Source organism: Rattus norvegicus, chromosome 11 (genome assembly GCF_036323735.1).
Source record: "Rattus norvegicus strain BN/NHsdMcwi chromosome 11, GRCr8, whole genome shotgun sequence".
NCBI classification, from domain to species: domain Eukaryota; kingdom Metazoa; phylum Chordata; class Mammalia; order Rodentia; family Muridae; genus Rattus; species Rattus norvegicus.
In genome coordinates, this window is record NC_086029.1 from 95,623,857 (window position 1) to 95,761,356 (window position 137,500).

A 137,500-nucleotide genomic window follows, 5' to 3' on the forward strand; every position below is an offset into this window, starting at 1 on the left:
TGATATTCTAGCTGCATGCTCTAAAGCTATCCCAGCAGACTTGGTAAATCCAAGGTAACAGCAGCCTGATGAGCCTTGTCAAGTGTGGAATCATAAGCAAGGAGTAAAAATGGCTGTTCCACATCAATAAAGCTAGAGGGTACTATATCACATAAGGGATATCTAAAAGTGACAATTATCCACCTTTTGGCTTCAGATAACTTAAAATAGGTATTTGTCAGTTTAACTTTTTTTTTAAAAGCTCTATGTCTTGCGGTAGGCATCGGAGAAGAATAATTTTCTGTTCTATAAGTCTGTGAAATGTCATATTGTAAACTGGCCTTCTTATGAAGCTTGCCATACCACAAACCTTCTTATTACCCCAGAACAGATACCAGCCACAGCTCATGTCCTCACACCATACATCTGAAGCATCCATCACCTAGAAACTTTCTCACCCAATCTACAGTAATAAATATCTACAAATGTGCAGATACAAACATATACATAGTGTGATAGCTAGCCCTACCTATAGGGAGCTCCCAGAATGAGATAATCATACAAACCTAAGTAAAAAGATACAGCAACATACAGCTACACCGCTCAAAAAGAAAGAACTTTACCTAGCCTGAGCTTCCCTCTAAAGTAACTGAATTAAGTAAGCCTCAACCACTGAGGGCAAGCAGCCAGATGGGTAGGGGCAAAATGAGCCAGAAGACACAGTGCTGAATCAAGAAGCAGCGTGAGTACTGCTCCAGAGTTCATGAGGTAAGCATGATCAGATATGCTCCATCCAGGAGCTCAGGCCTCATTCAAAAGGGACACTTCAATGGCCACATTCACCCTCTGGCTCAACAAATGCTACGTGGAAAAAGGGTGGATCTCAAGGCTCCAAAGGAAGGTTAAAATAAAGACTAGTAACAGGTTTAGATTTTAATGTTGTCCCTTTTTGGACTGACTCTTCAGGCCTGCCTCTGATATGCTACACAGCCTTGACTAATTGCTTAATTTTTTCCACAGCAGAAGTAATGAGGACAAGCTTACCTGACTTACACACACCTGCTCCCTGTGGACAGATCAAGATACTGTAACACGGTGCTTCTACAATGCATCTACTTAATTTAATATTTCTCAGGCCAGGACAGTTTAGTGAAGGGGATGACTGGGTTGCCTGACACCACTCTTTCTTCCTGAGTGATACTTGATGTACACTGGTTTAGATGAGGTATGGGGTGCACCTACACAGTACTACCACTGAAGTGCCAGCTCCCAACTCCCTATCACCTAGGCCTCTCAGCCCCAGGAAAGTCATCACTACAGTCCTTGTCAACAAGAATGATCTTAACAAAGGGTTCATGAGTGAAGCTAAGCAAAAGATTTTACCAGTCTGGCTGGCTAAAGAATTTTTCCTTCGGCACAGCAAAATAATGATAAATTCCCAACTGCCTCCAACTTCAGGCCTTTGTATAAACACAGACAAAAGATAAATCCGTATAAACCCTGAACGCTAGCAATGTTGGGCAGTATCTTTCCTTCAAGTCAGCCTTAACCAGAACACTCCTGTACACCCATCACGGGCCATTTCTTCTCCAAGAATTTGCTCTTCAGTCTACACAAGACCCTACAGACTAGCCTGGTAGAGATCACACACCTTTCATCCCAGATTTCTGGGGGGGGAGGGGGGGGCAGGTAGCAGGCCCGCAGTCATTTGACTGAACACATATGTAGCTCAGGAGGTGGAGGGCACTTTAGCATGTGCAATGCTCTGGGTTCCATGTCCAGTGCCAACAACAGACTTAATAAACCACTGAGCATATCCCCCAGGCTCCTTACTTTATTCCATTGTTCTCTGGGTCTGTCTTTATGCTGTGATTGCTATAGCTTTGCTTTATTTCCATCACAAAGTATGAAATCACTAACTTTATTCTTTTCAGGTCAATTTGATTAAGAAACCCTTAGGTCTAGAAAATAGTGGAGCTCACCTTTAATCCCAGTACTTGGGAGGCAGAGACAGGCAGATCTCTGCGGACAAAACAAAGGAAGGAAAAGAAGAAAAAAGGAAATCCTTAAAATTCTTTCAGAACTTTTAGAAATAGCTTTTTCCCCTAGCAGAAAACACTCAAAAGTTTTAATAAGAAATTAGACTAAAGTTAGGTAGTTTATTTGGTTGATTGGGTTTTATTTGTTCGTTTGTTTAACAGGGTCTCACTATGTAGCTCAGAAAGGCCTGAAACTTTGTAGAGTAGTCTGGCCTTGAACTCACAGAGCTCTGCCTGCCTCTGTGTCCTAGGTGTGAGAATTACAGTGCACCAGCACTCCAGGCTTACCTTCACTTAACTCTAAATCCATCAGTATTTATTAAGTCAAGCTCTATTGGGCAGCTCCTGTGACAGAGTGCAATGAGTGAAGGCCTTACCCTTATGCAAACTCCAGCTCCCGGGACATTTGCAGCATGTTTTGAATCTAGTCTTCCCAGTAAGCTATCAGAGTACAAACCCAGAGAGCTGGGTACGATAGCATGAACTTATAGTTCTGAGACAGTGATGGAGAACGAGTTGTATGCTCTAAAGGTAGACTCCTTAAAACTTGAGAAGTAAAAAAAGTCTAAGTTTCAGCAAGTCCCTGAAACTGAACAACTGAACAGGTAAGAACTGCTGATTATGCCAATATTCTCAGACCAATGAGCTACTACCTATGAGTCCTGCTGTGAGTTAGCTCCTGAGTTCCAGCTTTTGAGAGCTGGCACTCACACTAGCACAGGCTTCTGAAAACTCAGCAGTCTTTCAGTCAGTCCTGCTCCTAATATGTAACCCTTCATCCATACCCCTTTAAGTAGCACCAATAAACTCACTGATTTACCAAGCTGGACTTCCATGGAACCTCCACTGTGGTCTGTTGTTGATTCCTTAGTTGGGGTAATTAGACATTTGTTCACTTCTCCAGGGAATAGGGTCAAACAGCCACATAATGGAAGAGAACTGAACCCAACAAGTTGTCCTCTGACCCTCAATGCAACTGTCTATATAACTCTAGTTGCAGGGGATCTGACACCTTCTGCTTTCTGTGGGCATCAGGCACACATGTGGTGCACAGACTTACATGTAGGCAAAACAACCATACACATAAAAACAAGAATTAAAACATTTAAGACAAAAAAAAAAAAAAAAAAAAGACAGATGCCTGAAGAGATGATTCTGTGGTTAAAAGCACTTGCTGCTCTTTGAGAGGACTTGAATTCACTTCTCACCACCCGTCAGGCAACTCGTAACCACCTGTAAGCCCACCCCAGGAGGTCTTCATACACACACACACACACACACACACACACACACACACACACACACACCTTCATGCAGACACATGCCTACACATAATTTAAAAACAAACTTTTTAAAAATTAAATAATAAGCACAGGACTTAAATACACATTTTTCCTATGAAGACATGAATAGTCAGGAAGCAATGAAGATTCTCTTTCCCTTCAATCCTAAAATCCACTTTAGTCAATAAAGGTTACTAGCCAGCAAACTATAAAGTGACAGATATTGGCAAGAATGTGGAGAAAATGGAAACTTTGTTGGGATTTCAAAATGTAAAACATGGTATCACCATGATATGAAAGTTTGCAGGCTAATTAGAAATAGAATATTTGGGGTTGGGGATTTAGCTCAGCGGTAGAGCACTTGCCTAGCAAGCGCAAGGCCCTGGGTTTGGTCCCCAGCTCCGGAAAAAAAAAAAAAAAACTGCTTTAGAAAAAGAATATTAGGATGCAGCAATTCTACTTCTGAGAACCTATCAAAATAAGCTGAAAACTAAGTCTTGAGAAAAAGTCAGCCTGAGTTATAAAGCAAAACTCTGTCTTAAAATACAAACAAAAGAGAATGCTGGCGCAATGGTTCAGCAGTTAGAAGCACTGGCTGCTCTTCCAGAGATCTGGATTAAGTTCCCAGCACCCACATGGTCTGTATGTGTCTGCATGAAGGGGTGTGTGTGTGTGTGTGTGTGTGTGTGTGTGTGTGTGTATGAAGACCTCCTGGGGTGGGCTTACAGGTGGTTATGAGTTGCCTGACGGGTGGTGAGAAGTAAATTCAAGTCCTCTCATAGGAATCTATAATTCCATCCTAGAGAATCCAATGCATGAGAATAGAAGGTCTTAACCACTCAGTCTGATTTAGAACCATTCAGCTCTATACATACCCACATAAACCCATCTGTAACTTACCAGGGTCATTACCACCTCAATCAGATATAATCAACTCTTGCCTGCATCATAACAGCTTCACAAGTCCCCCAGCTCCCACTTCCTCCTGTTGTGGTACAGCTATTTCCTCCTCACAAGGCCATCGGTGGCTCTTGCTCCACCTCCACTCTAGTTCTTCATCTCTCTGCACCACTTCTCAAATTCATACTGCGTTACTCCCAAAAGTACTCCCCAAAAGTCCTCCTGTGTACAAAACTCTCAAGCAGACAACTTTTACAGCAAAGTATATGCTTAGGCTTCCCAAAGCATGATTTATTTACAACTGTCCAACTCTAGGGGGTAACAGTAGCATATATATATATATATATATATATATATATATATATATATATATATATATATATATATATATATATGTATGTTCCCCCAGAGACATGGGAGGCAGGAGGATCTCTTGAATTTCCAGAGTTCAAGACCAACCTTGGTATAAGACCAAGACCTTGCCTCAGAACAAATAAAAACCCAATAAGCCTAAAGAAAATAACAGGTTCTCCTATACCTGTCTCTCCCTAGTATTGCTTAGTCTCTATCTGTTGTTCCTCTCCACACCCAACTACCTACTCTCTGTTGATGGCTTTTGCTCTCTGGCCTTACCTACAAAACTGTTGTCCTTGCTGTTTTCACACTACAACATACTTGCTATCATCAAAGTTGTCAAGCACACACTGGTGGCTTTCCATCCTTCTAGTTGTCACTTGCTAAGCAATTACTCTGGAAGCTTCCCCCTACACCACCTCTTTCCTGTGAACTAGATATCCCCAGCTCTCTAGATGGATGGCTTCAGTCTGCGGAGCTGTTTAGTTCTGTACTGTTTCTAGCGTGTAGCTCAGACCCTGGCTCACAGCCAGCCCTTGGTATTTTTCAAATGGGTAGATTTATTATATTCTCTACAGGATGGTCTTTGGAAAGTGCCATATCCCTGAAGCCTGCTCCAACAAAGATCTATCCTAGGTCCTCAAAGGAGACCTGATGCCCTTTTGTCTGCCCCTCATTACATGCTGTTCTCCAGGGCAACCTTCCTATAATCTAAGTCTGTCTTATGTTGGTTAATACGTCAGGCAGATATTAGTTTCTTTTTGTTGGGGGAGGGGTGTTCGTCAGTTGGTTCCTGTTCTTTTTATTCTATTTCCGTTCCTAAAAATAGAAAACTACAAGAATATGACACAGCTTCAGGGTTCTTAAACTGTGGGTCACAACCCCATGTGTGAGAGTCACAAAAAAAAAAAAAATCAACAATAATAAAGGGTTTCTGATGGCACAATGACTCTGTAGTGGTTCTGCATGTTTCTGGCAGTTCCTGCCTCTGTTGCACTGCACAATTTCACTGCAGTCTAGGTTCTAAACATACAACATGTATACTTTTCACTGCACATGCAATAGTGCAAATTAGCACCCCTTGAAGCATCTCAGTTCACACTCAGGATTACTCCGTTATGAACCACAGTGCTTTAACTGTAAAGACAGTTTCCAGCTTACAGAAACATATTGGTGTGGACTGTGTTGTATTAGAATGTTTGGCTTTAAAGTTGCTATTTGAGTTTCTAATTTCAGCTTCACAAGAAACAGTTCAAGTAGTTTTGGTTTGGCATTAATATAGTATTTCCAGGGCTGGAGAGATGGCTCAGTGGTTAAGAGCACCGACTGCTCTTCCAGAGGTCCTGAGTTCAATTCCCAGCAACCACATGGTGGCTCACAACCATCTGTAATGAGATCTGATGCCCTCTTCTGGTGTGTCTGAAGACAGCTACAGTGTACTTATATAATAAATGAATAAATCTTTTAAAAATATATATATATATAGTATTTCCAACAATTCCTTAAACATACTTCTGAGCTATTTTTTTTTACACTATGTATTCATAGAAAGTAGTTTTCAGCATTGGTGATTATAAAATCAAAACATCAACTCTAAAAAAGTCTAAGATTCTTCACATCATACAATATCAACTATTCAGTGATTCAATTCATGTGAAAATAGACATAACCATCATTTCATATGTAAATTTGCCTGTCTTCAATAAATGGCAAAATTATTTATAAGATTGTTTGAAAATAAAATTATTATCAGTAAATGTTATATACTTATATAGCCAAAAATCACATAGAAAAATTTTGGTGTGAAGTGGTCAGGGGTGGAAAAGTTGCCAGGAATGGTGGCACACACCTTTGAGCCCAGCACTCAGGAGGCAAAGACAGGCAGATCTCTGAGTTTGAGGCCAGACTGGTCTACAGAGTGAGTTCCAGGACAGCCAGGGTTACACAGAGAAACCCTGTCTTAAAAACCAAAAAGAAAAGAAGAAAGAAAAAAAGAGGGAGGTAAGGAGGAAGAGGAGGAAGAGGAAGAGAAGGAAAGAGGAGGAAGAGGAAGAAGAGGAGGAGGAAGAGGAGGAGGAAGAAGAGGAGGAGGAAGAAGAGGAGGAAGAGGAAGAAGAGGAGGAGGAAGAGGAGGAGGAGGAGGAGGAAGAGGAGGACGAAGAGGAGGAAGAGGAGGAAGAGGAGGAAGAGGAAGAGAAGGAAAGAGGAGGAAGAGGAAGAAGAAGAGGAGGAAGAGGAGGAGGAAGAAGAGGAGGGGGAGGAAGAAAAGGAGGAGGAAGAAGAGGAGGAGGAAGAGGAGGAGGAGGAGGAGGAATTTCAGTCCTAATAGGGCTGGTAAGATGGCTCATGGCTATCTTACACTTCCCACAGGCCTGAATTTGATCCTTGGTTCCCACAAGGTGGCAGGAGAAAACTGTCTCTTTTTTTTTTTTTTTTTTTTTTTTTGGTTCTTTTTTTCGGAGCTGGGGACCGAACCCAGGGCCTTGCGCTTCCTAGGTAAGCACTCTACCACTGAGCTAAATCCCCAGCCCCAGAAAACTGTCTCTTAAGAGTTATCCTTGTGCCTGTAAGCCCTTGCTTTCTTGGCCCCCCAAAACACACACACACACACACACACACACACACACACACACACACACACACACACAAATAAATTAGTCAAATTTAAGAAGTCCTGAGACTGGAGCTGGAGAGATGGCTCAGCAGTTGAGAGCACTGACTGCTCTTCCAGAGGACCTGAGTTCAATTCCCAGCAACCGCATGGTGCCTCACAACTATCTGTAATGGGATCTGATGCCCTCTGCTGGGGTGTCTGATGACAGCTACAGTGTAATTATATATAATAAATAAATAAATCTGAAGAAGAAGGAGAAGGAGGAGAAGGAGGAGGAGGAGAAGGAGGAAGAAGAAGAAAAGGAAGAGGAGGAAGAAGAGGAGAAGGAAGAGGAGGAAGAAGAGGAAGAAGAAAAGGAAGAGGAGGAAGAAGAGGAGGAGGCGGAGGAAGAAGAAAAGGAAGAGGAGGAAGAAGAGGAGAAGAAGAAGCAGCAGAAGCAGTAGAAGCAGCAGAAGCAGTAGAAGCAGCAGAAGCAGCAGCAGCCCTGAGATAAGAATGTTTTCTTATCACTGGAGTCTCCAGCAGATTCCACCAAAAAATCTGATCTATAAGAAGACATAGCTAGGACAAACAAGAAGCAAGTCAAAGGTAGTGGTTACCTACCCACCAAGTACCCTTTATCTCCTCCTTCCAGGACCCAGTACACATAAGTGTTCGTTCAGTGGTTAGTATGTTGCAGGCACCATTCTCTCTTTGGGAATAAGGCACTAGAGCAAAGGCCTTCAGGAGCTGCCGTTCTATAGGCAAGCTCTAATAGGATTCCAATTTTACTTTACCCAAGTATCTATTCTCACACATATAAGCCAGTAGACAACAGTAACCAGTGCAGAAGAAGCATATAACCTAGATGGTACAATCAGGCTAACAGGACTCAAGGCTGGAGTACTGGTCCCTCTCTCCTGTTCCTCCCAGAAAGCAGGACTTTCATTTCCTTATGACCAGAGAATTCTCAAAAGCCAAATACTAGAAGTTTCCCCAAGTAACTCTAATGAAATCTACTAGGTCAGAAGTTCAAAGGTACCAATCTCCAAGCATAATAATACTCCTTGTACCAAGTGTCACTCGGTTTCTGAAAGCTGTTCTTCTGAAGAAGAGAATGGCCCTCAAGCTCTCCAGGAAGGAAGAGGTCAGAGGCAACTCTGAGACCACTATTTGTCAAGTTAGAAAGAACAATCCCAAGCTGGTCTAGATACGATTACTACCCAATTTCCTTCATAGCTGGTAACACCTTGGAGAGGGCCACAAAGCCTCAGTTTCCATCAGCAAACTCTACTGCTACAGATGTTTCCTCCTGATGCAAGTTATATAGAATCTTAAAAGTGGTTCACTAGTTCACAAGATCTGAAATATGTCATCTGTGTATATTAATGTAATTTGGCAACTTAAAGAGCTGAAAACCCTCCATCTTCCTCCCTTGTCACCCAGTGTGATTGCAAACTGGCTGCCACATTCAGACCCATTTAGTTGTGCAGAACAAACTGGACCCAGAAGCCCCCAGCAAATATCTTGCTAGGTAGAGGTAGTATTGCACCTGCAGTAATTTAAAGATTCCTTGGCACTCACATGCAGACCAGGTTTGGAACATTAGCACACAGGCCCCTACCAAGAGATTGCCTACAGAAAAAGTGGACAGAAAAACCAAAGAAACCCTGGAGTTCCGCTAGGAGAAAGGGCAGGCAACACCTTTTCCCGATATTTAACAGCCTCACCCAGTCCTCTAGGCACTGTTGCTGATCTTGGCAAGAACATAAAATGTGTTTGCCTCAATTTTTAGACCCCTAGGCTTAGTCCAGATCTATCATTTGCTAGACTTCTCTTAGCCTATAAACAAATACTAAAGTAATTAGGTTACACCAGCAATATCTGGGTAAGCAAATCAGGTCAACACAGACAGAGCACATATCCCTTCCATGGATACCCTCCACTTGGTTTCACCAGTCAGAGCCAGGGACTGCCCAGGTGTGACTCCAGCTGCATAGCATGAATCTCACTATATGCTGAAAGTGTATGTTCAACCACTTGTTAGATTAACATTCTAAAATGCACACAAAATTCTAAAATGCATGCACAGGTGGACAAGAGATATATATGAAAGGAAAGGATCTCAATCTATAGCCCAAGCTGGCCTCAAACTCAGTGCAGTCTTCTGCCTCTTGGGTTCTGGGTTTACAGTCATGGGCCATCATATACAGCTGATTGATTAAATTAATGTTTTGAGGGGGGGAAATGGGGGGGCCTCTGTCTCTGGCACCTACATAAAAAGCCAGGTGTCACACCATACCAGTAATACCAGCACTTGCAATGCAAAAGACAGGAGTGTCTTAGGGGAATCACTGGCCAGTAAGTCTAACCAAAGGATGAATTCCAGGTTCAGTAAAAAACACTGTCTCAAAAAGGGAGAGGGCAACAGAAGAAGTCTGACATTCATCTATGGCACACATCAACACAGGCACAAACATACAAATAATAAGCAAACAGACAAATATGTGAATGCCTGAGAGAATTCCACTAGGGCTCAGGAGACGGCTCAGTGAGTAGAGAGCATGCAGCACAAGCACGAGAACCTACTGATCCCCAGCACCCGTACAAATCCCAAAACTGACCTCCTCCACATGCAACTCCTCCACATGCCACTCCAGCTGGCGTGAGATGGGCCGGAAGGGGAATCACTTCCTGATGGCCAGGGTAGAGCTGTCTCAGGGATGTACAGAACATTGAAGATAAAGCAGAGCACTTGAGATCCTCTCCTAACCTCACAATGTGTTAGACATACATGTGCACATACACTACACACACACAAGAGAAAACACCACTGCCCATCTCTCTCATCTGTATTCTTTCTCCAGCACACTTATAAACTCAAAAATTGGAAAAAAATCTACACTTCATGCATGTAATGGCCAAGCCCCATTAGCTCTTCCTTTATCTACAGTGTTTCCTCTTCTTTCTTATCTCTGCCACCCCTGACCTTTCCTCCCTGTCTTAGTACATCTTACCAAGATCTGGAAACCACCTTCTAAGTCCTACAAGGACTTTCTAAAACACATGCTAGGTGTCCAAACCCCTCAGAAACTTCAATGCTCTCCTCCCCAAACCCAAAAATAGAAAGTTCAAGTCCCTCACAAGGTGTTCATGATTCCATCCATCCCCAGCCACATTCTCCTCCTCTCCTTCCTCAGCTTACCTTATGCAGCATTCACTAGGTCTCCTGAATGCTTGGGCCTTCTGATCCTGACTGTCCAAGAATATCATCTCTGTTATTAACATTCTTTGCAGAGACACATCTACACTTGGAGATAAGCCCTTTCTAACTCGATCTTTCTGCCTCAGCCTCCCCAAGTACCATAACTGTAGGTATGTGCTCCACAACTAGCACCCAGTATATAACCTTACACAGCAGTCAAACTTACTTTGGCCATGATTAAAGTAAATGTGTATAGCCAGGTATGATGGGTGTGTGTCTTTAATATTGGCACTTGAAAGACAGAGGCAGGAAGTTCTCTGTGAGTTATAGGCCAGCCTAGTCTACTGGGAGAGTTCTAGGACAAGCAGGGCTAGACAGTGAGATCTTGTCTCAAAAAAATAAATAAATAAAATATAGTCAACATGATTACATCTCAAAACAATGTGTGAAAAGTATACTGCATGCACATAACATCGATATAAGTAATAGATACTAACTGCTATATTGTATCATACTTTAGGAGCAATCTTTTATATTGATCACAAAATGAAGAAACACGTCTTTTCACATGATTTTACCAAGGCCTAAAATTAGTAAAACCCAAGAATCCTTACCTAGGAAATGATGTTATCTTGAATTCAGTCTAAATCCACATCCAAGGCAAATCCCATTGCAAAATTACAATGTCAAGATTTAAAAGCATGCTGATAGCCATAGACCAGAACATCTCAGCTGGAGGTGATCTGGGCTACCAATGGGCATCAGTAATGTCCAGTTATTTTTGGTTGAGGTAAATGGACAGTTACGGTGGTAGTACTGCTGACATCTTAGTAAGGATCACACAATACACAGGACAGCCCCTAAAACAGTTGTGACTGAAAATGGCAATCATGTTGGGGCTGAGAAATCCTATGTGAGAGATTTCTCTAGTATTGAGCCAAACTATGAAGACCAACAAACACCTCTCTTTCTGCCTTTAATGTCTTCTAGCTGCCTACCTTGTCCAAATGGATCCCCCTGTTCTCTTTTCCTCCCCTCTCTGAACTCTCAGACCCCAGAGTTCATGCTGCATAAGGAGACAGGAAATGCAACTGCTGAGTGAGAAAGGCAGGAAGTACAATCCCCTCCAATGCGGTAGACCTATTTATTCATCCAAAGGAAACTTGATTCTACCAACTACTACCATTCATGGTCTGGCTAGGAAGCAACTCCCCACTACTCACTACCATCTTTAAAGATATGCTTAGTAACGGCATGGGACAGCATCATCTCCACGATAAAAGCAATATAGAGGAGGCTGCCTTTAGATTTAACAAAACAAAACACAAAAAAGAAAAGAAATTTGCTTAAGTCTCAACATCATTTATCATGAATAATCATCACTTAGATTTTTTATTTAAAAAAAATTCATACAATATGTTTTTATCATATTCTCTCCCCTCCCCATCACCTAGATTTCTAATGAACTTTCTGGGCTCCGAACTTTAAAAAATCTCTGTTTTTAGCTGAATTTCACAATCATACTGTGAAGTGTAGAGAGCACATATTCAGACTCTGGACCACCACTGACCTTCCTTACGAAACCCCCCTCCCCACAAAAAAAATGTTTGGTTGTGAATAAAAAGTACCCCGGACCAAATAAAAAAGAAATGAAAAGGCCACGTGGATTTTTAAAACGGGAAAAATGCATCTACTCACCTTGCTTTACACACGCGCGTGCGCGTATACACACACACACACACACACACACACACACACAAACTGTAGCTCCCTCTAGATGCATTACAAAGTAGAAAGGAGGAAAGACCCTTCCCCTTTCAGCAGAAGGTGGCCGCTTCCCTGTGCGTCCTTCCAGAGATTCAAGTACTAACATCTGGGGGCAAAGGCTCTAGCTCTTCCTCGCTCGCTCGGCAGAGCAAACCAACTCCTGCAGTAGTTCTCGGCAAAACTGGATGCCACCGGCTGCTTTGTACCAACCATCTCCACCAGGGTGTAAGAATCTGCTTTTTGAAGTCATTATCACGTATCCAAAGTCGCTCGTCTCCAGTGCATCACTGAAGCCCCGACCCTACATAAAACGTGGTTCTTTCGTGGTCCTCCGTAGGACCTGAGCCCGGGCCCTTCCCACTCCAGGATCGCAATAGTCCGAATGGGGGCACTGTCACAAGCTTCAGGCCTCAGAAAGGGCAATACAGTCGGTAAGTATCTCATGCAGATTCTAGATCTTCACTGAGCCACAAGGGGGATGTCGCCCCAGTTTCATACTCACAACAACCATCTGAGCACACACTGGATGGTGAAGCCGGGTGGCAGCACCAGGTCGATGCCCAAGCCGGCTCACAGGAGCTAGGCATCCCAGACTAAGGGTGGGCGGCGGACTCAGCGCCATTGCCTGAGGCGAAGGCGGACTTCGCTGCAACCAGCCCGAAGCACGTGCCCGGGCTCGCCGGTGTCCCGGAGCGGGGGACAAAGTCTGCTCCTGCCCGTTCTGCAGTTCCAGCACCCGGCACCGGCGTCTGGACAAGGCAGGCAGGACTTCAGCACCGCCGCAAGCAAACCTCAGACCCCACCCCGTTGCAGGCTCGGCCGCCCACGACTCCTGCGTGCACTCACCATTGTGGTTGACCCAGGTTGGCTTCAAGAGCTTCATTGTTCGGCCGCTGCCGGGCTGAAGCCAGAGCGGTGTCCCTCAGCACGCCTGGGCCATGGAGCCGCCGCTGCTTCCTCCCGCGCCGCCCGCCCTCCGGCCGCCGCCCACCCTTTCCCTCAGCGCCGCCGCGCCATCGCCGGCCCGCGCCCCCAGCCGCCGCCACAGCCGCCTCCTGCGCTCGGCCGCCGCCGCCGCCGCCACAGCCGCATCCCCTGCGCCGCTCCTCCTCCGGCGGCTCCGGGACAACGCCGGAAGTCACGGCGCGCACCTGCCAAATCGCCCCGGCGGGAAACCGCTCCCTACGCGGACCGGGCCGCCTCCGTTCTTCCGTAGACGCGGGGGAAGGCGGGAATACTCTGCTGGCACCGACGCTGTCGCTGATGAGGCTTGGTGTGGGAAGGCTGGCAAAGTCTTGAGATCCCGTCAGGCAATGCAGTGTCCAGGTCTCTAGTTCTACATCCGCGGCTCCGAGTCCAGCTTAGTAACTACGTTCCGCTATCCATCAACTCGAGCTATTGGGCATCTCGCGACCGCCAGACAGACAGGCGCCAGCATGCGGCTAGCGGCCGACAGCAGTGACGCTGGGCTCGATTGCATGCATAAAGGAGCTAGCCTAATGGAGAAGGATAGGGGGCCAGACTGGAGCATTTATTGGAAGAGCGGGGCGTTTGCATAGACGTAGAAACAGGCCAGGCAGAGCAGAGAGCTGAAACACCGGCACTTGGGCAAGGGCGGCAGGAAAGTATCATAGCACCCTTAAGAGGCGGAACGCCCGCAACTGGGCGCTGCGAAGCAAGCCGCGCTTGCCCGGGGCGGAGCTTCCTCGAAGGCGGGGCCAGCTCCGGGCCCGCCTCTCCCAACTCCGTACCGGCGAGTTCCGGGCTGAGGCCTGACAGACCTTACCCGGTACCTCAAGTCGGACCGCCCAAAGGAGCGCTCCCGGAAGCTGCCTGCCTGCGGGTGGCGTAAAAAGCTATGGCTACCGCTGCGATGCTGTGTGCTGCGCGGGCTCTGCGACCTCGGAGCTGGTGAGTGTAGCCGCGGCGCGTGAGTACCCAGGGCGCGTGCGCGAGCTCTGCAACGTAGGCGCTCGCAGGTTATTTCTGGGATGAGCATACCGCATCTGTTGCGGATGAAAATCAGAACTGGGAATGTACTCACTTGACAGGCTACTTAACTAACAAATGTGAAGCCTAAGTCTGTGTCTTCGCAGCACACACACACAAACTCACACACACACAAATTGAGCGCGGTGGCCTGCTCCTGCAACCCCAGCACTGTGGAGGTGGAAACTAGATCAGAAAGTCAAGGTCAGCAGCTGCATACCACGTGTAAAACCCTGGCTATATTACACCCTATCTTTAAAAAGAACAAAAAGAACTCTGCCAAAGCAAGTAAAGGCTCTGCCCCAGTGCGAAACAGAGTTTTGAAAAATCCTTACTTTGGCCTTGCTGGCCAAATGAACATGGTGGATCAGCTGAGGCAAGAAAATTGCCTCAGGTTCCAGGATAGCCTGAAGTACGTACGGAGACTTTTGTCTGAACAATGCAAAATAAATACTTACAAACATCCTGCAGGTTTTGGGAAGCCGTATAGCTCTGTGTATGTGCCTCTTCTTTCCCCAAACATATCTTTATACATACCCTTCTCTCCTTCAGGATCCCAGGAACCTGCCAGGCACAGGTCAGACACACCCACCAGAGAGCTTCCTTGCTGTCCTTCTGGGAGCTCATCCCCATGAGGTAAAATTCAACATGACCCTTAGCTCTTGGGGTATGAGAAACAAATGTATGCATATGACCAAATCAAAGCAAGACTGCCCAACCTTTGGTTAGCAGATTTCAGTCTATCAAACGAATAGTTAAATTTAAGTGGCTGCCTCTGTCCTTTCAACAAGCTCAGTACTATAATAGCATCTGTGTATTGCTACTTGAGTAGTTGAAATAAATAGCAGCTAGATTTAAGGAGTCTTGTATGTTTCGAAGGGCATATCTTAACTTCTGTATTTCCGTAGGCCTTGTTCATTTCGTTCCTGTTCATTCTGATTCACTGAGTGGGAGGAAGGTTCAAAGACTAATAATGGTTCCTTTAGGAAATCTGGATCCTCTCTTGTGACTTGACCTAGTTAATGCTAAAGGGTTAGCTTTAACATTTTTTTTTTTATGTGTATGTGCCTGGTGTCTGTATACACGTGTTTCAGGTGCCCTCAAAGGCTTGTCAGAAGTTACAGATCTCCTGGAGTTAAGTGGTCATGAGCTCCTGATGTGGGTTCTGGGAATCAAACTCCAGCCTTTAAGATCTGCAAGGGCCCTTAACTGCTAAGCCATCTTCAGATTTGATTATTCCTAACGCCATATTTCACCTGGGAGGTCTGTTCCTAAAAGGAAACCAGATAAATTGCTGAAGCTTTAGGACATGGCTATATTTTTAACGTGTGATGTCTGCTTGTATGGGTATGCATTGCACAAGGGCCAGAAGATGTCCCAGATCCCTTGGAACTGGAATTAAAGATGTAGTAAGCTACCATGTGAGTGCTGGGGGAAAAAACCTCAGGTCCTCTGCAAGAGCAACAAGTGTTCTTGACCACGGAGTCATCTCAACACCCCAGAAATTGATTTAAAAAAAAATCATCTGAAAAGTAAATAAAGATATGGCGGTCATTTTTACAGCCCTGTCTCTTAATCTTGAAGCATTCTGTAAGTCCCAAAGTCATTTAAAAGGTGAATGAGCTTCCAATCCATCAGTTCAGCATGTTCACTTCCCAGGGCCATTTTAAGATACACCTGAATCACAGACTGACACTTCCGAGCTAGGAATGTAGCTTGGTTTATTGGATCCTTGCCTAGCATGTACAAAGCCCTAAGTTAATCCCCAGCACCATATTACTGGGAGTGGTGTTATGACTATGCTGGAAGTCTGGAGGTAGAGACAGTAGGAAATCCTTGACTACATAGCTAGCTCAAGGCAAGCCCAGGACTATGAAAGAATCAAAAGAAAAGAAAAGAAAGTTGGGTGGTGGTTGCACATCCCTTTCATCTCAGCACATGGGAGGCAGAGACAGTTTGAGACCAGCCTGGTCTACACAGTGCGTTCCAGGACAACCAGGGCTATACAGAAAACCCTGTCTCAGACCCCCCCCCAAAAAAAAAGAAAGAAAGAAACAACACTTCCTCTTAGTAAATACCTGTCCTTTTGGCTGCTTCCTGGAATTGATAGGACCCATTCAATCTTTGTGAAGACAGTGGGCTGAGCTCACGGAGTTAGGACTATGTGGACAACTTTCCTGTAGCATACAGTACAAGTATGGGGCACTTTGTTCAGCATCATATCTGCCCTGAGATTGGATGTTTATACCCACTAGAGCTGAACCTCTACGGAAGAAGAAGAAGGTAGACCCTAGAAAGGATCAAGCAGCAAAGGATCGCTTGAAAAAGAGGATCCGAAAACTGGAAAGAGCCTCCCAAGAACTGGTTCCTATTGAAGATTTTATTACCCCTGTGAGGTTCTTGGATAAATCAAGGTAAGAGATATCCTTAATGCAAAGGAATTCCCTCAGTAGTTCTCATGGAAGGTCATGTCTGTGATGGGGATGATGGGTGAGTAGGTTTGACTTGGCCCTGGCCTCTGTCCTTTTCATCTTGATTGTGCTTTTTGGGATTTGGAGGAAGATACTCAAAGGAGTTTAGATCAGCTTTGCTCCAAGGTTGGTGTTCATTTCCATGAGTGTTGGCTATGAACGATGACGTAGGCCTCTGCAGCCCTTATCCTACCACCACAGTAGAAACTCAGCCTCTTCTACAAATGTTGTTAGTGTGTGTTGTAAGATTTAGCTCGTGCTTTCTTTAAATTTTTTTTTTTTTTCAGAGCTGGGGACCGAACCCAGGGCCTTGCGCTTGCTAGGCAAGCGCTCTACCACTGAGCTAAATCCCCAACCCCTCGTGCTTTCTTTAAAAAGTGCGCAGTTTCTAAAACCATACAAGTTGGGAAGCACCAGTGCTTTTGTGGTGTTCTAGGAAAACAAGCTCTTGTCTCTAATTGGTGTTCATTTCATTTTTCTTCTGTACCCAGTTCACCGAAAGGAGGATCTGCCTGGGGCAGAGGAGTAGAGTTCTCTCCGAGCAGGCTCCTCCTACCGGAGGAAAGCAGCTACTGCCATGCTCTGTGCTGGGTTTTTAATATGTAATTGTGTGTGTTCAGAGTATATTCATACGAATGCAGGTACCCTTACAGGCAGCAGATGCTCTATGGCTCAAGTTATGAGCAGTTGTGAGCCACCTAATTCTGGTGCCGAGAAAGAAATTCTGGTCTCTAAGAACAGTAAATGCTCTTAACCTCTGAATCCTCTCTCCTCTTTTTTTTTTTTTTAAAGATTTATTTATTTTATGTACATGAGTACACTCTTGCTCTCTTCAGACACACCAGAAGAGGGCATTGCATCCCATTTCAGATGGTTGTGAGCCACCATGTGGTTGCTGGGAATTGAACTCAGGACCTTTGGAAGAGCAGTGAGTGCTCTTAACCACCGAGCCATCTCTCCAGCCCCTGACATTACATTCTTAATATATCCCCACAGTTACTATTTTCTTGAGCGTTGGTTATGCCTGGCAGTGCTGGTAGTAGGGCACTTAAGTCAGGTGGTCACCAGGGTCTCTCTGCCACAAGATCAGTACTCTTTGGTCTCACACATTTGGACTATGTGTTCACAGACAGCGACCTCAGGAGGAGCATTCTTTTGAGGAGAGTGAGCGGAGAGCTCTTCTGCTGAAGAGGTGGGCACTGTATAAGCAGCAGGAGCATGAGATGGAGAGGGACGCCATCAGAGCCATGCTGGAAGCCCAGCAGGAAGCCCTGGAACAGCTGAAACTTGAGTCTACAGAGCTCTATGCCGAAGCCATAAAGCGGGACACCAGCCTATTCCCCTTTGAGAAAGAAGGGCCACATTACACACCGCCTGTCCCTAACTACCAGGCCCCTGAAGGCAGGTACAATGACATCACCAAGGTGTACACACAAGTAGAATTCAAAAGATAGAACTGAAAACTGCTATCCTCAGAACATGCTGGCCCTAGGAGTCTGGACAAGCAATCTAAAGTCTACTTTCCACAGATAAGTCATCCCAGGAACAAATAAAGGGTAATCAAAAGTATCTCTGTCATTTATTTTAATCAAAATGAATTTACCTAAGTTTGACTGCGGTTTTCGGATGCTGGTAGAACAGTGACAGAAAGACAAGAAGAGCCTTCCAGTAGGATGCGGCTGAAAACTAAAGATCTCAGTTGTATTCTGAACTGTTTGCAGAAGGCACCTGATAACCCAAAGGTGAAAAGCATGCTGGGTAAGTGTGACAAAGGAAGCTGGACCTTCGCTGGGGGCGGTCATCTGCAAAGTTTCCCCTTGGGTTGCCAAGGTGAAGGGGGCCTTTCGAGAGTAGAACAAGTCAGAAACACAGTGAAAACTGCTCTGGCCTCCAGACGAGGATGAGACAGGCCCAAGACTCGCATTTGCTACAATTAATCAGAAACAATCCCAGTGCCTGGAAGACTGAAGCAGAAAGATTGCCAGGAGTTTAAGACTATCCCCCAAGGCACAGCTTGAGGCCCTGTCTCTGAAACAAAACCAAAACTCTGAACTAGGGAATGTAGTGTATGTTCCAGCTGCCATAGTGCAGGCATCTTGCACAACAACAGGTTTTCCAGATCTCCCCAAGTTTAGTTCTTAGCACGCTTGATTTCTCCCTTTGATTTGCAGGTCCAAAGAGATTGCTTCTCATCTTATGGCACATCCATGTTAGTGTCCAACAAACTTAATGGTCTCACTGTAGCCTAATTACATCCTTAAACACCCTGCTTCCACACTCTGGGATGCTGGAGGTTAGGACTTCAACATGTGATCTCAGTGAGGAGGGTTTGGTCCAATGGCAATATACTGCCATTTTTCCTAGTAACTTGAGGTGCAACTTCAGAAAGGCTTTAGCTTCTTAAGCTCTTCAGTGCAGATAAGCCACTGTCTCACTATGAACGTGGATTATTGAAGGCTGGTGAAACAGTTTTGTGGGAGACGGTCTAGCAGAGACAAGCCTCTGGCTTTGACTCCCAGCATCACATACCCCCCCCCCAAAAAAAAAAATCTTTTGCTTATTGTGGCTAACGACAAATCTTACTCACTTGACCACTTCTAATTGAGTAAGTGGTTTGTGTCTATAGTGTATAATATAACGAGAACGTATTTAGGACATCTTGCTACATCTGTGTATCTCTAGGGCTTTCCCTTATGAAACAGAAAACTACCTATTAAAGAACGTCTGCCAACTATGGCATGTGACTAGTTCCAGCTATTTGGGAGACTGAGGGCTAACCTGGGCTATATCATGAAACACTCATTTCCTCTATCCTCCCAGCAAAACCTCTGCCATTCCTTTCTGTCACATGAGTCTGATATGGGATCATTGATGATCTCTGCCTAGCCTAATTTCTCCAAGCATTCTGCCTCTATTTATATATTTATTTTTTTAGAGCACTGCTCCCAAAGTGGCTTCAACTGATCCTCCTGCCTCAGCCTCCCAAGTAATACCTACTGCTGTGTGCCACCATGAACACACCGCTAGATTTTCTCCCCTTCTCTGGGGTGGTTGGGGGTCACACTTGTAACCCAGGCTGGCCTTGATCCCTCTCTTGTTTTGTCCTCTAGAATGAATTAGACATATGAATAAACCATATTTTGTTTCTCCATTCATCTTGCCATTGCTTCTGTGGTTTAGCTGTCAGGAATGAGGCTGCCCTGATCACAGACCTCTTCAAGAGCCTGCTTTAAATTACTCTTTGAGGAAAAGGTGATAGGGATGAAAAGACTGGCTTTGAGCATGCTAAGAAAGTGTCCTACCACTTACTATGTTCCCGGCTTTCTGCTTTAATCTCTTTAATGTACCCCCAGAAAGAGAATCACTGTTTGTATGGTGATTCTATTCATTTTACTTTTGTTTTTTGAGACATACTATGCAGCCAAAGTTGACTGTGAGTTCCTGTTCCTCCTACCTCCCAAGTACTGTACCACCATGTCCCGTTTAACGTTCTTACAGAAGCCCATATGCAGGGTTGGGGATTTGGCTCAGTGGTAGAGCGCTCGCCTAGGAAGCGCAAGGTCCTGGGTTCGGTACCCAGCCCCGAAAAAAAGAAAAGAAAAAAAAAAAAGCCCATATGCTCCCTGGACACATTCCCACCAACAGTGTACAGTAGTTCTGATGTTTTCAGATGCCTGCCAACACTTTCTTATCTAGAATTACGTGTAGGACTTTAAGTTATATCTTTCCTCATTGGTACAAGGTGGTCTCATGCTGTTGATCTGTATTTCCTAATGGCTACCGACATGATTCACAAATGTTTTCTCCCATGCTATGGGTTGCCTTGTTACTCTCAGGAACCTTCTCTTTAATGTATATGGTATTCCCCCTTCATGTATGTCTGTGTATCACTGCATTCACGCCCAGTGCCTACATCCATAACTCCCCTGAAACTGAAGTTATCAGGGGCTGCGAGCCACTCTGGATGCTGGGAATGGAACCTAAGTCATCTACCAAAGCAACAAGTGATCTTAGCCCCTGATCTATCTATTAATAATCATTTGATGCATGAATTTACATGAAGTCCAAGTTATCTTTCTCTTTCAATGTCAGTGACCATGGTTAGGTTTGGAATTTTCTTTTAGTTTGATTTATTTTGGGGACAAGGACATACTCTAGTCCAAACTAGACTTGATCTCATTAAATAAGCTAGGCCAGCCTGAAACTATCATCAATCCTCCTGCCTCCCTGGGGACTAGGATTACAGGGATGAGCCATTGTGCTGTGATTACACAGTAAATAAATCATGGTCAGGCTGAGAAGACAGCTCAGCAGAAAAAGCACATGCCACCCAAGAGTAGGGCTAGAGTTTGGCCCTCCAGAACCCAAATGAAAAACAGATGCCTGTACTCCCAGAAAAGTGGAGCGATGGAACCCCAGAGCAAGCTCTAGCCACACTAGCCAACATGGCAAGCTGCAGGTGCAGTAGGAGACTGGGCCCTCTATGTATGGCAGGAGATGGTCAAGGAAGGTGTCTGCTGCCAACCTTGAACCTCAACACACATGCGCGTGCACTCCTGAAAACGAACTTTAATTTTTTAAAAAAAATGTAAAGAAATTGTTGTCCCTCCATACAGTTTCAGGTTTTACATTTGGTTCTTTGATTCAATTTGAGTTAATATTTTCCTTTTTTTTTTTTAAAGTAACTTTGTATTATGATGACTAAAGAAGCTCTATTTTATGCTAGGCATCCATTTTGGTACCTACCAGCCCTTTGTCTTGGCTTCAGTCCCTGGAAGATTAATTCCCAGTAACCCTGACTTGGTAATCCCCACACAGAAATGTACGTCTGTGATTTTCTACCTGGTGTGATGTGACCACCTGCTTTTTTATTTCTTTTGCTTGTTACTTGCTTACACAGATACCCAAAGGTTGACACGGCAGAACATAACAGTGTTTGCTTGCAGGCGTAGATATTTAAGGGCTTCTTGTGGTTTCCCCCTAAAGTCCTTTCCCATATCCCTCCTTCACAGCAATCGCAAATTTGGTTCATCCTGCCAACTGCTAATTAATATAGCTTTTAATTATAACTGGATTGAGTCTGTGGTCTTTTCCCATGGGTCACAAATCTCCCTAACAATATGTGGTGTTCACAAAGGTCCACCTATGTTCTTCTAAATCTCGCCCCGCCCCCTCATTTCTGTGTATGCGAGTGTATACATTTGTGTGGATAGTGTTAGAAATATGTTTGGGTTTACAAAGAAAGAGACCACAACTCCAGCTGAAACGTCTACACAAAGCAGACTTGAAGACGCTGTGATAGCTAGTATTGATGGTCAACCTGACTACATCTGGAATTAACTAAAACCCAGGCAGCTGGGTACACCTGTGAGGGATTTTTCTTAATCGTTTGAGGTGGGAAAATCCACTTTTAATCTGAACATTCTGAGGTGGGAAAGTCCACCTTTTATCTGGACCCAGCTTTGGCTGGCAACCTGTGTACAGGACATGGAAGAAGGAAGCTTCTGCTCTACCTGCCTGCCCTCTCTCTTATCTGGCAAGTTCACTCTCCACTGGCATTAGAGCCTGTTTCTCGGGATTCCAGTGAATAGCAAAGACCAGCTGAGACTTCCAGCCTCCTGTACTGAACAACTGGATTCTTAGACCTTCTAGTAGGCTATGCTGGACTAGCTGGACCACAACCTGTAAACCACTTGTCTTAATCAGGGTTCCTATTCCTGCACAAACATATGACCAAGAAGCAAGCTGGGGAGGAAAGGGTTTACTCAGCTTACACTTCCACATTGCTGTTCATCACCAAAGGAAGTCAGGACTGGAACTCAAGCAGGTCAGGAAGCAGGAGCTGATGCAGAGGCCATGGAGGGATGTTAGTTACTGGCTTGCTTCCCCTGGCCTGCTCAGCTTGTTTTCTTATAGAATTCAAGACCACCAGCCCAGGGACTGCACCACCCACAATGGGCTGGGCCCTACCCCCTTGATCACTAGATGACTTACAAAGTTCATATGCCTCTTCCTTATGCAAGAGCGTGATAGAACAAACAGCTAATTACAGTTACCATATCCTTCCACAGAACTACGGTTACATGGTCCAGCCAGTTGAACAATAGCATTTAATCTTATGTTAACTTTATATTTAGCCATATTAACTCATGTTAATCTTCATGTAAATTTTTCCTCATTAACTTTGTCTCTTAATGTTCCTTACAGTGTTGTACAGTTATTCCTTTCTGATTTGTGTTCTAGATCTCTGCCATTTGTTAAGTCTCATTGTATGCTCTTAGGTTGAACCCTTATCTCAGGCACTTTAACTGCTACCCCTCTGCATTTTGTCAGACTAAAGCAGTTACAGAGAGACTGGTGCCCAAATCCCTGAAAGCAGCTTGGGTGACCTCTGAAAGGGGAACTGATGGGCCATGAATCTCATCCTTCTTGCCACTCCAGGCATTGTTTTTAGGACACATAACAGCTGGACTGAAGCTTCTGTAAAATGAAAGGTGGGGGCTTCGGATGCCCACCAGCAGGAGGACCCTACCTAGATCTAGATCCTCAAGCACAGTTTATAGCGCCTTTGTCCTGTCAGCACTGCTTCCCTCAACGCCACAGCCCTTTCTCAGGTTAATATGACTGCAGCTGGGCTGCTGGTGCAACCTTCCTACTTCCCTGCCAGAGCCTGTGACCAGAGCAAGTCCTCACAGTAGTGAATGAGTGGATTTTTGCAGTCTTTTTGGTCTTGAGACAAGACCTGGCTATGCATACCAGGCTGGCCTTGAACTCAAAATCCTCCTGACTCAGCCTTCCAAGGTTGACATCAGCTGGGTGGTGGTGGTTCCCACCTTTAATCCCAGCACTTCAGAGGCAGAGGCAGAGGCAGGCTGATCTCTGAATTCAAGACCAGCCCGGTCTATATAGTGAATTCCAAGACAGTCAGTGCTATACAAAGAAACCCTATTTCCAAAAAAAAAAAAAAATGGGATTATTGTTTTACAGGGGAGTGGGGAACAACCTATAAACATATTCCTGAGTATAAAAGAACTCCCAGGAGTATCACCAATCCAGATTTCAAGTTCTTCAGAGGTATAGTAATAAAAACAGCTTGGTATTGGCATTAAAACAGACATGTAGATCAATAGGATCAAATTGAGTATCTAGACAAACCTACACATCTCTGGACACCTGATTTTTTACAAAGAAGCTAAAAGTACACACTGGGGGAAAAAGAGAGCATCTTCAACAAATGGTGCTAGTCAAACTGCATGGCTGGATCCAGTTTGGAATTCACTCTGTAGACCAGGCTGGCCTTGAACCCAGAGATTAAAGGAATGAGCCATCAATGCCACACTGATAATGCGCACCTTGGAAGACTGAGGAAGATTTTGAATCAGGAGGAATTGCATAGAAGAATGCAGATAGATCCATACTTATCACTCTGCACAAAACTGAACTCCAATTGGATCAAGGACTCAACATAAGAGCAGATACACTACACCCGATAGAAGAGAAGTGGGGGAATAATCTTGAACTCCCTAGCACAGAAAAAGACTTTCTGAACAGGCACTAAGATCAACAATAAATGGTGTTGTGCCAGGAAGTGATCAAGAACCCCAAAAGACCACCAAGGAGCCATCTCCGATGTAATAGCCTTAGGGTCTCTTTATCACAAGCTCAGGCTCTTCCAACCCAACCCTGACACACAGGTCAGGAAGGGAAGGCAGAGCATTCTCAAACCCTCAGCAGGACAGGGTTTTATAGGAAAACAGGAGCAAGTGAGAGGGTCCAGGAGGGGTGTCCAATCTGGCAAGCATCTAATAGAATGACTATAAACAACAGGTGGGTACTCTGAAGCAAGACTATACAATCACAAATGGTCTGAAAGTACATCTGAATCAGTCAGACCGATCTTTGATTGACTGTTGCTAGGAAGTAGCTAGGGAGTGACTCTGCCAAGGACAAGCTGTGAGGTCCTTCCTGGTACCTGGTGCAGCTTGGGTTCTGCTGCAGGTCAAGTTCTCAGGCTTTTTTTTTTTTTTTAAGATTTATTTTTATGAGTACACTATAGCCATCCACAGAGGGTTGTGAACCCCCATGTGGTTGCTGGGAATTGAACTCAGGACCTCTGGAAGAGCAGACAGTGCTCTAACCACTGAGCCATCTCTCCAGCCCCCCCCCCTTTTTTTCTTTAGGATACAGGCTGGTCCCAAGATGGAGTAGGTTTGGCCTCTCAATGGGACCTTGTGAAACTGAGATGCTTCTGTATGGCAAAGGACACTTGAACAAAGTGGCAAAGAACTGGAAAAGGTCTTTACCGATTACTTATCCCATAGAGGGTTAATATATAAAATACATAAATCTCAGAAAACAAACAGGCAGTATTGGCAGTGCCTTTAATCCCAGCACTCTGGAGGCAAAGGCTCCAGATCTCTGAGTTCAAGATCAGCCTGGTCTACAGAGCAAGTTGCAGGACAGCCAGGGCTACACAGAGAAACCCTGTCTTGAAAACCAAACTCAAAAAAAAACCCTGAACACCAGGGCTGGAGAGATAGCTTAGCGGTTAAAAGTACTCACTGTTCTGTAAGTCCGAGATCTGACACCCTCACACAGACAATAAGGCAAAACAGCAATGCACATAAAATTAAATATTAAAAAATCCTGAACATCAAGAAAACAAATAGCCCAATTTAAAAATGGGGCACAGGGGGCTGAAGAGATGGCCCAGTGGTTAAGAGCACTGGCTGTTCTTGAGGTCTTGAGTTCAATTCCCAGCACCCACATGGTGGCTCACAATGGTCTGTAATGGGATTCAATGCCCTCTTCTGACGTGCCTGAAGACGGCCACAGTGTACTCACATACCTTAAAATAAAGAAATCTTTTTTTTTTAAATGGAGCACAGAGAGCTCTCAAAGGAAACAGTAATGGCTGAGAACCCCTTTAACACTGTTCAACATCCTTAGCCATCAAGAAATCTCAACCCTGAGATTCCACCTCACACCAGTGAGAATGGCTAAGAACAAAAACTCAGGTGACAGCAGATGTTGGTGAGGATGTGGAGAAAGAGGAACACTCCTCCATTGTTGGTGGGATTGCAAACTGGTACAACCACTCTGGAAATCAGTCTGGAGGTTCCTCAGAAAATTGGACATTGAACTACCTGAGGATCCAGCTATACCTCTCTTGGGCATATACCCAAAAGATGCCCCAACATATAAAAAAGACACGTGCTCCACTATGTTCATTGCAGCCTTATTTATAATAGCCAGAGCTGGAAAGAAGCCAGATGCCCTTCAACAGAGGAGTGGATTAAAAAAATGTGGTATATCTACACAATGGAATATTACTCAGCTATCAAAAACAATGACTTCATGAAATTCATAGGTAAATGGATAGAACTAGAAAATATCATCCTGAGTGAGGTAACCCAATCACAGAAAAATATACTTGGTATGCACTCATTGATAAGTAGATATTAGCCGAAAAGCTTGAATTACCCAAGATGCAATCCACAGACCACAGGAAGCTCAAGAAGAAGGATGACCAAAATGTGAATACTCCCACTCCTTCTTAAAAGGGGGAATAAAAATATCCATAGGAGGGGATATGGAGTCAAAATTTAGAGCAGAGACTGAAGGAACCTGCTCCACATGTGGCCCAGATATAAATATATATATCCACCAAAACTAAATAAGATTGATGAAGCTAAGAAGTGCATGCTGACAGGAACCGGATATAGATCTCTCCTGAGAGACACATCCAGAGCTTGTCCAATACAGAGGTCAATGCTAACAGCAAACCAGTGAACTGAGAACAGGACCCCCTTGGGGGGAATTAGAGGAAGGATTGAAAGAGTTGAAGGAACTTGCAACCCCATAAGAACAGCAATGCCAACCAACCAGAGCTTCCAGGGACTAAGCCACTACCAAAAACTGTACATGGACTGACTCAGGGCTCCAACTGCATATGGAGCAGAGAATAGCCTTGTTGGGGCACCAGTGGAAGGAGAAGCCCTTGGTCCTGCCAAGGTTGGACCCCCAGTGCAGGGGAATGTCGGGGGTTGGGGGTAAGGGGCTTGGATGAGGGGAACACTCATATGGGGGAGTGGGAGGAGATGGTAGCTTATGAACAGGACACTGGGAAAGGGAACAACATTTGAAATGTAAATAAAGAAATATATCTAATAAAAATTTTTAAAAAATATAGTTCTGGGTTGGGGATTTAACTCAGTGGTAGAGCACTTGCCTAGGAATCGCAAGGCCCTGGGTTCGGTCCCCAGCTCCGAAAAAAAAAGAAAAAAGAAAAAAAATATAGTTCTAAACACCCTGATATACAGTGTTTAGATTGCCACAAAATATTAATATTAAAATTTACAAATATAAAAAAATAAATTTAGAAAATATTGACTCAGGAATACCAGAGAGGAGTGTGTGCTAGCCGTGGAAAGGTTTAAAAGTGCCCAACTATTGAGCTATGAGGGCACATTAAAAATAACACTCTGGGGGCTGGGGATTTAGCTCAGTGGTAGAGCACTTACCTAGGAAGCGCGAGGCCCTGGGTTCGGTCCCCAGCTCCGAAAAAAAGAACCAAAAAAAAAACAAAAAACAAAAAAAACCACTCTGTGTGTGTGTGCATGTATGTTCGTGTGAGTACGTGTGTGTTCATTGTGTGTGTGTGTGTGTGTGTGTGTGTGTGTGTGTGTGTGTGTGTGTGTGTGTGTTTTCATTTACAAATCCAGAGAGCTCTGGGGGGTGGCTAGAAACGCGACCCTGCAGGAGCGTAGAGCAGATTATTCAACACTACAGATGGCAACGTGGTAGATAAAAACTCACTTTTAAAAGCTAATTGGAGGTAGAGCACTTGCCTAGCAAGCGCAAGGCTCTGGGTTTGGTCCCCAGCTCCGAAAAAAAAAGAAAAGAAAAAAAAAAGCTAATCGGAGATTCCGAAACGAAATACAGGTGCACCATAGTGAAGGTTAGGAGGAGGGGATAACCAGTTCCTCAGAGAGAACAAAAGAACACGTCTCTCATCTCTCGCAGTGATTTATGCCGGGCCCTTCTAGCTGCCTCAGAGAGCTTGAGCTCAGAGGGGCCGTGAGGCCAGATAGTAGATGCTGCCTGCTTCCTACAGGCAAATAATCAAAGGAGAGAGATAAGTAAATTTTGATTTAATTGTTTTTAAGGATAGAAGGGAGTATAATGGCAATTGTTTAATTTATTTGAAAGATTTATTTATTATAGATGAGTACACTGTAGCTGTCCTCAGACGCACCAGAAGAGGGCACCAGATCTCATCACAGATGGTTGTGAAGCGCCATATGCTGCTGGGTTTTGAACTCAGGACCTCAGGAAGAGAAGTCAGTGCTGTTAACTCCCGAGCCATCTCTCCAGCCCTGTTTAATTTTTCTTATGTATACATGGAATACAGAAATCAGTGTCTTTGATATCAAATGTAGGAAATAAAGGCAAGGAGGGAGAATAGAAGGAATGAGAAAAATGAATTAAAAGAAATTTTAAAATGTCTATCTTGAGGGCAGCTCTCGGGATCTTTGAACATGGTCTACATGGGATTTCTGGGATTACTCAACCTGGTATGACAAAAATAGAACCTGGAAAAAGGCTTACACAATAAGCAGAAGAGAATTTAATTAAAGTTAAATACATAGATGAATAAATACTGAGGCTTTTTATCTTAAGTTGTAAGTCAAAAATCAGGGTATAGGGAGCCTAATCTATCTTAGACAGTAGAAACTTAGGCCTTGATTTCATTATGAAAAATTAACCGTGTAAGAACAGGAGATAGTGGAGGAGCCCTATCCCAACAGATACTATTTGTTTAGATTACTTAATTTGAATTGTTTCAATTATCAATATGGAGATGATTATAAAATTGGTGGTGTTGGGGTTGGGGATTTGGCTCAGTGGTAGAGCGCTTGCCTAGCAAGCGCAAGGCCCTGGGTTCAGTCCCCAGCTCCGAAAAAAAGAAAAGAAAAAAAAAAACTGGTGGTGTTTATGATATTAAAAATCCTCTGGAAGAGAAGTAGAGCTATTAAATTAATTCCATCTATACCTTTAATCATTTCTCATTACCGGACTAAGAACATGCTATTTTGGGAGAGAGGCTCTGTATTTGTGTTGACAGGAAAGGAGAAAAGGCTTTGGACCTCTTCCAGAATGATATGGATCAGATATGACAGGGGAAGACCCCTGAAGATCTTGGCTACAGAAAAGAAAAGTAAGAGAAAATCAAACAGGACAGTTAACTTGGATCTGCTGATTCCTCGACATGGGAACAGCCCAGTAACTGGCTTAGACATAAAAAAGTCTCTAGCCGGGGTTGGGGATTTAGCTCAGTGGTAGAGCGCTTGCCTAGCAAGCGCAAGGCCCTGGGTTCGGTCCCCAGCTCCAAAAAAAAAAAAAAAAGAAAGAAAGAAAAAAGTCTCTAGCCACGAAAGGAATGGCCATTCAGAGCCTGCCCCACCTGGGAATCCAGCCATACACATACAGCCACCAAACCCAGACAACATTGCTGATGCCAAGAAGTGCATGCTGACAGGAGCCTGATATAGCTGTCTCCTGAGAGTCTCTTCCAGAGCCTGACAAATAGAGAGGCGAAGGCTCACAGCCAACCATTGAACTGAGAATGGGGTCCCCACAGGAGGAGTTAAAGAAAGGATTGAAGGAGCTGAAGGGGTTTGCAACCCATAAGAACAACAATACCAACCATCCATGTTGCGGTTTGCCCTAAAGTTATCTGTATTTTGATGCTAATTCCACTGCCCCAAGGACAGGCGCCTAATCTTTTACTCAGGAATCAGGTGACTTCACCAGAAACTTCTCCCCATTGAATTTGTAAAGTACAGGTGAGGGGCAGGTACTGGATAGAAGGAGGCCTGTCATTGGAGGAGAAGGAAGGATGGGCGGGAGAGAAGTTTGAAGGAAGAGGAGGAGACTAGAAGAGAAAGGAGGAGACAGGAGATAGAAGGGAGAAGTCGTGGCAGGACAATGTGGCAGGTCTGTGTATTTACAGGTTGTTATCAATGTTCCTAAGGGATGGATGGTACCGGGCTTTGTATGTTTAAGTGGGCAATTATATCTTATCAATGGGATCCAAGATTATTGTGTTGTGTGTTCTTTTATGTGAGGGTTTGAGTGTAGGAAAGTGTGTGACTGGGATGTGTTTCCGCCAAGATATCTACCTTGGGACACCGTGGTGCTACCACTAGCAAGGTAAAAGACAACTGTACTCTTTTATTTTTTATATTTTTACAACAACACAACCAGAGCACCCAGGGACCCAAAGACTACACATGGACAGACCCATGGGTCCAGCTGCATATGTAGCAGAGGATGGCCTTATTGGGCACCAATGGGAGGAGAAACCCTTGGTCCTGCCAAGGCTGGACCCAGTGTAGGGAAATGTCAGGGTGGGGAGGCAAGAAAGGGTGGGTGGTTGGGTGGGAGAACAACCTCATAGAAGACGGGGGAAGGGAAGGGGATGAGGGTTTATGGACAGGAAACCAGGAAAGGAGTTAACATTTAAAATGTAAATAAAAAATATCCAGAGGTTGGGGATTTAGCTCAGTGGTAGAGCGCTTGCCTAGCAAGCGCAAGGCCCTGGGTTCGGTCCCCAGCTCTGAAAAAAAAAAGGAAAGAAAAAAATATCCAATAAAAAATGTCTCTAGCCAGGGGTTGGGGATTTAGCTCAGTGGTAGAGCGCTTGCCTAGCAAGCGCAAGGCCCTGGGTTCGGTCCTCAGCTCCGAAAAAAAAAATGTCTCTAGCCAAAACTACAGATAAATCCTGCTGGTTATAGAATCCTTAAGATTCTTGGTACCCTTCTTCATATGGCATGAATGAAGATTTATTACAATTGGTTATTGATCAAATATTCAACCTGAACTGATCTGTGCACCTTGCATAATCCATATGAATATCCTAACAATACTAAAATTTTGTTTGTGAGATTCATATATTACAGAATGCATATCTTCGGCAAGATTGATCCTCAGGGATACTGAATTGACCTAACGTTCCAGCCCCCTGCTTCCTGATGCTGTCCAGAGACTTGCTTCCAAAACAGCTTCTTGAATTGCTGCTGATTCCTGATGGACTCAGTTCTAGCCTTCCAAACAGATCCAGCCAGAATTTGTCAAGCCCTGAGCCTTCTACACATACAGAGAATGCATAACAGACGCTAAATCTAGCTTTCTTCAATCTAACCAAATTTTCTCATTTTCTTACCCCTCCTCACCCTTTTAAAGAACTTCATTGCCCTTATTCAGGAGGAAGAAGTTGTGGGGAGTCATCATCCTGATCCCTTGGGTTTGGGTGTCTGGTTATGGTTATTATAAATTATAGATAAGTTGTCATTTTACGGGGTAATTTGGAAACGATCGTAATGGTGAACAGGAAGGAAATCGAAGGGACGGATTGCTAAATGTATTCCTAAGCAAAGCATTATATAGCCACAATTTTACATTGATAGAGATCTTAATAAATGATGCAAAATTGAAATTATAATTTCTTATATTGGTACAGAATTTACATATCAATACGAATTTAAGGTTTACAAAGGTATAAATCTGTGTATATTGATACAACACTTGAAATTAATAGTTATTCTTAGATAGGCATTGTGCCTATACAACTCATTGAAAAATACAAGGCTTGGGGTTGGGGATCTAGCTCAGTGGTAGAGCGCTTGCCTAGGAAGCGCAAGGCCCTGGGTTCGATCCCCAGCTCCAAAAAAAAGAACCAAAAAAAAAAAAAAAGAAAAAAAAAAGAAAAATACAAGGCTTAGACCCAGTCCTTCTAATAGCTGCCATTACGAACTCTTTGGGATGATTAAGTAATGCAAGTTGAGGGCCAGATGGTAAACTCATCGTCGTATTAGATTGCAGGGGATGGGTCTGATGCTAAGGTTCCCCAATTGGTTCTTGATAAAGATACTGGTGGCCAATGAGCTGGGCAAAACAGGTGAGACTTCGGGTTCCCACAGGCAAGCTAATCAGATGCAGAGAGCTGGGAAGGAGAAGGAGCCAGTAGTGGAAGAGATAATGCTCACCAGCCACTGAGTTTTCGGTTGGGATGGCCACTGGTCACTCTAATCGATTATGCCTGGGTGGCAGGAGAGTTTTAGCAATGCCCAGTCATGGAGTTAGCAAAGGCATTTTAAGATTAACTGGCATGTGTGTCTGTGTGTTTCATCTGCAGATCCAATATTCTCTGGGTGGGGGCTGGTAGCACAGCCTGTTCCCAGAGCTTAGAGCAGAGTAGCAAAAGCTACACACAACATTAGGTTATGATCTAATCACTTTAAGGTCCCCAATATTAAAACAGAAATAGCTAAGAGTAGCCGATGCTTAACAATTCAGATATACTTTATATGCAGAGTCTTCAAAAATATCAGAAATCCACAGAATACATTTAATTTTTTATTAATGATTTTGACTAGAGACATGTCTTCTGAGAGTACCCCTTACTTGGTTCAAAGAAGAAACTGAACATCAAAACCTCCATATGGAATTGCTCCAATTATGGCAAGATATCCACTGAACAAAAATTGCCCTATTCTTTTTTTTTAATTTTTTAATTTATTTATGCTATGTATATGAGTACACTGTCACTGTCTTCAGATGCACCAGAAGAGGGCATCAGAACCCATTACAGATGGTTGTGAGCCACCATGTAGTGGCTGGGATTTGAACTCAGGACCTCTGGAAGAGCAGTCAGTGCTCTTAACCACTGAGCCATCTCTCCAGCCCCCAAAATTGCCCTATTCTAAAGACAAAAAATACTGTCCAGGAAAGGACACATAATGTGGGCTAGTAGACAGTTGAGCTTTGCCAAGACAGCATAAACTAGTCCTTCATTGTTCCTGCTTCATTTCAAGGTCTGTCAGATAGTTCTGGGCCAGAAGACTGAAGACAAATGTCCCAACATTTTGAGTAATAGGGGACTGGCAAGGTAGTCAGCTGTCTCTACAATTTGTTTAAGTTTTGGAAGCCATGTTTTTGTGTTTCCTGCATATTTAGGTAATAATTCGTTCTTGGATTTCTGGTGGGGTTGGACTAGTTATAGTCTCATAATCAAACTCAGTTGTTTAGCATTTAGAAAGCTGGTATAGACTTGAAAGTACGGTTTTAAGGTGGTAATGCAAGCTAAAATCAGAACATAATTCAAGTATAGAATTGTAAACTCTTTAAGTCAGGATAGATGGTAGAGTACTTTATGTAACTGACAAATATGATGGGCTGGATGTTAATTGTATATCATACTTTGTAATTTACATAATTTTTATGTCTATACTCAATTTATGCCTGAGAAATGAACCTTTTTTTATTGGACAGAAATGGTGAGATGGGGATTAGTTCTAACACTTTGTCTTAATTAGCTCCTAAAAGATGCACTTCCAGATGCTGAGGGTCTCTGCCCCAAGCTGGCTTTGGATATTGATTGATAAACAATTACTTTTGTAATGCTGTTTGTTATGTGGGTCAGCTGGAGTCACTTAATCCCTTGTAAAAGTCTGTTAAAGACTTCTGTAAAAGACCCCTCATTCCTTCTCTGTGTGATGTAATCTGTGTGGTTCAATAACAGAGCAAAACCCTTTGTTAGGGACAGGTACATAGAAACGACAGACAGACACAGGAACAGATTCACAAGTCAGCCTTCAGGCAGACACAGATTCAGGCTCATACAACAGACAGACAGAGGGCAGAAGGCATAGGGAACATCAATAATTCAAATAAGAACTTGGTCTTAGTGAAACAACTCTAAAAGTTCTTTTCTTTCTTTCATTGATGGGACACCAACACATTATTAGGGATGTGGAGTTCATCACTAAGATGTTTAAACAACACATTGCAAGAGTATCAGGAACCAGAAACCCACCTTACTACTCCACAAAGCATCTCTATGTCCTCAGTTATATCTGCATTCATCTATGTGTTACACAGACCGTATATAATTTCACCACATAGCCCTGGACAGTTGCCAGCCTAGCGTGGTGTAGCATGTATCTTCTAAGGATCATTTTTTTAAAATTATTTTTAAATTTTTTATTAAATTTATACAATTTTTATTCGTGTGTGAGTGTTTAGCATGTATGCACACTACTTGCATGCCTGGTCCCTGCAGAGGTCTGAAGAGGATATTGGATCTTCTGGAACTGGAATTATAGATGGTTATGAACCACCACGTGGGTGCTGGGAATTGAAGCCAGTTTCTCTGGAAGAGTAGCAAGTGTCCTTAACAGCTGAGCTATCTTTCCAGCTCCTTAAGATTTTTTTTTTTCAAACTCAGGTAGTTTCTTTGGATTTTCTGTTAAATTGCTGCTATATACACATCGGCTTCGTGAAAATAGCCGTGTGCTCTCCACAGTTAAGAACCTGTGTGACAGCCAAGTGGAGTGGCATTTACCTTTAGTCCCAGCACTTAGGAGGCAGAGAAAGGTGGATCTCTGAGGGTTCAAGGCCAGCCTGGTCTACAGAGTGAGTTTTAGGATAGCCAGAGCTACATAGTGAGATCCTGTCTCAAAATAAAACAAAATAAAATATATGTGAGGTTTTTTGCAATGATGATATGTTCAGTACACTTTGTCCGGAGTCTGAGACCCAGCTCCATCTTCCTCCTGTGTGCACTTCTGTTGTGGTAGTTACCACCATTTGAGGGGTTTTGTTGTTGTTTTTCTTTTTTTTTTTCTTTTTTTTTTTTATTATTATTAACTTGAGTATTTCTTATATACATTTCGAGTGTTATTCCCTTTCCCGGTTTCCGGGCAAACATCCCCCTCCCTTGTTGTTGTTTTTCATACAAGATCCCATAAACATGGATGGTCTTACACTCCTGATCTTTCTGCCTGTGTCCAAAGTGCTTGGATCACAGCGTGGCACACCACGGCGCCCAGTTTTTAACTCTTACTCCTTCTTTATCGCAGTGCTTGAAGATCAAACTTGGGCCCTTGTGCTGGGAAGGCAAGTTATGTACCTCTGAGCCAAGCCCCTAACCAGAGACTCTATGGATGTTCAATGTTTATGTCTTTCCCCTAAAGTACCAGAGGAACTTTGGAAGTCAACCTGCCGGTTTCAAAGCTGTGATCTTGTCTGGCATAGCTCAGAGGTAGAATTTATATCCAGCATGTACAATGTGAAGGGCCCAAACATTGTGTGAGTCTCATCCTTCCTCCTTCCCTCTTCCTTGCTAAATTGTTACATTCCTAAACTAGTCTGCAACATCCATTCCCTTATTTCCAAAGTCCAACTATCGAAACATCAAAGTCCAGCAATCACAATTCATTTGGCTATACTGGTTAATATGTCCTACAAGGACTTCCCAACTCACTCTGGACTTTTCCACTTCTTCTTAGAACCAACTCCTGCAAAAGCATCTGCTACCTCCGTCTAATCCAGGGGCAGCCCCCATCCATCTCTCAAGGGTAATAAATTTACTTTGAGAATTTGGTGTCAGAATTCTGTGTTGACTATGCTACACCCTTACACAATGTCCTGGTTTTGTTTCTCCACACTGAAAAAAAGAACAAGAATGAACACAGGATAAAAGCAGGGGAATTCTGTCCAAGTTCAATGTTGGCATGGGATTTACTCCTGTGAAGAAGGAAGGCAGAATGCATTTGATGACACTGCACAGTCGGGGCGGGGGCTGAGTGTTCAGAGTTTCTGTGAACACCTCAGTCCCATCATTCACAACAGTGCAGAACTCGAAGGAGGGAAATTGTATTCTACAGTGTGTCCTTTTCTGAAATAATATATAATTTTGCCTCACAGATGGTCGCCCTAGCCTAGGAAGGCCACAGAAAGGGTGCTAGCCATGCAGCTGGACCACATTGGCTTTAGCACCTCACATAAGACATGTACTGCAACTACAAGACATTTGATCATCTTTAGTAATAAAGAGACCTCTATGAGACCTAGTGTTCTTGTGTGTGTGTGTATGCATGTTTGTGTTCATGCACATATATGCATGTGTATGTGTGCCTGTATGAATGTATGCACTTTTTGTGAATGTGCTTGAGTGTGTGCATTCATATATACACATGTATGAGTGCTTATGCGCATGTATTTGTGAGTATAGCCCATGCGTATATGTTGTATACATGGATATATGTATGCATACTCACTCATGTGCATATGTGAGTGCATAGGTGTGGCACACTTGTTGTTTTTTTTTTTTTTCTCGGAGCTGGGGACCGAACCCAGGGCCTTGCGCTTCCTAGGCGAGCGCTTTACCACTGAGCTAAATCCCCAACCAGTGTGGCACATTTGTATGTGTTCACACATGTATGCAAATGTATGACATATGCTTGTGGGTATGTTTGTGTGCATGTGTATGCACATGTACACACATGTGTGTTCATTAGCATAGTATATGCATGTATGCATGCGCACAAATGTACACACATGTAAGTGTGCAAGTATATGGGTTTATGTTCATGCATATGTTTTCGTGTATGCATGAAGTCACACGTGTTTATTTAAATATATATTTAAAACACTACAAGAGAACAAAATACTAATCTGAGTATATAGCATTGTTGGGAATTGGCCTGGCTAGCTGTATGTCAACTTGACACAAGTTAGCAATGGTTCTTAATCTATGAGTCCTGATGTCTTTGGGGGTTGAATGACCGTTTCACAGGGGTTGCATATCAGAGATTTACATTCTGATTTATAACAGTAGCAAAATTATAGCTATGAGGTAGCAACGAAAATAATTTTATGGTTTGGTTATTACAATATGAGGAACTGTATCAAAGGGTCACACAGCATTATGACATTTGAAAACCACTGAGTTAGGGTTATCTGAAAGGAGGGAACCTTACTTGAGAAAATGCTGCTATAAATTCCAGCTGTAGGGCATTTTCTTAGTTAGTAATTGATGGGGAGGGTCCAGCCCCTGATGGGTGGTGCTATCACTGGGCTTTTGGTCCTGAGTTCTCTAAGAAAGCAGGCTGAGCAACCCATGAGGAGCAAGCCAGTAAACAGCACCCCTCCATGGCTTCTGCATCACCTCCTGCCTCTGGTTTCTGCCCTGTTTGAGTTTCTATCCTGATTTTGGAATACAATGTGGAAACACACATAAGCTGAATAAGCCCTCTCCTCCCCAGCTTGCTTTTGGCCATGGTGTTTCATCGCAGCAATAGAAACCCTAATTAGGACAGGTATAAAGTGTGATATAATTTTCAGGTTGCTTTTGGAATCAAACACATGAAACAGCTTTTTAAAAATACATTAACAATGAGGAGAAATCAAGAGGCCTAAATCCCATATTCTTCGGACCTGAACTCTGTCTCGCTCTGCCTTGGGACTTGGATTTCTTTTTTTTTTTCCCCCCGGAGCTGGGGACCGAACCCAGGGCCTTGCGCTTGCTAGGCAAGCGCTTTACCACGGAGCTAAATCCCCAACCCGGGACTTGGATTTCTTGACTCCAGACTCCTTGGTTCCTGCAGTGCTGTGTGTATTCATTTCAAAGTCTGCAAAACCAGCAAGAGATGCTGGTGCAGGGGGGCAGGTCGCCCGCCCACAAAGCATGCTCTACTGTGTCTCCAGGGAAGCAAGTGTGAGCTCTGTCCGTACTAGGAAACACAACAGTCACCAAATAAGACACTGCAGTCCATCTCTCGGTCAAGGAGGGCCGATCACAGCAGGACTGTCTAGCAACCTTATTCTGACTTCTGTGCCCTGGATCCACACAGGTCAGGGCTGCCATTGTGTACTTGAGATTTTTCACACCTCAGGACCGCCGCCTCTGGTATGGATGTCTGCAGGAGAGGTGGACAGGATGGACCCACCTTACGGCTCAGACACCTGCCTCGGCGCTTGGCTTCCTGCATGTGGATGCGGGTGTCTTTCAGAGTATCAAAGTGAAGAGATGCCCAGACCCAGTGGGCAGTAGGCAGTTACAGCTGGAAACGCCTTGCTGTGTGGTCCACGTCAAGTAAGAGCCAGCGGAAGTCTAGGTCAAGGGCAGGGTTGCGGGTGTTCGTCACTGGTCCTTGTCCTGTGGTAGAGGGAGGTTCCAGTCTGCAGGGGGCCTCTTCCTCAAGGCCCAAATGAGGGTGTGCTTCTGAGCGGCCTGGACCCGAGTCTGCTCGCTCTCACAGAGGGATCGCTGTACAAAACGAGACTTGGTCACTTACCGCTTCACGACTGGGTCCTAGGGCTCTTAGTACCTGCTGCAACTACGTCACTCTCCTCCTCAGCACTCTCCTGAAGAGAGGAACCCACGGGAGCACACAGTACACACAACTCAGCTGCTCTCTACACGACATTCCTTGACCACTGTTCCCTTGTAGCACGCACGGCCCAGGGCATTCTCTCCGAGCGTCAGGGCTTATCTCACACACACACACACACACACACACACACACACACACACACACACCCCAGCTGGGGACCAAACCCAGGGCCTTGCGCTTGCTAGGCAAGCGCTCTACCACTGAGCTAAATCCCCAACCCCTCATCACGGCTCATCTTACTTCAGCAGTTCTCTTTTCGTGTTCTTCGGAATATTTTAGACTGGGTCTCAAGTAGCCCAGGCTGGCCCCAAGATCACTACGTGTGACCTTCAGTTCTGAGACTGCTATCTCCACCTCCCGCATGCTGCACTTAGAAGCATGCGCCGCCATGTTCAGTCTCTGCCTCAGCCATGCAAAACACCGGCTAAAGCCTCAGCAACGGCCGACCTGGAGTGTGGAGCTAGTCGCCTGCCTAGCCTGGGAGAGAGGACACTGAGTGGGGAAGAGGGAGTCATCTAAAGTTACTGGTGGACTCTGCACAGGGTATGTGTGAAGGGGGCTCCCCGATCCCGCCAGCCTCTTTCAGCCACTGCCAACAGAGACACTGGATAGTGTATTATGACAGGGCTGAGGCTGGTGTCAGGTGCTATGAACGGCCTCTTTACAAATGTTCTTAACTGGGAGCCGCAGTATTCCCAACAGTTGGCAGGCAAAGCCAAAAGGATCTGAAGTTTCAAACCAGCCTGGGCTACACAGCCGGATCCCATCTCTAAAGTGATCATTATTGCTTAAGAAGCGAACAGGGGCTGTGTATGTCGGTGAATGCCTATAATCCCAGAACTCAGGAGGTGGAGACAGTCCCAGCTCAGGGAGAGACCTCGCCTCAGTATATAAGGTGGGCAGTGACTGAGGAAGACGCCTGATGTCAACAGAGGGTCTCTCTACATCCAATGTGTGCACATGTGTACACATGCATGACACACACATACACAAAGACTTTAAGAAAAATCATAGGGGCTGGAGAGATCCCTCAGCAGTTAAGAGGCTGCCTTCCAGAGGATTGGGATTTGATTCGCAGCACACACACCAGCTCACACCCATCTACAACTCCAGTTCCAGAGGGTCCTCAGGCAGTAGATGCACACGGTACTGATACATATGCAGGAAAAACACAAATAAAATAAGAATAAAAGTATTGTAAATATTGTAAAGAAGCCAGGTGGTTATGGCACATGCCTTTAATTCCAGCATTCAGGAGGCAGAGGCAGGCGGATCTCTGAGTTCAAAACCAGCCTAGTCTACGGAGTGAGTTTCAGAACAGCCACAGTTACACACAGAAACCCTCTGTTGACAAAAAAAAAAAAAAAAAAAAAGTAAAGAAATAATTGCCTGTGTTCTGAGTTTCATGGTAAATTGCTTCCCTGTTTTCTATTCAGAAACACCTTTGCTCCTTACAGTAATGTATGCTAACTGATGTACACACAGTAAGTGTCCAATCTCTTGTCATACAAAGACACTCTCGGCCATGTTTTTTACTTTCACCATGCTTCTGTCTACTGGTTACGTTTTGTTTCAGCAGTGTGCGTTCCACATTGGTTTGCTGGGTTTCAGAATGCCCACATATTTAACACCAACCTCTTGCTCCTTGGTCTTCTCCTTTGCTGTGTCCTGGAGTTTCTCCCTCCCTTCCCCATCACACTATCCAGGAAAGCAATGTCATACTCCGGACAGCAGTGTGCCCCAGGAAAGCAGGGCTCCCCTTATCACCTTGTATCAGAAATTGCCCACTACTTATTTAATGAATGGATACTGGGAGCCACTTGTGTCCTAGGCTTTGAATCACTCCCACCCGGAGCTAGGAGGGAGGCTCACCGACTCAGGAAGCCCATGACATTTAGGAACAAGAAGCTCAGGGATTTAAAATTTCACTAGCTCTCTCCCCAAACTATAAAAGCAGTTAACAATGGCTGGGAGAGGAGAGAGACTCTGGAGCTGCTTGGATGCTTTCCAGGGATCACCGGTGCTGGGTTGGGTCTTCAGGTAATGCCGCTGCCTTTGAGTTACCCCTGCTCCTATAAGTGACTCAAAGAAGTTATTGGTCGTCAAGCTAGACTAAGTGAATGCCTGTCTTTGGTCCCGTCCCTCATTCCACATGCGACTAGAGTAAGTAGAGGTTTCTATACTGGTCCTCTACAGTACCCTTCACACTCTCAGATCCAGACTGACCTGCCAAAGGTAACTCAATTCACACGAACTGGAACATTTTTAGGTACTCTCAGCCTCATTCTTAATGCCCTCTATAGCCCACCCTCATGCTCCAGGCGCCTTGGCTTTTCTCCTCCTCCGTCTAGTCCCTACGGGCTGGGTGAAGGCAGGCTTGCTGACAAGCTGATGATTCTAACGCTAGGTTTCTCTCTCCAAGCCTCTCTATACCTCTCTTCCTTCTGCGCCTCACCCCTCCCTACTCCCCACCCCCACCCCATCCGAAATTGAAGTGGTATAAAGTCCCGTTGATAATGCAGTTTGGGGTACTCGGGAGGGAAAAACGAGGGGGGGTGGCTCAAAGGCTCTGTTCACACACACACACCCTGTGCGCACCTGAGCCTCGGCGCTGCGGCTCTCCTCCCACTCACGGCAGCTGGTCAGGTCGCGCAGCCACTGCCTGCAATCCGGCCGCTCGCCATGGACATAGTAGTGGTATAGGACGTGCCCGGCGCTGCGGCAAAGCTCCCACTCGGCGCGGTAGACCTCGCACGGCCGGGGAGGCTGAGGGGAGAGACAGCGAAGAGTGAGGGCAGACCGCATAGCCTGATCCCACTCAGCCCAGGAGCCTAGGAACCCAGGAACCCAGGACACTCACTTGCCAGCTGCCTGCGACCGCCATGTCCAGGTCCTGTGTGACAGAGATTTAGACCAATGAGCTCCAAGCAAACTCGCACTAAACAGGACGTCTGCACTGAGTGGCTGACAGTCAGAGGCAGCACCACCAGGTGTCTAACCAGTGACTTAGCTTCACAGCCACGTAGGTATTAATTAGCAGTCTGAAACCCAGTAGTTCTGATCAGTTCTCCCGGTTTTTATTTTTCAAATCCGTATGTGGTTCACCTTTTTTTTTTCTTTTTTCTTTTCCGGAGCTGGGGACCGAACCCAGGGCCTTGCACTTCCTAGGCAAGCGCTCTAACCACTGAGCTAAATCCCCAACCCCTGTGGTTCACCTTTTGAAGTACAGACTTCTCGAACTCCGAGTGAACCACCTGTCGGTCTGAAACTACAGGGATCTGGCCTGAGCATACACTGAGAGTAGGTGGGCTTGGTTTGGTGTATGGAGAGGGAGGAGCCAGTGCAGGAAGGGTAAAACTCAGCGTTGGACACCTTTAATCGCCGCATTCAGGAAGCATGAATATCCCTGCGAGTTCTAGACCAGACAAGAATATATAGTAAGATCCTGTCTCAAAACAAAAACCTAACTGGAGATCCTAAAGGCGAGATGGCTCAGCTCACAGAACCGACCTGAGTTTGCTCCCTGTATCCTTGTGTCAGAAGGGACTCCTGAGCTGTAGTCTTATCTACATAGCTGTCACACGTTTATACACATGCATCTATTTTATGTGTATAAATATGCATGCGCAACAAGCATACATGGATCATCTGGAACTGGAGTTACAGGCGGCGATAAGCCACCACTCGAGTGCTGGGAACCAAACCCAGATCCTCTGCAAGAACAAGTGCTTAGCTGAGCTCTTTCCAGCCTCACAAATTAGTTAGCCGACTGGATTCCACATCCAGTCGGTTGAAGGCTGCCTTATTGCTGGGGTAACTGAGACATCCCCACAGGACAGGTCTGGCAGGTACCACAGCATTTATACCTTCCAGAGCCACATTTGGCCAGTGATGCTGTATGTGCCAACAGGGTTAGGAGCAGATATGTTTATGGACATTTCTTTTTTTTTTTTTCTCTTTACTTTTTTTCAGAGCTGGGGCCTTGCGGTTGCTAGGCAAGTGCTCTACCACTGAGCTAAATCCCCAACCCCTTTTATGGACATTTCTAAGAGCAAATGGATACACCCTGGAGCTATCAACCTAGAGGGAAGTGTACCCTCCATGGGCACCTTACTAGGCCTGACCAGCTCCAATCCAAGCATCAGGGAGTGACACCTGTCCCTACAGCCTCCACGAGTCTCAGAAGTGGTCTTCTAAGTACAGGGTGAAGTAGAATGCCGCTGTAAGGGGGCATTCCTGTGACTAGTGCCCAGACCACCAATCCACGACATACCTTATCAAACAACTAGAGGTGAGTTTTAATCAAGTTTAATTCTTCAAAAGAATTATTCTCAAGGAACAAATTTTAAATAACTGGATCAGCATGGCAAAAAATCTTACATCATACAAAGTGCAGCTCTGAGGACAGTAAAACAGTAAGAAAAGGGGGCACGGGTGAGCCTTAGTGGCAGAGTGTGTGGCATGCTTGATATTCATGGGGTTCTACTTCAACCCTATCCTTGAAAAACAAACTATCAGAACCATGGGTAATAAATGTAACGGGGCACAGAACTTGAGCACGTATTCATTCTGCCTTGCACATCTGGCTTCATCATGGAATTCGCTGAGAGTGAGCAGATCAAAATGAGAGTGCATTCATCTGGATGAGATCCCTTCTGAGTCACTGTCAAATAAAAAGACGCCATCTTTGTCAGGTACTCCAGCTCTGGCCTGAGTAGCCATGATGGACTAAAGACACTGCCCGGGTACAGACATGGGAAAGAAGAGCAGATCAGGAAACAGGGATCTGCTCTGCGGAGGCCCTGGGAGGGCCCTGGAGCAGAGCACAGGATGTGGAGCAGGCAGCCACCTCCAGGACCCGGGAGCACTCTCTCCCCCGAGATCAAGCACACAACCTCCAAGTTCTGCTGTTTTGCATCCAGGACAAGCTTGATAGTTCTTAGGTAACTCTAAACAAACCATAAATAACAGAGCATCTCTGAACTTGTCAGAGCTAGTAACTGTAAGCCAGTTGCAATCGGATCTTTTATTTTCCCGTCAGCCCACAGTTTTGCACTTAGGGCTTTCTTCCCTTCTTCCGCAGCGACTGTCCTTCTCCAGAGAAAGCAACGAATCTGCCTCCAGCTTCATCCTGGTATGAAAATAGGATATCATTTTCAGAAACTCCTCAAAGTTTACAATAATTACTTTATTCTATAGATGCACGTGCCATTTATGTGTGTTCCCTACTTCATTATTCATAATAAAAAAAAAAAGCCCTGGAGGGGCTGGAGAGATGGCTCAGGGCTTAAAAGTGTGTGCTATTCTCTCAGAGGTCCCAGGTTCAGTTCCCAGCACCCACACTGGGCAGCTCACAATGGCCTCCAAGTCCAAGGGATTTGACTCCCTCTCCGGGCTGCCAGGGCACCCGCACATACCAGGTACTCAAGCACAATATACATAAGTGTCAATGTCTCTGGAATGCATGGCAGTGAGAAACCCACAAACCACAGCTGTGTGTCTCCTATCACCTTTGTTTTCAGAGGCGGTTATGTCTGAAGAAGCCATTTTCAGCTGCAGTTATCATTAGGTTGAAAAGGCGTCTCATACAACTCCCTTCCAAATACCCGACTCAATTACAAGCCATGCTATAGCAGCCTCCCCCAGTGACCACATGGGGGAAGGGACCCTGTGGCTCCTTGCTGCCATCCAAGGCTCAGAGAGGGTCCCATCATCTATTAGCCCAGGGAATTACCAAGATTCCAGACCCTTAAGTACAGTTTCTATTGAGCATCTATCACTTTTCATCGCTAGAAAGTTGAAAATCCTAAAGTGAACCCTGATAGCTTGGGAACCACTTACACAATAAATCATTTTATATTTCCAAACTTTTATGTGTACAGGTGTTTTACCTGCATACGTCTCTGTGTAAAATATGCATGCAGTGCCTGTGGAGACCAGAGGAGGCCCAGGTCCCCATAGGGCTGAAGTCACAGAGGGTTTTGAGCCACCATCTCAACTGAATCTGGGTTCTCCATAGAAGTCTCTCTCACAGCTTTAGCCAACGATCCAGTCACACAACAACCATTTCGATGTAAAAAAAAAAAAAAAAGTATAATGCTCCAAGAAAAAAAATCACTCTCAACTGCACCATCCCAAAATAGGATTTCTGGTCACTTTTCTCCACGTTTACTTAATCCCCAAATCTCAAACCCCTGAGTTCTAGATCCCCTTACTTCCCGGTTGGTGCTACTGAGGTAAGCAGCTTGCTGTCTGCACACAGCTCTGGGTTTTGCTTCAGTTTTGGTTTTTTCTAGAAGGGAATTACTAGCTTAAACGGTGCACTTAAAAAGAACCAAACAAACCAAACCAAACAAACAAAAAAACCCAAAAGACAAAAAACCTTTGTGTACTCAGATCAGCCAACCATGAGAAACACTACCGACCACTTCTCTCACTAGGAGGCTTGCTTCTTTAACAGTGCAGAAACAGCTTCTGCCCCCATGCTTTAAGTGCTCAGGACCTGAGGCACCACCCCTTGGTTTCCTACAAGAGAGGGGATTTACAATTTCCAAAACACATCTTTATACCTATTGTGTATGTGATTCAAGCACATGTGAACTATAGAACGCAGGCCTCTGCCACACAGCCTTCTGTCTTCCTGACTTCTCTCTCCTCCATCTATCTGAGCACAAGACTTGAGCAATTTCGTCTGTTTGAAAGTATATCCCAAGCTAGGACTTGCCATTTTCTTGGCCTAAAGCCTAGACCGGCCTTGAACTCTCTCTCTGCCTCAGCTTCCTCAGTACTGGACTCAGTGTGAGCTGCCAATGACTCTAGCCATTTCTGCTTCCTTTCTTCGGTGAGGTACACCTTCAAGTAGAGTCCCCAGAAAGCTTCTTGAAGGTGTCTTTGTCTTTCGTGAGGTCCTACATACATGTCAGAAGTTCTGAACCTGGTGCCTTTTTTAAAAAGATTTATTTTATGTATGTGAATACACTGTTGCTATCTTCAGACACCAGAAGAGGGCATCAGATCCCATTACAGATGGTTGTGAGCCACCATGTGGTTGCTGGGAATTGAACTCAGGACCTCTGGAAGAGCACTGAGCCATCTCTCCAGCCCTACTGAAGCTGGTGTCTTGATGTAGGTCAGCTAGTGAACTCGCCTGGTAGAGCTGCCATGTCAATTACCACAGACTTAGTGGCTAAAATGCCACATTGACTTTTGAGCATCCTGGAGATGAGAAGCTGAGACCAAGGTGTCTTTAGACCCCTCTGGCTTGAAAATGGTCCTTCTGTGCCTATGCCTGGCCTTTCTTCTCTATGGTCACATTTCCTTTTCTTGGGAAAATTGAAAAATCATTCAGTTAGATTAGGGCCCCATTTTCCCTTAATTATACCCTGTAAAGGGCCCTATGTAGTCACATTATGATGACAACACAGAAATTTTGAGAGGACAAAGTTTAGCCCAGAAAGAGTTGGATACAAAGCTTTAGTCTGGAAATTTTTCCTCTTAGAATTTGTCTTGCTTTGTTGGGAAAGGTGCTGTAAATGCACTGTAACTGTCACTGCTCATTTCCACGGTGCCTTCTGAGAGCTCTGGGGTCTACACCGAAAGCCAGACCAGACTCAGGCTATAGCTGTCTACAGCTAGTTAAAAGCAGGCTCTGCTTGTCCTTCTGTCAAATCCTTGCTCAAGGTGCCTCCTCTTCCAAACTTATTTTTCCATTACCTTTCACCAAAACTTCAGTGGCTCTGAAGATAGAGTAAAGCTATGTCTTTAATTTCATATACTCAAATATTTATGGATAAAACAGATCCTACTGTGCCTGCCAGCCTATTCTCCCTTCTATAAATCACGCTGGAGTGTGAGCATGATCAATGAAAGCTGAACTATATCTGATAAAGGATGTAGGCAGGTTTCGTGGACATGTTAGGGGCGAACTGACATTTATTACGAGCCTGGAAAACTTACAACACTGTGTCAGCCTAAAAGACATTAAAGGCTGCAAGAGATTTCAGTCCAGCCTGGGAGCACCCTAGTCCTCCTCTCAGGCCACCCAGAATACTAGAGCAGAACAAGTTCAGGAGCCAGAGCTGGCAATGAGCCAGCAGCCCAGTTTACACAGTCTCACAGCATAGGTGATCTCTGCCCTATTGAGACCTCTCAAGGGGATCTGTCTCTCCCTCTCCCTCTCCCCCTCCATCCCTGCCTTCCTTTTTTCCTTCTCGTCTTTTAAGATAGGTCTCATTTAGCAAAGCCTGACTCTAAGCCCCTGGATCCTCTTGCTTCAACCTCCCAATCGCTGAGATTACAATTGTGCATCATGACCAGCTAAGGGTGATCCTTTGAGAACTGAACCAGAAAAGCCTAGGGTCTAACATAAAAATACACACCACACTTGGGTGGCTGCATTGCAGACATAGCTGCTGTATAGAATGCAATCTTTAGCAGGATGAGACACTTAAAACTAACGCCTAACACCTTGGACTAAGTTCCCATGTAATGCCTCTGCTTCTAAGGCAGCTCTTCCCATCCCCATGCCCAGTGACAGGAACATGCTGGTCACAGAAGCTTGCTGTACTGATGTCTTTGTGAAGGTCACTTTCTAAGTGGAGTGCTGCTGACACCACGTGTGAGATGGTCAGGGGCTCTGGCTCCGTTCCCATGCATCTGCACGAACGCAATCACAGTACAAGCACAATCACAGCATGAAGCTCACAGGTACATCTCAGCAATGAGCTGTTACTTCAGAAGCCTGACTTGGCATTGACTCTGTGAGCCAGTGTCATGCTAGTCACCAGTGTTAAGCAGTAACAGAGCTACAGCAGAGGCCTGGACTTTCATGGCTGTGTTTGTGCTAACTCTCAATGTCTTGATTTTGGTCAATTTGGTTTCCTCTGAGTGCCTGCACCTATTCCCAGGTATCATTTCCAATCAGAGTCAGCCGGGCTGTTCACAGCATTCACCTCTGCAGGACTCTTAGCCACACCGTCCCTACCTTGCAGTCATACACTTACTCAGGAGTGACTGTATAGAAACGGTAAGCTCTAGTTCTAGGTTAGAAAGAACACAGATTTAAGCAAGCGCTCATCGTGTGTGAGGTCCTGGGTTTAACTTCCCATTCTGAAACAAACCATAAGCAAAAAGAAGATAAAACCAGGGCTGGAGAGATGGCTCAGTGGTTAAGAGCACTGACTGCTCTTCCAGAGGTACTGAGTTCAAATCCCAGCAACCACATGGTGGCTCACAACCATCTGTAATAGGATCTGATGCCCTTTTGTGTCTCTGAAGACAGCTACAGTGTACTTATAGATAATAAATAAATCTTCAAAAAAAAAGAGACCCACCTGGGGCTCCAGAGGTTTTTCACAGCAGAACCTAGAGTCATGCTTGACCCCTGCATTGCCAGGTCTTAGTCAATAGATCTGCAATGGTTCTACAGAGTAATCAGCCCGTTAGGAACGAAGGGGCCTAAATATCACAGAAGCACCCTATCTTGAATGGCAGAAACACTAGTCATCACTAGTAAGTAAATCCTAAGACCAATGAAATAAACTTACCTCTTCAACCTTTTTGACCATTGGACGTGAATTTCTGATGAAAGTGATCTTACCAAGCTTAAATTCGTAATTAGGAATTCCTCTGTGAAAATAACAGACAAGGAGAAAGGTTAGTTCCAAGGAGGACTTATATTTGCTTCTGACAATCAAGAGGAAGGTAGGGAGAGACAGCAGTGCCTTCTTGGTAACTGTCTGGTCTACACTGCTCTGCCCTCTATGTACCTGCTAGGAGGGAACACGAAGTAAAAACACTGGTCATGGGATATGCTGTGGGCACTGGCCTTAGACTTCTCTGAAAGTGCTCCATGGATCCCATTCTCTTCTTCTCTTCCTGGTCACATACACAGTAGACAGCTAACACATCCAGAATCCTACCTGGTAGCCACCAAAGAGGGTTCACTATGAATCCTGGGACAGGCACCATCATGCTCTACCTCGTCAGAAAGAGAGGAAGGGCTTGAGCCTAGCCGGTAGCCTGTTGGTCTGTCTCCAACACTGGAATGAGGCTCTCCCATGTCCTGGGCTTTGACACACAGCCCATGTGTCAAAACTTTCTTTTAAAATGGCTAACACTCATCAGAAACAGACTAGGAAAAACCTACCTTTTAATGTCTCCAGGCTTGATTGGGGAGGGACTGGGTTCAACCCCCTTTTTCTTTCCATCCAGTCTATTCCCAGAACCAGAGAAGGCCTAGACAAGGAAGTCAAGAGGGTGCGTGCTTAACCTCAAAAGTGAACAACCATGTGCCCCTGTTCAGAGACCCCGGAAGGGGTGGGAGCTGGTGCACTGCCAGATCCTCTTGAGTGCTGCCACTGAGATAGCTTGACCAGCCCCTCGAGGGACTGCAGGAAGCCCCCGAGTTCTCTAATACAGGCAGCAGCAGTGATAGCTGACTTCTGTTACAATACCTGCCAGGCCTCTCCTTCCCAGGTGTCTAGCATAACCCTCTTCTGCCGCCCAGCACACAAGAGCCACTTCTGCCTGCTCACCAGGGAGCCTGGCTGGCGCACGTGCAACTTACTTCAAATAAAAGCAGGATGAGCTTTCAGAGGTGAAGCAATGTGCTAACAACTGGTGAGCCTAAGGGAAGGGCTGTGTGTATCTATTATACTAATTTGACTTTTAGTAGACACCCCACACACCCAGGGACCATACCCAAGTCCTGTGATAGTCATACGTTTGGAAAGGAACAATAGAAGTTGGAAGCCTTTCAGGGTTGTCAAGGTCCCAAGGGAAAGCACTAGAGAGATGGCTCAGCAGTTAAGAGCACTGACTGCTCTTCCAGAGGTCCTCAGGTCAATTGCCAGCACCCACATGGTGGCTCACAACCATCTGTGATGAGATCCGATGCCTTCTTCTGCTGTGTCTGAAGACAGCTACAGTATATTTATATAAATGCAATGAATGAATCTTTTTTAAAAATGCATTTAAGTCTGTTTAAAAAAAAAAAAAAAAAGGTAATTGCACAAGTGCCTGATCCATTTGCTCATTTGGGCACCCAGAGCTCACATCCTGCTAACGTTCACAAATCATCACCGAGAACAGTTCCTGGCCTTGGGGTGCAGTGACACGCAGTGCCTGGTACTCACACGGAAGCCCACTTCTCCAGCATAGCCACTGTGGTCAGCTTCTCCCTCCTAATGGGAAAAAAGGAGCAGGACGTGAGCTTGTTGGAATGGGTGCTCAGCTTCCCTCAGAGCCTCTCGTTTGCATGCTGCCCAGCCTCCACCAGCTAGCACACACTATCCTCCTAGGAGGCAGGCCTCCTCCTAGGAACAAGGACTATGAGCCAGGCAGCCTCTGCAGAGTCCACTCACAGAGAAATACATGAACAGGCCAGCAAGTCAGCCTGAAGATCTGAGTTCAGTTCTTGGTATCCAAAGGTGGAAAGAGAACCAACTCCCAAAAGTTGTCCTCAGAGCTCCACACACATGCATGGCACACATACTCCCAATCGCCACACAACATATTTAATTGTAATTAAAACAAACCAAGGAAGCACAGGTACAAAAGTATTAGGAGAAGCTCAAGAAAATTACTTACTATTGACTCCTCATGCTGTACTGGTCTTTCTGGTTCTTTGTAGCCCAAGGGAGCATCAAAATCCACCTGTTTTTAAAAATAAAGGTTAACTGCTGAGATGAGGCCACCATGCCTCCTTAACTAACCGAGACAACAGCTTAAGAGTCCAGTTTTCCCAACAACGGTGCTTTATAGTGTTCAACGTCACTACAATGACACGTTATAGACACGCGACTGCTGTTGGGAGCTGTGTGTGTGTGTGTGTGTGTGTGTGTGTGTGTGTGTGTGTGTGTGTTCAGAGTTAAATATGACCGTATCACCATGGATGTGTGTGTACCCATTCTACTAATGGTACTACAACGACCCACATGTTCCTGGCAACCATTAGTTTCTCTTCCCTTTCTTTTTTTTTTTTTTTTTTTTTGGTTCTTTTTTTCGGAGCTGGGGACCGAACCCAGGGCCTTGCGCTTCCTAGGTAAGCGCTCTACCACTGAGCTAAATCCCCAGCCCCTCTCTTCCCTTTCTAAAGTCTGACACCTTAGTGAAAGGAGACAGGACACAGTGTAACCTTTTTTTCCTTGACCACCAGGAGTCCTGTCAATAATTTGTCTCCATTTAGGTCTTAATACACTAACATTCACTCTTTGGCAGGCCTGAGGTGACTATGGACCCAGCCACTTTGAACACAGTCCACTTCTACTCCCTAGGAGGGACTACTAGGTGAATGGCCACCACCTCCTATTCCGACAGCACTTTCCTCCTCTTCCCCTTGTGTGATCCTCTCATGGCTTCTGACCTTACTCACAGTGGAAAATGTCACTCACATTCATGTCACATTCAATAATGGATACGGCCTTGTCCGGTTTGGTCTCCATCACCCGCAGTTCATAGATCTGCAGCAAGAACAGGAAGATGAAGTGGTGGGACTGGCAACAGGAGCCACGAGCCAGCATCACAGCAGCGTCGCTCCCTTCCCGCACTGACAACGCTGCTTCAGGTCGGACCGAAAGGTACTGCCCGACAAGTTGGTCTCATTCCGCAAGCTAATTAGCACCATATTGCAAGGTAATTCCTGGTCTAGAAACTCATATCTAATTATCCTAACACCTAAAATCTACTATTGTAATATTATTAAAAGTTCTAAATAAATTCTAGTATCTAAGATCATAATCTCGTTTATTCTAAGATAAGAATTAGCAAAGTGTTTAAGGAGCCAAGAGTAAGAATGCTCACATGAAGAATGCTAAGTCTATCCTCCCAAAATGATAAATGCATTGTATGGCTTAAATTTGACAGGGGTCGGGGGGGATGGGGAAGGAGGAATTGGCGTCACAGAGAAAGGAAAAGCAAAGAGAAAAAATAAGAAGCTGGGCTAAGGTTATATGGAGCCCAACTGTGTCACACACTGACACCTATAATATCGACACGCATCTCAAGTGCCCACATGAAGGTCAGAGCACACTCCTTGGGGGTTGGTTCTTACCTACCTGTGGGCTCCAGGATCAAACTCAGATCACTAGCCCTACAGATTGGCTATAAAGCATTTATACAGTATGTGCAAGGCCCTAGGTTCAATACCCAGCACTCCAAAAGCAAATGTTAAAATATAGCAGAGTGCTGGAAAGATGACTCAATGGTCAAGAGCACTGACTGCTCTTCCAAAGGTCCTGAGTTCAAATTCTAGCAGCCACATGGTAGCTTAAAACCACCTGTAATGGGATCTGATGCCCTCTTCTGGTGTTTCTGAAGACAGTGTAGTCATATACATTAACGACCGACAGCACTCTGCCCCACAGCAAGGTCTGCTCCTCAAAGGGCTGCCTGCTTTCAACAGAGAGTTTTACAAGGACAGGGACACAGTTTGTTTTTGGCCTTTCCCAGCATGGCAAAGAGCTTGGCTTAGATAAAAGGACAGAAAAGTCTTTGGTAGGGAGAGGAGATTAGGAACTTGCTTTGTGGTCCAGACCAACCTTGAACCTACAACCCTGCTGCCACAGTCAGGTCAATTACTAGCATTCACCACGATGCTCAGCCCTCAAAGGCTTTTTAAAGACAGATTTTAAAAAAGAGAAGATTCATTTCTATCTTATATTTATGAATGTTTGTCTGCATATATGTATATGTTTGCACCAGTTGCATGCCTGGTGCCCACAAAGGCCAGAAGAGGGTGTCAGACCCCTTGGAACTGGAACTACAGGCAGCTGTGAACCTCTTTGTGGGTTCTGGGAAATGAACTGGGTTCTCTGCAAAAGCAACAAGTGCTCTTAATCACTGAGCCATGTCCAGCCCATTCACAGACATTATTAAAAGCAGAGGTATGATGAATAGGTATAAGAGTGTTAAGCTTATTTGTCTATAAATATAATCAGTCCTTAACAGTTTCTGAATGTTATTTTTTTCATTGCTTTGACAATACCTGACGGAAACAACTCAGGAAGTTCCAGGCAGCTGGGCGTAGCCCGTCCACAGTCAGAAGTGAATGCTGACGCTCAGCTTGCACTGTTTTTGTTCAGTCTAGAACCCCAACCCGCGGAACGATGCCACCTACACTTAGAGTGGGTCTCCCCATCTCAGCCGTACCTACAAGATCCTTCATGGACATGCTCAAAGTTTTAATTCTATTATGTTTCTAAATCCCATCAAACAGCAATCAAATTAACCACCATGAAAGGCTAGGGAGATGACCCAATGATTATATACTATATAAACATACTATATAAACACAGTAAAAAAAATTTTGTGTGTGTGTGTGTGTATCTTTAAAGAGCTAACTATTAACACTGAGTAAATTAGGGCTGTAAATGTGAACCCAGAAAATTTTAAAAACCAAGCAGTAAGTAGCAATTAGGTGATAAAGGCCATTTTTAGAACACCTCATTCAATACTAAAATGGACAATAACTATGAGTTTTCGGTGTGGATTCAAACATTCTCTTGCGGAGGGTGAGGTGGTCTCATGAAATCTTCACCCTACGACCATTTTCTAGGTGGTAAGATAACTAGTACGTACCACTAAGGTCAGCCAGCAAAGGCATTTTTAACATATAAAAAAATGGAAGGAAGAAAAAAAATTTTTCTCGTTTAATAAGTTTCTGAATGTTTTGCCTGCATGTATAAATGTGTACCACAAGCATTCCTGGTGCCCACCAAGACGAGGAGAAAGTTACCAGGCTAAACAGGTTCCTCCCTAAGAGTAAACTGTACTGTAGCTGCCTGTAAGTTGTACAGGAGCTCCACTGGTGCAGTCTCCATAGTCGCATCCTGGCTCACCCATGCTCTAATCCACCCCAATAAACTCTCTGGATCACCAAAACACTTAGACAGAACAGCTCTGTCGTTCCCCTCTCTCTGGTAAACAAGCGCAGTAGCAGAGCATTCTCCATCAGGTAAGGAAGCTCACCCACCTTCTCATTGTAGTTGATAGCGATCACATCTCCAGTCGTCAGACAGGCGAAGTTCCTCAGTGCATTTTCTAATCTGCATGCACGCTGTCAAGGCAACAGGACGAGCGGCATGCCTTCAACTACACAATGGACTAACACTTCTGACGACTCAAGAAGGAAACTCCTCCATTACACAGATGGAAGGGTTGACCTCAGATGGCGGGACTCGCTCCTAAGATTACTTTGGCAAGCCCTGGCAAATGTTACGGTCCAGCGCCCCATGACTCTGCTCTACACTGTCTTTGTTCCTTTTCTCAACCTGAAACCAAATACTCAACCAAAAGCAACATTAGGAAGGACTGGTTTGGGCTCAGCATGCCGTAAACAGCTCCCTATGGAGGGAAAGGTTTGCCCCAAGGAGGTAGCTGTCTATTCGTACCTGGGTGAATCAGAAAGCAGAGAGAAGAGGACAGCACTCAATTGGTTTGCTTCCTCTCCCTTTAGACAGCCTGGGACCCCAACCACATGGCAGGGATCTCCATACTCAAATGGATCTTCCCTCCTCAGTTAAATCTCTTTTTAAAAAATACTCACAAATAAGACCCATAGTGTCTACTATGTGATTCTAACAGTCAGGCTGAAAACAAAAACTACACTGACTACATACACCACAGTGACTACATACACCACAGTGACTACATACACCACAGTGACTACATACACCACAGTGACTACATACACCACAGTGACTACATACACTACACTGACTACATACACCACACTGAATACATACACTACACTGACTACATACACTACACTGAGTACATACACCACACTGACTACATACACCACACTGACTACATACACTACACTGACTACATACACTACAGTGACTACATACACTACACTGAATTCGTACACCACACTGACTACATACACCACAGTGACTACATACACCACAGTGACTACATACACCACAGTGACTACATACACCACACTGACTACATACACCACACTGACTACATACACTACACTGACTACATACACTACACTGACTACATACACTACAGTGACTACATACACTACAGTGACTACATACACCACAGTGACTACATACACCACAGTGACTACATACACCACACTGCCTACATACACCACAGTGACTACATACACACTGACTACATACACCACAGTGACTACATACACTACACTGACTACATACACCACAGTGACTACATACACCACAGTGACTACATATACCACACTGAATACATACACTACACTGACTACATACACTACACTGAGTACATACACCACAGTGACTACATACACCACACTGACTACATACACCACACTGACTACATACACCACGTGACTACATACACCACACTGACTACATACACCACACTGACTACATACACTACACTGACTACATACACCACACTGACTATATACACCACAGTGACTACATACACTACACTGACTACATACACCACACTGACTACATATACCACAGTGACTACATACACCACAGTGACTACATACACTACACTGACTACGTACACCACAGTGACTACATACACCACAGTGACTACGTACACCACACTGACTACGTACACCACACTGACTACGTACACCACACTGACTACATACACTACAGTGACTACATACACCACAGTGACTACGTACACCACAGTGACTACGTACACTACACTGACTACATACACTACACTGACTACATACACCACACTGACTACATACACCACAGTGACTACATACACTACACTGACTACATACACCAGTGACTACATACACCACACTGACTACATACACCACAGTGACTACGTACACCACAGTGACTACGTACACCACAGTGACTACATACACCACAGTGACTACATACACTACACTGACTACATACACCACACTGACTACATATACCACAGTGACTACATACACTACACTGACTACATACACCACACTGACTACATAAACCACAGTGACTACATACACTACACTGACTACATACACCACACTGACTACATACACCACAGTGACTACATACACCACAGTGACTACATACACTACACTGACTACATACACCACAGTGACTACATACACTACACTGACTACGTACACCAGTGACTACATACACCACAGTGACTACATACACTACACTGACTACATACACCACACTGAGTACATACACCACACTGACTACATATACTACACTGACTACATACACCACACTGACTACATACACCACAGTGACTACATACACTACAGTGACTACATACACTACACTGACTACATACACCACACTGACTACATACACCACACTGACTACATACACCACACTGCCTACATACACCACAGTGACTACATACACCACAGTGACTACATACACTACACTGACTACATACACTACACTGACTACATACACTACACTGACTACATACACCACACTGACTACATACACCACAGTGACTACGTACACCACAGTGACTACGTACACCACAGTGACTACGTACACTACACTGACTACATAGACCACACTGACTACATACACCACACTGACTACATACACCACAGTGACTACATACACCACAGTGACTACATACACCACAGTGACTACATACACCACACTGACTACATACACTACAGTGACTACATACACCACACTGACTACATACACCACACTGACTACATACACTACAGTGACTACGTACACCACAGTGACTACATACACCACAGTGACTACATACACCACAGTGACTACATACACTACACTGACTACATACACCACACTGACTACCTACACCACAGTGACTACATACACCAGTGACTACATACACCACACTGACTACATACACTACACTGACTACATACACCACAGTGACTACATACATTACACTGACTACATACACCACAGTGACTACATACACTACACTGACTACATACACCACAGTGACTACATACACCACAGTGACTACATACACTGAGACTGCCTTCACCCTATCAGTCACACCCAGGAACAACAGGTAATCAAGTGATACCCTTTCCCCCATGATGAAAAAGAGAAAAGGCTTCCCAGGAGATTTAGCTCGGCTGTTAAAAGTGGGTACAGCTCTTGGAGAACACCGAAGACTGGTTCCCAGCACCCACACTTACAGTCACCTGTAACCAGGGTATCTGACACCCTTTTGGCCTCCAATGGCACCTAGACTCACATGCACATATCCATACACATACACACAATTTAAAAAATAAAATAGGGGCTGTAGAGACGGCTCACTGGTTAAGGGTGTGCACTGCTCTTTCAGAGGATCAAAGTTTCGTTCCCAGCACCCACATTAAAATGTTCCCAATCACCTATAACCCAAGCCCTAGGGAATCTACTGCCCTCTTCTGGCCTCCTTGAGCACCTGCATGCAAAGACATATCCGTAAGAATTTTTTAATCTTTTAAATCACTCCTGAAAGCAATCCCATAATCTACATTATAGTATGGGAAGCCACGAAGATCCTAAAGGTGAGGGTGAAGATAAGACCCACCCTACACTGACCGCCAAACATCTGTAGTGCATTCTGATGGACATATTAAGCAGCTCTTCCCACAGATGACCATGTTGCTGTCTGAGACTTTGTTTTTCTTTAGATAAAGTCTTGCTATGCACATCTTGATACAAAGCATGCCCCTCATTTACATTGGTCACATTTATAAATACACATACCCAGTTTAACCTGAGAGGCAAACATAAAAGAAAAAAAAAACCATTACAACAAAAACATAAAATTTTTCCTTCCTGCTTGCTAAAAAACAGAAAATGTACTCAGCCAACGTTTATTGTCTGACTTTGAATGGGTCCTAAGTCTGAGCACAAAGTGGGCTTGATTATCTAGTTCATGCTGAACCAGAGCCAAGGGCTCCAGGGAGAGAGGGCTGGAAGTAGACGAGCCACGATGTCTCCCACTGGATAAGCTACGCATCTAGATCTTTATGCTAGGCAGCCACAGAACTACATCTAGATCTTTATGCTAGGTAGCCACAGAACTACATCTAGATCTTTATGCTAGGTAGCTACAGAACTATAAGACGACTCTGCTCTGGAGTCTAACAAGTATCTCCAAGTGACTGGAGAAGGCCAAAGAGCCCTGATTTGCTTGGTCAGGTTCAAGAGGACATACTAGACAAATGATGTTACTAAGAATCACAACTTCGATCAGAAGTAGCTGCATGATTTCCCATGCTGTTCAGTGACAGCCAGGAACCCCTCCTTTGCAGAGGAAATCATGTCAGAAGGATACACTGCTTTGGGGTTGGTGATATCCAGGAAGTCTGGGCTCTGAGGCTGGAACTTAGAGTAAGTAGCCACCTGAAGGTTGACACTTTCCACCTGAACCAGGCCCCCTTCTTCCAACAGCAAATTCTGCATCATCTGAAAAGGAGAAATCAGCATGAAACCCCTGAAAATTAAGAAGCCTACATGGTTAACACCTGCCAGTTAGTACGCTGAGTGGGTCAAAGTCTTATTTGGGTAGGAGGGCCCGGGATGAAGACTTGGAACAAGCAATGTAACTGTGCAATAGAAACATGCCATAGGAGAAAACCAAGTGAGGGATGTGAATGGAACGCAGACCTAGTAAGGGGTTCAACCAAGGCTGCATTGTGACCTGTCTCCAAGGCCACCTGGCAGGCCACCAGCTTCTAGCCTCCTGTACACAATATTTCCCTGGGATGCTTACCTCCCAGCTCCAAAGCTGTCTCGCAAGCAGTTTTCAAGGCCTTGAAGCAATCAAGACCACACTTACAATAGAAAAACCACACAAGGAAAGGTTGGTCTTGTAAGGTCCCAGACATGTCTGCCACACAGGGTCATAAAAACACTAAGACACATGCACTGAGTAACTACCCAGTAAGACAGAGGACAATTGAGGACAGGAACAAAAGAGATGAACCAAGGCTGTGAAAATCTAATGTAGGAAACCAGGCCACTGTACTAGAAGTCTTTTGGTTTTTTTTTTTAAAGATTTATTTTATTTATGTGAGTACACTGTAGCTGTCTTCAGACACACCAGAAGAGGGCATCCGATCTCATTACAGATGGTTGTGAGCCACCATGTGGTTGCTGGGATTTGAACTCAAGACCTCTGGAAGAGCAGTCAGTGCTCTTAACCGCTGAGCCATCTCTCCAGTCCAGTACCGGAAGTCTTAAGTCAGAGGCAGAGATGCATGGGTCAGAAAAGAGGGATAGGTTACAGGGCTCAGAATGGATTTTTGCTAATTTTATATCTTTTTTAAAATAAGTTGGATACATAGATGCAAAAGTAGAAAAGAACTACAGAGTAAATTTCCACTGGCCTTCCCTAACATCTTTGGAGGCCTATGAATGGTTTGTAGATGCTTGACAGGGAGTGGCACTATTAGAAGGCGTGGCCTTGATTGAGTGGGTGTGGCCTTTAAGACCCTCATCCTAGCTGCCTGGAAGCCAGTATTCTGTTAGCAGCCTTCAGATATAGAACTCTCAGTTTCTCCTGCACCATGCCTGCCTAGATGCTGCTATGGTCCTACCTTGATCATACTGGACTGAACCTCTGAAACTGTAAGCCAGCCCCAATTAATGTTGTCCTTTATAAAACTTGCATTGGTCACAGTATCTGTCCACAGCAGTAAAACCCCAACTAAGACAGCAAGGAAGCAAGAGGACCTAAAGCTCACTCTCTGGTCCGTCAGTGGGCACTTTGGTGCAGACAGCATGGTAAGTCCAGGCCTATTGGTATCCAATGCCAGCAAGCAAACTCATAAGCATGGCTCAAGAGATGAAGTTCCAGCAGCAGGCTAGCATTTGCTGCAGCCTGGCTCTCCCTGAAACTTGGCAGCTTAGGTTGGGTACAGCCAAGTTAGATAATCTGTGTACATGCCCCTTGTCACCTGAAATAGAGCTGAGAGATAGAAGGCATGCCATTAGCTGGAAAGCCAGCCCCAAAAGGGCTGGGAAAAGAAGTTTCATATCCCCACAGGCTTCCTAAGGGCCATATGGCATCTCAGAGAAAGAAATTCAGATAGCTTCCCAGGCTAAAGAGTCAAGGAATCTGTAGCTATTAACTGCACATCAGGGATTTAAGGGAGACTTTTCAGAGCTCAGTGTTGTCTACCTCACACTTCATCTCATAGCTAAGCCACAGGGGCCTCTGCAGGAAGAGAAGGACTAAAAGAGTCACTGCCCTACACTTCACCATCCAGTGCAGCTTCAGTGCCAGGTCTGCTGCTACGACACTGCTTTGTACAAGGCCAGACACAGGACAGGAAGTGATGAGTGTAAGAGATCAGCATGTCAGATCTCAGCTTTAGTAAGACATCCCACAGCAAGTCTGGGCAAGGAGACGGGCAACACACAAGCCCAGAAGCAAGAGTTATAAACCCAAACAGCACTCCTGCTAGGGAGAACATGGCCATAGTTCATCAAGCACCCTGGGGCGGGGCCCAGCTGGAAAGGGTGGCAATGATAAGAAAGAAATGATCTTTAGAACTTGAATAATATGTAATCATAAAAAGGAAAAGCTACTCCTTTGAAATGTGTTGATCACTGTGATAGAGCAAGCAAGTAGGGACTGAGCTTCAGAACATTGTTCTGGTGGCAGTGGGGCCTCCAAGTACAGCAGACAAAGCACTTCTGTGTCCTCAAGCCTGCCAGGGACTTTTCAGGGCATCTGGCACCATTAAAGCACAAAGAACAGGGTACGCACTTCCCTGTGAAGGCTTCCTAAAGCTGAGCTTGTCAACTGGGCTTGGACTGAAAGGAGAGACAGAAAGGAAGCAAGGGAGTTGTGCAGTCTCCAAACCACCCCACAGAATCCTTGCCCCCTTAGGATCCTCCCTCAGGAGTGTTACCCCGCTCCACGGTAAGCTCTGGGACCACTCATGCCCTTGACAAGGCACCCAGGTCTGTAATGTCGCCCTTCACATAACCTTGACCTGTGTCTACACAGTTAAGCATGATGTTTTAAACATGGCACAGCCAGCACACTGCTGAAGATGTCTTCCTCTTACTGGGCCGATCTACTTGAAAGGACTCTCAAGCATGCACACATATGGAAAAGGGTGTCTCTGCTTATGAGGGACAGAATCTACAGACATTTATAGCTCAACTCACCCAGTGGGGGAGGTAACAGATGCCTTCATCAGCAACAAACTCCAGTACACCACAGTGTGTCATTCGGTCTGAATTCTTATTGGTCAATTTAAACAGCATAGGATAGGTAATGTTGAGCCGGCCTAAGAACAAAGATGTTATAACACACAATCAAGTACCACACCTGTCACCAGTCCCTGTGAAGGAAACCCTGTCCACCCAGTGCCCTCCTGTGGCCTTGTCCCTAAACTTCAGACCCTCCTCCCACATCTCCTACTGTTCTAGTCAGAGGGGTATCACTGTAAGAACACACCATGTGGCCTTAGAAGAGCTTACTGACTTAGTCACGTAGCACCAGCATAAACATGATTTTCTAAAATCATGATTCTTAAAAGTAGCATGTTCATTTATTCATCAATAACTTAAGTGCCAACCATGTGCCACAAAAAATCTGTTCCTTTAAAGGTTTTTATTTAGATAGATGAGATTGTAAACTGACAAGCACCAATATATACTACAGGCACCATGGGAAGCAAAGGGTGGAAAGGGAGAAAGACCAGGGAACAGGCTTTGCAGCCCCTAAAGTCACAGCTTTCCAGGTCAGCTACTAGAAACACGATCCAGGAAGGGGCACAGCTAAGTGAAGGGATGAATGGGAAGAACTCAGCCAGTTCAAGGAAGGACCAGCAATTAGGCAAGATGGCTGGGGTCAGGTATGAGAGTGAGTCAGGAAGAGAGACACTATGAGAAGGCATGGAACAGAGACAAGTTCCTAGGCCAGTGGGCAGCCCTAACTCAGCAAGGTCACAAGATGGCATGTCTCTGAATTCTAGTGATCTATGAGTTAAGGAGCCAGCAACAGGATTAGTGGAACACTGAGTCAAAGGCACAAGGGCAGAGAAAGGAGGGCCTGGCCACATGAAACCAGAAAAGCCAAGAGACTAGGGCAATGGGAAGGGTCTGAAAGGTTCTGAGAGGTTATCAGTGCTGTTTGCCATGTTCTGGGCAACTGTTTAATCTTCCCAGAGTAATGAAGAAGGCACTATCATCCCTCCCTTTTTAAATGATGGGAGAGACTGAGGCATATGGATAAAGTAACACGCCATAAATGATCACGCTCAGGAGTGGTGGCACTAGGATCCGGACTTAGTCTGCCAAAGTTGGTGAACCCTGCCACTCAAGTAGACTGCTGATGATCAGGTTAAGCACACACACCAAGACTCACTCCATCGCCCTAAATGGCCTCTAACTCAGAGGCCTGCCACCATATCTGGCAAGAAATGTCCACTTAGCATCAGGAGGCAGAGCGGACTTTGGGCCTCTCTCTAAATGTTGAGTGAATAAAGTCAATCAGTGAAGAGCTTGAGTAGGAAGCTCCAAAGCAGCTTGGAAAACTGCCTCCTTGTGGGATGGAGGTGATCTCGCCAGCACACCGGTGGCTGAGACAAGTAGTCTGAGACCAAGAAGCTAGGCTCCCTGTCACTAAAACAGCCCTACCCATGGAAGCTTCAAGGTGACCCAGATATGCATGGTCTTAGGTGCTACAGACCAGGCTCCCGCCAAAGACCCAAGACAGAGGCAGTGAAGGGAAACTCTAGCACCCTTCAGCCACTGACTGATGGAGACTGACTTTGAGCTCCTCAGTCCTCTGCAGCATTTAATTCCTATGACCTGAGCAATAACCCATATTTCATAAATCAAAAACCTCCTGGTCTTACTTGGTTACAAAGGGTTCCTTCCACCACTTAAGAGGTTTCAACAGTTGAACATGGTGGCACACACCTGTAATCCCAGATACTCAGAAAGTCAAGGCAGGAAGATTTTAAGTTCGAGGTCAGCCTAGTTAAGCTGGGTAAAACCCAGTCTGGAGGAAGAAAAAGGGCTTTATAGGGCTGAGGGTCTGACTTAGTAAATAAGCATTCAACTAGCATGCCTGAATCCCTAATACAGCAAAAGCAAACAAAGAAAGGTCTGAATTTACTCTAGCCTGGTCTAAATTCTACTGATCCAGTTCCCAAGTACCTTCCTGGATATATTGCTAAGGGTCGCACCTGGGCTCCTTGGTCAGCTCACCCCAAAAGCAAGACTAAGGACCCACCCTGTCTTTGTAATGGTAGCCTATAGTGAACCCCATGGCTCTATTCTACCAGCTGCCTAAAGAGAAGCCTCCACTGGACACTCCCACCTAGAGTGGGTTAAAGGTCACCTCCCCACTTATAACCAGAACCATCACCACAGCTCCAATGAATGGTACTGACTGATGGCAACCCTGGTTAATGAAGATACCAAGATCCAGAGAGGCTAAGCCAGTAGCTAAGCAGGGCAAAGTTCAAAGCCCAAACACAGCAGAGTAGCATCTATTCTCTGCAAGTCACCACTACATCTCCATAACCAGTCTCCACAGGTTAATTCAATATGGGAACATCTTCAAGTTTCCATAGCAAAGAGTGCATCCACAATTAGGGCTGTCCATAATCCGAGAAAGGAAGCATGGGGCTTTTCTCACAATGGCTTTATCTGGCACAGGAAGAGAGAGTGGCAGCCCAGGATACCATGGCACAATGGAAGGGAGAAACTCAGGTTTGGAGCTCAGGAGAGCTATCTGGGGAGGAGGTGAAGCTCTGCTTCACAAAGTCTCTTGTAGATCGATCATTTTTCCTTTAGGAGATGACCTAGTAAGCCCACACCACAGCATGAACTGCTCAAGCACCGTGCAAAGTGCTGCTCCTTTGTACCTAGACAGGCTCTCCAGACAAGCCAGGCGACGGGGGAAGGGCCAGGGTGCTGGGCGACAGGGGAAGGGCCAGGGGGAGAAGAAACAGAAAGGAGCACCCTTTACCAAGTGGGTGCTTATAGCGCCCTTGCAGTGGAATGCACAACCATGCTGTGCCTCAACTAAGTACCTGTTCCTGGTCCTTCCAGCCCAGCATACCTCCAAAAGGACTCCAACCACATCCTGACAAATGCCACCCGGCTATCCTATGCCCGTTTCTGGTTTCTGTATTTATATTTCCCAAACTGTCAAGCCATTTAGAAAGTACTTACTGAGTTGATCGAGGGCTGAGGGTGGCATAATTACTGTGAAAAGAATATTTCAGGAATATTAAGTACATAAAAATAAAAGGATACAACAAAGGCAAGATGTATACTTTCTGACCTTTTAAAAGCTTTAAACAGTGGTTTGGGGGTAGCAGAATGTCACGATGACCTCTCATGAAGAACCTGACTTGAGGTATTTACTTTTGTGCTCTGAATGGCACTTAGTCAACAACATAATTAGCACCATACTCCCACCACCCATCCTTAGGACAAGTGACATTCTTACTATAATGTTAGTGTCTGGTGCTCACATGTAAAATGACGACTATAGAAGGCTACAGGGCTCATAGAGTTTAGGGCAGGAAAGGTTACTATTCAAAATAAAAACAGGCACATACTCTTCCCTCCTTTCTCCACATCTGACCTGTCATTAGGCCCTGCTAGCATGGATACAGAGAAGCAGCGGTACTGCGTGGAGAAGCGGTTCTGGAAGACCCGGGGAATCGGGTGGTCAAACATGTTGAAAGAAAACTAGAAGAAAGAAAGAAATGGTATTATTATTAAAACAAAGAAACTTTAAATAGGCCACTGTATCTAGTGCAAAAGAATGTTTCTTTAGGCCAAGCACTAAACATAGCAAGTCATCAGTGCTTATAAATGTGGTCAAAGAACACAGAAAACTAAAATCCCAACTAACCAGAATGTTCTGACTGCCTAGGCAGCACAATGAACCTCAAATCCCTTTTGTCTCCCAAAGACTTATCCCTCAGTTCCAGTCTCCATTATCTACAGACAGTGCAACTTTACTAAAATACAAAACCAGGCCTTCGAGTCCCACCTTTCTGTTACTATTCCCTACTCTCGAGATCAAGGCTGCACCTTCCTTACACTTCATAGACACTCATTACCAACCACTCACCATCTCCTAGCCTAATGTTCAGAAGTCACCTCTTTTCTGAGTGCCTACTATTTGTGTGACTCTAATCTGGACTTTGGGGACATCACTTTAGTAATGTTTGGGTACTTAGAAGGCAGATTATCACCTCTGCCCTAGTGAACCCAATATAAAAGACAAGGAGATAACAATAAAATACCTATGCCCAGGAGTTTGAGGAAGAAGCAGGTCTGGGCACAGAGAGCTATGGATGTTAAACAAGTGTACAGGAGGAGATCCTCATTAAAGACCTACATGTCTTGAGTGTCAATTGGGCAAGAAACACAAAACAGCACTGCAGGTGGTGGGAAAGCAGTTGCCCATGTGTGTACTCCTCCATCTGGCTTTTAATACAATCCTTTTTCTTTTCCAGTGAGCCTCCCTTGCTCTGGTAGGCTTCAGGGTTGGTGCTTCTCCAGATGTTCCCAGCACACAACAGACATGAACACTGTGTATCAAACATTGTCTCACACCAGCCAGCAAAGTCAAGACATGAGGGACTACATCCAAGATTGCCTGCTGACCTTCACATGCACAGATGCGCACCCAAGCACAATGACTCACGCACCCAGCGCCGGGCCTCTATTCTCAGGCCCAGGTGCACACCAACACCCTCCTCCAATAAATTGCAAAAGATGATTCTTCAGTTACTAGCACAGAAGTAGAACTGTCTGACTCAAGTCTTAGGTGTATAACCCACAAAACCCTTTTTGAATGATGGGTTAGGGGGTGTGTGCTCATCAAAGCTCCTTCTCCTATGCCATCCATCTAGCCTACTGCTTCTTCTTGAAACATAAACAACATACACAAAGTATTGCCACACTCCTAATAGTATCTTTCCAACTCATCCACCCATGGGCACCTGCTCCTCCTTCACCGCTTCTACCATCCATGTTTACTTCCTTTAAAGCTTGGATGCCTAATACATGAAGCAGTCAGTGCCGGCATCAGTAGTCAGTGCCAGTGAAGCATCATTGCAGCCAGATGGACTTGACTTCCAACCTCTGTGCCTCTACCTCTCAGAGTTTTAGTTCTCTCGGTTAGTATAATAACTACCTATGTTCCATGGGGAATGCAGGAATTAAATAAGTGTACGTTGATAGAAAAAAAAGCGCCCCAAATATTACCTATTGCCATTATCGCAACGTGAATGAACACAACGTGACATACATCCTAAAACATGATCTCTACTAAATAAAATGCCGGGGAACTTTGGCAAAGCTAATGGTCCTTCGGATTCTCCTCCCTCGCACCACTCTCCAAGAACTCTCCAGTTAACTTCGAGTTCATGGAAACCTGTTGCGTGTCGAGAGCACTTATGAGAACTACCGACATAAAGGAACAGGTTCCTTTCTACTCTTCAGGGCTGCAGTCCCGCCGAAAGGCATACGAGTCATGACTCGGACAAGCTAAGAAGAAAAGAGGCGGCTCGTAATTATGGATACCACTTGGGACAGAAGCGCTCCGGACAGTGGAGCCGGCCGATACAGGCCCGGGTGACTCGGCACCTCCGCCACCAGGTCCAGGCCCTCCCTGCCGAGCGCCAGGGGCAGCTCTGGCATCACCCGGCTCGCGATCCCCGGCCAGCTCACCATGACTGACAGCGCTTGGTGATGCCGCTTCTTTTCCTGAACCTTACAATAGAAACCCAGAGCTCCCTCTTCGCAGCCGAGGCCACCGCTCTGAAGCCCAGAACCCGCGAGAGGCTCGCCGGAAGTGACGAACGGAGGGGGCGGGGTACGGAGGCCTGGAGTCAGCAGCGTATAATCAGAAAGTCATGGAAAGGCCTGAGGTTTGAAAATTATTTAAAGTAAACATTAAAACACTTGATAACTGGTTTCACAAGACAGCGATTACTTAAAATGTTTAGATAGTACTCCCTCCCGAACAACTTGATATGAGTACTCCCTTCCGAACAACTTGGTAGGGTCCGTTCTCTTCACTGACTACAATACCCAGAATGCAGCTAGAGCTTCCGGCGTTGACCCCGCCATCATGGATTCGGGCGGAAGTAATCTATAGCTCACTCTAATTCGACAGTGTATTGAGAACGTAGTTGCAGCCTTCAAACAATGTGTAACTGAATTTACTTTATGTCTAAGAGTATATTTTTCTGACTATTCCAGGGTCAGATAGTAGACATTCCTTCCCGAAGTAAAGATGTCCGCCAAGCGTAGAGGGCTTTGGGTAACTGGAAGTTAGCGTCAACACGAGCAACAAGGTTCGCAGCCGGAGTAACGATGTTGCTTCTTTTTGCGGGGCGGGCGGATCTTATCCAGCTGCGAATCGCAGAGCATTATTGGCTGTCCCCGTAGGACCCAATCAGAAAGGAGGAAAGACTAAGAACTATTGGCTGCTGGCGTGGACCAATCGGAAGAGCTGTGATTTGGCGGGAGTCTTGAGGACCTCCGGGCTGTCGGTGTCTCAGCGCCAGCTCTAGGTATCCGGCCGCTGTGGCTATGTTCGTGACCGATTTCCGCAAGGAGTTCTACGAGCTAGTCCACAACCAGGTGACTCCCGTCCAACGATCCTGATCAAAACTTTATCTGAGGGGAGGGATGAGGGCGAGTGTCCGTGGATGGGCCGGGAGGTCAGGGTGTTGCCACAGACTTTGGTGTCCCTGTACTCAACTCATCTGTCGGTGTTCGCTTCTACAGAGGGTCCTTCTCTTTGTGGCCTCGGACGTGGATGCCTTGTGTGCTTGCAAGATACTTCAGGTGAGCTTTGAAAGCCTTAGGAAGATAGGACTGAGGCGAGAGGTGACGGGACAGGGTTGGCCCCAGCAGGAGGCGGGGCGCAGAAGGGGAGGGACCAGAAGAAATAGACAGGAGGTGAGTTAGTCAAAGGATCCTCTGACCTATACCGAGACTAGAGAAGTGTCGTGCAAATGGTGAGACAAGTAAATAGTGGTCTTTACCGTAACCCAAGTGAAAAGGGTTCCACCTCTGAAATCTTTGAACGTGTAAAAGATGGAATCTGAGATAAGGAACGTGACAGCTGGGCGTGGTATCATAGCCAGTGCTGGAATTACCGGAGTCCCTGGTCTGTTCGAGAAGATTATTAGTTTGGGCTTTGATCATAGTGTGGTTTTTACAACGAGCTGGGCTCAGGATTTTTCAGAACCCCTATAATTTAAAATTAGTTTTTTCCCTTAATGTTTTACTCTGGCAAATTGTACAGATTCCTTATTGTACAGATTCAGATTGAACGCTCGCTCACAGGCTTGCCACCTAGCTTTACCAAACAGCATATCACATAGATCTTTGTCTCTCAACTCAACTAGTTTGCTTATTTGCTTCTGGTGATTCCAGGTAAGTTATCTTAAACGAGGGGTTTTTTGACCATGTGCTCTTCCTCCAGGCCCTGTTTCAATGTGACCACGTACAGTATACGCTGGTTCCAGTCTCTGGGTGGCAAGAACTTGAAACTGCGTTTCTTGAACATAAAGAGCAAGTATGAACTAATTTTAAAATAATTAAGCAGCTTTCCTCAGTTGCAGTTTCTTAATACTTAGCATTTGGCTAGTTCTGAAGTAGGGTAAGTGTGTTTTTGAAGTACCAGTTTCATTATGCTTGAAATTATGGTGGCAGAATCAATGTTGCCAAGGAATCACCAATTTGAGGCAAGTCTGAACTACATAGAGCAAGTCTGAGGCCAGCTTGGGCTACATAACAAGATCCTGTCTCAAAAGTAAAAGAGGTGTAGGTGTGGACCGCACCTACGCTGACCTCACTTGTTATTTTCATTTATTTATTTATTTGTTTGTTTGTTTATTTATTTTGTATCCCAAATCAGCCCCCCTCTTCCTATTCCCCCCCCCCAGTTCTTCTTCCTATTCCCCACCCCTTCTCTGAGAAGGGGAGCCCCCCAAGGTATCCCCACCCTGGCACATCACTGCAGGACTAGGCACATCCTCTGGCACTGAGGTCAGACAAGGCAGCCCACTTAGGGGAATGGAATCCACACACAGGCAACAAACTCAGGGACAGCCTCCCCTCCAGTTGTGGGATCCATATGAAGACCAAGCTGCATATCTGCTACATACGTGCACGGGGGAGTCGGGGCTTATAGGCTAGGTCTAGCTCATGCTCGCTCTTTGGTTGGGGGTTCAGTCCTAACCTCACTTGTTTTATTAGAATACAGCACTGTTTTATGTTATCTCTAGAAAATGCATTCCAGTTATCAAACACATTTTTTTCACTTCAGAATTAAGTAGTAGAACCAAGATTGCTGACCTACTTGGGACCATATGGGAAGTGGGATATTGAAGACCCTAAAGGGAGGGGGTAGGACATGCCAAAGCGTCTTTGGAGTCCCTGGCCACTCCTAAGATGACTTTGAAGAGATTCATTTATAATTTTGAGTTTTTCCGCCAGTATTGAGACACCATCTTATTTGCTAGCCCAGGCTGGCCCTGAACTCCTGGACAGTCCTTCCATGGCCTTCCAAGTGTCATATTACAGGTGTGAGCCCACAGGCAGGCGATTTGGTGTTACTAAGGCGGTACTAAGGTTTTTGCTATAGTGAGAGTTTACTAAAGGACTTACTATTTAGGGGGCCACAGGTGAGTCTGCCCATGATTTCCTGCAAACCTAACCCACACAATGCTGTTAACGAGATAAGCCGCAGAGGACAGGATAGTTGAGCAATATTCAGCGAGACTTCAGTATGTGCCTGAAGTCTTGCTTCTGCTCTTCAGTAGCTATCAGCACAAGTCTTAAGTTTATGGAGCCTCAGGAAGGCTCTTCAGGAAGCAAGAAGAACCTATTTCACAGTATCATCATGGAAAGACAATGAGACCAGCTGTGGGCAGTTTTCCAGCCACTTAGCATTCCTGCTGAGCCGTAACGTGCTCTGCAGAGGAGCACAGGGACTGGCAGTGTTGAGGGAGGAGGTGTCCTTGGTGCAGTGTCTTCCTTTACAGTGCCTCCTCCTTTTTTTCAGTTCTCCTATTTCATCCTCATAAACTGTGGCGCTAACGTGGACCTGTTGGATATCCTTCAGCCTGACGAAGACAGTATATTTTTTGTGTGTGATACCCACAGGCCAGTGAACGTTGTGAATGTGTATAATGACACTCAGGTACCCAGCATTTACGTGTGCTCTCCCTTTAGTCAGTCTGTACCTTTTTGTGCTGTGACAGCATCACACAGACCTTTGCAAAGCATGCTTCCCACTTTTCCAGCTAGGGGGCGTCTTCAGTACTAGAAGTGTAGTTTATCTGACTCATGTCAGCACAGCATTTGGAAGGTGGAGGATCAGAAGATGGCTCTACTGTACTTAGTCTGAACCTCAAAGCATTAATACAAAATGTGGCACAGACCAGCTGTTTAAGCCTTCTGTGATCTGCTCTTTCCACAAGGCTTCAGACTCTGAGATCCTCAAAGAAGGATCTCTTCAAAAGAAATCAGTCAGCAATTGCTATTAGAGACGAAAATTGTATTGTCTTAGGGGTCTTGATCCATTTGTGTCTCTATAAGAAAATATCCGAGACTGGGTACCTTATAGATAAAAGTTATATTCAAGAACATGGTGCAAACATCTGCTCTACTCAGTAAGACCCCTGTAGTGAGTGGTTTCCCCATAGAGGAAGTGTATAGGATAGTGAGGAAATTTCCATGGGAAGACAGGAACATCAGAGCAAGCCAATGAAGTTTTATAGCCGGGTGGCACAAGGAAGAAGCTCGACACACTTCTGAGAGATGCTGTTATTCCATCAGTAAGGAGAGAGCCCTGATGACCTAACACTTGCCAGGCTCCACTTCTTAATGGTTCTACCCCCTCAATACCCTACACAGGCAGCAAGCTTCAGGTGTGGTGGACCATTTGGGGGATAAACCATTATGACATCCAACCAGAACAACACATTCATATTCTCTATCAAAAGCCAACTGGTAGAACTTTTTCTTTTTTTTAATGTATAGCATAAGAAAGAAATGTTGGGGGGGGGGCAGAGAGATGACTCAGTGAACCTGGGTTCAATTCCTAGTACCCACATGGCAGCTTCTAACTGTCTATAACCCCAGTTCCATGGGATCTGACACCCTCATGATTTAATAATGCCATGCGGGACAGCTCTCGTGCCTTACTGGACTGTGCGAAGCAGCCTGAGCTCTGCTGTCGTGTGCACGGGAAACTTGGGAGCAGCTGGTTAAGAAAAAGTGAGATTCTACAGAACCAATATGATGAATGGTTTTCTGGAAAGGAGAGAAGAAAAACTGCATTGGTTTTTTTTTTTTTTTGTTTTAAGATTTATTTATTTATTATATATAAGTACACTGTAGCTGTCTTCAGATAAATCAGAAGAGGGCATCGGATCTCTTTACAGATGGTTGTGAGCCACCATGTGGTTGCTGGGAATTGAACTCATGACCTCTGGAAGAGCAGTCGGGTGCTCTTAACCGCTGAGCCATCTCTCCAGCCCCTGCATTGGTTTTTTTGTTTGTTTGTTTGTTTTATAATAGATCAAATTGCTTATTAAACAAGAGGATGACCTCGAAGTTCCTGCCTATGATGACATCTTTAGAGATGAAGCAGAGGATGAAGAAGATCTTTCAGAAAATGACGATGGTGGGGCAGAGCCTTCAGAGAAGCGCTTACGGTTAGAAGGGTTAGAAGAGGTGAGTGGGTCAGGTGGGTATCCTGAAGGAAGCAAAAGTAGGACAGGTGTGTGACAGCCAGCTGTGGCATTCCAGGTGTGTGTGAGCCAGCTGTGGCATTCCAGGTGTGTGTGAGCCAGCTGTGGCATTCCAGGTGTGTGTGAGCCAGCTGTGGCATTCCAGGCCTGTGCTCAACTGGGCACGCCAAGCAGAGGGAAATGGAGGAGTTAGTGCACATTAGAACAGACTCTGGCTTCTACCCACTAGCATTGTGGCCTCTGGAGTTTTCTGGAGTTATTTGAACTATGGTTTATCTCCACAGGAGGATCCTGGCAAAGGGAATGAAATTTAGGTCAGTTTAGCTCGATGTAAGATTAACTAGCAAATGTTCAAAAAAGAAAAACTCATCTGGTGGCACACGCCTTCGATCCCAGCACTCTAGAGGGAGAGGCAGGCAGACTTCTGAGTTCAAGGCCAGTTTGGTCTACAGATCACTAATCCCAGGACAGCCAGGGGTACACAGAGAAACCCTGTGGCAGTGGGAGCAGGCAGGGGCAGACCCACCATGGAGAAACATTAAACCTCCACTTTCCCACAGTATCGCTCATTGTAGTTAACAGAAAGGTACCATGTGTGGCTGATCCCTTGGCCAGTCCTACAGAAACACTGTAAGGAAGGCGTGTGTGTGTGTGTGTGTGTGTGTGTGATCTGAATTTGATCAATAGAAGGGATCTGCCCAACATGAGCTTCTGCTAGCACAAGGGAGGCAGGCGGGTAGATGGTGGCTGTCCTCTAGTGGGGCTGTATTCTTACCTGTTATTGCTACTCTTTTATTTGCTTTAGTGCTCACAGGTTTGAGTCTATTCTGTGTGAGCTTCCTTTAACTTTTTATGGGGATTTTTGGTTTTGGTTCGTTTGTTCTTTTTGAGACAGGGTCTCACTGTGTAGCTCTGGCCAGACTGATATGGCAGCTTTGGTTGGGGACTTTGTTCTCCTTCTGTTGGTTTATCCCGATTGGCAGCTTCTTGGGTTTCAAGTCTAGGTAAGCCAAGAAAGGAACGCAGGCTATATACAGGTCTTTAACTGTTGTGCCTTTGCTCTTAGCGTTTGCAATATTGCTTAGCTTCATATATGTAAGAGTCGCAGTATGTCCAGCCAACATTGGGATATCTTAGCACCATCTTCCTGAAGGAAGTCTTGTGGTCATAGACTGTAGAATCACCACAGCACCCATGCCTTTGTACCTAAGAAGTTAAAACCATTGCTGGCACACCCAAGAGGAAGAAACACAGCTCTTGTTTTCCTGGTGGCAGACAGGGACTTTAGATGCTAGATGGGCAAAGTGGCCAGACGCTGGGCGTACAAGGAGCACATGCCAGGAAAGCCTGTGCTCCTCTCTATCTGGGTGGTGTCCGCCAAGTTCTGGAGCCAGATGAACCAGTCTTCCCCTGCCTCAGCTATTCAGCTTCCCAGGTACAGGCTGAACTTGGAGAATAGACAAAGCCTACATTCTCCCTCAGAGATCTGTGCCTAGGGGCTTCTTCCAAACCAGCCCTTCGCCAGGCTTACCCTTTTTGTCTTAGATTCTTTTCTATTGTGACAAAACAGCGCGACAAAGACAACTTATAAAAGAAAACATTTAATTTAGAGCTCGTGGCAGGGAGCACGAAGGACAGCGGGTAGACATAGCCCTGGCACAATAGCTAAGAGCTTACTACCCCCTTAACTGTAAGTAGGAAGCAGACGGAGCTTCAGAAACCTCCAAGCCCACCCCCAGTGACACACCTCCTAATCCTTCCCAAATAGTTCATCAACTGGGAGCCAAGTACTCAGACACTTGAGCACACGGAGGCCATCCTCACTAACCACCACGCTTTTCTTCCGTTTGTCACTGTTTCAGGAGATAGTGGAGCGAAACAGGAAGAGGAGGCAGCGCAGGGAGTGGGAGGCCCGGAGGTGAGTCTGGTGAGGTGGCTCTGTGGTACAGGAGCCCAGACTTTGTCCATCAGCGTCTTACCCATAATCCTTTCTGAATGCCACAGTCCCGTAGCTAGGAGTCTTGGGGTCAGCCACTTTGCAGAGAGTGCGTGGCTGTTGCCTCGAAGACCGTCTTGAATCACCCCATGTATTGGTCCTTGGCTTCCTAGAACTATAGGACAGGCCCAGTAGTCACCCAAATCCAGGCTCTTCCGTTAGAACGAGGCCTTTACCAGACTTGCTTTTCAAATGTGGATGCTTTCATTTATAATCTTCTTTAAAGTAAAATAACAGATACCTGGTGATTGCATAAAACTTTTCATGGAAAGAAATATGAAAAGTAATTAAGTTATCCATAATTCCTACTACTGCGTGTGCAAAAAAAAACCATGAGGTGCTTTGAAATGAAAATGCTAGAGTGGTTGTTCTCGCTTGAAATACACAGGTAGCTGTGTGTTTGAAACTGGACACAGTAGGAGTTGCTTGCTAACGGTCTTTGTGGTCCAGCTGAAGGATTTGCCCACCATGAGAGAGAGACTACCCTTCCTATAAAAAGACAATTTCAGGCCATTTCTAGAAGTGTAGGGATAGATAAGTGAAAATAAGCAGTTCTGAGTTGAAGTTTCTTTTCTGAGTTAAGTCTCTGAAATATTCTGATTTTTTCTCTGAAGTTTTTATATTTGTGCATGTTTTACATTATCAAACTACACATCTCATTTTGCATTTTTCTACTTAAAAATAGTTGGTGCAAGGTCCCACCATATATCCCAGGCACACCTGCAACCCCTCAAGCGCGGAGAGTAAAGCGTGTGCCACTATTTCTGTTATAATCATTCTTTATACCTCTGAATTCATCTTTGGTTTTTGTTTGTTTGTTGGCTTTTGAGACAAGGGTCTCATGTAGCCCAGGTTGCCTCCAACTTGCTGTGTGCCAAGGATGACCTTAAACTTTTGGTCCTTCTGCTTCTTCTGGGATTGTGGGAGATTATAGGTGTGTGCTACCACGCCTAATTTATGTGGTCCTGAGCTAGCGATCTACGGACCTGAGCCCATCCTCAGGTCACGGATTTTCATACCTCTGAACAGTCTTAAAAACTGCTTAATGTTTAGAGCCAGGTTGAAGTCAAAAGAAGGGACTGGAGGGACGGCTCAGTGGTTAAGAGTACTTGTTGCTCTTGCAGAGGACTGGGGTTTGGTTCTCAGCATTCATAACTCCTAGGTACTCACAGGTACACATTCATACTCATAAAAACAATATAAATAAAACAGCTTAGTATTTGTTTGCTTCTTTTGATTCAGTCTTTGTTTTTTATTAACACATTAATTGTAAATTATTAATGGGTATAGTGTGATGTTTTCATATGTGAATACAGTCCTCTGGGCTCAATCCATAACACTGAAGAAAAAAGATTTCTACTGCCTTTCTGTTTCCTTTTAAAGGATGTTTTAGTTTAGTTGCTTTGAGGTAATTTCTCAGAAACCAGGTTCTGAGGCCAGGGCTGCCTAAGGTGTGCATTCTGCTAAGGAGTCACTGAATAAACAATTGGTACCATGACTTCTTGCTTTTTTCTTTCGGAAACTAAAGTTTTAGCCTTTTTCAAAAAGTTTGCCTTCCTGTCCTGCTGCTCTCAGTCAAAGACACCATTTTGTGTTGTTACAGGAAAGACATCCTCTTCGACTACGAGCAGTATGAATATTATGGGACATCCGTGAGTATGAACCGGTCTGACACACTATAAAGGTTTGACTCCAGGGATCAGCGTCCTAGAACAAGAGAGAGCAAAGCCAGAAAACCTGGCGCTCGTGAGAGTTGCCTTTGGGTGGGTGGTGCAGCCTCTGCGCTATCTGCCCTTCTCCTCTGGAAGCCGAGTAGGATGGATGCTTCCCAGTGTGCTCTGGTTGGCATCATGGTTTCCTTTTCTTACTTTATGGTGGCACAAAGGCGATGCATTTCTCAGAAATCAATGCTCTGAGACGAGGACTTTATGCACAGCCCTGCCTAGCCCTAAGCTGCTGACTTCAAGTGACCTTCTTTCTGCCTCCTCCTACATAACTGGGAGTATATTTACACACCATTTACCCGCCAAGATAAATTTAAGATTGTAACAGGACTCTTTCTGCTTCCTGGCCATCTTGACATGAGCTGTTCTTTGCCATGCCTTTGTGGTGACTGAAATTATAATCTAAAATAAATCCTTCCCACCTTGTTTAAAAAAAAAAACAAAAAAACAAAAAAAACCTTCTTGCCTTTTGTCTTTCAGTTTTTGTAGCACTGGGGATCAAACCTAGGACTCAAATATACTAGAAAAGTGCTTACCATTGAGCTACCCCACAGCACTTGTTAATTATTTTTAATTATAGAATCAAGCATACCTTTTTTTCATAAAATAAAGCCAGGCATGGTGGCACACACCTTCAGTCCCAGGACCTGGAAGGCAGAGGTGATGGATCTCTTAGGTTTGAAGCCAGCCTGTTCTATAGAGTGAGTTCCCTGACAGCCAAGGCTAAACAGAGATCCTGTCTCAGAGAGACAGAGTTGTTCTCTGTGCTTCACATTTGAGCTTCTCTGGGCTACTCTCTGTGTTACACAAGCGTTGTGGTCTAAAGGAGCTAGGAGTCAGCCAGGAGTTCCAGAGAAACCAAACCTGTGATCTAGCTAAGCTAGAATGTTGAGCGCGTTAGATGAGTTGAATGCTGCTTATTTTGTCTTGTTTCTGCTGCATTAGGTGTGCCCGTTGTAGTTCGAGGGCGCCTGTACTCCTTTCAGAGGCAATTGTTAGGGTAGCCCCTCAGGCTGGGTAGCAGCCATGCTTCTGTTCATCATCAAAAATACAGAGCAATGGAGCTGTGAGGATGGCTTGGCAGGGCAGTTAGGAGCAGCACCTTACGGAGCCAGATTTGTTTCCCAGAACCTACATACCAGTTCACAGCCATCCATGGATTCACGCCCAGAGTATCTGCCCCCTTCTCTGACCTCTGTGGGTACCGGGCACATACGTGATGCCCAGACACATCAGGCAAAGCACGCACAGTTAAAACAAATCTTTGAACAGACTGAGTAAGCTGGCTTTTGGTCGGAATTACTGTTGCTGTGTGAAACACCGTGACCAAATCAACCTGGGGAGGAAAGGGTTTGTTTCACCTTCCACTTCCAGGTAGTAAGTCCATCACTGAGTGAAATCAGGGCAGGAACTAGTAGGCTGGGGCTGATGCTCAGGGCATGGAGGACCGCTGCGTACTGGCTGCCTCCTCTTGGTTTGCTCAACCTGCTGTCTTATAAAGCCCAGGACTACTAGACCAGAGATGGCACCACCCATAGTGGGAGTGCCCTCCCCAGTCAGTCACTGATTGAGAAAATGCCCTACAGACTTGCTGACCGCCTGTTCTTATGGAGGCATTTTCTCAGTTGTGTCAAGTTGACATAAGACTAGCCAGCACAGCGGCACACACCTTTAATCCCAGTACTTGGGAGGCAGAAACAGGAAGATCTCTGTGTTCAAGGCCTGACTGGTCTACCTAGTGAGTTCCAGGCCGTCCAGGGCTACATAGTGAGACCCTCTCCGAGTAAACAAATAACTGTATTAATGTCTGTGTAAGAAGGTTAAACTATGGGATTACAGGAGCGCTTCTGACTTTTGAAATAGAAGTTAGTGATTTAGCTCAGTGGTAGAGCGCTTGCCTAGCAAGCGCAAGGCCCTGGGTTCAGTCCCCAGCTCCAAAAAAAAAAAAAGAAAAAAAAAAAAAGTTAGTGTAGAAAGCCTGTTGTTAGGCTGTTAGCACTGGCCAGAATTTAGGGCCTTCAGTAGCTATAGAAGATACATGGTTCTTAACGTGTTGATTTGATGTAAGGTTTTTGTCTGATTGTTTATGATAGTGCAAAAGGGATGCGTGCTTAGTACAAATCAAGTTTGTTTCAGTAAAATACTTGTTAGTCTTGAGACTTGGCCTTTAGGTCTTGGACTCTTGGTATTATCTTCCCTGTGTCTTACTTATAATCCGAGGGTCGCCCTGTCCTTTAGCTCTCTGCTCAGCCCCCGCAATGGTTAAAGAGGGAATAATGCTGTCTCAGAAATGAGCCCTCATTTTCTCCAGATCCCTTGAAATTTTTCTCTGGAGGAAAATTTATACTAAGTCTGCTGGTCAGACATCTACTGTCTTCACAGTCTCTCACCAAACTCAGACTCCATTCAGGTCACTTACCTCTTCTATCCTTGAACAGCCCCGTCAGAAAGACTTTCACAGGGAGTCCAGGGCCCCTCCCACTCTCTCCTGGTGACCAGAACCAGAGCCATCCCTCATCTGGCTTCCCTAGGGATGTGTCTGAGGCTGCCTCCATGCAGGAAGAATGTGAATACAAGGTAGACAGTCGGACAGCAGGGCCTCCTGACCTGTTTTCATTATAGCCTGGAGCTTACCTCTGAGATGTGCAGCGGTCCCTGCAGTGCTATGCCTGGACTTCCCACTGGGTGGCACTTAGCTTCCATTCTTCATTCCTACACGACTAAACACAAAGATTCACATGACATTAGATAGCAGAGACTGATGTTTGGGGTCAGTGGAATTACTCTGTCATCTTTCCGTTACTCTGATGGGGACTTTTTCTCACATGCTAGAAAGTAGCCTGAATACCCTGATCTGCAGGGCTTCACTGGGCTCCTTGGCTTGGAGCTGTCCCCACTGTGTGGCCCCTTCTGTGAACTCAGTTGCTTTGACTTCAGGATTTTCTGTTTTCCTTGCAGTCAGCCATGGTGATGTTTGACCTGGCTTGGATGATGTCCAAGGACCTGAATGACATGCTGTGGTACGTAGTGCATGCACGTGCGCGCGCACACACACACACACACACACACACACACACACACATACACACACACATATATATACCTGGAAATCCTGCTAAGCCATGTTGGGAGTCCTGCCACCAGCTAAGGTCCAGTGCTTTCATGAGGAATGTTAGGTGCAGCCCCTCTCTGGAATGACTAAGCCTAGTCTTCCAAGGGTTAAGTGTGGTGTTGGGTGCTGGGGGCGGAGGAGTTCCAACCTCACTGAGGACAGTGGGGCTCCAGGTCAGCTCCTGTCTCTGCACCCTCGATGCTTATTTAGCCTTATGCCCAGCAAGTACAGTCCGTGCAGGTTTGAGCGAGATTGTCCTTGGTAGGCACTCTTGCAGCCCTGGCACTGGTAATAATCCAATTCAGAAATGTCCCCTTTTGCAATTTCTCTGTCAGATTGTAACCAGGCCTTGAGCACACAGACTAGTGAGCCTCCCAGGCACTGTCAACTTGATTGATTTTGATCCATCTGGATGTGATCCGTTATAAACGAGAAGTATATACTTCTGCCCTGGCTCTGCTCCTTGGCCCCCCATTTTCTCTGCAAGCAATATGCCAAGGCCCTTCAGGTCTGATCACCCAGCGATAGCTACATCGGTCTGCAGAGAGTCGGGGCAGTACTTTGCGGGGCCACCTCTAAACCTAGGGTGCCCTGCCATTCTCCAGGTGTAAAATGCCGATCTTTTGGCCCCACCCCCTCTCAGCTCTTACTCTTACACTGTGTGCTGTTACTGGCCATTTGCCAAGCAGCTGCCCCCCACCACGTTGGTTAGTGCTAAATACTTAGTCGATTGATATTGAAGCTAAGTTTGTTTCCTGCTAGATCCGGTAGCAACCGGTCTTAACCAGAATTGCGGGGGCCTGGTCTTGGGTGTGTGCATTGTACCTTTGACAGGATCGTTCTACTGGGTGGATTCCCTTCTTGTGTAATTTGTGATGGGTCCTTTGGGTCACTTGTTTACATTGGTGGCTTCTCTCTAATCCAAGTATAGTTTATGTCTACCCAAGCTTTGCCCTAGAACTGGAAGACTGACCTTGCGTTTCTTCCAGTATCTCAAGGAAAACCTTCCCTAAGACCCCCCCCTTTTAAGATGGAAGGGCCAGCACTTCAAAATGTCAACATTTCGAAATCACAGTAGAAAAAAAGCCCAAGATAATTATTCACAAATTGGTGGCAGAGCACAGTGAGTTTGGGGGCCATGCTAACAGGACACTCCTCACTTGGTTCCACAGCACACACCTACCAAGGCCAGGCAGCTTGTAGCTTGACCCTGTCATCTTGTGCTTTCCTTCCAGGTGGGCCATTGTTGGGTTGACAGACCAATGGCTGCACGACAAGATCACTCAGTAAGTAGTAATCTCCATTTGAGGGCAGCTCTGTGTGTGGCAGTCTCTGAGTCTGCACAAGGACACGGGCGGCGGCAGCAACAATGAGGAGGAGGGTGGCTCTCCTTGCCTGGATCCTTGGCCCTAGCACCAGGCTCTGCCTTTGCTTATGGCCTGGCTTGGCCTCCTTACAGCCAGAGGATTCCACTGGGTGGAGCCAACAGCAGCAGCAGGGGCTTGGTTTGACTGTGTTCTGTGGCCTAGAGGCAGGCACTAGGATGTAGCCCATGCACGTTGGAGGTTACGGGGAGACATGGATTAAGGAAGGAGATGAAGGCCTAGGGGTCCTGTCAGGAGGATGAGTTTGATCACAAAAACAGGAGACCCTCTTGTCACCATCCCAGTTGATGGGCCATTGGGACCTGGAGCAGATCCATTTGCGCTTGTTGGCAAGAGGTGTGCTAGTTTGGACTTTGTACGTGGGTTACTGTTACAGGGTCTAATTGACAGTGTGGGCTAGACACCTGGCCAGCCTCGTCAGTGCTGCTCTCAAAAGGTTTCTCAGTACCTAAAGATGGGGTATGTCCTGGCCAGAGAGCACCCTGCCCAGCTCTGTCTGTTGTCACTCTCTAGCTGGCTGGTTTATACCTAAACAAGCTTCCTCAGCCCTCATTCAGGAACAACTGGGGAGGGAGCTGGTTCAGCCTACCATGCTCTGTTCCAGAATGAAGTATGTGACTGATGTTGGCGTCCTGCAGCGTCATGTGTCCCGGCATAACCACCGAAACGAGGCGGAGGAGAACATGCTCTCTGTGGACTGCACCCGGATCTCCTTTGAGTACGAGTATCTTTGCAGCTCGGTACCTTGGGTGTAGGCAGTAGTCACTGCTGTTAGCCTGCTGCTCAGCCAGTTCTTTCTGCTCCGTCACCACGGTGAAAGAGCCCCCATGCCCTCCTATGAGCAATGTGATTGTGCTCTATTCGCTGGCCACAGACGATGTCTGAGTCACGTGGGAGCCGCTGAGAGCTGAAGCAAAATGGACTGCAATCCCTAGGAGTTGGGAAGGAGGGGCACCTATGGGGACAAAAAGCACCACGTGTCCAGTGGAGCGGTGGCGAGGCATCAGCAAGACTGCAGAGTATCTGATCCTGTAGAGGAGAGGCCTGAGATGGGACCATGGACTAAGGGGCTATGTGTGGTAAAGGGCAATGTGTGGTAAAGGGCAAGTTCAAGAAGGGATGGAAGAGGGCTTTAAGGATAGGCAGGGTTTGGCTGGGCTGGGCAGGCCAGGGAAACATACCAATATAGCAACCTGAACTGCTTACTCTGCTTCTCATGGTATACGGGGCTGTGACCACAGAAACTGACTAAACCCCGCAATTGGTCTGTCAAAGGAAGAAAATGGTTTAACTTCAGATACCCCCTGCATGAGTCAGAGAACTCTGGGTGGGTTCACACCAACCCAAGGTTATGGGCCAATGTTTGCACCAGATAGTAGGCAGTGGGCACCACATGTGTTCCTTGACCTTGGACCCAGCCTCTGCCTGGTACTGTACCAGCACTGGTCCCTCCATGAGAGCCTGTACAACACCAGCTACACTGCAGCCAGGTTCAAGCTCTGGTCTGTGCATGGGCAGAAGCGACTCCAGGAGTTCCTTGCAGACATGGGGTAAGTGACTGCCTTGCCTGTAGCCTCCTACCCTGCTGGCACAAAGCATCCCCACTCTGTTGATGTACTCGGATCTACAGTACAGTCAGTCCCTCTTCTGTGTCCTAGCATATAGTCTGAGTGCACCTGTCAACACCCCGTGGGCATGCACAGGGATCCCAGGGCAGGTCTCTTCCTGCTGTCAGTGTCTTGTCTCATCATGCAGCTTGCTCCCTCCAGGCTTCCCCTGAAGCAAGTGAAACAGAAATTTCAGTCCATGGACGTTTCCCTGAAGGAGAATCTTCGAGAAATGATTGAAGAATCTGCAAATAAGTTTGGGTGAATGCTTTTCTGCATTATGTTTCCTTTTCCTTCTCCTTCTCTTTTTTTCAAGACAGGGTTTCTATGTAACCCTGTCCCTCCTAGAATTCAGTCTATAGCCCAGGCTGACCTCTGCTGGGAATTGCAGGTGTGATCCACCACGTCCAGCATGGATTATACTTTAGAAACAGGGCTTGAACCGTCCACCTGCACTGATGCAAAAATAAAAGCTGGCCCCAAGGATGTACAGACTACTGGGATTGGCTCAAACCGAACCTAAGGAAATTTTGAGTTCTCTTTGGATTACAAATGCACTGTCTTGCTGAGCAGTGATGGTACACGCTTTTATTCACAGCACTCAGGAAGCAAAGGCAGATGGATCTTTGTGAGTTCGAGGCCAGCGTGGGGTTGAGTGAGCTCCAGGACACAGAAAAACCCTGTCTTGAAAAACTGGAGGAAAAAAAATGCACTTTGTTGGACTGGAAAGATGGCTCAGCAGTTAAGAGCACTGATGGCTTCTTCTATATGACCTGGGCTCAAGTCCCAGAATCTACTTGGCAGTTCACAACTGTCTGTGACTCCAGTTCCAAGGAGTCTGACTGTCTCACAAACGTGCATGCAGGCAAAGTACCAATGCACATAAAATAAGAGTAAATTTAAAAAGAAAAGTGCATACTGCCCTTCCAGAGGACAGGCCCCAGCCCCAAATAAGAGTAAATTTAAAAAGAAAAGTGCATGCTGCCCTTCCAGAGGACAGGCCCCAGCCACAAATAAGAGTAAATTTAAAAAGAAAAGTGCATGCTGCCCTTCCAGAGGACAGGCCCCAGCCCCAAATAAGAGTAAATTTAAAAAGAAAAGTGCATGCTGCCCTTCCAGAGGACAGGCCCCAGCCCCAAATAAGAGTAAATTTAAAAAGAAAAGTGCATGCTGCCCTTCCAGAGGACAGGCCCCAGCCACAAATAAGAGTAAATTTAAAAAGAAAAGTGCATGCTGCCCTTCCAGAGGACAGGCCCCAGCCACAAATAAGAGTAAATTTAAAAAGAAAAGTGCATGCTGCCCTTCCAGAGGACAGGCCCCAGCCACAAATAAGAGTAAATTTAAAAAGAAAAGTGCATGCTGCCCTTCCAGAGGACAGGCCCCAGCCCCAAATAAGAGTAAATTTAAAAAGAAAAGTGCATGCTGCCCTTCCAGAGGACAGGCCCCAGCCCCAAATAAGAGTAAATTTAAAAAGAAAAGTGCATGCTGCCCTTCCAGAGGACAGGCCCCAGCCACAAATAAGAGTAAATTTAAAAAGAAAAGTGCATGCTGCCCTTCCAGAGGACAGGCCCCAGCCACAAATAAGAGTAAATTTAAAAAGAAAAGTGCATGCTGCCCTTCCAGAGGACAGGCCCCAGCCACATTACTAGTAGCTCATAATTACCTGTAACTCCGTCTTTGGACACATGTACACAGAGACACGCATTCACATAGTAAGTTCATGAAAATAATAAAAAGACAAACTAGAATGCACAGTGGAACTCACTGAGTAGACCTTGTAGATCAGGCTGGCCTGACTTGAACACATAGAAAGTCTACCTTCCTCTGCTTCCTCAGTACTGGGGTTAAAGGTCTGTGCCACCATATCTGGCATGTTTAGGGTCTTTAAACCCTGGGACTGTGATGGAGACTCAGAAATAAAGCACCAGGGCCAGGGGCAGGCATACTCTATCCTACCTGTCTTCAGGTGCCACCGAAGCCCAGTGCCTGCCTGCTTCTGCCTGGACAGGCATTTAGGACGCAGATGAGAACTCTGCCCATACCCTAGACCATATGATGGCTATGTGGTCCTCATTGCTGAACCGGCGAAGCAACCAAGGTCAGGGCAGTGGCTGCAGGGGCTGTATGTGTAGGTCTTCTGGCCTACCTCATCCTCCAAGCGGTGGTCACAGTGAGCATTCTTGGGGACTTGTGAGTAACTTATGCTATTTTTTAGTCTGGTCTGGGCATACGAGCTTGCGTACAAGTTGAGAGTGCCAGTTCATTGCTTCCTCCCTGGCAGGATGAAGGATATTCGTGTGCAGACTTTCAGCATTCAGTTTGGGTTCAGGCATAAATTCCTGGCCAGTGATGTCGTCTTTGCCACCATGTCTCTAATGGAGAGGCCCGAGAAGGATGGCTCAGGGACAGACCACTTCATCCAAGCTCTCGATAGCCTCTCCAGGTAATGGCTATGATCTGGGCAGCCGTTCTGTGGCTTCAGCCTTCCTCTGCACAGAGACCAATCACAAAGATTCATGAGAGTGTCTGTCCTACGGGAACTACAAGGTTAGAATCCCTACCCCTGAGCAAGCTGTTCCTAAGCTGCTGTTCCAGCACCAGTGTCCTTTTCATTTTACTTTATTTATTTGTTTGTTTATTTATTTATTTGCGATAAGGTCTTTGTGGCTCAGGCTGGCCTCACATGCCTTCAGTACATATCCCTGTCTGACCTCAAGTTCATGCTCCTTTTGCCTGAGCCTCCCAAGAGCTAGGACTGAAGTACGTGTGCCACCACCCCAGGGTCCTGGGTCCTTTGCATTCCTTTGTGATTGTCTTCTTTCTCCTTCTCAGTCTCTTAAGACATTGTCATTGGCTCTTGTTTTTCTTCCAGTTCTTCATTTTTCATTCTTGCATCTCCAGTTCTCCTTTTGTTTCTAATGGAGAAGGAGGACGCTCCCGGTTGGGGTGTTTTGGAGCTGTGACTTTTCAGTAAACCTGTGTGTCAAAGGTGACCCGCTCCTCACTTGGTAATTTGTGGATCTCTTTCTGTTCAGTTGTTTACTTGCGTGTTTTGAGGGTCTCATTATAGTCCTGGTTAGCCTTGAACTAGCTATGTAAATAGACCAGGTTGGCCTCAGAGTCTCAGCCTCCCGGGTACTGGGATTAAAGGCATGCACTACCATGTCCAACTTTCTGGTTTTTTTTTTTAAATAATGACTTGGTGGGGACCAGACCACAATGCTCTATTTATGTAAGTATTATGAATTTAATTCATAGGTTTTACGAAAAGGCCAGTTCAGATTACTTTTCTAACATAGTAGAACTGCTTTTTCTGTTGATTTTTGTGCAAGGTCAAAAAATACAGCATCCTGCTTTCTGGTTTCCTCAGCTCTGACTGACGCTCGTGCTCTCTTTCTCTCTCTCTCTCCCTCTCCCTTCCTTCCTCCTTCCCTTCCTCACTCACAAGCACTTAGTTCTAGCTTGTTTCCTCCTTTTCCCTGTGTGTGCAGACCAGTCCCTTCAGTTTATGGCCCCAGGCTCTGTGGCTCACGTTTGCTTTTTGTACAGTTTCATTAAGAAGCTAATCTTCCATTGCTGTCTTCCTAAAGGGAGACATTGTCCTGCTTTATATTTGTGCCTTGTGTTTTCCGTGGATTTGTTTTGTGGAGCTTGAAGTAGCTTTTCTAGATTCCCCCCTCTCCCCCCACCCCACCCCACCCCCAGCCATTTGAGTAAATGACTTATTTCTTTCCAAAGTTTTCACTTCCGTCAACACTTCTGGTTTCTGGCTTTTTCCCCCTAGTGTCCTGTCCTTGTTATAGGAATGTTAACAGTTGCCCAAATCTCTCAGAACATAATAGGGTCATTTTAGGTTTCATTGCCCTCTAACCATCTGTTTCTATTGGGATCCTCCCCCTCCCCACCCCACCCTCACCCCTCTTCAAGCCATAAGTGGTTCTCAAATAATCTAGTGTTTTGTATTTAGGAAGGAAGCTATGGAATCTTGACCAAGCCCTGGGTGTCTGGGTATAGCTAGCTAGGGACTTTGCTTGAAGGCCAGCCCTACTTTTCTATAGGGTTCATTTAAAATATTCAGAGAGGCATATTCTCTTTTAGGAGAGAAGAATAAAAGTCCATCTGTTGAGTGGGTGTAGGGCATCTTTTTTTTTTTTTTTTTTTTTTGGTTCTTTTTTTTGGAGCTGGGGACCGAACCCAGGGCCTTACGCTTCCTAGGTAAGCACTCTACCACTGAGCTAAATCCCCAGCCCAAGGGTGTAGGGCATCTTTATATTTCCCTCATCCCCTGTTGGAACCTTCTAGGTACCTTCTTGGGTCCTCCTTATGTGATCTCTAGAATCCTATATTGTTTTATAGTCCAAGCTAGCCTCAAAATCACAATTTTCCTGAATGCTGGGATTACAAGTGTGCACCACCATACCCATGCGTTTTCTGTCTTTTGATCCTAGAGCCTTTTGACTTCTTACTCGATCACTGTGTTTCCTTCCTTTCATGTGAAGAGGAACTCAAGGGGGAGAGAAGATACATTTGTATTCCTAAGCCCCTTTTGAACCCAGAATCAGCAATCTCTTTGACCTTGGCATTTTAGCAAGAGTACTCAACAAGCATCACATAAGCCTTGTGTCCCCTGTTTCAGGAGTAACCTGGACAAGCTGTACCTTGGTCTAGAGCTCGCCAAGAAGCACCTCCAAGCCACCCAGCAGACCATCGCCAGCTGTCTCTGTACCAACCTCGTCACCTCCCAGGGCCCTTTTCTCTACTGCTCACTCATGGAGGTTAGGCTTCCTTACCTGCGTGACAAGCCACTCCCCCTAGTGATCCCCTCTGATCATCTGATCCTCTCTTCCCCTTCCAGGGCACTCCAGATGTCGCACTGTTCTCCAAGCCAGCATCCTTGAGTCTGCTCAGCAGGCATCTGCTCAAGTCCTTTGTGTGCTCGGTGAGGACTTGGATGGAGTGGGGCTGAGGTGGCAACAGCTGAGGTGGCAACAGCTGAGGTGGCAACAGCATGGGTACAGCAGAGCAGGTGTGGACACTAAGGCCCACGTGGGGTTACCGGCGCCCGAGTTATACTACTTATATGGGGCCGTATTTTAACTCACCTAATCTTTAGGAATCTTCTAGTTTTCTACAAACTCTAGGACTACCACTTACTATTAATGTCACTCAGATAAGTAGGAGGGGCCCCAGAAAGCTGTGTGGCTAGGACATGGGTTCATCTGTGGCAGACCAGGAAAAGATGGGTTAGTCATACATACCTAGTTCCCAACAAAGGCTTAGACAATGTCTCTGGAGGCTTGTGGCCCTAATACCTTTCTCAGAGCACAGTCTAGCCCAGTGTCGTTATTTAGACAGGCCCTGACCCTGCAACTAGAGGACTTCTCCCAGGCAGGGATGCAGAAAGGATAATTCGTGGTGACTTCAGGATGAGGTTTATGAAGAGAATCAGGAAGTTGAATTTTATTCAGGCTGTGAGGCAGTAAAACAATGATGCTAATGTTCTGACGATAATCAATGCTGTCTCCATGGGCTCCGCCTCCCCAGACACAGCCAGTCTTTCATCATTGCTATCTCAGGAAGATTGGATATGTAGCTCAGTAGCGGAAACTTGCCTAATATGTGTGAGACCCTGGCGGTATTTCTCATCCCCAGCACCAAAGTGAATTCATTTGAGAAACTTGCAAGAAACAAAACTCGTGTCTGTTGCGCACCGGCTTCATGCAAATGAAGTAATGGTGTGGGCACTGCATTGGGTAATGTGAGTGCCCTAGAGATGATTGCAGTGTGGGAGAGGGTGTGCAGCTGCATTAAAATCACACAGTGATGGTGTTCATGAGCAACACAGCACTCTTGGATTTGGGCCTCCACGGGGGTCCTGGAACCAACCCCCTGCCACCTGCTAAGAATGACTAAAATGTCAAAAGCTGAAGAGACCGAACGAGAACTTTGCAATTCTGTTGACTTCATTCAGATCTCAGCCTCATATCAGTTGTGAGAAAGAATTCCTGACCTCTGCACCTCTTTCCTTATCTGTAGAAGACAGTCACTTCATGGGTCTAATCAGTTACCAGACGTTGACCTAATATCCACCAACTGCCCATTTCACATGCTGGGTCAGACCTCAGCCCTGTGTAAACCAGGACACTTGGTTGGTCACCTTGATGATAGTGAGAGGGAAACCTCAGCACCTCCATCCTCACTGCAGGAGGGCCCCATGAGGTGTGAGTGTATGACTGAGTTCCACACAGAGCCATGCACTGAGAGGAAGGAGAATAGACAAGGCAGGGGTGTTGGGAGGTGCTCCTAGAGAGCTTGAGGTGATAGGGGGAAAGCAAGAGCTGAGCCCTGCAAGGCTAGGGTGCTAAGAGGGGTGAGCAGCAGATGCCTGAATGCTGAGACCCAAGATACCGAGTGGAATGGAGCATACGCTGTGGTGACTGCGTCCCTGGATGCTTTAGGGTGGCCCGACGCTGTCAGGGGTTCTAGGTGCCGAGCAGCATGCTCCACCCTCAGTGCCGAGAACGACTGTGTTGTGACCGAGAGTGCCCCTGTCTCCACAGACGAAGAATCGACGCTGCAAACTGCTGCCCCTGGTGATGGCTGCCCCACTGAGCATGGAGCAGGGCACAGTGACTGTGGTGGGCATCCCTCCAGAGACTGATAGCTCGGATAGAAAGAAGTGAGCGGCTTCTACTTGTCCTGAGACCCCCAAGGCCCTGGTGTGTCGGCACATTGGCCCACCCACTGTGCAGAGCCTAAGTGGCTTTTGCCCTTCAGTGTATCACGGGAACCAGGTTGGGAGGGGTCTGTTGTCTGTGGTCTGTCTCCCAATAAGTCTGTCCTGTGCCTTTAGCTTTTTTGGTCGGGCATTTGAGAAGGCAGCAGAAAGCACCAGCTCCCGGACTCTACACAACTACTTTGACCTCTCAGGTGAGTATCGCTGCCCAGTAGCCATTCTTCTGCCTTCACACCTTCCAGGCCAGCAATGGCCCTGGAACCATGCAGGCCGGTGCTGGAGATGCCCAGTCCTCTTGCCCTTCCAAGACAGCCTTGGGCGGAGCTGCTGTCAGAATCCTCGCTAGGGAGGCACAGGCCTGCGTGCAGCCTCACTGCCTGCCCTGAAATCATCTCCCACCCTGAAGGGCAGGCTGTCGTGACTAGAGGCCAGGCCTCGCTGGGCAAGCCATTCTCCCTCGTTCAAAAGGAAACAACACAGTTTATGGCAGCCCAAAGCTGGCATCATGAAGGGCCTTATCTGCACTCCAGCACTCTGCCCTGCAAGACAGTTTTTACAGCTTCTCACACTTGCTGCGTTTGGTGAGTCGGAGAATGGAAAAGGCCTAGTCCAGTGATCGCTCACCGTTAGAGCAGCACACAACTTGGTTTATGCTTGTCCGCTTTACCTTGGTTTGTTGTTGTTTTATTTTTTTCATCTTGAGGAATAGTCTTACTGTGTAGCCCACGCTGGCCTTGTTCTTACAGCTTTCCTGCCTAAGCATCTGGAGTGCGGAGTTGATAAGCCTGGGCTATCAGACTGGTCTGTCTGTTTTGTTGGTTAGTTGGCTGGTTTTGTTGTCTTGGTTTTTGGTTTGTTTGTTAGAGGAGTTTTCAGGGGCAGGAATTGTTGTTGGGTTGTTTTTTTGTTTGTTTGTTTGTTTGTTTGTTTGTTTGTTTTTCTTATTTTGTGAAGTCTCTCTAGCTCTGGCTGTCCTTGTCCTATTTCTGAGCTAGGATCTCACTGTGTAGACGAGGCTGGCTAGAACTCACTAGAGATCAATACCGCCTTGCCTGCCAAGTGCTGGGATTAGAGGGCTGCACCACAGCAGCTGGCCCATCTTATTCTTGTTCACATCTTTTTGCTTTATTTGTTTTACTTTATGAGTGTGAATGTTTTTCCTGCGTGCATGTATGCGCACCACGTGCGTGCCTGTTGGATCTCCTGGAACTGGCATTACAGACAGTTGTGAGCCACCATTTAGGTGTTGGGAATGAAGCCTGGACCATTCTCAACAAGAGTGACAAGTGCTTTTAACTGCTGGGCCGTCTCAGCCCCTCACTGACGTATTTCACAGTAAAACGGACTTGACAGTGCACTACTGCCAGTGGCCTACTAGGCTGCAGAGTGCTATAGCCTGGTGACTTCCACAGGCTAATTCCTCTCGATGCCATGCCTGGTATGACTGGCAGCCTCTGTCCGTAGCTACATGATTTCTTCTTTCTTTCTGAAACCCCTCTGTATGTCTATGCCCTGATCTCCTTAGGAGGACCCTACTGTTGTGGGTACGGCACACCCTGAGCACCTTGTTTTACCTGTTTGAAGGTCCTGACTCAAGGTGTCGTATTCTGAGACTCTGGAGGTTGAGGTCTCACCAGAGGAACTTGGGGAGCACAACTCACTCGCTCCATCCACCTCTTGATTCGCTTTCAGGTTTTTTGTTTTGTCGTGGTGGTGATTGGTTGTGGATAGGTTGGTTTTGTTTGTTTTATTTTGAGATAAGGTCTTTCTAATGTAGCTCTGGCTATCTTAGAACGTACCCTGTAAACAAGGCTGTCTTCCAACTCACAGACATCTGCCTGCCTCTGCCTCCCAACTGCTGGCACCACTATGCCCAGCCACCTCAGTGTTTTATCTGCACCTCTCAGAAGGGCAATCCTTACGTTACCACGCCCTGATTCCCCAACTCTGGTTGCCTACGCTGTCTCAGGCAGCTGTAGCTATGGCATTGTGGGATTGGTCCACCGTGAGCAGCAGCTCCTGCTTCCTGCCTGTGATGTGGGTGGGTTGACAACAACGCACCTTTGTTGCACAGGGAGGGTTTAGACTGGAAGCTCCCTGGCTTCCTCTGAGTGTTGAGAGCCAGAGGTAGCAAGTGTGGAGGTAGGTGTGGTCGTTATCAGCCTGGTGGCCAACAGCATGGAGAAGCCCTCTTCCAGCAAACAAGCCCTCCTCGGTGTCTAGCTTTCCTTCATCTTAACTGTCTGAACCTGTCTGCCCTTGTGAAGCTGAGGTACCCGTGAGCAGGGCTGATGTGGCCTGCAACACTGTGGGGACTGGCATCTATGCAGTCCCTGTCCAGGTCCGTGTCAGGTTTGCCACGTGCTTTGTGTTCCCTCTGCTGACTGACATTGCTTACCCTGCGTGCTGTGGTGGTCCTTGCCGGACAAGGCTCTGGCCTCTCCACCATGTAAAGTGGGAGTTCAGTGGGAAAGAGACGAAATCAAACACTGCAGAACATCCCAGGGCTGGCAGGAGCCCGCAGTGTGGAATGCGATGGAAAATTGTCAGCCTGAGGGAGGAGGGAGAGGTCATGTACTGTGCCTTGTTTCTCATTCCTCCCTGCTCATAAGATGTTTTCCTTTCATTACTTCAGTAATTGAGCTGAAAGCTGAGGACCGGAGCAAGTTCCTGGATGCTCTTGTGTCACTGCTGTCCTGAGGGTAAGCATGGGTGGGCTGGGTCCTTGGGCCCACCTCCTGCTTTTGTATCCCTCAACAGAGGCGGGCACTTGTGTTTCCCATCAGAACAAGGTCTTGAGATTTTTTTCCCCAGGAATGTCTGTCCTAAGAATGCCAGCAAGGCCACAATGGAGTACTTTTGAGAGAGCTTAATTGATTAATTAATTAATTAATTTCATTAAGCATCTTGGACCCTACTCCCACCCCCAACCCCCAAGAATGACCTCAGATTTTCTCTCTAATGCCCACCCTATGGGGCTGAGCATCATGTGTGACATACAGGCCGCCCAGAGTCTCATACAGCCACAGCCACAAGCCCCAGGCTGGAGCCCACAGAAATGGCACTCTGGGCTTTTCCGCACTCAGTCATTGATGAGAAAGCAAGCTCTTGGCTCTGCAAGGGCTCTCAGTGGTACACAGCTATCCTGAGAGGCCTACTGCATGTTGCTGACAGGCCATTGTGACCCAGAACACCTCCCTAGTGAGGCCCACATTCTCCCACATGACCCTTCCTTCTGAGGAGCCACATGGGAAGGGGAAGTAGTTTTCTCCTGTGCTTGTGTGACCATCCCAGCTTCCCTTTGGCCAGGCAGCCTTGCCAAGCCTCTGATATAAGAAGCTCTTCAGTCTGGGGCTACCGCATCCATGTTAAACCCTAACTGCAGGGGAACAGAATGCCCTAGTGTGTCTCAGGAACGCCATTGTGAGGATAGCATGAGCACTAGGGCCCATGTGGCAAGTGTGTTCTGATCTGAGCTTGTGGGGAGTAGCACATGCCAGGGCTGACTGGAGGCAGACCTCTCTCCTGGACTGTCAGTACTGCTGTGTCTGTCAGGCTACTGAGCAAGGCTATAACTGGGAGGGAGAGGGGAGGCTGCTACATGGTGGAGGAAGCAAGAGACTGCCAGGCAGGGGAAGGGGCCCTTGTACACAGGCCGTGGAGCTGCCCCGGCAGGGGAAGGGGCCAGGCAGGGTCCACCGGGTGAAAGTGGGGACTTTTCATGCAGGGAGACATTCAGACTCTGTAGGGAGTGGGAGGACAGTGAGTACCTCAGCAGATCTGGGGTGGCCTAGGACTCCAAGCCCACGCTCACCCTCCTGTTGTAGCTGCTCAGAAGTCACCCTGGGGGAAGGCCTCCTCTGGCCGGCTTGACACACTGAAGAGAAAGGATGAATTGTAGGAAACATTTCTTTCTTCTTCCAGAATTTGATTTCTCCAGAAGTGACCTCCTCCTCCTCCTCCTTATTTATATCACCTGGCCGCTGTTCACTTGTAAGATAACATTTGAAATGTGAGACTGGTTTTTAATAAAATTTTGGTGTTCAATTCCTCCTGTGTCTGTAATCTTAGATTGGTACTTAGAAGTACTCTGAGCTTTCTTGGGATCCAGGGAAACCTTGTTCCTGTGTCTCATAGTCCTCTGTGCTACATAGGAGGCATGGGGACTCCTCTGTACAACCCTAAGACAAGGCCTCCCTGCCTGCTCTCCTGCCCTCCTGATGGCAGTGGGCAGAGGCTGGCCCTTCAGTACCAAGTATCTTCACAAGCAGCACCTGTGATGGCCACTGCCCAGCAATGCCAGGAAGGACCTGCCTCCGCCTGCCCGACTATAGCAGTGTCTCTGCTTTGGCCGTCCTTCCACCATGGCCCTCAACTTGCCATGAAGGGCCCCTTCAGACGCCTTGTCCCCGAAGACGCAGAGGTCACAGTGCTTTGCAAATGAGAATGTATCAGGGGGAAGGCCTCAGACCAAGGAGAGCCAACTGCCACGTAGAGAGAACAGAAGCAGTGTCCCCAGCTTGGTTAACATTACACCCCACTCAGTACTTCAACTGTAGTGGAACTCTGGCCTCTCCACACCTTCAGTGACGCAAGGGTGTCGTAGGATGGTGGAGCCAACTTTCACTGTCCCTGGAGCAAGTAAGTTTAGAGAGGATGAATGGTAGAGAGGGGCTGATTACTGTCTACTGCCTGGGGACATAGGTACTAGAAAAGCAGACGTGGTAGAAATTTCTCTTTTTTGTTTGCCCCTGTTTTGTTTTGTTTTGTTATAGGGTGTTTCATTTTTTTGAGACAGGATCTCACTGTGTAGCCTAAGCCATCTCCCTGTTCCAAGTACTGGAATACTTGTATTCCAAGTACTTAATAGTTTAAGTTACTGGCGAGAAGCCCAGGCCACCCTTCAGGAAATTGGGAAGTATGGTAGGTGGGAGCTGGGTAGGGACTGACTCTCCTCCCTGGACCACCTGTAGTGCCACCAGCCTTCAAATAGCCACCCTGGCCATTTGGAGCAAGCAGCTGCCTTCCTATACTCTATACTGGGTAAAGACCTCGGTGGGAAGTGTAGACCACCAGCCAAGTGTGTCTGCATAAAGGAACCACACAACGGCCTGCCAGGGCACACGGCCAGATCTAGGATCACATGTTCCCAAGCTTGGGGCTGCCCTTGATCCCTCCTGCACAAGTGCCTGTTTGACTAAGTTCGTCTTGAGTCAGTGAGATCTTCCACTGGAAAGTCACCTTCCCTGTAAGTTCCACTCTTGCCTTCTCTGTCCCCAGTTCCAGAATCTGTCCTGAGTCTCTCTTAGGCTCACATCCTTAGGTTTTAACCCCCCACCCTAAGGCACCCAGCCAGGCCTGAAAGACTTGGTACTGGATGTGGCCCTACAGACTTCTTGAGGTCCGGGTTAGTTGCAAACGCCAAGCCTTCATGCTGGCTGGGCTTTGTACACCTCGTGTAGCTCCTTCCCCCATCCACTATGCATTCCTGCTTCTGGCCTTTTATCAAAAGGTAGCATTGCCCAAATAGAAACAATAAGCTTTCTTTGGTTATTGGCTTTTCTTGCTTTTTCCTCCTGGGATCTTCTCCCAAGTCCTGGACCTTCTTTTCCCCCAGGATCGTAACACCCAAGATTCTCTGTAGTTGTCAACATAGGCACGCTACCAGCAGGGAGGACATAAACCCTAGACCCTGTTTAAAGCCACACTGGCCAGCGGAGCTAGGACAAAGGGCTGGAGTCAGGCCCAGCTACCCCCGGCAAGCACCTCTCCCATAGCAACCATTGGTACTGCAGTCAGCTGAAAACCGTACACATCCTTCTTGCACTGTGGCTCCCACACATGAGGGAAGTGCCTCGTCAGGCTGTGTGCACTTGTGAGTGGCCACTTGATTCTTGGAACTGAGCAAGCACTGAGAGGAAAAGTGTTTGGCGTCTTCCTGGGAGAAGTCAGCAAGCTACCGGTTCTCAGCACTTCCCACCACCCAAGTCCCCATTCCCACGATATGAGGTTCCAGCTGGATCCTCTCCTAGGGTCTACCGCCCCTCCTGGATCCCCGCCTGACTCCCGGTACCTGGCCACGAGTCTTCGGTCCACTTTCTTGGCTTCCTGCAAATGTAACTGCATCTCCCAGTAGAAAACTGGAGAGATCCCTGCGGGAAGCCTTTGGGTAGGGGTTGGTGAGTGATTGGATGAAGGGGTGTTGGGCACTAGGAGTGGCTGGACAGAGGACAGGACACAGTTGAAAGTGTTCAAACCATTTACTAAGCAAAGTCTTACCCGGCCCACCCCCCAAACCCCAAGCTTCGAGGAGGAAGGCAACCCTTCTAAGGCTCTGGTACCTACAGGCCCCCTCACCTTGGGGGACTGCTGGAATGAGACCAGGTCCAGGGCAAGTCCTTTGGTTCAGTAGGTTCCTCTCCACTAACAAGAAAAATGCCCTTTTTAACGCATTCCTCTGGCAGCCCCAGGGTTTCCCCAGCTGCCCTTTCAGGTTAGCAGGTACCACCGGACATTAAGGCAGCATCCAGCACTCCCCAGGACTCAGTAGGAACTGTTAGCGGCAGTTTGGTGGCTACTTCACCGATGAAATCTTAGAGTTCCACCATGTCGTGGCCAACTGCGCATAGAAGAAAAGGTCGGTCAAGTCCTCACAAGAGCCTGTAGTCTGTTCTGAGCAGGGCCTGGCTAGCGTTGATCAACGACCCCTCTCTGTGAGAGCGCGCAAGTCTGGCCCGAACCCAACCTAACTTGCCTCGGAGTCTGCGCTGCGCAATTCAGCGGTGGTCGTCATCCACACGCGGCTTCCCACATCGGTCTTTCCGAACGCGGGCTTAGCTGCGGGAAGAGCCCCGCCGTGCCTCCCGCCCTTAGACGTAGTTCTTCTTGTCGTAATCGCCGTTGGCCGTGGTTCGCCTTGGTGCTGAGTACTTGACTGGAAAACTGAACTCTGGACGCCCGGTGCAAACCCAGGCGCCACAGCACACGAGGCCGCCGCCACACATGAGCAGTGCGGAGGCCGCCCAGCCGATGTACAGCGCCGCGCCCAGCTCGTACTTCTGAGACACCGGCACCGTTGGATCATAGAACTCCCGGACTACGATGTTGGCGAACCAGCAGAGTGGCACCAGTGCCAGAAGCCCACACAGGGCATAAAGCGCTCCTCCCGTGAGTGCCACCCGTGCCTTAACTGGGCCCGGGGCCACGCAGGTGGTGCACTGAGCGCCGGTCAAGGTAACAAAGAGTGCCACAAGCGCCAGCAGCACAGCGCCCACGGTGAGTGCCCGAGCTGCCTGCACCTCCGCGCTCAGCGCCAGCACAGACTCATACACTTTGCATTGCATGTGCCCGGTGCTCTGCACCACGCACGACATCCACAGCCCCTTCCAAGTCGTCTGCGCCGTCACGATATTGTGGTCCAGGAAGGCAGTCACCTGCCACATGGGCAGCCCACACGCCAGGATCAAGCCCACCCAGCCTACCAGACACAGCACCAGACCCAGAATTTCCAACGCTGCAGACCCCATGGCTAAAGACCGAATGCTCACCCGATGGCCCTTGGGGCCTCCGGGTGCGCTCTGCGCTGCGTGGGCTGTGGGTTGGGGGCTGATTCTGGTGCCTCTGCTCCGGAGCCTCTTGCAGTGGAACAGAAGAGAGGTTTCAACCACACCAACTCGGTTTTGCAGTGGTCGGTTGGGGATGTCTTATTTGAAGTCTCGGGGGGCGGACTCTGCCCCCAGGGGCAGCCACTGAGCTAGACCAGCCAATCCATGAGTAGACCTTCGGCCCACAGCCAATCGCGGACCCCCTAACAGCTACAGTCACTGAAACCACAGCTCGCAGGACTAGTCTTGCTCCCTGAACCGCTCCCCCGCAGTCTGAGACCCTACCAGCTTCTGTCCTAGTTGGGAGTGATCTTGGAGGGTTCACAGGCGACCCAGTCTTACCATGTTAGCAGCATGACCTCTTACCTACACCCACCAGCTATACCCGCTACATTCCAGATGATTCCATTTCTTTGCAACAGTTGGCATGAGGTTCTCTGAGCCCCTGTGCACAGACAGGTGAAACAAACCTCTACCGGTTTGTCCCTTGGCACACCAAGCAGAGATGCTAGGCAAGCTTGGGTTGGGTATGTCCTTGGGTTGGGTATGCCCTTAATTATAACCTCATTCATGATCCTGCCCAACCACTGCCTACAGGTCTCACTCCTCCGAACCGCTGGCCTGATACAAAGTGGGCAGTGCAAGGGTCTGCTCTCTGTGGCTCTGCTGTTCAACCCCATTCTCTGAGGTCCATCTTGTCAGGCAGCACCACTTAGAAAGATCCCAGTCTTCTCCAGCACATAGGCTATGATCCCAGCAAAGACGCGAAGGAACATAGAGAGGCTGTACCTCGCCATCCTACAAATAGTTGTGGTGCTTTGCCACCCCAGCCCCCAGGCCACCCTCCGGAAGCCAACTTGGAGTTTCCTGACCAGGAGGAAAAGCCCCCATCCTCGGTGGAGGAGGGAGCTGCGGGATTTCCGGGCATTCTTCTGCACAATGGTCCAGCCATTTTTTGAAAGGTCCACTGGGTTAGGCGCTCTGGGTCCCTGAGGCTCAGGTGGGGGCACCAGGCCCCACAGCCCACAACCAAACTAGAGCGCCAGCCTCTTTCCAGTGTTCTCCTCCCTGCTCCCTTTGTTTCCTGCTAAGCCTGGACTCCAGCTGGGCTTTGTTGTCCTCATTCTCTTGTTGTTCTGGTTGGGGTTTTGTTTTGTTGATTTCCTCTGCTCTAAAGAACTCTGAGCATCTTTAGAGAAAGGATGACATTGGTGAGGCCAGCCACAGATGTGGAGATTTTAGTAAATCTCTCCATTTATAGGCCCCTGCTTCCTCCCGAAGATGGCTCTGAGCTAGAGGTCAATGGGCCAGACCATTGCCTGTTCCACCCTACAAGGAACCGGGTTTAGAATAAGATACCTTGCCTGGGCATACGGAGAGCCTCACATACACACCCTTCCTTGTCCTCACCCAACTCTCCCTGGTACCTCCTTCCAGCCATCATATATTGTCTGCTGCCTTCCACCTTCTGGAGACCTCTGCTTTTCTGCAGACCCTTCTCCTCTCTCAGTGGGTGTAAAACTCAAGGCCCAACCTCTCAGTCCTGCTCCCCCTGCTCCGGTCCAGAGAAATTTGTTTTGCCAGACCCCTCCCTTCGAGTTCCATGGTGTCTTCCTGGAGCAACTTCTGAAGCCTCTTCAGATCACCTAACAAGGCTACTCCTGCAGGCCCTTGCCTGTGATCTTCTACGGCTCTCATTGCTCACTGACAAAGAACAGGATCCTGGGAGCAGACTAGACTTAGGTGACCGTGAGTGGTTGAAACTGACTTGGGAGGCCAGGAGCACACTTAAACATTTCATACTTCAACCAGATCCATCTTCCTCTGGGCCTTGAACTAGTCTTGCTGTTAGCTTCTCTGTCTGTCTTGCTGTTCTGCAAGGACACACCGATGCACACATCTGAGAATATCCCTCTACACCCAGGCCCCAGAAGGTCCAAGCCAGGATAGCTTTTGCCTGTTGGCTTTCCTACTGGTGTCTTGAGAATACAGTGATCATCTGGGTCCCAGACAAGAGGCAGTTTGCTCCTTTCAACTAGTTGGGGGCTACAAACAACAGGACATGCTCCTCTTCCTTCTGCCTGCCCTCCCCACCATTTTGGTACTGATGCTTGACACCAAGAGTGGTCCAAGAAAGTTCACATACCTTTGGTAACAGCCTCACAGTAGCTCTAGGAGTTGCCAGTGGAACCTCAGATGTCATATTCCCCAGCATGCAGAGGAACCAGAACCTATCCAGAAAAGGACGGCCAGGGGCTGGCATTGCTCCCTCAATCCTCTTCAAGACAGAAGGTGGTCCAATTGACCATCCCAGACCCAAGAAAAGTGCTTTCCTTCCTTGGGGATTTGTGTGTGGGGTGTGTGTGTGTGTGTGTGTGTGTGTGTGTGTGTGTGTGTGTGCACTAGACACCATCTCCACCAGAGCACGCAACACAGGCCATTTAATAAACAAAATACAAAGGAAGTACCAGGTAGAAAGGCAAGCAGCAGAGGGCTCTCTAAAAAAATGGCATCGCAGTGGGTAGTCCAGGAAGAAGATCCCAGGGAGCAGTTGGAAATCCAAGTATAAGATGTCTGTGTACGGGTGCATTTGGGCTAGGCAACGTCACTCTGGGGTAGAACACTTGCTTAGCAAGTTCCATCACCAGCACCACAAACTAAAACTAAGTAAATCACCCTAGAGGTGGGACAAAGCTCCCAGTGGACCTGACCTCGCAGCAGAAGGCAGTCAGCATAGCAGAGTGCAGCAAAGGGACAGGGAGTCTGGGGTGGTAGGGGGCTTGCCAGGCAGGCCACCTGCTCCTGCTCTGCTATTGTTCTGCTCTCCCAGGGGAAATGGCACAGGATCCTATTAATTGTGTGAGAGAAAGGCCTGAGTCTGCAGAAAAGCAAAGTTTATCTCTAGCAGCTGCTGGCTGACCCTGCCCTGAGGGGGTCCTTTGACCTTCCATGGCAATCTAAATTTAGGTTCCAGGTTCCTGGGGCTTGGATTTGGGAAACTCTAAGCAAACAGACTTTATTTCAAAGGGAGTGAGGGAAGGGAAAAAAAAAAAAACAAACCAGCCTTCAATCTTTCAGCTTCAGGTCCAGGATGCCTCCCCCAAGTTCAGCAGATATTTACAGTACGACAGCATTCTTGCCCAGAGCCATTACTTGATGGAAACCAAAAACTCAGGCTCTCACCGGCCCAAAGGAAGCATCTTGAGAACCTTCCTCATGTCACTGGCCGTTGAGCTGGGAACCCAAGGTAATCTAAGTAGGGAGGCATGGGCTCCCCTCCCCAATCCCACCCGCCCCCTGCAGCCTACCCTCAGTTGGCATGGGTGTTTTCTGTAGCCTAGAGCAGGTCTGGAGTTTGACTCCCCCTTCTTTTTGAACTAAGGACTTGGCTTCTCTGCACTTCATTTTCCCCTTCACGGTGTTGTAGCCCCTATCTGAGGGTTACAACCTTGCAAGAGAGTCTAATGGCAATCCAGAGACCTGATACTATTCCTGGGGGCCAGAGAGGGATTTGAAGTCACTCATTAGCTCAGTTGACTTTCGTGGTTCATTGTACCTCAGGCCCAGGTAGGTGCCATCAGAGGTCACTGTGCTTCAGTGAGCAGGAGAGTTTTGAGATGGTGGGGTCCTGTACCATCCCCTATCCCTTCCAGGTCCACACTGGATGGAGTCTCCAGGCAGTCCAGCCTGACCTCTCCAGAATACAGTCTCAGTATGTATCCCTGGCTGTCTAGTATTTGGTAAATAAGCCAGGCTGGCCTTGAGATCCACTTGCCTCCCAAATGCCAGGATTAAAGGTATATGCTACCACACCTGACTTCAAATATTTTCACCCGCAGTTAGTTCAATCTGTGGTTGTAGACGCAGCAGGCTGGCTACGTTCAGCCAGTTACTTAGCCATTTACCTGCAAGGCATCGATTAATGAAAGGTTATCTTTTGCCCTTGACAAGTACTCTACCCTGAGCAACATACCCAGCCTGTACAAGTGATACATTTCTAGTATAAACAATACTATTTATTATCAGTGTCCTTACTCATAATTCTTGGTATATAGGAGGTTATATTACTGATATTATTATCTGATGCCACCTTGTTATTGCCTATAATCAGCATCGTGCAACCCCAGTTTCAAAAGTTTATTAATTCACTGGGCATGGTGGTCACATTTGTAATCCCAGCTCTTAGATACTGAGGCATAATGATTGCAAGTTAGAGGTCTATATAGTGAGACCCTACAGCAAACCAAAAAAAAAAAAAAAAGAAAAAGAAAAAAAAAGAAAAAAAAGAAAGAAAAGAAAAAAACAAAAGAAAACAAAACAAAAAAACAAGTATCTGGCAGTTTTGCAAAAGATATGGTTAATGGACCTATAGACATAAAACTAGGAACTGTCCCAAAAGAAGCCCACATAGAAGAACTCTACCATGGGGAGAAAGCTGAGCTCCAGGACACCTCAGACAGGTCAGTGGTCAGGTAAAGATTCTAGAAAAAAAAGGCAGGGGAGAAGAAAAATACACGCTTGAGGAGACACTAATTGAAACTTTGTAAATTTGTTAAACACTGTAAGCCCACTGTGCTTGGGACTTATCAGTGCGACCAAATACCTGAAAAGAAGGAACTTACGGAAAACGTATACAAACTTTCCGGGGATACAGTCATCATGATGGCAAGGTCATGTGACTCCATGGCTGCCTCCATGGTTGTGGGATGCATGGGAGTTGCTACTTATGCTTTACACTTCGAAGGGATGCGGTCCATTTTGAAGTCAAAGGCCTACAGCAGCTGTCACCATGGCTGCAGGGGTGTGTGGGAGTCCATCATGAGGGCAAAGGTGTGTGGCAGTTGTCTCTATGGCTATGGGGTGATGGAAACTGCTCTACTTCAGCAGACCAGGAAACAGAGATAGTCTGTGACCCTCAAAGCTTTGCCCTAGTAACCCACTTCCTCTAGCTAAGTGACCCCACTTCCTGAAGGTTCCAAATCTCCCCACACACTGCCCCCAGCTGGGGGCCAAGTATTCAAGTAGATAAGCTCACTAGGTTCCTTTAATATCACAACAGCCGCACATCCAAGGACTTTGAACAATGGCAAGTAAAAGAAACATGGAAACCACACCAAAGATTGTTACAATCCGCTCAAAACAAGCATTACAGAGGTAAAACAAAATGGAGCCTGGTACTTTGTATGCTAACCTAGAAAGTTAACTTAAAAACATGTCCTGCTGCTACTCCGTGAATATAGAAAATGGACAACTGTGGGGTTTTCTTTAAGATTTAGATTTATTTTTATTTTATGTGTAGAGGTGTTTCCCTGCGTGTTTGCCTGTCCACTGTGTGAATGCTTGGTATCCAAGGAGGCCAAGAGAGGGTGTTGTATCCCTTGGAACCAGAGTTACAGAAGGTTGTGAGACGTCTCTGCAAGAGCATTAAGTGCTCCTCACCACTGAGCCATCTCTCTAGCCTCAATAGTCATGCCTTAAATGTGTTAACTATATGCTGTTTTATTTTCTTTATATGAGTTCTTCAGATATTTTCACGTAAAAAGAACTCCAAGATATTAGCAAGCAGGAATGTGAGAAGCAAACGTTTGGTGCATATAACAGACTTTCCTCCTTTTCCATTGTCTAAGCTGTTTCATAATTGAAGCAAAAGTATTGCAGTACCCATTGTGGTTTTCATTTGCAAAATAGGGACAACACTTAACGTGGTGACATCAGGAAGGGGCGATAGGAGACAGTTGAACACAGTGATGTCAAGAATGAGGAAAATCCCACCTGTAAAATGTTGCCACCAAGAAACTTGGCTAAGTTGAACACACAGTGCGCACAGTGTTTCTCTGATGTGGTTTCCAATGGTTGCAAAGAGTGAAGACTACACTTCACCTGTGGGTTGTTAGGGATTGTGCTGGGCTCGAAAAGTAGTGCTTGGGGCTGGGGATTTAGCTCAGTGGCAGAGCCCTTACCTAGGAAGCGCAAGGCCCTGGGTTCGGTCCCCAGCTCCGAAAAAAAGAACCAAAAAAAAAAAAAAAAAAAAAAAAAAAAGAAAAGTAGTGCTTGTAGATTTTCTTCCAATAGCCCCTGATTTTACAAACAGTGAGAAGTTAGCTACGTTTCCAGTATCAGGCATGGTCTCCTTGCTGAATGGGTCTTAAGTCCAATTAGAAAGTTGTTGGTTACTGCCAAGGCATGTGTATCACTACTGCATCCTTAGGGTTATGTTGTCATGCTGGTGGTTGGTGTAGCTGGATAGGTTTGTTGGTTGCCTCTTTTCTTTGGAAGTTGGCATGGTGCCTCCTGGTGCCATAGTCTTTAGGGAGGGGATATTCAGGTCAGTTTCAGTTCAGGGGCTTCTGGACCTCTGTTTCTGAAGTGCATGGTGACTTCAGCAGTAACCAAGGGCAGCAGCAATAGGCTGCATGTTTTGGGAGTCTCTTGGACAGGCCTGGCCAACAACTCAAAAGAAGGTATCTTAGGTAGAGGTCTATTGGGGAAAAGGCACCATGACCAAAGCGACTCATATAAAACAACATTGAGTTGAGGTCTGGCTTGCAGTTTCAGAGGTTTAGTCCATTATCTTCATGGTAGGGAGCACGGCAGCACGCAGGCAGATGCTGGAGCAGTGGTTCAGAGCTACATCCTGATCCACAGCCAGAGAGAGGGAGAGATTCTGGGCCTGGTGTGAGAGTTTGAGACCTCAAGGTCCACTCCCAGTGATGCGCTTCCCCCAGCAAGGCCACACCTCATATTCCTCTCAACTCCCACCAACTAAGGACTAGACATTCAAATAGATGAGCCTATGGGGGCTGTTGTCATCCAAACCACCACTGAGGGCCTCTCATTTCTGGTATTGAGGCTTTTGTTATGAGGTCTTAGGTTCTTTAAGAAGGGGCTGCCAGCCCAGATGAGAAGAGTTCGCTAAAACTATATATGTATAGTTACGTGCCGAATTACATGAATTATTTCTTAGGTAAATAATAGTATGATTCTTTGTGACTTTCTGCCAACCATGTTTCTATTTTACTTCCCTCCCTCTCTCTCTCCTGTATTTGTCTCCCTCCTACTTGCACAAGGAGCCCCCTTCCCTTTTCCCTCGTATCATGCATCCTTCCATTCCCCTTCTCCCTCTTCCTGCCTGCTTATGTATTTACCTGCCTAAGGTTTCCCCCTTTTTCTGTTTCCCCCATCAGATTACTTGTACTCTATTTCCACTCCCCCCCATTGCTCCTCAACTCCCCCTCCTGGCAATGGTCCAGTTTTACGTTTTTCCATTATTCACATCTGAAGATCTGGAGGGAACCTCCTGTGGCGTTTGTCTTTCCAAGCCCGAGATTAGCTCGCTCAATATGACCTTTTTTTAATCCCATCCATTTACCTACAAGGTTCATGATTTCATTTTCTCTACATAGCTAAATAGTTTTCCACAGTGTACATGTTCATCTTCATTTCCAGTCATTGGTTGTAGGACACTTAAGTTGTCTTCATGTCCTTACTCTTGTGAATAGAGCAGCAATGTATATGGCTGAGCAAGGGTCTGACTGAATGGCAGGCAACTGAGTCCTCAGGACATATGCCAAGGGATGCTATAGCCAAGCATGTAGCAGACTTATTTTTAGATTCTTGGAATTCTCCACATGGATTTCCATAGTGGCTGCAACCCCACCAACAGGGAATGGTGGCTCTCTTTTCCCCCACATCCTCTCCATTGTGTGGTTGGTTGTTCTGTTGGTCTCTGCATTCTGACTAGGGTAAGATCGAGTCTCGTGGTTGTTCTGATTTGCATTTTCCCAATTGCTATGAATGATGAACATTTTTGAATTATTTCTTAGCCATTCTTTTTTCTTCTTTTGAGAACTCTCTGTTCAGGTCCCAGACCTATTTTGCTGTTACTTTCTTCTTCCTTCCTTCCTCCCTCCCTCACTTCCTTCCTTTCTTTGTCTGTTTTTTAAATACTTTATATATTCTGGATAATAAATGTTTGTCAGATGGACAGCTGGCAGAGATTCTCTCCTGTTCTATGGGCTTCCTCTTCACTGCTTCTTCAGCTGTGCAGAAGCTTTTCAGTTTTATGAGGTCCCACTTATCAATTGTTGGCCTTAATTCTTGTGCAAACGAAGCCCTATCCAGGAAGTCTTTTCCTGCACCTATATCATGTAGGCACTGCCTATGTTTTCTTCTAGAAGTTCCAGTGTCTCAGGTTTAGGTCTTTGATCCGCTTGGAGTTAGTTTTTGTGCAAGGGGATAGATACAGTTCCAACTGCAACCTTCTGCATGTGACATTCACCTTTCCCAGCATCATTTGTTGAAGATGCTCTCTTTTTTCCACTGAATATTTTTATCAAACATGAAGTGGTCGAAGTCATGTACTCATTTTTGGGTCATCGATCTTGTTCCATTAGTCTACATGTCTGTTTTTATGCCAATACCATATTGGTTTTATTAATATATCTCTGAAATACATCTTAAAATGTGAAATGATAATCTCTCTAGTATCACCCCTCCCCACCCTCAGCCAGGATTGTTTTGGCTATCTTTGGTGTCTTTTTGTGGTTTCATGTGAATTTTAGAATAGTTTTTCTTTTCTATTTCTGAGAAGAATGAGATAGGGTTCTGATTGGGATTGCATGGAATGTGTAAATAGCTTTTGGTAGAATGGTCATTTTCAAAATGTAAACTCTAACAGTCCCTGTCCTTCTCTATCCCTTTCCTCAGAGGCTTCAAGTTTTCCCTGCAGAGATCCTTTCCTTCCTTGGTTGACTTCTTCCTAGATTTTTTTCTTTTCACTGGGCCTGTTCTGAGTATGAGTGTGCCGTGATCTCCTTCTCTGATATTTGGTGTCTGTATGTAGAAAAGCTACTGATTTATGCTTCAGTCTATTGGCTCTGTATCTGGCCACACTGCATTTGATTATCATTCTAGAATTTTCTGGTAGAATTTTTAGGATTCTAATGTATAGTATTACATCATCTGCAAACGAGGACAGTGTGACTTCTTTTCCTATTTATATGCCTTTAATTTCCTTCTCTTGCCTTATTTCCCCGACTACTATTTTGAACACAATGTTGAGAAAGAGTAAGGATGGTGGATATCCCTGTCTCCTTCCTGACTTTTGGAGGATTTCGAGATTTTTCTCAATTTATGGCATTGGGTGTGGGATTCTCAAATACTGCTTTTACTGTGTTGATATGTTCTCTCTAGCCCTGCATTCTCTATGGCTTCTAATGAAGACATGTTGGATTTCGTCAAAGGCTTTCTCTGCATCTGTTGAAATGATCATGTAATCTTTGTCTTCAAGCTCTTTTTTTGTGATTTATTGTATTTATTTTTTTTTTGTATGTTGAGCCCTCCCTGTGTTTCAGGGATAAAGTCAACTTGGTCATGGGTGTCCTAGTAAGGGTTTTATTGCTGAGAGAGACACCATGACCAAGGCAACTCTTATAAAGCCAAATTTTTTTTAAAAGATGTGTTTATTTATTTGTTTGTTTGTTTATTATAAGTACACTGTAGCTGTCTTCAGACACACCAAAAGAGGGCATCAGATTTCATTACAGATGGTTGTGAGCCATCATGTGGCTGCTGGAATTTGAACTCAGGACCTCTGGAAAAGCAGTCAGTGCTCTTAACCACTGAGCCATCTCTCCGGCCCATAAAGGCAAATATTTAATGGGAGCTGGCTTACAGTTTCAGAGGTTTAGTCCATCATCATCAAGGTGGGAAGCATGGCATAGTACAGGCAGACATGGTGCTGGAGGAGCCAAGAGCTCTATATTTTGATAGGAAGGTAGCCAGGAGAGATTGTTTTCCACAGGTAGCCAGGATGAGGGTCTCTTTGGCACTGGGCAGAACTTGAGGACTAGGAGACCTCAAAACCCATCCCCATAGTGACACACTTCCTCTAACAAGGCTACACCTCATAATAGTGCTCCTTCCAAGCATAGTCAAGCCATCACAGGGTATAATCTTTTTGGTGTATGTCTGTATTGTGTTTGCAAGTATATATTGAGTATTCTTGAGTCTAGGTTCATCAGGGATACTGGCCTGTAGTTTTCTTTTCTTGTTGTTATGTCTGTATGTGGCTTGGGTATTTATACCATCCCTTATAATATTCTCCATTTTCTTGGTGTCTGTTATGATATTTCTCTGTTCATATCTGATGCTGGTTATTTTGTTCCTCTCGGTCTTCCTTTTGGTTACTTGAGCCAAAGATCTCTTAGTTTTGCTTCGCTTTTGAAAGGCAGCCCTTAGATTTGTTGATTTTTGTATTATTTCCTTTGTCTCTATTTTACTGGTTTCTGTTCTGCTTTTTTTTTTTTTTTTTTTTTTTGGTTCTTTTTTTCGGAGCTGGGGACCGAACCCAGGGCCTTGCGCTTCCTAGGCAAGCGCTCTACCACTGAGCTAAATCCCCAACCCCTCTGTTCTGCTTTTTATTATTTCTTGCCATTGACTAGGTTTGGGCTTGGTTTGTTCTTTGTTATTTTTTTCCAACAGTTTGAATTGCATCATTAAACCGTATTTGCACTCTTTCTGACTTTTCAATGTAGAGCTGTGACTTTCCCTTAAGGACGGCTTTTGATGTGTCCTAGAGGTTTCGTTGTGTTTCCATTTTCCTTTAATCCCAGGAAAGTTTTATTTCTCTCTTAATTTCTTCCTTGACCCATTCATCACTCAATAGTGAGTTGCTTTAATCTCCACAAGTTTGTGAATTTTCTACAGGTTTTTCTGTTGTCAATTTTGTTTTAATTCGTGTGGTCACATAGGATACAGGAAGTGATTTCAGTCTTTTGAGTTTGTCGAGGTTTGTTGTGTGTCCCAGGATGTTGTCTACTTTAGAAAAGCTTCCACATGCTGCTCAGCAGACTGCGTACTCTACAGTGTTTGGACGGAATATTCCATAGTTACATTAAGTCTTTTTGATGTACGTTGTCAGTGAATTCTGCTGTTTCTCTGCTTATTTTTTGTTCAGATGACCTCTCTGTTGAAAAAGTCGGGGTGTTAAAACCACCTTCTATTAATGGATTGATGTTAATCTGTGTATTTAATTCCAATAATAGATTTTTTTTTTATGAAATTGGATGCCCCAAGTTTGGTGCGTATATGTTTAGAATACTAACATCTTATTGGTTAACTCCTCCCTTGATTAAAATGAAGTCTCTCTCTCTTCATCTCTTCTCATTAGTTTTAGTTGAAAGCCCATCTTGTCAGATATCACAATTATGAAAACAGAAAGACCTTCATGAATTATATCATACAATCTGCAAGGTGGGCCAAAGCCTCTTCTCATGGAGAAGCAAGCAGGAGTTGGTCCGGATAAATGTCACTATCAAAAACAAGGTCTTCCCTCCTCTATGCCCATATTGCTATACTCATTGACCAGGTTTTGGCTTACACTCTCTTGGTCCAGTTTATCACATGAGGTTCCTTTCTATTTACTTGTAAACTTGACTTGAAATGGTTACCTTTCTGTGATTTGGTTTTTCTCCATAACCCAGACAGCAGACGGACACTTTTCGGTCAAGGGGGGTCTTTTAACGTCTGTGTCCTAGAGTTTATCTAGGTAATTCTCCTTGGCAACCTTTGGAAGGGAAGATACTGACTTGGTCTTTCCTATTGTTGTCATCCCTGCGATGAGATCTGGGCACGCGGACTTCCTTTGTTAGTTTTGAGTTTGTTATGGATGGAGCAGGGTGGGGGAGAGGAAAGGATGTGGATTTGGGTTAGGTCTGAAACTCTGGTAGAGGCAAATGGACAAATGGACAGAGACCTGGGCTGGGCTACAGGATATGTTTCCTATTCCATGTTGGGAGTGTTTAGTTAAGATCACTGGCCACTCTCGCACAGGACTCGAGTTTGGTTCCCCCACCCACATGGCAGCTCACAACTATCCGTAACTCCAGTACTAGGGGATCCAATGCCCTCTTCTGAGCTCTGCAGGCATCAGGCATACGCAAACATACAAGAAAGCAAAACACTCATAATACACATAATAAAGTAATAAATCTAAAAACAATAAGCTAAACGTATACTATCACACAATCTAGCAACTGCACATTTGGGAATTTACCTCAGAAAACTGAAAGCTATTTCCTCACAGAAACATGTATATGATTGTTGTTGATAGCTTTGGATTTTAATTTTTACAAATATTCCCTTCAGATGCATGCATATGTGTGTGTGCACACCTATGCACACCTATGCATGCATGTGCACATGGAGGACAATAGTTAATATTGGTTTTCTTTCTTCATTATATTCTTTAGATGGGTTCTGAGGTGGTTCCAAAAGTAATGGCCCCCATAGATTCATGTGTTTGAATGCTTGGCCCATAAGGAGTGGCACTATTAGGAGGCTTGGCCTTGTTGGAGTAGATGTGGCTTTGTTGAGAGAAGTGGGGCACCATGAGGGCAGGCTTTGGAGGTCTCCTATGCTCAAGCTCTGCCCAGTGTGACCCAGTCCCCCTCTTGAACTCCCTCAACCCAAACAGAAGTGTGCACTGTTGTGTAGTAAGGGTTTTCATTTCTTTGAAAGCATAGAAATGTTATGAGACTACGTTTTTGTTTTAATTCCATGTGTCTTAGTTAGGGTTTTACTTCTCAGACACCATGACCATGGCAACTCTTATAAAGGACATTTAATTGGGGCCTGCTTAGAGGGTCAGAGGTTCAGTCCATTATCATCTATGCAGGAGCATGGCAGTGTCCAGACAGGCATGGTGCAGGAGGAGCTAAGAGTTCTGCATCTTGATCTGACTGCAGCCAGGAGAGACTCTCTCAAGCTGCCAGGAGAAGGGTCTCTTCTGCACAAGGTGGAGCCTGAGCACAGGATCTCAAAACCCAATGGCACACTTCCTCTAATAAGGCCAAACCTATTACAATAAGGCTGCACCTCCTAACAGTGCAGGCACAGCTGCAGCCATTTCGTTTCATACCTGCCAGTCACTGACATGAAAAAGTGGCTTGACTCAGAGCAGGGTCATGCTGACCACATACCCTGTTCTGTCCTGTATGTTCTGTATGAGGTTTGTTAATCGTAAGAAGATCCACAAAGCTTTACGTAGGACCCATCAAGTTAAAGGTCAGTATGAACTGTTAGGTCTAAAATGGATTGAGTTAGAGCTGACCACTGAGCAGCACTTCCTGCATCTGCCTATGAACTCACTATAGTTTTTGTGTTGTTGTTTTTTGTCTGTTTTGAAAGCTGACAGAGAAAGATGTTCATTGCCATAGCCTTAGCTATGACCCTGATCCGATCACTATTAGGGTGTACATTCAATAAACGATCCCCGTCTAACTGAGATCACTGTTTGTGTGGTTGGTGAAGGGACTCTCAGACCTCAACACCTAGCCGTAGCATAATACAAAATACATTTACTCCAACTTCAAAAGTCCCGTAGTCTATTACAGTTACGACAACGTTAAAAGTCTACGTTTAAAGTCTTCTTTGAGACTCATCTAACTGCTTAACTGTAATTTCCTGTAAGATAAAAATTAAAAAGCAGACCACAAACCTCCAATGTCACAGGAGATATATATATCCATCCCATATATACCATGTCATATTGAGGAAATACGACCAAAGCAAGACCAAAAGCCAGCTAGACAAACTCCAACTCCAAACTCTGTGTCTCCAGGCCTGATGTCAAAGCACTCTTCAGATCAATTCCTTTTTGCCTTGCTGACTGCAGCACAGTTCAGCAGCAACATACGTTGTTCTCCTAGGCTGGTTCCACTCCCTGTTAGCAGCTTACCTTGGCAGGTATTCCATGGCTCTGACATCTCTAACATCTTGGGGTCTCCAAGGCAACTTCAACTTCACAGTTTCTTGTTCCAATGTCTGGGATCCACACATGATCTTTTGGGCTTCTCCTAAGGGCTTAGGTCACTTCTCCAGCTCTGCCCTCTGTAGCACTCTAGGCTCTGGTTGACTACATTCTGCTGCTATTCTTGGTGGTCATCCCATGGTACTAGCATCTCCAATACAATGGGGTCTTCCGTTGTAACTAGGCTTCACCAATAGCCTCTCATAGTATCCCTTCATTGTGCTAAGCCTCAACTTCTTTGCATGACCCCTTCGGTCCTGGGCCATCAACTGCAACTCAGGCTGCACTTTCACCAATGGCCTTCCATGGCCTCACAAAGTACCAAGATTCAGTTGCTCTCCATGACAAGTTCATGACTTCAAAACCAGTACCACCTGGGTGACTCTTACACATTACCAAGTCCAGCTGCAGCACAAGGAACAACTTTGGCTATCTCTGGAATATAGCTTCTTTGTGCTCTCAGAAAACACTTCCCAGAAGACTTCCTTTGTCAATACAATTAATCTGATGAATCTTTTCACCTTAGCCTCAGGCAGACTCTTCAGGCAAGGACAAAAAGCAGCCACATTGTTCACCAAAACATCAGAAGAATGATCTTCAAGCAACATACTAAAATTCCTCTCCTTTGAAACCTCTAGAACAAGGGCTGCACAGTTCAAAGCACCCTCACCACCAATGTCTTTCTTATTTCTACTAGGTTGGTCCATTAAGCCCCATTTAAAGCATTCCATTATTTCTCAAATCCAAAGTTCCCGAATTCACATTCCTCCAAACAAAGGCATGATCGGGTCTATCACATCAATACCCCACTCCTGGTACCAATTTCTGTCTCAGTGTTTTACTGCTGTGAACCATGACCAAGGAAACTTTTTATAAGGACAACATTTAATTTGGGCTGGCTTACAGGTCTAGTCCATTATCATCAAGGCAGGAGCATGGCAGCATCTAAGTTGGGATTGCTCAGAAGGAGCTGAAAGTTCTGCATCTTGATCTGACTGTAGCCAAAGAGACTGTCTAATGGGCAGCTAGGAGGAAGGTCTCCTCTGAACAGAGGAAAGCCTGAGCATAGGACTTCAAAGCTTACCTACACAGTGATATACTCCCTCCACCAAGGCCACACCTATTCCAGAAGGCCACATCTAGTAATAGTGCCATTTCTCATGAGCCAAGTTTATTCAAACCACAATGGCAGGTGTGGGATATAAGGCTGCTACAGATAAACCACAGCAACAGATCGCCATTGTTTCCTGCTCTGGCAGGAGAGTGATTTTGCTAGCTGCAGACAGTTTATGTTTGGAATTCTAGGGAATTTTTTTAGAGTGTATAAAAATTCTAGAGCCCCAATGGCTGTTACTGGTTAGTTGGTTGCTGGCTAGAGATATCCTAAAGAAGATCAAACTTGCCCCAAGGAACCTGACTCCCTTAATCATCTGGAATGAGTCTTATTGACAACCCCTTTCCCCTCTAACCTTCTTTCTCTCCTACCTAGTGTTGGGGGGTTGGAAGGGTTGGGAAGGGGGATAAGAAAAAGAACCCCAGAAAGTAGCCTAAAGCCCAGTTACATGTGGTCTGTGTTGGGAAGGGAGTGGCAGGGGTATTTATGGGGCTCACTGGTTAGCCAGCCATTAGAGCCACACTCTTGGCCTTCTCAAACCTTGAGAAAAAAATCTGTGTAAATTAACAAGTCTCAAACATTTTGATTTAGCAGCATAAAATAAAATAAGATATTGTGTAAATCCATTACCGTCTGCAATCTTTTCTTTACCTAGAGTAATTGGTCGTTCATGTTTTGTGCTTACAGGTGCATTTGAGTTCATTTGTCATATCCTATGCTCTGTCCCCACAAGCTCCTTTCTAGTTCCTTTGTTTTGTTTGTTTGTTTGTTTTTATTGTTGTTTTGGGTTTTTTCCTGGGGGTTTGTTTTGTTTTGTTTTTTGAGATGGGATCTTGCTATGTATCTCAGGCTGGCTTAGAACTCCCTACATAGACCAGGATAGCCTCAAATTCACAGAGATTTGCCTATCTCTCTTTCCTGAGTACTGAGATTAAAGGTAGGACAACTCTTATCTTTTTTCAACTGGTGTGTTTGTGTCATTTGTTTTTTATTCCCCATTCTCCTGTCTTGTCTTCTTGTCTGTTCTATATACTATGTCTATCTCCCATCTCTCTCTCTCTCTCTCTCTCTCTCTCTCTCTCTCTCTCTCTCTCTCTCTGAAATATTTATTTACTCATTTATTTGTATGTGCTCTTGTCTGCATTAATGTCTGTGTACCAATGCGTGCATGCAGTGTTGGAGGACAAAGGGAAACATCAGGAGTTACAGAGACTTGTGGTCCACCATCTAGGTTAAATAACATACGAGGTTGGTATCTTTGCCCCCTTCCCATCCGACACCAGAAACAGTTTGTTCTTTTTTAACCCCACTTCACACTGTAGCTTCCCAGTGCTCTGTCCCTGGTGTGCAGAGTCCGTGATGCCCCTCCCCAACCTCCCTACCCCCAGATCGTGGCCTCGCCCTACTTGCCAGACGGAGGTCCCAGGAGCAGGAAGTCAGTATAAGCACAGGGCGTTCACCAGTACAGTTCCCAGGAGCTGAGCCCCAGATCCTATCTGCTCTCCCTGCCTTTGTCCAGGTCTCAGGACTTGGCACCCAGGCTGGCCTGGGTCAGTCTTACCCAAACAAAGCAGAAACCAGAGCTGGGCATCCAGGGCCAGGCCATAATGTGCCAGGAGAATAAGGCCACTCTCTCAGGCTTGCAGCCCTCCCCAGGAGGCTGGCAGGGCTGGACATCCACACTCACATGCTCCTCTCTCAGGCTGCACCCCTCCCCAGGCTCTTGTCTCAGGCTGCAGCCCTCCCCCTCCTCCTCTCTCAGGCTGCAAACCCCCTCCTCTCTCAGGCTGGCAAGGCTCAGCGTGCACACTCACAAGCTGCTCCATGCCACTGCTCTTCCTATTTCGTCAAGATACACAAGATGGAGACTCCCTAGCTCATGACTGGTCCTGGCCAGACTGACCTGCAGCACACTCTGTGGAATGAACCTCACACTGCTCAGAAGGCTGCGTCTGCTCACATGACTTGCTTACCTGTTTTCATCCCAGCCTCGGGTGCACCAAGCCAGGAGTGAAGGAGACCATAGAGCCTAAGATGACAGGAAACAAGGCCACCCTCCTAGGAAGCTGGGGGGGGGGGGTCACCAAGAGGAACAAATAGTTTACCAACAAGTTGGAGACAGGCATCCGGATGGAGGAGACCATGGACATGAGCAGCAGCCTAAGCAACATGGGGAAAAGCCTTTGAAGGCCTGGAAGGGAGTTCATAGTGCTAGAGCCCTAAGACTACCACAGCGATGAGGCTACATGGAGCTGTGAGGACAGCAAAACAGAGTCCCTGGGACGCTTGTGTACTCTGAGAAGGTCTGACTCAGCCCCCAGTGGCTGTGGGCAGAATTAAAATGTAGTGGGACCATTAAAGCTCTGGGCCTGGTAGGAGTTGGTAAGAAGGTGGGGGTGGGAGGAGGGGAGGATCTTGCCTTTGAAAGGATTAAGGTGGTTGCCATGGGAATCTGGGAGCAATAGGAAAGGGAGCCTTACCCCTAAATTGTTCTCTGGCTTCTCGTTTCACCTATAAACTCATCTCTAGGATCTCTTGCAAGTGCTCTCACCCCATGCTATCCACAATCAAGTGATTCCAAAGGCCCCTACCTAAGGCTCAGTCAAATTTTCAGCTTTTTAATTGTAGAATAAATGAACCTTTGTTTTTGAAGTGCCCCACCTTAAGTATCTTGTTACAGCAATTGAAAATAAGCTAATATAGAACTGGGTAAGCAAAGGAAAAAAAAAAGGCTTCTAAGCTGGGTGTGGTATCGCACACTTTTAGTCTCATCAACACTCAGGAGGCAGGCAGAGGCGGGCAGCTCTCTGAGCTTGAGGCTAGCCTCATCTATAGAGTGAGTTCCAGTATAGCCAACGGTACATAGAGAAACCTAGTCTTCAGAGAGGGAGAGAGAGAGAGAGAGAGAGAGAGAGAGAGAGAGAGAGAGAGAGAGAGAGAGAGACAGAGACAGACAGAGAGAGACAGAGAGAGACAGAGACAGAGAGAGGGACAGAGAGACTGAGAAAAGGTGGAGGAGATAGAACTGGAGACATACACCTCAAGCTTGTCTTCGAGGGTATTTCCACAGAGGAGAGAAAATCCACTGTGGATACAGGTATGGGTGGTACCGACCCATGGGTTAGGGTCCCACATAGAATGAAAAAGAAAACAGGGGCTGGAGAAATGGCTTCACAGTTCGAGGCACTGACTGTTGCAAAGGGTCTGGGTTTAATTTCCAGCAGGGATCTCACAGCTATCCAAACCCTAGCTCAGTAGATCTGATGCCTCTTCTGACCTCAGAGGACAGTGCGTGCACATGATACACTTACATGTATTCAGGCAATACACAAACATACACAACACTCTAAGAAACATACATCTTATGTATTTTTGATTTTATGTATGAGTGCAGTGTCGCTGTCTGCAGACACACCAGAAGAGGGCATCAGATCCCATTACAGATGGTTGTGAGCCACTATGTGGTTGCTGGGAATCGAACTCAGGACCTCTGGAAGAGCAGCCATCTTAACCCCTGAGCCATCTCTCTAGCCCCACGTTCTCCTTTCTTCAGTTGCTTTTGTTACAGAGAGGAGACAGGTGAACACAGTTACGAAGCACAAAAGGATGATCGAACTGGAACTTGGGTGCATCAAAATCAACTGGAGACTGGGCCAGCAGACAGCTCAGTGAGTGGCACATGCAAGGCCCTAGGTTCAGCCCACAGTCCTGGGAAGGAAATGAGCTAGAGCGATGGTTGTAAATGCTATCTGTAGGTTCCACCACAAACCTCTCAGATCCCCAACGGCGGAAAATCCGTACCTCAGGCAAGCGCTCAGTAGACTGTCCTTACAAAATGATGGGCTACAGTAAATTAAACCAGTACTTTGGGAAGTTGAGAGGAGGCAAGGTGACATTACCTTATTTGTTCGCATTTCCCAGTTCTGTACTGTTGACAAAATCCAGATGTAGGACATACTCTTTACAGCTACAGAATTAACCACCATATGAATCAGAAACAATATTAATTTAGAGAGGCCACATTCAGGGAGCAGGGCTGCAGGGGAACAATAAATGTATTCGAGTACATTTTTTTATTTATTTATAACCAAATCTCTCTATATAGAGCAGATTGGTCTCCAACTTGTTACTGTCCTGCCTTTGCCTCCTTCTTGAGTGCTGGATTTACTTTCCTCACTTTCCACTTTCTTCCTCAAGTGCAACTTTTTGTTTTGTTTTGCTTTTTCCAAAATAGCTTCTCTGCATTTCTGGCTGTCCTGGAACTCGCTCTATAGACCATACTGGCCTCTGCCTCCCAGGGTGCTGGGAACACAGTCCTGCACCACCATGCCCAGCAACTATCATCTGTACAACAAAACAAACATAAATGGAAATGATGGAGAAGTCAGCGGTAGGGCACACAGCAGACCCCTCTGGTCTCCTTCTCAAGCTTCAGCCCAGCTCTGCTACCAGTGATCCTGCAGCAGATGAGGCCTGTACCTGGGGCAGGACTGTAGAGAGCTGGCTCCTGCTGATTAGAACCCCTCTGCACCCCTCCAGAGACAGACCCAGAAATTGAGGGCAACCACGCAGACAGCATGATGTCTAAACTCTTAGCTGCCCCCACAGCTGCTACCTGGAGTCTCAGAGTACTAGGATGCTCAAGGCTGGAAATGAGCTTCCCAAGGTCCAACAGTAGCTCTGTGTTCCCAGAACCAACAGCCCTGGGGGGTGGGGGTGAGAAACAACAACAGGGCCAGGAGTGACAGCCCCCACCTTCAATCCCAGCACTCAGGAGATATCTGCAGGCTGAAGATCTCTAGAGTTTAAAGCCAGCCTGGTCTATATAGAAAGTTCCAGCTCAACCAGGACTACACAGGCTCTGCCTCAAGCAAGCAAACAAACAAACGTACATAACACACACACACACACACACACACACACACGTACACACATACGCACACATACACACATACACACACACACGTACACACATACGCACACATACACACATACACACACATACACATACACACATGTACACACACGTACACACACATACATATACACACATACATACACATACATACACATATACACACATACACACACATACACACACATACACACACACACACACATACACACACACACTTCACTTGGAAGGTGGAAGGTAACAGTGGTTGGCTGAAGTTTCTACAGTAGACTCACTAGCTGAGAGCATTTTTTTCCCTCTGTTCTAACTATCCCTAGGTCTAGACCTGGAAGTTTCCAGCCTCTGTATAATCTAATCTTCCAAACTGACTGATTCTATCCGGCTCCTCTCAGCTTCTCACTGAATCGATGTGGCCTCATACTAGCTTTGGCAATCTGTTCTAATCTTTTAGCTCCATTCTCTGACGCCTCTGTCCTCACCTGTGTCTTGTTCTCCCTGCCACCTCTCTGTCTCTCTCTCCTCCCTCCCTCTCTCTCTCCTCCCTCTCTCAAGTAACCCCTCTTTCCTGTGCTATTCTCATGTGAGTTGGGCATATCCTATCTCTGACTCATTCTGTCAAATATTTCTGATTTGTCACTTTGTCTATCCCTCAATTAGATGTCTCTTTCAAACATGGCTTCTTCCTTCTACAAACTAAACTTACCTTCATTATTAGGGAGTAAAGGTGTGCACGAAGGGCATGTTGGTGTTCCGGTCAGATCATACTGTATGTAATCCAGAGAGTCTGCATTCTAGCTGGATCACACAGACCTAGAAGATCTTTGGATATGATCCCTTGCCAAAGCATCCATGTTGCTGGATTAAATTTTCTCCATGTCCTCCTGGTTTTATTTACCTTTTGTTTTTGTTTTGTTAGGCTTTGGCAAAGCAACCTTGTTTCTGTCGAAGTGTCTCAAGGCCATCTTCTTTCCTAGAAATTCTAGGGCTGATGCTACTTCAGAGCTGACTTGGTTGGCAGGACTCAGTTCATTGGAACTGTGGAGCTGAGGTCCCCATTTCTTTGCTGGCTATGTGGATGGGGGTCTGTTTCTGGCCCTGGTCTATGGTCCTCCTCGAGCCCTAAACAGCAGGCTGACCCATCCCACCCTTTCCTGGCTGCTCTCCTGTGCACCTCTGACTCTTCTAGCTTCAGTGGCTACATTAAAGGGCTTACTGTGGCTTGGTTCCCCAAGACCCTCGTGTGAAGGCTTGATTCTTAAGATGATCCTATTGGGAAAGGTGAGACCTTGGAAAGGTAGGGTGTGGTGGGAGCATTTTAGGGCATTTAGCCTGTGGGAGTTTGGGATTGTGAATGGCTCTCCAGTCCGTCCTGCCCTCACAAGAGCTCAAATGAATGGGGCTAGACTTTCAGACCTCCCAAACTTAACAAAGTGACCCTTTTCAAAGCCTCTGACTTGCCACAGGTAGTTTATTTTAATGACAGAACACTGACTAGGTCAGGGCTGCTGGGGTATTTTACTATGCCCACTCTGATGAACCCTACAGCAGCAATGAGGTCAATGTTGAATGAATAATTAAGATATGGAGTCTCAGGACCTAGCTTTAGGAATCTATCACTGCTCTGGGCCCTTGGGAACTTTTAACACAGAGTGTTAAAAATATAACCAAGTAAATAATGCAGAGGGAACTGTCAGCAAGGAAGGCCAGCCCTGGCCAGGGTGCTGGTGTTTCACAATGGGAAAGCTCAGGATGCTCCCAGAGCGCACATGCGGAGTGCAGCATGAAGCCTCTCACATTACGATGATCCCCAAACAAGGAAGCCCCCACATCATGACAATGCAGAGTATTAATTATAAACCTTAAATTTCACAAATGTGTTTTAGTAAATTATAATCTACAGAAAGAAAAAAAGTTAGGGTCTCTGGGATATTTTGGAATAAACATTGCATAAAACACTATATGTAAACACATGTGGCCACAACCAAGCTTTCTACCAGATTTGAGGGACGGAATGTGATTGATCTGTGTGGCTTTTCGGTGGTCTGATGTGTGACAGAACTTTTCCTGGGGAGAAACACGTGTCTACTCACCCCAGATAAGGAGCCCACAACAGGCCAAAGTATGGATACCACTAAAGTCCCATTTGGTGAACCATGAGTTTCATTGTGGCTACTTACAGAAATATGGGTGAGAGGTTACTTACAGGAGCAGAAATGACTGGAAATCAGCTCATCACTAAAGCCCACCTCAGCATGGGGTGACAGCTCACAAAGCTGGGAACCTGGGTCACAAGGAACAGCCTACAGGCAACTTGAAGAGTGTCCTTTGAGTGTTGACATAGGTGGAAGAGTATCCTTCCAGGTGTTTCAGTTGGCCTAAATCTTTTCCAAGCAACTGCTGGTTTTTACTTCTTCCAGCAGCTGGTCTGGTCTCAGTCTTTGTACTGTGCTTGTAGAAGAGTCTTCTTTGCAGCTCAGCTGAACTCCATTTAAGAGAGACTCTCTGTGTTGGGGGAGGCTAGCTAATGAGTCTGGTTAGTTTCAGGAACTTCCTGAATGTATTTTGAGTTGTTTACCATCCTGCTTAAGAGTTTCCCTGCCCAAGGGGAAGCCCTGGGTCCTGCTAAGACTGAACCCCCAGTGAACGTGATTGTTGGGGGAGGGTGGCAATGGGGGGAGGATGGGGAGGGGAACACCCATAAAGAAGGGGAGGAGGAGGGGGAGGGGCTAGGGGGATGTTGGCCCAGAAACCGGGAAAGGGAATAACACTCGAAATGTAAATAAGAAATACTCAAGTTAATAAAAAAAAAATGGCCATTTTACTAAAAGAAAAAAAAAAGTTTCCCTGCCCAGCCTTATTTATAATAGCCAGAAGCTGGAAACAACCCAGATGCCCTTCAACAAAGGAATGGATACAGAAAATGTGGTACATCTACACAATGGAATACTACTCAGCTATCAAAAACAATGCCTTTATGAAATTCATAGGCAAATGGATGGAACTGGAAAATATCATCCTGAGTGAGGTAACCCAATCACAGAAAAACACACATGGTATGTACTCATTGATAAGTGGCTATTAGCCCAAATGCTCGAATTACCCTAGATGCACACGAAACTCAAGAAGGATGACCAAAATGCAAATGCTTCACTCCTTCTTTAAAAGGGGAACGAGAATGCCCTTGGGAGGGAATAGGGAGGCAAAGATTAAAACAGACACAGAAGGAACACCCATTCAGAGCCTGCCCCACATGTGGCCCATACATATACAGTCACCAAACTAGATAAGATGGATGAAGCAAAGAAGTGCAGCCCGACAGGAGCCGGATGTAGATCGCTCCTGAGAGACACAGCCAGAATACAGCAAATACAGAGGTGAATGCCAGCAGCAAACCACTGACCTGAGACTAGGACCCCCGTTGAAGGAATCAGAGAAAGAACTGGAAGAGCTTGAAGGGGCTCGAGACCCCATATGTACAACAATGCCAAGCAACCAGAGCTTCCAGGGACTAAGCCACTACCTAAAGACTATACATGGACTGACCCTGGACTCTGACCTCATAGGTAGCAATGAATAGCCTAGTAAGAGCACCAGTGGAAGGGGAAGCCCTTGGTCCTGCCAAGGCTGGACACCCCCCCGGTGTAGGGGATTGTTGGGGGGCTGGTAATGGGGGTAGATAGGGAGGGGAACACCCATACAGAAGGGGAAGGGGAGGGGTTGGGGGCTGATGGACATGAAACCAGGAAAGGGAATAACAATTGAAATGTAAATAAGAAATACCCAAGTTAATAAAGATGGAAAAATAAAATAAAAAAGATGGAATGTTTCAGTTTCAGAGGAAACTGCTATACAGCATGGCCCCGTGGCCTACATCAGGTGGTAGATCTGTGTGGTATCACTGCGTCAGGGAAGTCCTTCATACTCTCCAGAACCCAGCTCTACCCCTGTGGCATGAGGAGCTGGCACAGAGGAAATGCCTGCTTCTGTTTTGAGTCCTCGTTTGGAGTCCTATTAAGGGCAGGGCATGCAAGCGTCCTTTGGTCTTAGAACTGTGCCTCTACTTTTCCTGCAGGCAGAAGCAGGTAGATCGCATGAGTTCAAGGCCAGCCTGGTCTACAGATTGAGTTCCAGGACAGCCAGTGCTACCATAGAGAGGCCCTGTCTTGAAAACACACACTCACAGGAAAAGGAAAGGAAAGGAAAGGAAAGGAAAGGAAAGGAAAGAAGAGAAAAAGCGAGCAGGAGCAAGCCAGTAAGCGTCATTCCTCTGTGGCCTCTGCTTCATCTCCTTCTAACCTTTCCTTGACACCATCATTGATTACCAGTGGGTCACATTTGGATGAATGGGTGCATTTCAGAGCCTTATTCTTCCCCATTGATCTGTCTAAATTGCTGTAACTTTATACTAAGTAACGAAGCCAGTGTAACTCTTCTTATGAATTCCAAATATCGACTCTTGGTCTCTGTGAGGTAAGTCCAATGCTGGCTCTTTTCTCTCATGGGGAAGGGTACGTAAGTTCTTCCTAAAGCCCGCAGCCTGTTTGTGTGTAGCGCTCTTAATGTGAGGTATTGGGCTCTAGCTCAACCTCTTACTCCTAGAACCAACCAGCTTCTGCCGTCAGTGGCACCTTTCACGCCCTCTTTCTCTTGAGCTCCTGGCCAATCAAGTGGGTCTTAGAACTGGAGATCTCAAGTAGTGGCAGGACGGTCTGCCTAGTTTCTCGTGTCAATCATAGGATGTCTGCCTGCCCAGTCTCTCAAGTTTCCTAGCTTCCTTCCAAGCCAAGGTGAATGGCATGCTAAATATGCACACACAAGACACACACACACTCACACACACACACACACACAGATACATACACACACATACATATACACACACATCTATGCACACACACAGATACACACACACACAGAGACACTCACACATACACTCACACACACCTATGCACAAACACACATTCACACACACCTATGTACAGACACACTCACACACACCTATGCACACACATTCACACACACTCACACACCTATATACAAACATACACACACACCTATGCACAGACACACACACACTCACACACACCTATGCACAGACACACTCACACACACATTCACACACACACCTATGTACAGACACATACACACACACCTATGCACAGACACACACACAGTCACACACACTCACACACACTCACACATACATACACACCTATGCACAGAAACACACACAGTCACACACACACACACACACACACACACACCTATGCACAGACATCTATCTCTGTGCACAGACAAGAAGCCATCGTGCTCTTTATGCATCTAAGACCACACCCTGTTTGAGACTACATCGTGTTGCCCTTGTCAACCAGAGAGTGTCCTCCCGACCCCCAGCCTGTACCCACAGGCTGCTGAGGGAAGCCTCTACAGCTCCCCCTGCCCCATCTATCCTGGAAGTTCTGGTTGCCAGAGACTGAAGACAGCACAGTGCCGGCTGGGAAGGCAGGGGTGGGTGTGCTGCCCTTTGATAAGCACTACGGGCTGTTACTGTGTTGGGTTCAGAATGGGATACTGAAGATCTCTGGGTCTTCACCCTTGTGCCCTGACTCATCATTCCCAGGGTAACAGGAAAAAGCCCATTAAACACTCTGGTCACACAAAATTCTCTTCTTGTTTGTTTTATAAGACAGGGTCATGCTTTAATATGTAGTCCAGGCTGGCCTCAGAGCTTCTGAGTGCTGGGAACGTACGTGTGAGTCACCACACCCAGCTTGTGACCCACCATTCCAATGAGCAGTAATGATCACACCACAACAGCCCACAGCACTCTCCAGGCAGTGCGCCCATCTCTGTACACTGTCCACTCATTCAGGCCTCCCGGTGGCATTCTGAGTCTGGATATCTAGACTTTCCAACCGAAGAAACCAATGAGGAAGAAGTAAATACCTATTTTCTCGGGCTAAGGAACCAGCAGACTTTAATTTGATCTGCAAACTCAGGCTGGGGTTGGTCCTGCTGGACACACTGGGCGTCTTCCACCAGGAGAGGCAGAGGATGACTCTACCCCAACAGCCATGGTTTTGCTGCATTTTTAAAAAAGATTTTTCTATTTTATGTACATGAGTACACTGTAGCCGTCTTCAGACACACCAGAAGAGGGCATCGGATCTCTTTACAGATGGTTGTGAGCCACCATGTGGTTGCTGGGAAGTGAACTCAGGACCCCTGGAAGAGCAGTCAGTGCTCTTAACTGCTGAGCCACCTCTCCAGCCCTTGCTGCATGTTTAAAACTAAACAGGAACAAGTCAAAGATCAGGAGTAAAAACGTATAAATGTCAGCTCATCCCTGTCTCACAAGACAGCATTCTCTCTCTCTCTCTCTCTCTCTCTCTCTCTCTCTCTCTCTCTCTCTCACACACACACACACACACACACACACACACACACACACACCTATGCACGCCCCTCCTATATTATTACCTCCTGCCTACTTAGCACTACCCCTCAGGACCTAGTATAAGAGACTCAGCCTCCTACCTCCCACCTTGGATCCTACATAGGACACCCCCACCTCCCCCCATCCTCCCACCCTCACATAGAGCAAGTTCTCCTGAGGCCGCATGGCTAAGCCATAACCTAAGGCATGTGTGTGACAGGAGTATTAGGGAGTCAGGCCATGCACTCAAGCAGAGGCTATGCCTACAGGCAAGCCTGGGCCTGCACTCCATTGCCACTCAGGCTAGTCAACATGCAGCCAGGCAGACATACAGCCGCCATCAGGGTAGCAACCCAGCTTGGCTCAGCTGTGGAAAGGGAATTGTTGCAGTCCACCAAGTATGGAGGGGACCAAGCGCTCTGTAGCTGACGGACTGAGGGCCACTTGGGAAACCACTCCCTGTCTTTAAGCCCCACTTTCCCCTGCCAAGTGCTAAGTGCCACGGATAAATAAGATTTCTAATTGGCAAGTCTGGGTCCAGAGTGGCTCGGAGCCAGGCACGGCATATCCCTAGTGCTCTTAATTCCCATTGTTAAGATGAGGAGGGTGCACAGCAAACGTGTTGAACTCCACAGATTATTAAATTGAAGGAAACGGATGGCCACTCGAGCAAGTCATTGCACACGCTTGCTGTGGGTGCTCAGTGGAGAGCCCGGGAGAGGGGGGGTTGGGGCAGAAGTGTAGTAGATAACAGTGCTCAAAGAACCAAGCAGGGCAGCATGGGGGTGTGGGAGGAGGGGCAGTGACTCAAATTTCCTCAAAAAGAGATTTCCCAACTTTATCTGTGGATATAGAGGGGTGTGTGTGTGAGGGGCTATGAGTAACATGTGTGTGATGCATGTGATGGGTGTGTGCTATATGTGTGTGTGGTGTATGTGATCTTATGTGATGTGTGTATAATGCTTGGGATGCATGTGATGTGTGTGTATAATTCATGTGGTGTGTGGTGTGTGGTGTGTGTATGATATGTGTGATGTGTATGTAGTGTGTGGTGTGTGTGTATATATAATGTGGGTGGTATGTATGTTCTGTGTGTGTGTGTGTGTGTGTGTGTGTGTGTGTGTGTATCAGCATGAGCATGTGGAGGTTGGAAGACAACTTTCAGAGTCTGATCTCTTTCCTCCCTGGAGTAATCTGGTGCTTGAACTCGGGTTACAGGCTTGTTGGACAATGGTTTTGTAGGCTGAACATCTCACTGGCACTGAACTTGACCGTGAAGAATGGGGATGGGAAGGGGGTACTCCTAGCAAAAGCCCTCAGATCATGTGCATGCCAGAAGAGCTTCTGAACAGCTGCTGGAAGGGGGAGGTGCTGTGAGAAGGTGAGGGATGGGAAGCGGTGTGGGGGCCTTGGAAGCTTCCTCTTTTGCAGACGTGGAAAGCACATGAGCAGAATGTGTGCTGGCACTGGTGTGAGGCGTGTGTGCTTCAGCGAAGTCATTAGGTCAGGAACTACACAGGAGCCGGAATGTTGGAAGAAGGATGTCAAAGTCAGACTTTCAGGAACAGTAAGGGCCTGAAGGAACCTTGAGTGTAGAGGGAGCAGAGAAGGAAGCAGAGTTCCAGAGAGATTTCGGAGATCACCGTTGGTAGGCTCCGGTGGCTCCAGGTTTGCGAGGAGTCTGGGACAAACACCTTCTGTTGAGTGCCCAGCAGACCTGACACCAGGCACAGGCATCAAAGATACAAAGACAAGAAAGGCCTGGTCTCTGCCCAGAAGGTGTTTGCTGTTGGACAGGATAGGCAAGCACATACATGGATAATTTTATCTTCCGTGCACAGAATCCTAGGTATCTTCTACCTTTGCTTGAGACAGAGTAGAGTGAGGGTAGAGAAGGAGGGGAGCCCCAGGCACAGAGGTACATGAACTGGAGGCCAAAATGTTGTAGATGGCTCCAAGGCCAAGAACAACCTCCACCCCACCCCCACTTCTGACGTCTCTGAGACAGGCTGCCACTATGTAGCTCTGAGGCTGATCAGGAACTTGCTATGTAGATCAGATTGGTATTGAATTCATAGAGATCGTCCTGCCTCTGCCTTCTGAGTACTGGGGTTAAAGGTATCTACCACCACACCTGGTGCCTGCCCTCCCCTCCCTTCTTCCCTCCCTCCCTCTCTCCTTCTCTCTCTGAAAGAGAGAGGGAGAACAGATGCTTTGAACGTAAGCCAAAAGAGGTCATCAGATTCCTAGAACTGGTGTTACAGCTGTTCTGTGACCTGCTTGTACGTGCCAGGAATTAAACCTGGGTCCTCCGGAAAAGCAACCAACGCTCTGAACCACTGAGTCATCTCTCCAGACCTCAAGTTAACTTTTTTTTAAATGAAGTAACAATAAAGGTTCATCCTGAGTTAATTTATACATTATTCTGAAGCTCTTAGTGAACATTTTCCGTCAAAACTAAAATGTTCAAAAAGTTAGTAAAAAGTTACAAACATTTATTTTATTCTATTTTGGGTTTCCTTGTGTAGCCCTTGCTATCCTGGAATTCACTCTGTAGACCAGGCTGGCCTCAAACTCAGAGATCCTCCTGTCTCTGCTTCCCAAGTACTGGGATTAAAGGCTAGACCACCACCACCCAGCTGCTTTTTCTTAATTGGTCCCTGTAACTTCCCATGTGTTCGGTATGATCACTACAGTTTTTACTAACAGTGAACTTGAGGTATGTAGAGCTGGAGCAAGATAGACTGGGTGGATTGAGGTGGGGTCAGGTCGGTGAGATTTTAGTCGAGATTCTTCTCACCGTGACGCAGTCTTTGACATAACTAGAAAGGAGGGATGACTTGTCTGTGTCTGTAGCTCCTCCATGAGCTCAGTTGCTGCTGTTCTATGGAAAGGTAGAAAAACACTGTGAGGATTAGGAGGCGTGGCCTCTTGAGAGGATGAGTGTCACTGGCTTTGAGGTTTCGAAAGACTCCATTCCCAGGCCCTGCCTCATGGTTGTGTCTCAAGATGTGCGTCCTCAGCTGTTGCTTCAGTATCCTATCTGCTGCCATAACCCACATCTTGTGATCACAGCGGGGACTCCAACCCCTTGGAACCTTAGGTCCCAAACAAATACTTTTTTTTATGAGTAGCCTTGGTCATTGCATTTTGTCACAGCAGTAGAAAAGTTGCTAAGACAGACAGGAAGTAGTCACAGACAAAGAACTCACAGGTGAGTCCTGGATCACCTCCCTCAGCCATCCCCAGCTCCCATGTGAAAGGCCAGGAAATGATGAGTCCAAGTCAGTGCTCTCAGGATCCATTCGAGCCCCAGTGGCTGGGTCCACCAACTGGCATCATGCCTTCACCATATGCATCTCTGAAGACACCTCACATCTAAGCCACAGCAGCCCAGCAGGTTGTAAGGTTCGAATGAGGTCATGGCAAGGTGGAGCAATGCTTAAAAATCATTCAGCTAAGGAGAGGCAGAACCAACATTTGAACCCAGGTCATAAGGTCTAGAAGTTTAGTCCTTGATACTGGGTGTATTCTTCCTTTATTTTATTTGGCTTTGATATCTCACTGGATCAACTACAATTTAACACCCTAAACCATCAGCTTTTAAGACTTGACATCAGAGTAAAATAATTTATGCAAGAAAGATGCAGACCACCACAATAATTAAGTCAATTAAGAGTATAAGAACCAGCCAGGTGTGGCATGTGCCATGAGAGTCAGAGACAGTTGGATCATTGAGTTTAAGGCCAGCCTGGTCGATGCGCCTTCCAGTTCCCACCTGTGCCAGCCAGGAGCAGTGTCCTGGCACAGACCTGATCCCAAACAGCCCACACCCCAGTTGCAGCTAGACTCCCCAGGTATTCATCTTGCTACACAGGTGAGACCTTAAACCCAGCCCCAAGACCTGGCATACTAGGACCCTGCAACCCAGAGAAGCAGATTCCCAACCAGCCAGAGACCCCCACACCATGCGGTTCCCACCTGAGCCTGCTGGGAGCAGTGCCCCAGTGCAGATCTGATCCCAAACAGCCTGCACCCCAGTTGCAGCACAACTCCCCAGGATGACAAGATCACAGGCTCACAGGAAGGACAGGCTCCAGTCAGATAGGGAGCCCAGATAACACCAGAGATAACCAGATGGGGAGAGGCAAATATAAGAACATAAGCAACAGAAATTAATTTGACTTGGCAATATTAGATCACAGTTCTCCCACCACAACGAGTCCTGGATACTCCAACACATCCTTAAAACAAGATTTGGATCTAAACTCTCATGAAGATGATAGAAGACCTTAAGGAGGACATAACTCCCTTAAAGAAATACAGGAGAACACAATCAAGCAGGCGAAGGAATTGGACAAAATTGAACAGGATCTAAAAATGGAAATAGAACCATTAAAGAAAACTCAAAGGGAGACAGCCCTGGAGATGGAAAACCTAGGAAAGAGAGCAGGAGTCACAGGTACAAGCATCTCCAACAGAATACAAGAGATAGAAGAGAGAATCTCATCGGGAGAAGATAACCATAGAAGACATCTACACCACAGTCAAGGAACATGCAAAAAGCAAAAAGCTCCTATCTCAAAACATTCAAGAAATCCAGGGCACAGTGAAAAGAATAAGATAATAAGGATAGAAGAGAGTGAAGATTCCCAACTCAAAGGGCCAGCAAATATCTTCAACAAAATTATAGAAGAAAACTTTCCTAACCTAAAGAAAGAAATGCACATAAACGTACAAGAAGCCTACAGAACTCCAAACAGATGGGACCAGAAAAGAAATTCCTTCCATCACATAATAGTCAAAATACTAAATGAACAAAACAAAGAAAGAATATTAAAAGCAGTAAAGGAAAAAGGTCAAGTAACATATAAAGGCAGAGCTATCAGAATGACACAAGACTTCTCACCATAGACTATGAAAGCCAGAAGATCCTGGGCAGATGCCATACAGATCCTAAGAGAACAAAAATGCCAGCCCAGGCTACTATACCCAGCAAAATTCTCAACTACCATAGATGGAGAAACCAAATTATTCCAAGACAAAACCAAATTTAAACAATATCTTTCTACTAATCCAGCCCTGCAAAAGATAATAGAAGGAAAAGTCCAATACAAGGAGGGAAACTACACCCAAGAAAAAGCAAGAAAGCAACCTAATTTCAACTGACCCAAAAGAAGATAGCCACACAAACATAATTCCACCTCTAACAACAAAAGTAACAGGAAACAATGAGAATTGACCCCTAATATCTCTCAACATCAATGGACTCAATTCCCAAATTAAAAGACATAGGCTAACAGACTAAATATGTAAACAGGATGCAGCATTTTTCTGCATACAGGAAACACTTCAAAGTCAAAGACAGACATTTCCTCAAAGTAAAAGGGTGGGAAAAAAATTTCAAGCTGAAGTAGCCATTCTAATATCCAACAAAATAGATGTTCAGCCAAAAGTTATCGAAAAAGGTGGGAAAGGGCACTACATACCCATCAAAGGAAAAATCCAACAGGATGAACTCTCAATTCTGAACATCTATGCCCCAAATGCAAGGGCACCCTCATTTAGTAGCATAAAAGAAAAGCTACTAGAGCTTAAAACACACATTGAACCTCACACAATAATAGTAGGAGACCTTACCACCCCACTCTCAGCAATGGACAGGTCATGGAAACAGAAACTAAACAGAGACAGAGTGAAACTAAAAGATGTTATGAACCAAATGGATTTAACAGATATCTGCAGAACATTTCACCCTAAAACAAAAGAATATACCTTCTTCTCAGCGCCTCATGGTACTGTCTCAAAAATTGACCATGTACTCAGAGACAAAACAAACCTCAACAGACACAAGACATTGAATTAATCCCATGTATTCTATTGGACCACCACGGACTAAGGCTGGTCTTCAATAGCAAAAACAACAGAAAGCCCACATATACATGGAAGCTAAACAACTATTTACTCAATGATAACTGGCTCAGGGAGGAAATAAAGTAAGAAATTAAAAACTTTTTAGAATTCAATGAAAATGAAGACACAACAAATCCAAACAAACCCTTAGCCAGACTAACCAGAAGGCACAAAGATAGTATCCAAATTAACAAAATTGGAAATGAAAAGGGGGACATAACAACACAACCGGGGAAAACTAAAAAAAAATCAGATCCTACTATAAAACTATACTCAACAAAACTGAAAAATCTGGATGAAATGGATGATTTTCTAGACAGATACTAGGTACCAAAGTTAAATGATGATCAGATAAACCAACTAAATAGCTCCATAACCCCCAATGAAATAGAAGCAGTCATTAGAAGTCTCCAAAACAAAAAAGCACAGGGCTAGATGGTTTTAGTGCAGAATTCTATCGGGCATTCTAAGAAGATATAATACCAATACTCCTCAAACTATTACATAAACTACAAACAGAAGGAATATTGCCCAATTCTTTCTATGAAACCACAATTGCACTAATACCTAAAAGACCCATCAGGGGTTGGGGATTTGGCTCAGTGGTAGAGCGCTTACCTAGGAAGCGCAAGGTCCTGGGTTCGGTCCCCAGCCCCGGAAAAAAAAAAAAAAAGACCCATCAAAGAAAGAGAACTGCAGACCAATTTCCCTTAAGAATATTGATGCAAAAATACTTAATAAAATTCTCCCAAACTGAATCCAAGAACACATCAAAACAATCATCCACCATAATCAAGAAGGCTTCATCCCAGTGATGTAATTCACTATATAAACAAACTCAAAGAAAAAAACCATACAATAATTTTATTTGATGCAGAAAAGGCCTTTGACAAAATACAACACTCATTCATATTAAAAGTAATAGAGGGATCAGGAATACAAGGTGCATACCTAAGTATAACAAAAGCAATATACAATAAACCAATAGCCAACATCAAACTAAGTGGAGAGAAAGTCAAAGCAATCCCATTAAAACCAGGGACACAGGGGATGGGGATTTAGCTCAGTGGTAGAGCTCTTGCCTAGCAAGCGCAAGGCCCTGGGTTCGGTCCCCAGCTCCGAAAAAAAGAAAAGAAAAAAACAAAAACAAAAACAAAACAAAAAAAAAAAAACAAAAAAAAAAAAAAACCAGGGACACAACAAGGCTACCCACTCTCTCCCTATCTAGTCAACATAGTACTCAAAGTTCTAGCCAGAGCAATTAGATAACAAAAAGAGATCAAAGGAAAACAAATTAGAAGGAAGGAAGTCAAGTTATCACTATTTACAGATGATGTGATAGTATACGGAAGCAACCCCAAAAATTCCACCAGAGAGCTCCTATAGCTGATAAACACCTTCAGCAGAGTGGCTGGATATAAAATTAACTCAAACACATCAGTATCCTTCCTCTACTCAAAGGATAAAAGGGCTCAGAAAGAAATTAGGGAAACAACACCCCTCGCAATAGTCACAAATAATACATAATACCTTGGTGTGACCCTAATCAAGCAAGTGAAAGATCTGTATGACAAGAACTTCAAATCCCTGAAGAAAGAAATTGAAGATCTCAGAAGATGGAAAGATCTCCCATGCTCATGGATTGGCAGGATTAACATAGTAAAAATGGCCATTTTACCAAAAGTGATCTCCAGATTGAGTACAATCCCCATCAAAATTCCAACTCGATTCTGCATAGAGTTCAAAAGAGCAATTCTCAAATTAATTTGGAATAACAAAAATCCTAGGATATCAAAAACTATCCTCAACAATAAAAAAGCTGGGGGAATCACCACTCTTGACCTCAAACTATACTACAGAGCAATAGTGGTAAAAACTGTATGGTATTGGTACAGGAGACAGGCAGGTAGATCAATGGAATAGAATTGAAGACCAATCAATGAACCCACATACCTATGGTCACTTGATCTTTAACAAAGGAGCTAAAACCATCCAGTGGAAAAAAGACAGCATTTTCAACAAATGGTGCTGGTTCAACTGGAGGTCAGCATGTAGAAGAATGCAGATCGATCCATGCTTATCATCATGTACAAAGTTCAAGTCCAGGTGGATCAAGGACCTCCACATAAAACCAGATATGCTGAATCTAATAGGACAGAAAGTAAGGAAGAGCCTCAAATACTTGGGCAGTGGGGCAAACTTCCTGAACAGAACATCAATAGCCTATGCTTTAAGATCAACAATTGACAAATGGGACCTCATAAAATTGAAAAGCTTTTTTTAAAGCAAAGGACTCTATCAATAGGACAAAGCATCAACCCACAGATTGGGAAAAGATCTTTACCAATCCTACATCCAATAGAGGGCTAATATCCAAAATATACAAAGAACTCAAGAAGGCTCCAGAGAACCAAATAACCCTATTAAAAATTGGAGTACAGGGGTTGGGGATTTAGCTCAGTGGTAGAGTGCTTGCCTAGCAAGCGCAAGGCCCTGGGTTCGGTCCCCAGCTCCGGAAAAAAAAAATTGGAGTACAGAGCTAAATAGAGAATTCTTAACTGAGGAATACCCAATGGCTGAGAAACACTTAAATGTTCAACATCCTTAGTCATCGGTGAAATACAAATCAAAAAGACCCTGAGATTCCACCTCACACCAGTCAGAATAGCTAAGATCAAAAAACTCAGGGGACAGCAGATGCTGGCGAGGATGTGGAGAAAGAGGAGCACTCCTCCATTGTTGTTGGGACTGGAAGCTGGTAAACCCACTTTGGAAACCAGTCTGTCGGTTCCTTAGAAAACTGGATATAGTTCTAGCTGAAGACCCAGCTATACCGCTCCTGGGCATATACCCAAAATATGTTCCAACATATAAGAAGGACACATGCTCCACAATATTCATAGCAGCCTTATGTATAATAGCCAGAAGCTGGAAACAACCCACATGTCCCTCAACAGAGGAATGGATACAGACAATGTGGTACATCTACACAATGGAGTACTACTCAGCTATTAAAAACAATGACTTCATGAAATTTACAGGCAAATGGATGGAACTAGAAAATATCATCCTGAGCGAGGTAACCCAGACACAAAAGAACATACATGGTATGCACTCACTAATACATGAATATTAGCCCAAAAGCTCACAATGCCCATGATACAACCTAAGACCATGTGGAGTGTAAAACGAAGGAAAACCAGGGGGTGGATGCTTCAATCCTGCATTGAGGGGACAATTGCGGGAGGTGGAAGGAGAGGGGGATGGGGAGGGATAAAGGAAGGAGAGGAAATAAGGGTGACAACATCAGGATCTGGAGGGGATGGGAGAGAGGTACAGAGGGTCAGGAAATCAAACAAAAATAGGTAGCAGGAAGGATGAGGAACTGGGGATGGCCACTGGAGGGTTCCAGGAAACCTGAGGCTCCCTGGACCCAACCCGGATGACTTTAGCCGAAACACGCAGAGAAGCAGGAGATAGAACCTGTGGAGACCACCACCAGTAGATAGGCACGGCCCCTGGTTGAGGGATGGGGCCACCCACCATCTCAAAGTTTTAACCCAGAAACGTTCTTGTTCAAAGGAAGAACAGGAACACGAATGGAACAGAGATGGAAGGAAGGGCCAAACGGGGACGCCCCCCCTCCTGAGGATACATCATGTCTGCAGATACCAAACCCAACACTGTTGCCGTGGTCAAGAGGCGCTGGCTGACAGGAACTTAGTGTGGAAGTTCCTGAGGAGGCCTGCCAGCAACTGACCTACGCAGACGCAGACGCATATGCCCAGAGCCAGCCATCAGACTGAAATCAGGGAACCTGCTGAGGGAACTGGCAGAAGAGCTGGAGGGACAGAGGGGGGTTGCAACCGTATTGGAAGAACAATATAGGCTGGTCTAACTATCCCGTTCTCCCGGAGTCTAGTTTGTACTACAGGGAACCATGGCTCCAAATACATAACTAGGAGAGACGGAGTCTAGTTTGTACTACAGGGAACCATGGCTCCAAATACATAACTAGGAGAGAATGAACTTGCCGGACAGCAATGGGGGGATGGGTGCGGGGGTGGGGGTGGGGGTAGGGGTGGGGGCGGGGTTTGGTCCCGGGGAGGTCTGATGCCCCAGAGTAGGGGGATGCTGGAGCATTGGGGCAGGAGAGTGTGGGTAGGTGGGGGAGTACCGGCATACAGGCAAAGGAGAGGGGGGAGGGCGGATGTAGGATAGGGGATGGGTGGAGTGGTAACCAGGAAGTGGGATATCATGAGATAGGGGGTTGGTGGAGGGAGTAACTGGGAAGTGGGACATCATTTGAGAAGTAAACGAATGGAATGATCAATAAAAAGAAAAAAGAAAAAAAGAAGAAAAAAGAAAAGCCAGCCTGGTCTGCAGAGTGAGTTCCAGGACAGCCAGAGCTACTCTAGGAAACCTTGTCTCAAAACAAAAAGTATCAGAGTCATTTCATTTTTGGTCAGTGACCAAGAGTGGACTGATGCCTCAGAAAACCTTAGTGTTGGAGCTCAGGGGTATAGCATTTTAAAAGGCAAAACCTACAAAACCCAAAATTACATCTATGTCAGGTAATGCTCAAAGTAATCTTACCACGTTTGCTTTTCGAAGAATGTCGTATGTATTTCAGATACAGTATGACAATTCACTTTGATTACACCTTTTTCAGTTATTTTATCTTGTACAGACATTAAGTGTTTTGATTAATACATCTAGACCATGGTCAGACATGGCACTTGTGGGATTAGAGAGCAGAGAAGTGTCTAAGCAGACAAAAAATCACTTTGGGAACAGAACTACGGCTAAGGGAAATTTTCTGGTCAAGAGAATAGAATCTGGCTTTGGGGAGGTAGGTCAGGTTGGGTATGTCAAATGGGGAGACTAAAGGGCCACTCCTAGGATGGCAGATCCACCTCAAGCCATGCTAAGGAGATGGGGGGGATAATTAGTCCTTTAATGAGATACTGTCATTTTCTGTCTCAGAACCCTCCTCCGTACTGCAGTGGCTTAGCAGCTCATAGCATACAGCTTCATAGCTCACACAGCTTTTCTAAACTATCCAGAAAACTGTAGCTTCTCCTTTCCTTCCTCCCATCTGTGTTCGAAGTGTGCTTTCCATAACTCTTTGGACTTCTTTACTTTCTCTGAAGCAACTCCCTCGCCTGCCTTCCCCAACCTCAATAGATGCTTTCCAGCTGCTCCCTGCTGTGGTAGATGGCCTGCCTTCTCTCAGACATTCCCCTCCTCCAGAGCTTTCTGCAATTTACAGCTTGTGTGACTTGAACGCTTTTCTTTTAAACTCTAATAAAATTGTCCTTGAGTTTTCATTAACCCCAAAAGGGAGCACCAGATCTCCCCAATATCTGCTGGTATCAAAAAGAAACTCCTCCAAATTGTAGAAACATGTCATTGCACACGCTTTTTCACTTCTTGCTCCTGCGCAGATAGGAATTTATATTTTCCTCCATTTAACCAAAGCAAGGGTTTGTTTGGGGCCTCGAAGGAACACACACATTGAGCTACCTCAAGCTGCCCATGCTGAACGCGTGGTTAGCCTGGCTTCTGCCCTTAGGAGGACAGCGCACATGGCTAGGGGAGGTGACAGCACAACATGGGCAGCAGAGGGAGGGACAGAGGCTGGCAGCTGGAGAACAGCCCAGTGAGTGCAAGAATGATGATGTCTCTACACTTGATCTCAGCCAAAAGACTAAGAAGGGGCGGCTTTTCTAAGTTCTTTTTGTGAAAACTGAGTTTCAGTGGCATGGGGTCTTTGAGAATTCTCAGCCTCTGGTCCCCCTACTTCCCCCAGCTTCCTATCCTGCACAACTGCCACTTGAGTCTCTGGCCTTCAGGACTCTTGGGTCCCACCTGGTTTAACAGTTTAGGGGAGTCTGTGGTGCTCATTCCAGGAGGGGAACAAGTGCCTTGCAGACAACTGGTCTGGGCTGTGTGGAGGAGCCTGAGGCCCAGAGGCAGTCTTCGGTCCTTTCTGAACTGTATTTTGTAAGATTCCCCATAGGTTCATCTGGCTTTTGTTTGGGGTTTTGCTAAGGCAAAGTATTGCTATGTAGTCCTGGGTGGCCTAGAAGTAATGAGTAGCCCAGGCTAGACTCAGGCTTGCAGCAGTCCTCCAGCCTCCGCCCAGGAGTGCTGGGTTTATGGTGTGTGCTTACCGAGCTCAGCTTCATCAGTCCATTTGGCTGAATGAGACCATTAGTGATGGCTGTTTGACTGGACAAGATAGTGGCTGTAATAAACACCCAGCTTCATTGTTTGCTTCCTTGGGGTTTGGGGACTCAAAGTCAGGGTTTCCATTTCCAGTCAAGTGCTCTGTATTGACCCACGTGTCTGATAAATTCCTGTGCTTCTTGTAAAACCTTTCAGGTGCTTAAAACTTTTACGTATTTCTTTAGTGTGTCTGTATGTATACCACAGTGCAGTGGAGGCCAAAGATAACTTACAGGAATTGGTTCTCTCCTTCTATCCCTGGGTCCCAGGCAAGCACTCTTACCCACTAAGCCATCTTACCAGCCCTCAGATGCTTTTAAATATTGACCGCTGTCAGCTACAGATGGAGCACAGTTAGTACAATGCTTGGGTAGCATGCACAAAGCCCTGGGTTCAGCACCCAGTATTCTATAAACTGGACATAGTGGCATGCATCTGTAATCCCAGCACTCAGAAGTTCCAGGCCGTTCTCAGCCACACAGTGACTTAAGCTTAGCCTTGTCTACGAGGGGCTTGGTCTTATAAAAGAGAAAACTTTCTCCCTTGAATCCCGTTTCCCTGAGATGACAATGAACTTCGGCCTGTGGTAGTTTTGCTGGAGGAGACGTTAATGCACCATAAGCCCTCCAGAGCAGTGGCTGCCAACAATAACATCTGTGAAATTATTTGTGACACCAGTCAGGATAAACACCTTTGTCCCTTTTCACTTTATGATCAGCAAGTATAGAAGTTGTTGGCATAAGGGTGCCTTTTCTCTTTACCATACGTCTTAGCATGAAGTAGATGGGCTGACCCCATTCGACTTCATTCTCATCTGCGTCATGGGTTCGGGCCACGCCAGCCTTGACTGTTAGCTCCCGTAAGATGGACTTTCCTGTTTTTGTCATTCTCCAGCGATGGCGTAGACAACTTCGTGTAGGGAGAAAAATACTCAAGAAGGAAGCTCCCAAGGAGGTTACCAGTTGCACAGTTCAGCCAAGTAGGTGACTCGGTGGGATGCTTCTCTTTGTTTGTGTGGCTGGGAAAGGGGGACTGGGCTCAAGGCCAAATCACTTTAGCACCTGAACCTGAGGCAGTTCCTCCCGATGTGGCTTGCTGCATCCAGGACGGACGGACAGACAGACAAGTGTGGAGAAGTGAACAGTTCTGCAAAGAGCTCGCACGCTCCGCATGGTGATTTCCAGTCATGTGCCATCCAGAGGGCCTATTGGCCCCTGAAACACGTACGAGTTTCTCCTGTGGCAGCACTCATCTCCTTATATACTGAGATCTGTGAGCGAAAGAGAAAAAGGGAAGAAATGGATAACATGTGCATTCATTGCTTTGCACATCGCTGGGACAGTGTATCCCACAGAGCAACTTAAATAGGAAGGGTTTGTCCACTGAGGTGGAGAAGCTGAGGGACTGTGACTGGAGGTGACAGGTCATGTCATATCCTCAGTCAGGAGCAGAGCATGATGCATGCTACAGCTCAGCCCACTCTCTCATTTCTATTCAGTCCAGGATCCCGCTCCATGAAACGATGCTGTCCACAGCTAAGGGGGCGGGGGTCTTCCCACCTTCACCTCACACGTCAGCGGTTCACCGCTGTGACTGATGTACCTGGTGATCTTAACCTTGTCAAGTTGACCATTGCGGGAATTTATTACATCTGTGCATTAGAATATTTTCAAAATAAAAAAAAATTTTAAAAACACGTGCCTGGTGCTGCTTGTGGGACCATAATAAAATACCGCATCCCTGTACTTCTGTTAGGTATTACAAATCTGTGAGGTAGTCTCCACCATGGCGGCAGGTTCCTGTAACTGATACTGCACCTGGGAGGCAGAGGCAGGAGGATCAGGAGTGGAAGGCCAGCTCAGGCTACACAATGAGTTTTAAGATCTGAGCTTTATTCAACCCATTTAAAGAAAAAAAAAAGAGCAATAGTTTAGATTAAAATTATAAGAGGTGTGGCCAGGGGCAGGGCTCCGTGGCTAAGAACACTGGACCCAGTTCTGTACCTGGTACCCACATGGCTGCCACCGTCTGCAGCTCCAACTCAGGAGGCCCTGATCGTTCTTCTGGCCTCCTCAAGCACCAGGTACACACATGGTACAGTACACTTAAACACACGCAAGCAAAACCCTTCCTACACATAAAGTAAAAAATTAATAAATCTTTTTAAAGTCCTCATGAGGAGGTCTCTTCTGGACCACATTTGGAGAGGTCTGACTCCATAGGCTGTCGTCCTACAGCTTTGAGGCCTGGCCTGTGATAAGGCCTTCCCTGTCAAGGCACAGCAAAGGTATATGTGACTGGGAGGTGGAGGAGAGGAGGGGACTGGGGTCCCTTGTCCCTCCCCCACCCCCACCCCCCAAAAAACATACCTCTAATGACCTCAGACTCCCTATGGTCTGTCTCCTAAAGCTTCTGCCTCCTCTCAGTGTTAGTGTCCCTGGAAGCAAGTTCTTACTACACGGACCTTGGAGGACACTTAAAATCCCAAAGATGGCAATAATTTATACACAGTACATAAGACCTTCCACTCCTCTAGAGGCTAAGGAGTTCAGATCGAGGCACCAACGCTTGGTGTCCACTGTGGACTGTGGACTGACTGGGATGTTTCTTTACCTGCCATAGGGGAGTGTGTGCTCAAGTGGCAGGAGGAAGAGAGACGGGGTAACCCTGGAGGGGCAGAGAACCGGCATGCTAGCCCAGCTGCCAAAGCCCACAGACCCCTGGAGAGTCACTGGTGGTGAGTCCACACTGAGAGGCCAGGAAAAGCCAGAGTCTGTTGTCAGCAAGTTCTAGATGTCACAGAGGGGACTGTACTGGCTAGTTTTATGTCAACTTGACAAAGCTGGAGTCACCTGAAAGGAGGGAGCCTCAACTGAGAAACTGAAAAACTGTCTCCGGAAGGCCTGACTGTAGGGCATCTTCTTTATAAGGAATTGATCGGGGAGGGCTCAGCCCATGGTAGGTGACACCATTCCCGGGCTGGTGGTCCTGGTGCTGTAAGAAAGCAGGCTGGCCCAGGGAATGGTAGCACACCTTTAGTTCCAGCATTGGGACACAGAAGCAGGTGGATATCTGTGAGTGTGATCCCAGCCTGATCTACTGAATGAGTTCCAGGACTCCCAAGGTCCAAAACTGCATAGAGAAACATTGTCAGAGGGAGAGGAGGTGGGGGAGAAGGAGGAGGAGGAGGAGGAAGAAGAGGGGGGAGAGGAGAAGAGAAGAGAGGAGAGGAGAGGAGAAGAGAAGAGAGGAGAGGAGAGGAGAAGAGAAGAGAAGAGAAGAGAAGAGAAGAGAAGAGAAGAGAAGAGAAGAGAAGAGAAGAGAAGAGAAGAGAAGAGAGACTGAAGAAGCGATGAGGAGCAAGCCAGTAAGCAGCACCTCTCCATGGCTGCATCAGCTCCTGCATCCAGGTTCCTGCCTGTTTGAGCTCCTGTCCTGACTTCTTTCAGTGATGGGCTACAATGTGGAAGTGTTAATAAACTTTTTCCAATTTGCTTTGATCATGGTGTTTCAGTGCAGCAATAAAAACCCAGACAGGATATTACCAAGTCTTGTTAAGAGGTTGATGAATGACCATTAAAAATCTAGGCAGGAGTAACTGCCAATCGCTTTCTGTCCTCATGCTGTCTATCACAGGGCTTCTGGGTGGAGTATGAGTGGCAGGTAAAGGGGTGGTGTCTATGGAGGGAGGGGTGAGCCTGGATGGTAGTGTGCTCATCTGCAGGGAGGGAACCCTACAACAGAAGGTGACTCCAGCAAATCAGAAGAGAGCATAAACACATTGCTAGTGCAGATTTGGTATCTGGTGTGAGCCTTCTAGATACTTCTTCGCACACACATGAAAATAAACAAAAAGAAATGCAGCACACACACTCACAACACACATAGAATTGAATTTTATTTAAACCGAAAGGCAGAACTGGACAGTGGTGGTGCATACCTTTAGTCCCATCACTCAGAGGCAGAAGCAGACAGATCTCTGTGGGTTTGAGGCCAACCTGGCCTACAGAGTGAGCTCCAGGACAGCCAGAGCTACACAGAGTAACCGTGTCAAAAGAAAAGAAAAGAAAAGAAAAGAAAAGAAAAGAAAAGAAAAGAAAAGAAAAGAAAAGAAAAGGGGGAGGCAGAGAGGAGGGTAGCGGTGGAGCCTGGTGTGGTAGTACACACACACACACACACACACACACACACACACACACACACACACACACAAGCTCAGTCAAGAAGGCACTTTCCTGCAAGTGTGAGGACCAGACTATGATCCCCGAACCCATGTAAAAATTCTAGACGTGGGGCTGGAGAGACGGCTCAGTGGTTAAGAACACTGACTGCTCTTCCAGAGGTCCTGAGTTCAATTCCCAGCAACCACTTGGTGGTTCACAACCATCTGTAATGGAATCTGA

General features: G+C 46.1%; 6 protein-coding genes across 17 annotated transcripts in view; 2 read left to right on the forward strand and 4 right to left on the reverse strand.

The window, feature by feature from the left end:
* Positions 1-13,709, reverse strand: part of Hira (histone cell cycle regulator) — a 108,735-nt gene extending 95,026 nt beyond the window's left edge. For 3 of the 6 annotated variants that reach the window (XR_010055965.1, XM_063270679.1, XM_063270678.1), the window contains exons 1-2: positions 12,967-13,106; positions 9,773-9,860 (exon numbers count right to left, since the gene is read on the reverse strand). Coding sequence is in view for 3 of the 6 variants with exons in the window: in XM_063270679.1 (XP_063126749.1) it covers positions 9,773-9,860; positions 12,967-12,969 (91 nt within the window). In the remaining 3 variants the exon portion in view is untranslated. Of the gene's footprint in view, positions 1-9,772; positions 9,861-12,966 lie in introns of those variants that run through there. The other 3 variants (NM_001135760.1, XM_063270681.1, XM_063270680.1) reach the window with 3 other exon arrangements.
* A 185-nt stretch (positions 13,710-13,894) lies between these two features.
* Positions 13,895-19,731, forward strand: Mrpl40 (mitochondrial ribosomal protein L40). The gene is made up of 4 exons (NM_001024865.1): positions 13,895-14,031; positions 14,662-14,745; positions 16,365-16,523; positions 17,710-19,731. Exons 1-4 carry the CDS (start codon positions 13,979-13,981, stop codon positions 18,032-18,034), a joined length of 621 nt encoding a protein of 206 aa, NP_001020036.1. The 5' UTR covers positions 13,895-13,978; the 3' UTR covers positions 18,035-19,731.
* A 16,547-nt stretch (positions 19,732-36,278) lies between these two features.
* C11h22orf39 (similar to human chromosome 22 open reading frame 39) lies at positions 36,279-41,894 on the reverse strand. 2 transcript variants are annotated; one of them, XM_063270721.1, is made up of 3 exons: positions 40,683-41,894; positions 40,421-40,588; positions 36,279-37,584 (listed from the first exon to the last, which is right to left on the reverse strand). In XM_063270721.1, exons 1-3 carry the CDS (start codon positions 40,704-40,706, stop codon positions 37,570-37,572), a joined length of 207 nt encoding a protein of 68 aa, XP_063126791.1. In that variant the 5' UTR covers positions 40,707-41,894; the 3' UTR covers positions 36,279-37,569. The 2 variants fall into 2 exon arrangements, with proteins under 2 accessions (XP_063126791.1, NP_001102528.1); NM_001109058.1 differs by having other exon boundaries at positions 36,489-37,695; positions 40,683-40,732.
* A 220-nt stretch (positions 41,895-42,114) lies between these two features.
* Ufd1 (ubiquitin recognition factor in ER associated degradation 1) lies at positions 42,115-65,567 on the reverse strand. Of its 2 annotated transcripts, NM_053418.2 has the most exons (12): positions 65,470-65,567; positions 63,342-63,474; positions 62,950-62,982; positions 59,926-60,047; positions 57,080-57,210; positions 52,794-52,866; positions 50,215-50,283; positions 49,412-49,477; positions 48,958-49,005; positions 47,970-48,058; positions 47,368-47,449; positions 42,115-42,953 (listed from the first exon to the last, which is right to left on the reverse strand). In NM_053418.2, exons 1-12 carry the CDS (start codon positions 65,470-65,472, stop codon positions 42,879-42,881), a joined length of 924 nt encoding a protein of 307 aa, NP_445870.1. In that variant the 5' UTR covers positions 65,473-65,567; the 3' UTR covers positions 42,115-42,878. The 2 variants fall into 2 exon arrangements, with proteins under 2 accessions (NP_445870.1, XP_008767126.1); XM_008768904.4 differs by lacking the exon at positions 65,470-65,567 and having other exon boundaries at positions 63,368-63,479.
* A 278-nt stretch (positions 65,568-65,845) lies between these two features.
* Cdc45 (cell division cycle 45) lies at positions 65,846-91,124 on the forward strand. Of its 5 annotated transcripts, XM_063270326.1 has the most exons (20): positions 65,846-66,098; positions 66,193-66,387; positions 66,535-66,594; positions 67,238-67,330; positions 68,822-68,959; positions 70,342-70,497; positions 72,377-72,432; positions 74,114-74,162; positions 77,193-77,254; positions 78,582-78,632; positions 79,336-79,455; positions 80,150-80,281; positions 80,501-80,599; positions 82,620-82,781; positions 84,975-85,113; positions 85,194-85,277; positions 86,899-87,017; positions 87,192-87,268; positions 89,710-89,776; positions 90,999-91,124. In XM_063270326.1, exons 2-19 carry the CDS (start codon positions 66,337-66,339, stop codon positions 89,772-89,774), a joined length of 1,713 nt encoding a protein of 570 aa, XP_063126396.1. In that variant the 5' UTR covers positions 65,846-66,098; positions 66,193-66,336; the 3' UTR covers positions 89,775-89,776; positions 90,999-91,124. The 5 variants fall into 5 exon arrangements, 2 of the variants coding, with proteins under 2 accessions (XP_063126396.1, NP_001099336.1); NM_001105866.2 differs by lacking the exon at positions 65,846-66,098 and having other exon boundaries at positions 66,322-66,387; positions 90,999-91,123; XR_005490996.1 differs by lacking the exons at positions 87,192-87,268; positions 89,710-89,776; positions 90,999-91,124 and having other exon boundaries at positions 65,922-66,387; positions 85,194-85,364; positions 86,899-87,023.
* A 2,191-nt stretch (positions 91,125-93,315) lies between these two features.
* Positions 93,316-94,742, reverse strand: Cldn5 (claudin 5). Its single transcript, NM_031701.2, has one exon. The coding sequence runs from the start codon at positions 94,598-94,600 to the stop codon at positions 93,944-93,946; it is 657 nt and encodes a 218-aa protein (NP_113889.1). The 5' UTR covers positions 94,601-94,742; the 3' UTR covers positions 93,316-93,943.
* Between the last annotated feature and the right edge of the window lie 42,758 nt (positions 94,743-137,500).

Excerpts from the sequence above, each read along its gene's own strand:
- Mrpl40 (NM_001024865.1), top strand. The coding sequence starts at position 13,979 with ATGGCTACCGCTGCGATGCTGTGTGCTGCGCGGGCTCTGCGACCTCGG. Across the intron at positions 14,746-16,364 it reads TGGGAGCTCATCCCCATGAG|AGCTGAACCTCTACGGAAGA; the intron begins GTAAAATTCAAC and ends TATACCCACTAG. Across the intron at positions 16,524-17,709 it reads AGGTTCTTGGATAAATCAAG|ACAGCGACCTCAGGAGGAGC; the intron begins GTAAGAGATATC and ends ATGTGTTCACAG.
- C11h22orf39 (NM_001109058.1), bottom strand. The coding sequence starts at position 40,706 with ATGGCGGTCGCAGGCAGCTGGCAA. Across the intron at positions 40,589-40,682 it reads CGGTCGCAGGCAGCTGGCAA|CCTCCCCGGCCGTGCGAGGT; the intron begins GTGAGTGTCCTG and ends CTCTCCCCTCAG. Across the intron at positions 37,696-40,420 it reads GCCGCAGCGCCGAGGCTCAG|CGATCCCTCTGTGAGAGCGA; the intron begins GTGCGCACAGGG and ends CGTTTTGTACAG.
- Ufd1 (NM_053418.2), bottom strand. Across the intron at positions 57,211-59,925 it reads TCTGTTACCTCCCCCACTGG|ATGATGCAGAATTTGCTGTT; the intron begins GTGAGTTGAGCT and ends TCTCCTTTTCAG. Across the intron at positions 50,284-52,793 it reads CTATCAACTACAATGAGAAG|ATCTATGAACTGCGGGTGAT; the intron begins GTGGGTGAGCTT and ends TTCTTGCTGCAG.
- Cdc45 (XM_063270326.1), top strand. The coding sequence starts at position 66,337 with ATGTTCGTGACCGATTTCCGCAAGGAGTTCTACGAGCTAGTCCACAAC. Across the intron at positions 66,388-66,534 it reads ACGAGCTAGTCCACAACCAG|AGGGTCCTTCTCTTTGTGGC; the intron begins GTGACTCCCGTC and ends TCGCTTCTACAG. Across the intron at positions 70,498-72,376 it reads GGTTAGAAGGGTTAGAAGAG|GAGATAGTGGAGCGAAACAG; the intron begins GTGAGTGGGTCA and ends TCACTGTTTCAG.
- Cldn5 (NM_031701.2), bottom strand. The coding sequence starts at position 94,600 with ATGGGGTCTGCAGCGTTGGAAATTCTGGGTCTGGTGCTGTGTCTGGTA.